Here is a 144,179-nt window from a genome sequence, read left to right on the forward strand (position 1 = left end):
AAAAGCCAGATCCCTCACCCTTGGGTGAATGCCTGAGCTGCTCATTTACTGAGGAGGGCATGGTAGTTGAATCTTTTGCTCTGAATTTTCATCCAAAGGTCACTAGTGCCTCATGCTAAGGAGAAGTTCACAGCTGCAAGAGGAATGAAATATGGTGCATCTCACAGGCCCACATAAAAGAGTGAAAGTTCTGCTCGTTTTCTGGTAGGTTCCTCTAGTGTTGGTCAGCTGTTTCCTGGCTCACTACTCCAAGGTACTCTTAATACTCCCCTCATCTTGGTATGGAGAGCTTGAGCTGGAGGCCCAGCACACCAGCATCAAAGTCTGCTCTGGGTCACAGATGTGCCCCAGTCTACTGGTAGGAGAGACTGGCAGCTGCAGGGCACCTGGTGTGAGGGAGAAGTAAATCTGGTGGTATAAGAGGAACTTGCTTCAGCTGCCAAATATGATCTGGAATAAATTATGTGGGAAGTCAATTTGAAACATCTAAGAGAAAGAGGAGAAAGGACACTCAGTGAGAACCAATGAACAGCAAAAACAGGTAAAGATTTCCCTGTCTGGGTCATCATATCCCATAAGAGGAAGAGATCTGATGTACTACCTGCCTGGAGGTCCAGCAAGCACCATGACTTTATTCCCTTACTTTCTTGACCTACCACAACCAACAGCTCCAAAGAGCTAGTATCTGAGCTCCCAAAATCCATCAGGTACAGTTTAAGCCTGACAGACTTGTGGTTACAAATACAAGGCAAGATAGTCCTTGGAATCACAGCAGAGGAGAGAAAAATAAACAAAATTAGAGCAAATAGGATCATGGCTCACAAACATTAAATCAAAGTTTTAATAGCTGTTTTTTAATAGCTGTTTTTTATACAAATGTGTATCTTTATTATGGTTATTCCTTAAAAATATATACGAACAGCTTTTTGTTCATAAACTGGGGAGTGGCTGATTAATAACTTTCACTCATTCAGTCCGGGAGCAGAAACAACATCATTATATCTTGGCAAACAATCATATGCCATGAAAGAAAAGTTGTGCAGGTGAGGTAAAATGTGTGTGAACAGACGGTTGGCTGAAGTATGTTTTGACAATCTATTTAAAACTTGGGAGTTACAAATACCTCTGCAGAAATCAGGACTGTGAAATAATCCACAAATGAACAAAGGCTAGGACTACATTTGTGACCAATTAAGCTAAGTGATTGGTTCTAATATATATAATAATTTTCTTAGGTGGCTTTAAAAGTATAAGAATATGATAAAAATTACCATGTCACAATAATATACTTCCTTAGCATGACAGACAACATTTATTATTTATTTTACCAAATACTTCATTAATACAGTGAATGTTTCCAAGTTCCAAAAATAACATTTCCAAGGGTTTAACTGTTTTAGAGAAAGGAAATGTAAATAAAAGTGAGAGCAGATAGTAGGAGACAAAAGTTGCAGAAAGTAGAAGAGAGGGGTGATAAATACAAACCATAATGCAGGACCTCTTCTACAACAGGTTCTGCTGGCTCTATAAGCCATTGCAGTCATCCTAGTGTTTTACTAGCCAGGCAGACCCTGAAGTTATTTCTGAGTGCCAAGGTACAGATATGCCTTGCTGTGGTTCCTTTTTTTTTTTTTTAAGTATTAGAATGTATTTTTTGCCTTAAATAGAAGACTACTTCTAGAAATCCCTGTCAACATCTGTTATCTCTTTTGATTTCTGTATTCTTTTCTATATTTCTATATTACTTTTTTGAAAATAGCAAACTATTCATACATTGCCTGTACAAGTACATTTAAAAAATGAATATTTTTTTCTGAATTATAAAGCATCCCCTGGAGTAACAGAAAATGCAAAATTGTCTGTAAATACAAATTATAGTCCATATTTCAGTGAAACTTAAGATCCAATGTCCTATAGACTTTCAAAACCTCTTAGAAGAGTATTACTAATTTCAACCAAACATATTTTCTGTAACACTTTCTAAATTTTAACACACTTCACAACCCATTTGTACTGTGAAGAGCATAAGTCTAGGCAGAATTTGATCTCATAAACAATTCTGTTCACGGAGAGGATGATACAGACAAATAAAATCCTGTATTCAAAGCATGAGCAATTCAAAAATCTGTCTTCCAGACTGACCCACAGAAAGGAAGTTCTACTCTGAGACCCTTATGGGGAAAATGGCCACTTGTCATATTATAATTGTGAGTATTTCTTATTTTCCAGCAGCTACTGAGATGTTTAAGATACTCATGAGCTGTTTTGGCAGATACTTATTGATGCATTTTAAGCCTTTTGTTAGCTATAGTCTTTAGTCATTTTAGTACATTGAGAACTAATCTCCAAGTCTGTCAGTCCCATTTTGCATTACAAATCATTTGTAGTTTTATAACTGTCATTTCCAAGGACATCTGGAAAAGATGGATTTATGAAAGGTTATCGTGCATTCTAAGGAGGCCGGGAATTAGCATGACTTTGTAAAGGTTCTTGTAAATTGAGCAGCAGCCATCACTGGCAATAAGCTGTTTTCTGCTCTAGTCAAGTATCTTTATTTAAATATTAAGGAAGAGATGTGACCTTTGGCCTCAGAGATCACTATGATACAGCAATAGCACAATCTATTAGCTGTCAATGAAGTATTATGGCCCTGGCTCTCTCAAGACACCTATTTGTGGACAGTGTTATAATAACCCTTCCATTAGGCATCCCCAAGGCAAATAACCTTGGCTTTAACAGAGTCAGTTTAAAATTCCTTGGAGTAACATTAAGAGAATATCTGGTTTGTGTCAGTTTAGGATCAACTAGCAGCATTAGTCTTGTTCTGTAAATTGTAAGTAGCTGTGGATTTATTAGAATTATTTTATACATGCCCACAGGTAAATATTAAACACAACGGATGTGAAAACTCATATTGCTTTCTACTTCCTACATGGAATATTTATAGATTAATGGACACCTGACAGGTCTGAACATTTTAAAACAGGATTCATTTTCTACTGTATACATTTCATTTCTTTTGTTGATGAAAATTACACAGTGTTACTAGAATTAAATTGCACCAAAAAAGAAAGTAATAAAATAAAATCCTTCTGCAATATACAGTAAACGAGATAAAAAGCAGTCTAGATAACACTGCTATGAGCTGGCATGTTATCCTATATAAATAGTTAGGTACAGCTACAATAAGATTAGGGGACAATCTAAAAAGCTGAGAAATTTTCAAATGCTGTGTCTCGTTTGTCTCTATTACATTTCCTGCTCTTCAGATATCAGTATGTTTAATGTTAAAAGTTAAGTCCAAGACCAGGCATTTTCAAACTTGTGGGATATTCAGAACAAGGGTTTTGTTTCAGGCCTGCCTCTGTTTAGACAGAATAAATCTGATTTTGCTTCTTCCCCTAAGATCAGCAAAACTGCTTTGAAACACAAACTACAAGAGTTTCCCTACATATATAAAACCAGCTAAGGTTGTTTTTTGCATCTTTTGCAAGAAAACAGCTCTAAAATCATCCTCCCTCAGTGGTAACAATGAAGGTTTAAATGTTATTTAATCAAGATTAAAATGCTATTAAGATGCTTTGAAAATTCACAGATATCCTTAAGTCTGAAAAATAAACTACTAAAGATCCTATTAACATTTCAAATATTTTGGCCAGAATACTGGTTTTAGTGCTTCTTCTGCATCCCACTTTAATGTCTAATACAAATGGCTTTTATTGCTGAAACATCACAAACAACTGAAACGTACTTGCCGCTGTGAAGTCAGGAGAATTACGTGTGGTCACTGACAAGTTCTGCCAGCTCTGCAAGCTTCTATATAACTGTTTGCTGTTGATTTTTAGCAGTGGAAGGTTGGATCATTTCTTATGCAAGAATAAAAGAATTCATGTGATAGGAAACTACATGAGCTTTCCCTCACTGAGGCTCAGCGCCCCCACACCACCTCCACGTCCCCAAAGGGCTTTGAGCCGGTGGATCCCCTCCAGCCACTGCCCCTAGGACTCTGTGCAAGCAAGGTTTACACATTGCAGAGGAAGAAAGCACCTGAATTAAAATAACTCAGTGTTGAATTGGTCAGGTCTCTCTGCTTAGCTTTGAAGAGTTCCTTTTCCACCCTCTCAGCACCTACAGATTTTAACTTCCTTGGAGAGTTTTATAGACAAAAGATGAATAGAGGGGGGAAAAAAGCTGTAGAGGCAATAGTCTATCATGCTGCGATCCAACAGCTAATGAGTGCATTGGGATTTCTCCCCTTAGCCAACAAAGGCAGAATAGACAATTTTCACCTGAGTCAGGACTGGAAATATTCAAAAAGCTGGCGCAGTTTCAGACTATAGCCAAGAGCATGTGGTTCCTGTGCAAACGCCACCACCACCCTGGGCAAAGCATATTTCAGGAGCAATGTTTTCTGCCAGGGGTGCTCTGCTCTCTCTCTCTGCAAATCCTGGTGTGGCTGCAAGCCCCTGACAAGAGGAAGAAGGTGCCAACATTTAGCAGCTGCTATTTTGGCCCCAAAGCAGCTCAGAGTCAGAAGCTGTGGGTCCAAAAGATGGCCTCAGCTTTCTCATGACCCTTACGAGCTTATTTTAAACTGGTGCTAGGAAACGCCACACAGTTTCAAAGCAAACAATTAAGTTGAGGATTACAGCAGTTGTTTTCAAGTGTTCTCGTATATTGCACACTAAGAAGGCAATATTCACTGTCAATAAAGGGCACCTGACTTTTAGTTCATTCTCCCTTTAGCTCTCCTCTTACAGTGATATTGGATACAAAGCCATTTTCTTTCATAGGGCAATACATGGCAGAATCTAGGATGTAATTTAAGGGGCTCTATTGATATCATAAATTACAAGAAGTCTGCTGAAGCAGTTTATGAATGGCAGTAAAAACCTGAAACTGAATTACATCATTAGAATCATGTACCACATACATGTATTATTATTTATAATACAGACCTAAGTATCCCTATATTTTATCGATGACAAAGATACTGTAGGACCTTGTGCTAAATAAGAATAGGACTTCCACAGCCTCTTACTAGCAGATGTGCTTCAAAAATGGAATAGAAAAGCAATGTTAATGAAGTTGCTGTCATAAAAAAGGAAAGAAATACAAGTCTTTAAGCTTCAGAAAGTACAATATCACTGAAATGCTTTTCCGTAGGCTCTGCTGCTTGCTCCTTTCCATACTCTGAGTAACATCTTTGCTACACATACCACCGCACTGAATTTGAAGAGTATGCTGAGGATCTTAATTATTTTAGTGAACAGACTCTAGGTCTCTATTTCAGAGTACATAAAGTATAAATCTGATTTGGGCAACAGCTGTCAATCAGATCACTGTTTCTGTTTGACTGTGCTTTTAAATTCTCTGGCTGACACCATAGCACAGACACTTTAAAAATACAGTTAAGCAAAGACAGAAAGAATAATAAGAATGCTCTAGTCTCACAGAAACAGCTTCTGCAGGATCCCAAATCACTTTTCTGTCAGCTTAAGAATTTAGTTCCCCAAAACAAAATAATGCATGCCCTGTGTTCCAAATTCTGCTCCAGCTCCAACTCCAAACATCTGCTTCAAAAAATGGGACAAAGCAAATGGGTACATCTTTTAAAGTATTTTGCTGCAAAATATACTTGCTCCTTTGTACACAACGCTGGCAAAATAGGACATGAAGCAGTTAGCTGCACTAATAAGCATCTTTTAATGGCCCATGGAAAAGATAACTTTGTGCTTTACATACAAAAGTTCAAACATGAAAAACACTTATTTAGAAGAAAATACTCAGTAAAGCTGTTGATGGTAACAGTCTGCTCACACCGGCAAGGCTATCAAGACCAAACCATCTACACCTATTCAGTAACACTGCAAGTGCATGGAGCCAATAAAAATCTAGTCTGGGATTTCAGGGGCCTAAGAGAATGAAATATCTATTTACCACTGTATTTCAACACACTGAGTGTCAAAACTAAGTTAGCTCTTCTGAAAGGGCAAGGCTTAAAGTGCAAGTAAGTTCATTTTGCTCACACACTTTGTAATACTGAGGGTCAAGATAAGTAGAAACCCATTTTTGGCCTTTTAAATAACTATATAATTACTTGTTACTAGTAGTAGATTGACATTGTTTCATAGTTACTAGCCTATTGAAACCACTGACTGATCTACCAGGTTCAGCTGCGGCTGCAGCTAGGTGGAGATGATGCTCCTCACATCTGTATGTACCATCCTCTGGAGGAGGAAGAACAGTAACGGAGAGAAGAATCCTTTTATTTATCATCCAGAATTTAGCACTGTTTGAAAAGGGCAAGGAAAGAGAGAGAATGATGTGCCAGGTAGGTTAGGAGAGGGAGGCATGCATGACCTACCTCTCTGGAAGCTGAAAATACCCTGAGAAGAGCCAGAAATTAACTCCTTTCTTTTCCTGCAGGAGGAGAGATGGACACATTTCAGGGTAACCTGGAAGGCTGCTGCCTCAGCCCAGCCCTGGCTACTCTCCTGCCTGCTTTTCAAGTTGACATTTGCCCTTGTGTAGAGATCTTCCCTAAGGTGCTCCATTTAGGACATTTAGAGATCAAAAATGTTACCTTCTTTTATTTTTCACATTCCTTAATTTCATTTGTCTCAAGCTTTATTTTCACTTGCCCAACAGAAGCTTTTATCTACTGCAAAAGAACAAGTCAAATTTAGTGTAATTTCGAGTGTAAATTCCCAAGTGGAGACAATGTTCCTTGAGTGTTTATTGTGAAAGTCAGTTCTCTGCTCCTTGCCTGTGGTTGACCATGTTTACTTTCCGTCACAGTAAGACTGAAATGCTTTGTATTGGTTTGCTTTTATAGCAAGCTGCTTGTGTATACTAGCTATCCTGTAGTAGAAACTATTTTTCAGCAGAAATGATGGAATGGTATTTCTTCAAGGACTTCAGGTATTTGCTTTACTTTCCTATGGGTTCTGTAGCAATGCAGGATTTTTTCTCAGTGAGGATCCACCCCCTAACAATGAGAGGAGGTGCTGATGCATCAGATCAACTGAAAGTAAAAATACATCTTACTAAGAACTTTTAATGTTACTGTTTTATGTTTTAAAAAGGCACTTCTCCTTTATCTTAACCTATTCCTGGGAGAGTATGTGAAATATTTAGCTAACAGTTTTTTTCTAAATTTCATGTATTATATAATACATGGACTTGTATAATTTGGAATCATATAGTCACTGCAGGCAAGTGCATTACAAGTAAATGGAATATGCAAACATCTACTTACGTAAAATCCTTAAAAAAAAAACTTCTCGTGTTAACCACCATTCACAAATTTAACAATTTCACAAGATTTTTTGTAGGGAGAGTTCTTGGCCTGCACTGGATTCTCACTACCGTCTTATTCAAACGAGGCCTCAGGCTCAGTGGCAGCAGATCAAGTAACCCTGGGAAGTCTGCAAGGGAGCTCAGTCACATTGCCTATCACAGGCAATCATATTGTATAACCCCTATTTTACACTTACTGTTTTCGGACTAGTTATGCTTTAGTAGAACCGGGAGGTCGCCTGTCGGCATTGCACAGACACGTGCTACTAGGCTATGCTCAGGGCATCACGGAGCAGGGGGATAACTTAGGGCACAGAAATATTATGTGTCTGTACTCCAGAGGCTTAAAAAAGAAAGTGAATTTCTAACCCAAGATGATTTTTAAAAAACAAAAGCATTTTTAGGAAGCCATGACATTTTGAACTGTTCCTCTTATTCAAAAACAGAGGTCTTCCAGCAAAGTTTGTGTTTTGATTCCGGAAAATTAACAGATATCACTACTCAAGGCACTTCATGGAAAGCAGTTAGTCTACTGCCTCCTTTCACACAGAAGGCAATTTCCAACATTAATGCCTTTGCCGATTGCAGCAATCTGTGATATGGCTTTTCAGATAACCTAGTACCAAATAATGTTGGGGATTTTTTAATAAATCAAAATTAACACCTAAAATTCCACTTAAAAATTAGTGAGGAAAAGATCTTAAGAGAAGGTGTTGATGCAAGGAGTGCTAGGCTTTTCAAGGAGTTAAGATAATTAGGATAAGTGACCTTCCAAATCTTTTGAGATTTACCCAGCTATTCCTTGACATACTGCTACAATATGTATTTACAGGTAGGAGAGTAAAGGTAAGAATCATGTAATTTTCTGAGAAAACTACATGGAGGTAGGCAAAATGAGTGCCCACATACTGAAGTGCAGGAATGACCTAAATAGATTATCTGTGATCTTAGATCATATGATATCTATGATCTTTTTTAAATGCAGTTTGGAAAGGAACTGAGAAGATATATTTCAATGACACTTGAAAAAAATTGCTGATTACTTCTTATGATTTGAGGCATTTCCCCTTCTTATAAAAAGAGTTGTCTATCAGACTCATAAGCATATGAATCTCTTCAGACTACAGTATTGTTTTCTTCAATCTGCTTGTTCATAACTCACCCTCTTATTCCATTATAATGCTTGAATGATTCACATGCAATGTTTCCAATCCACTTTCCCTATCTTGCAAAACTTTTTAACGAAATGTTAGCATTTGCAGGCACCAGATGTTTTGACATAAGGAGAAGCAATATGTAAATTTTAATCCATGCTAGGAACAATAGCCTGGAGGCACCTTTTTCTTATTACATGAATCATATACTTAACCACAATGTGGTGGATTATATCAAAATCATCACCACCCTGAACATGGAACACTTGTCTTGTGGTTCCCAATTAATGAAACTGATATATATTTAACTTGATGGGTGCCAGTGATTTAACCAATAAGCTGTAGCATACTTCACTGTTGTAGTCACCTTAAAAATCAGACTTTTGGTCTGACAACTGATTATTATCAAAACTTCATAGGTTTTCCTATAATCTCCCATTGGTTGTCAGTACAAATGATGCTAACCTCTGATCTGTTTGTCCTTCTATTCCTAATATCACTATTTTTAATCAAGCAGTGTATCATATAGTACTTTTCTAATCTTTGAAATAACTTCTGATTTTTATTTTCTGATCCTGTTTATCTAATCATTAAGAGTCTGATTCCGCAACAGGCTAAGCATTGCCTTTCTTCAAAGTGAACTGAGGGCTCTCAGTCCTACACAAAGGAGCTGAGTACCTTTTATGATCAAATCCTAAGTGCATAATAAATATGTAAAAAAGCAAAGCTTCCTTTCTTGGCTAATCACTGAACTTGAAGTAATATTTATAATATTATTCTGTTTTAACATTATTAGGTGTGTCTTAGTGATTTAGTGAAATAAAAAGAGTCTGAAGAGCATCTTTATTAGAAATAAAATGTTTATCTGATGCACACAAAGAGCACTATTTAACAAGAACAAATGCATTATTACAAAACTATGTTACTACTTAAAATTTTTGCATCTTTTCATGCACGGAAAGTACCAAATATCTTCTAAAGAAAGCAGGACTTCTGATATTAGGAATTCAAAATGCAAACCAAATCCTTACCTAATTCATTAAGTAAGAGTATCTTTTAGTGCCAAAATGCTACCTAATTATCAGCTTTAAAAAAATGTTTTACATCTAAAATACAATATTCTGTTTATCATAGATTGTCTGGGGAACATCTAGTACATTAAAAGGTTTTGTAGTGCTTCTTAGTGACTTAACAGATATCATCATGCCTGCTAGCAATTTTGCAACATTCTGAAAACACTTTCCATAAATCAAAGCCTTAGCAGCAGGAATAAGCAGATGGCAGGAGACCATATTAAAGAATGTATCAATTATTTTTATTAATGGGAGGCTACTGGATCATGATGTATCATAATGGACTAAATGTTTAGCAGTTGTGAAGTGTTTTGTCTGTTAGGCATCTCAGATGTTCTTAGCGGATGTTATTATATTGTCTTGTGATGGCATTCTTTGTGGGGCTGGATAGTGAAGTTTCGCAAGGGACATATAAAGGGATGTTTTAATTTCTGTCCTTTAATTGTATTCATGTAATAAACATAAAATATCAGTATGTATAAAATGTAATTTTAAAAAGATTGCATGTACAGTGTGTAATAAAGTACATTGCATACATTGCCTTAGAAAACAAGATACTGTATGGTTAACAATGAAAAATAGCAATTATTATAAAAATATTCTACAGTCTCATAATAGTAATGTAAATGCCTTTACTTATCTAAGAGACTTAGCATAATTTTAAATTACAATAATTTTACATCCTCCATTCATATATACAGCCCTATTAAAGTCAAAATGTATTACAATAACAATGTTCTTATTAAGATTAAATGACTGAATTATATTTAGTTATTTTACTATATAAAGCAACTGCTTTCCTGTTTGTTAAAATTGTTTGAACTTACTGTAGCTTTTCAACTATCCACATTATATGCAGTGAAATAATTTAGTTTTCTGTTCTTAGTATAGTATATATATCCATTTCATGAATTAAACAAGATCTTAATATTTCAACTCCCTTTCCTTTTGTATAATTATCAGTCCACTGGTTTGTGTTTTCTGTAAGAATGTGTCCATTAGCTTTGAACAGCTGCTACTGAAAACAAGCAAAAATTTCTAATGTAATACATTTTGAAAAAAAATGTCAGTCTCCCTCACCCTCTCCCCTGCTTGAGGTCAAACTGTACAAGTCCAAATTCTTCTCTAGACCCAGAGCCATAGATATATTATGCAGCTCTTCCATGAGATTGCATTAAACAGATCTGTATAGGAAATAAGTAAAATGTGTTTTGCATGCACCAGACTTTAGTCCTCTAAAACTCCCAGGGACACTAAAGTAATTCTGCCTGAGTAAGGACGTCAGAATTTGTCCCTGTAGTCAGGAAATCCCTTTCCTCTGCACATCTCTGCAAGCCTAAAGGCACTGAGCTCCGCCCTGCTCTAAGCACTCCTCCAAGTTTTATAGCAGTCTCACTAAATCTGAGTAGGGAGAGGGAGTGCTTATTCCAGAAAGTTTGGAGCAGGGTTACCAGCCCTCCTATACATCTTCCATACCACCTATTTATCTCCAGAATGTCCTAGATTATCAAGGACATATCAGCATTGCATTTTTTGTGTCCTGTATCACCATTTAATTTCAAGGGTAATACTATAATCCACACACAATAGTTGCTAGTGAAAATACTAAATATGACAACTTCCTACTGGAAAAAAAAACCATGATGGTAGTGAGACAACATTACCATAATAAACACCTACAGGTACGGATACATTTAGTGTTCTAGTGGGTAGGGGTGGGCATGTGTGAATGAAGACAGCCTAAATATGTTTAATGATAGATGCAATATGATATCTTGCAAAAGGAGCATTTCCTCTCTCCTGTTAAGTTTTTCATGCAGGAAAAGAAAAAATTCCAGTGCTTCAGAGTGAAGCAATTGTCAGAAGAATGAAAATCAACTTTAAAAAATTTAATGGATGCACTATAATGTTTTTTTTAGAACAGTGCTTATAAAAGTGATGAAATTCAGGATGTTATTTAAAGTCAATATAGCTCAGAAGTATGGTCTAACTCCCATGTAAAAGTTCAATGGGAAAATCATGTAATACATTCATATTTAATTTCTTTTTCTCCGTTATGAGCAACCCACATTGGTGTATTTAAAACTAATGTAGTAGAAACTGCAGTACAAGGACAAATGGCATTTGATATCAACTAAGTATTCTCTCCTTTCATCAGCTGAAATGGACAATACACCTCCTACAGTAGGCATAATGTGGGTATAAATGTTACTTTTAAGTCATCATATTTTGTATTCAACTTTCAATATTAGCTAGTCTTCAGCAAATCTGTGACAAAATGATTTCTTTTCCTAATGAACCTAATTTATAGAAGCACTCCAATTAAAATGCTGTTCTGTCCTATGTTCGATTGCCTTTGGTTAATATCCATTTGTGTTTCCTTTCCTTTCCTCTATGCCAAAAAAGGATAAGAATGACCAGAACACTGTTGGCTGCTATTATTATTTTTAACCATACAGTGGAAGCACACCCAGGCCTTTGTCAAGGAAGAGGTTTGTACTATGCGGGAACACATATCTGACAAGAAGACAGGGTCTGTTCTGTTCAGCTTACATCTAAGTGGTTTTCATAGGCTAACACAACATGCTTGAGTTTCCTAAAAACACAAAAATTCTCCATTTGAAGAACCAACAATATAAGAGGCAAAATGAGGAAACTCCTAGACGAATGCTCTATTCTTGAATAATATGTTTAAATGTATTTAAAACATTCACTCAGTTTACAATCCATCTTAGCCTCTTCTTGCTATTCCCAATTATGCAACACTTCCAGGGAGTGAGGCAGGCTCTGTGACAGCAAAGCTTAATACACACTTTTAAAATATATCTTGAATTGTTAGAGAACTCCTAAATGTGCTCTTTTGGCTTTGGTTGAGGAAGAGCTATGAAGAACTTGTGCCAGCTTATTTTCCCATGTGTTAATATCACATTTAGAATGATTGCACTTAATGTACGTACATTACATACATCACTGCAAAATTTCACTATGTACAGAAATGGTATGTCTTCTACCTGCCCTCTAACTGCCAAACCTTTACTGCATCATCAGTGCATATTTTGTGAATGACCACTCCTAGCATGCTGGTTCTGGAAAGCAGTGCATCATATCAACACTTAAGAATATCACCTTTGATTTGAAAAGTCAACCTCTTCAGCTTTTCTGTAGTGAATCCAAAGCCAAATTTGAAGTTAAATTCTCCCCATCTCTATGTTTGTAATGGGAATCTTGTAACTTCCCTCCATTTCCAAAAGGATCAAAGGCAAGGGTATGGATTAGGAAGAGTCCCTTTAGAAAAACCTTATTATGCTGCCAAAGGAAACTGAAATCATCAAGGAGCATAGTAGCTTGTCTCTGAATTCTGATCACTTCCATATAATAAAGACACAGCTTGAACACTCATGGAATAAGCAGCTGACATAGCACTATTACCAGTAGTGTTACCAGTTGTTTTAAATTGTGTTAACAGTAACACAGAATATTTTTGTTGAGTCTTGCACATCCATAAAGTCTTTCTGAACACTCTTGGCTGCAACGTCATATCCTTTTCTGTCTGATGAGTTCTTTTGAGTCTCCGTCATTATGTTAGCTTCCATCCTTGTGTATCACTAAAATATATATTAAAAGTCTGATCTTTTTCTACAAACAAAATTAAAAAAACAGGATTCCATGAAACGCTTAATGGTTTTTTAGTTTCCTTTTAAAGAGAAGTCTATACAGTGCTAAACTCATGCTCGCTTCATTCGTACAAAAGCATTACTGTCTGTTTTTTCCAGACTTCAATACCTGTATCACATATACTTCACAGTTTAAATATTTCCCTGTTGTTTTGCATGTTTTTAGAAGTTTTAATACAAACTTCTTATTTTATTTATAAAAGAAGAAATTAATAGATGACTAAAACTCATGATATAGCAGACATAAGTGAATGCAGACTGAAAAGAGTTTGAATACACCTCTGTAATGTAGGTATTCTTCATGTGGTAACCATTTTCAATTTTCATATTGCTGTAAAAAATCAGAGAAAGATAGTAAAAATGTTCCCAGTGAAGAAAGATTTGTGCAAATGTCAGCTGTGAGTAGATGTTGTGAATTCCGAGCAAAGTGATACAACTTCATGTCCATCTCATTTTCCTGTGAAGTAAGGGCTCATTTAAACCCTTGCCATGCAGTAACTTGTCCTTACAGTGGCTCTCCATATTCATATTTGAAATAAGCACAAACATCATGCTTTTATTCAACTCTGTCTTTTCGCAGGTGGTTAAAGAATCATGGGGCCACTTCTGCTTTTATAAATCATCTCCATCATCTGTACTATAGCTGCTTCTCCTGCTGCTCTCTTTTGATGCAGCTGGTGATGTGGAAGACAACAGTGGATCTGTTCCAAATGGTGATACTGTGTGATCCAGTAAAATTTCCTCTAGCCGTTGTTCTTCTTTTAAAGCTGCGCTGAAGGACAAATCTGTGAAGTGTGAAAGTGGATCAGAAAAGGCTGTTGATCCATCACAAACATCAGAATTTGGTCCATGTGCCAGAGACATTTGTTGAGAGTAGTCTGCAGAGTTCTCCTCTGGGTAAGACTGTTGCTTGATGACCTGGGCAGCTAAATCTACAGCACTGAGCGAAGACATGACAGGAAGACCATGTGCACGAGCCTGTATCTCTAGTTCCTAATGTTTCAAACAAAAACAATTCAATAATTATTTTGGAAAAGAAAACAGTGTCTTCAGAACTATTGCAATAAGAAGCATACCAATAGTACACACAAAAATAATAATAATGACTGAACCTCTTGTTCAGTTGTGAAAATATGTTTTAAAATATGATAATGTTTAATCTCTGATAATTTGCAGTGAGCCACATCATAGGTTGGTTTCTTTCTAATTCCACTCCTGTCATTATGTTCCTAGAAGAACATAAGAGGTAGAACAGCCTTTCTAAAACCATTGCCTATACTACTGAGCCATGTGTATGTGACAGAAAAATGTTACAACTTTCTAATTCATTATTCACAGAAGATCAGGCTTGCTATCTAGAGAAACAGAAGGTACAACACTTGATGATGCTTATGATATACAGATATATGTATATATCACCATGATGATGACTGATTACATATGTGTATGTGTGTGTGTGCGCGCGCATATATATGTACTCTAATCTTGCATTTCAAGCCAGGCAGGGCCATATTCTGATGTTTCGTGTCACACAAGCAGGTGATGTGTGATATAGTATAACATAGCACAGTATACCCAAGGCATTGTAATGTGTGAAATGGCTACTAAGAGAAAATGAAAATATGGAAGAGAATTTAGTGTCCAGTATTGATTCTTGGCAGGAGAAATACACTTCCTGTGTTGTCTTTCTCAGCATATTATTTGGAAACTGTTTCTACAAATATTTCATTAACTTTCCGTGTGTTCCTCTATGTAAGGTCTAATTATCAAAGGAATTTCCTAGAAATATAAGGAATACACCCCCAATATTTATAGCAATAAATAGGGAAAACAATTCATTTTTAATAAATGGCATTTGGGGAAATATGATGATATAGATTAATAAAATTTGAGGAGGGATAAGTAGCGAAACCCTTTGTAGTTCATGGCAACACTCTTATACAAACCTGAATTCGAAGTAGAAGTCTTCTGTTAGCATGCTCTAATTTCTTCTGTCTGTGTTCTAATTCTCTGGCTCTCTGTTGCTCTTTTTGTAGCCACTTGATGTACTCCACTGATGCTTTTAAAATAGTTCCTTTGTTCCAGCGCATATCACTGCAGAATGTAGAGATAACCTTTTCACAATTGTGCATGTCAGCAGAATTCATAAGAACTTACAAAATCTTTTACATTAATATGAAATAATGATTTACATGACTATTATTCACTCTTAGATATTATTGCTTCTGAATGGAAATTTTAATAGAATAGTTAAGAAGCCCTTATATAGTAAAATTAATCCCAGAATGAAAATAAGTGTCAAAAGAAAGTAATAAAGTGACTTTTTGTGGGAGAGCTAAATGCAATATCATGATTCTACCATTACAGTTTTTATATTTTTAGTGAAAATTGCTTTTATTATTAACTCTAAGATTAAAATCTATGTGCAATATTTCTGCATTAATGAACTAGGAAATATACATTACTGAGGACTTAAGCCTAAATTTTTAAAGATTATTTCGAATATACTGCTCCTTTTACCTGACTTACTAATGAGGTTGCTCTTATGCTTGTTGAGAAAAAAATGGTCTGTGCTGAATGCCACTCCTCATTGATGACAGAGCAGACAAATCACCACAGTGGCTGTAGTATGACAGAAATTCTTGATCAAGCCCGTTCACAAAGTTTGAAACAATGTACAGCAGGTTAAAGAGCATAGCTACATACAGAGTCCAACTCAAAATAAGCATCTCTCAAAAAATGAGATTAAAACTGTCCCTGATTGAGAAGACCACATTTTAACTTCCAGTTTACAAGTAGTCATATTAACAACAATGCATGTGCTCAAACCTAGCATGTGTTCAAGGACTGTCATGCATGGGAGGCCCTGGAACAAGAATGAATTTTATTGAAAATGTTGAACTTCTGATAAAGTTCCATGTTTTATAACACAGGAATGGGCACCATTGCATTAAATATAAAGATAGAAGGGTTTATCCAAATTATCCACTTCACTGCAAGAAGGCTTAGATCAAAAAGACTGACAGAGGTTCTGGTCCTACAAAACAAGCCTGAGAGGGACAAAACTGCTCTATTTAAACTGGTCTGAGAAATCTGAGAAATAACCAACTTAGGCCATTCAACTGTTCCAGGTATGTATGCTTGAGAGGAAAAACTACCACAGAACGGTTGCTATTATCACTTTAAGAGATTTTGAACCCTTTCCATGAAACTGTTGTGCTGGATGAAGTGTGGTATACAATAAGTCTACAGGTCAGTATCTGATGCAAGTACAGAATTCCTCGTGATTCTTATTTATATATTTGCTACTGTGGGCACGCGTCTGTGTGTGCATGCTTTTGTGTGTTTATCCAACATTATTTTTGACATTTCTATTCATATATACATAAACTGGTTGGTGTCTTATTAAATGACCAATATTGAAGCTAAATCTTCCCATATCTGAAAGGAAGATCTCAAAGGAAACATTTAGTATCAGATGGCAACCTTAGAAATTAATGCATCTCTCACTCCATATCTTTTCATTTATACCAGGAGCAAATATTGAAGGACGCCTGTGCTGATTCTGCATCACAGACATTCTCCAAACGCTTTAACCCAGAGCACCATACAGCAGCCACAGGACAGCACCTTGGAGGAGCAGAGAGACGCCCTACACAGGAGTTGCACAGGGCTGGAAGAGCAGAGATATCACCCTTCGGGATGAAGGCAAATAGGGAGGAATAGCGTGGAGAAGGTGCTCGCATAACAATTGTCTCTAATGTGTCTAGCTCTGCTTAGCAGGCAGGCAAGCAGGTTCATCTATGACGGGAAGAAAAAACCTCAGCATTTGAAAAATGGATTAAATACAAGAAAAAAATGGATTAAATCCAAGAAAAGCAATTGCATAAGGAGAATTTAGAAATTCTCAGATCAGTTACTGGTTTTCAGTTATTTCTGTGAAAATGCTAAATTTTAAATTGGATGCAAAGTTATATGAAAAATAATAAAAGTGCCATTAAGAAATTGTTTATTACTTTTTAGAGATTTCTATATCATTCTTGCCCAGTACAAAATAGAGACAAAATTTGAACTGATGAGACCCACAAAGTCATTTGAGAATCTTTTTAAAAAAGTGAGCAACCACTGTTAGTTTTAGTCATTTTATCTGAAATTGCTTTATAAAACTGGATAAAACAGTGGCATTCATAACTGTTTTGAAGCTATCTAGCTGGATATAGAATAACTAATCTTTGGAGGTGGAAGGAGTTCTTTTTATATTTTACTCTTTTATTCTCTATTCATTCCTTATTGGGTTTTTTTAAACCTACATTATTATTGTGTGTGCATTAGGCTTCAGCCCTGTAAATACTGCTACACGTGAGCAACTCTATACCTGCAGGCCTAGGTCCTGCAGGCCTGGGCGCCAGCCCAAGGAGGACTGTGTCTTTGTGTGTGTGTTAGTATAGCTACCAGCACAGTGTCAACTTATTACTTATCAGCACATTTAGATGCAACTAGTACAATAATATGACAAGCAAGTTACAGATGTATTATCTAGCTTAATTAATGGAGGTCCACCACACAACATATTTTGTATGGAAAACTAGCAAAAAAGTGAAAACTATATAGTGTTTTATTAGTCTCCAATTCTTAGTTCCTCCTGACTTTAACAGCTTAATCTCTCTACAAAACTAAAAGGCCCAGAAACTTAGTGAAACTGTCATCTGCTTAGGAGAAAAGAAACATAGCCATGAAAGAGATCTTCAGCTCTTTTCCATTAGGGTAACTCTTTTGAAGTCAAAAGAGCTTCCCCAGTTTACACAAGCTGAAGAACTGCAGGAAGGACAAGAGCACCTGATCATCTAAAATTAAAACTAATTAGCAAAAACACAGATTGCGAGCAGGTGATAGTCACAGAGTTCGTCAGTCACAGAGTTGTTACCAATAACAGATACATTAGTGAAGTTCAAACTATGTTTGCAGACCATTTCTTCCCCTTCTTCTCAGAAATTATCTTTAAACTGTGCTTGTTCAAAGAAATACCTTAAAGGACTTTGTACCTGTTTTGATGACCTGTACAATTACTAAGTGTATTCTCCTGAAAGGGCAGCAAGTTTCCATTTTCTAATAGCACCTGCTTACACAAGCTTTTCCTTTACATCAAGTTTGGAAGTCCTAGCCATGAGAGGGTGTGTCCATGGACAACACAACTTCAGACACAGATACTTTAAGCATAGAGAGAGTGAAAGCAACCCACTAATTCTTTCCAAATCATCAGGGATTCTCTCAGCATCTTGGTTCTATAAAATGACTAGAATTCTTACATGAAAGATTTTTTTTCTTGCTATTTCTGACAATTCTAGTTTGACTACCATAAAACAGTTCTTGAGTTAGCTTTTCCAGACTCTGTCACAATGTGAAGTCCTGTTAACCACCTGAAACTGGTTTCTGAAAGGTTTAACACAAAAGAACCAAGAATGGAAAAGTAGGTATATTTAAAGGAGCAGGTTGTGATTTTTTCAGAAAAATTTCACTGGGGATTTTGGATCATTTTTCATTCTATTTTAAAATTATTCTATCTAACAATTTTGCATTTATGGAGCATCTATCACTTGGATGTCTAAGTGCTGAAAATCAAACAAAAGAGACAGAGTTCTTTGCAACTTAAGAGAGCCATTAGGTTTATCTCCATTTTCTAATGCTGATGAACTTAAAATACCCATTCATTTAAGCAAGGCAATCCACACTTCTCACTATTAAATAAAAAGAGTGAAGAGAATGGAGGTTTTAAGCCAGTCAGAAGAGGGTTCCTGTGGAAGCTCTGCAGGAGCCAAGTAAGTGCACCATATAACTAACAAAACAGAAGTGAAATTAAAAAAAAAAAAAAAAACACTTATAAGAAATATAAATCATTAAAGGTTTCTAAATAGCATCAAAAATGTCCTTTCTGTTCCTGAGTTTGAATGTAATCTTCTTGAAGCAAGCCATCCAGGACAGGCATGCTAACCACAATGACTCAGTTATAGTAGTATTTGCTCAATTCAATGCAAAGGCTGGTTTGCTTCACTGTCATTAGTCCAAACATCAGTAAAGTGTCTCCTTTTACAGCCAAGTCCCCACTATAAGAGGGATCTTTTCAAATCAATATATGAGGTGAAAATGCTATGTGTGATAAAATGTTACAGAGAAAATATTATAAGAAATGGTATATCTCTTTCTTCAAAGAAGAAGAGGGCAGATTGGGGGCACAGTAAGGTGTTATGAAGGAAAAAGCAAAGAATTGAAAGAGAGGGTAAGGACACTGAGTTATGATTTGGCAACACAGGACCATTCCAGAGAGAAATAATGATTTTGATGTGCTGGGCCATCAAAACAACATGGTCAAATTGATGAATTTACACTTAGGAAAAAAAAAGAAAACCTATATTTACACTTGTTCTTGTGATTAATTGAAGCTGGCACCAAGCTATAGTCAAGTTATGCTTTAACCTAAATTTTCCAAGAGTGACAGGCACATTTTGATGTCTCTTTTTTCTTAGTGCCATTTTGAAACTTTTAAACAAAGCTATTTTCAAAAACAGTACTGATTACCAGCCTTTTGAAAACAGCAGTCCTCAGAACCTGGGACGCCTAAGTTCACCTACTGCTTTTATAAACATAAACCCCTATGGCTGTCATATTGTCAAAATCATTCATGGATTTGGAGACTAAAACAAGAAAAGGTGATGCCTTCAGGATCTTTTCCTGAACCCTTTTTATAAGGCAACACCACCAAAATCAGTGAGTAAAATCCATCATCCATTTATTGGAGCAAAACTGCAGGTCCAGATCATTCATTTTAAGAAGAGTTTAAGTGTTTGGTCTAGGTATTTACATTTGGAATAAGTTCATAAACTAAATCTGAATCCAACCCAAAATAGCAACTGAAACACTTCTGCAGGCTATCAAAAATCTTAATTGGAATTTGTACCTCACCCCCATTTCTAATTGCAGCATAACTTGCTTCCATTATTGCTTTATAGCTGCAAACCAACAGTGCCATCCACTGTTTTTCTGAGTAATCTTTCAATTATTTGCCAAATAGTCTTGAATACTGAGAGGAACATGAGCAAAATTAAAACTCATCTACTAATGTGTATTTGTAGGAGATCACATGTGAGCAAAACTGTATTTAGGTGCCCAGGGTGCTTCTTATTTTAACTCAGCTGTTACACCTAAACTCTTATTAATAACAGCAACATGCCCATTTATCTAACCTTGGGTTGATGCTGTAGAACAAGCAGTCTGTGAATTCTCTCAAAAGGGTTGTGGCATGCTAACTTTCTTACTGGTGATTTCACTCAGAGTGGCTTGTCATGCCAAGCTTGTACTTATGTAAATCTCACACAGCTTTAGATTTTTATAAAAATCCTCCATATAATCAAAAGTTTTAGTCCTAAGGCGGGGAAAAAAAAGCCTGAAGTGTCAATAGCTGTTTTCATTTGAAGCAACACGCAGGTCTGCACTGACATGCAAATGATAAAGACAAAATCTGTATAACCAGTTTTATGCAAATCACAATCATACCAGTGCACAGTCTTAAAGCACTCTGACTGACATGAGAAATCTAAGGCTAAGGTCCAGCATTAAATATCACACTGAACTGTTATTGCTAATCCTGCAACAGGTTTTCCTACTGAGGGGGCTTTTTTCATGCTGATGACAAATATAAGCTTTCAGGGAATGCAAGTACAGTTTAAGCAATGTGCATTTTGTGCTACTGTAAGTATATGCATTAGTATAAAATGCTATTATTATAGCAATTATAGCAATTATTATTTTTATCAGAAAAGTACCTTGCATTTCAGGACTGTTGTTTTTCCCCCCACTGAGGGGGGACTTCTGAAAAATGCTCAGTCTACGGACTCTTAAAATAATTGTTTTTGCTTAAGCCAAGAGCAGACAGCTGCAACACACATTTTGTTTTATCCCACTAGAGGGCCCTAGGGATGGAAGCATCACTCCTTCCTTTTCCAGAGATACCATACAATTGCTCCCAGGAACAGAGGGCTGGACTTTCTGGTGTTGGACTGATTTTTCCTCCCCTGGCATGGAGGTCTCTCTTTAACATCCTGGAATTACTAGATCTGCTTTCCTTTTATTATCCTTTCACATAAGATTTCCTAACAGCCACCGAAAATCTGTCAAAGATTTGATACTTCAACAGCTCGACTTGAGCCAGTGACCTGGCATAGTAGATTCTGTATCCCATTAGTCACCTTTATAGCAAGTATATGCAACCTTTTATTATTATTATTATTATCATTATTATTTAAACTATAAACATTATTACAGGAAAGACTGTTGAACTCACGGATCATTAGATTTGGGGATGAGTGTGCCAAGCTCCTTGATTCGGTAGTTAATATTGTACCTCCTTCTTCTCTCAACTGTTAAAAAGAAACAGTTACTATTTTTATGGTGAAATATTCTTGGACAAAGTCAACATCAAACATTTTAATTAGTTAAAAACAAGTCAGTCAATAGACAGAATATTCTTCCTCAAATAGAAATTCAAACATGACATTTTACATGCCTCTGACATACTCTCAAGACAAACTCCATGATCAGTATCATCTTACCCTACTTGGTAGGTTTCCCATCCCTTTACAGCTAGACTCCTAATGAATGAACTGGTCACTTTTTCCTTAGATGTGGGATAACACTTCTTTTTTGTGTAGCTTATGTACCATTTCTCCAGCCTGCTCCCAAACAGTGATCTTCCAGCTCAGAGGAGTTTTGCTGATGACTTCAATGAAAACAAAAGACAACTCATCCAGCAGTTCACATTATGTCAAAACTCCTGCTACAGCTTATGGTTAACAGCTTGGTTATCTCTTGCCTACTGTTAAAGTCTTCAGCTTCTTGCTTTGCCTTTTTCTGCTACAGCATATCAGCAGTGTAAACCACAAAGAACATAACTACAACCATATCCCTTCACTGAAGCTGAGGAAAGATTGTGTTCCAAAAAACATTTCATCCTCAGCACTTCTATTTCCTTCAGTGATGGACTGCATGAGCATATTTACAATAACTTTCAAAAGTAATAGAAAATAAAGAAAAAATGTAATTTAAATAACCAAAACTATGTTTGCTGTATTTAAATTGATCATTCTCCTAAGATGAACTATATATGGTAAATCAGTTTATTTGTAGCTTAGTTACAAAGGAAAAAAGAAAAAATATGCACCTTAAAATTTTCTCCTTCTCTGTGCTCTCAGATGATTTTGTCAGTATAGTACTGGCTGTCCAGACTGGAGTGTGTGCCTCTCCTTTACACAAGGGCTTGTCACCTTTCTGCCTCCCATTTCACTAATTTAGAGAGAATTCACTTCTTCTTCCTCACCAGGTTTTCTCCAGCTACTTTTATATGCAGAAATATCACTTTTTCTAACAGACAGACTCAAAGAACATCTCCCATTTCTCTTTTGGGAATCAGCTTTGGTCCATGACTGGCATTGCACTGAGCCATTTCTGTTATCCCTTGCTTCTCAGAAGACCTTCTTACCTTGGGTTCACCATGCTAATTCAACTACACTCCACCAGACCAAAACTAACTCCTATAGGCCAGCTTAGAACATAAGCAGACTAGGTACATGTTCTCCTTTATCCATGTATGTAAATATGCACTTAAGGTTTGATGGCCTAATTTTGAATGGAAGTCAAAAAGCCAGTCTTTACAACTCAATAGACCTATATTAAAAAAAGTGTGCAGAGAAGGGAGGCCCAGTGGGTCTTCCTAGGCTAACTTCAACCTTCTCATTGTCGTACTTGCTAACATACTACTTTCAGTTTCAGTCCCATCGCATAGATTACTTTTAGTTCTTTACCTCCTTCTATAAATAGAGATATTTTTTCTTGCTGTCTAAGTGAGGTTCTTTGGTTTGTGTGGCAGCTAGTGAATTGACTCTGCAGTTATTAGTTGATTTCAATTCAGGGAACTCCCTGGGTGTTATTTATTACACTGGTAAAGTGCTCTGCCTCAATGGGATGTATTAGCTTGTCTTACTCTCTTTAGAAAGAGGAATTTCACTCAACAGATTAAAGTGTCTTAGTTTTTCCAGTCGTGACTCACATATTCAGTAGACAGGATTATAGTCCATGTGAGTGTATTATTAAGTGATCCCTCATACCCCATGGGCACCAATATACTCTAATTCTTAGGAGAACACAACGTACAAAAGCACATTGCAACCAAACAGTAAAAAATATATATATATAATTTATGCTGGCAAAAAAACTATGGGGCAAAAAGAGTTAAATATATAGTCATATATCTTAATAACTATTGTTTAATTAATATTTACAGAGTAGAAAAGCTCTTCAAGAGAGACTGATAAAAAGAAAAAAAAAGCCAACTAAACACTTGCTATGAAACAAGGCAAAGAAAAAATTGTCTTTCTAACCTCCCTTTCAGGGTTTGGTTGAGGAGCTAACCACTTAAAGGGAATAATTTTCTAGCTCCTCCTTGGAGATAGAAGAATATTTCTGCTTCAAACTGTAAAATGGGGACCTTAAATCAACCCAAAACATGAATGCTGGTGTAACTCTAATCATGCTCTGAAATTTGATTTTTCAGACCATAAAAACATAGTAGCAGGAGGTGATATAAGAGGAAATTCATTAAAATAGGCAAAATATTTTGAAAAGAAAAAAGTAAAAGAAAGCAATTTAGCTCAAGGAAGAAAGCTGTGTGTTTGCAGACTGAGTTCAACTTAATTACCCAATCAAGATGTTGATCAAGAACAAGAGCAGAGACATAGTAGCTAATGTATATTATTTTAATATTCTCCATATATTCTCCATACCATATATGAGCATATACTCACTGAGATTGTGGTTATCCTTTTTTTGTCTCTCCTTTGCCATTGCTCGTGTATCTGCTTCTGACAGAAAGTAATATTTATTAAAACAGTCCTTAAGTTGCAATTCCAGCCCTCCTTTCACCTTTTCAAAATGGTCTTCTGTAACTAAGAGCAGGCTTTTAGTCTATACCTTTATTATTCTTTTTGTTATTACACCAGATCATAAGCAAATCTATATTCTACCAGTACTAAATTTTTAAGCAGGTCTGGCAGGTTGCTTAAGTTTTTATTATTGCATGTTTTTTATTTAAACATGCAGAAATGCTATGTATTTTTCTCCAATTTGCTGTACTTCACATCAGGATAAAACTTACAATACACCAAAATGAATCTGGATTTGTATATCCCACAATGCAAGAGTTAATCAGATTTCTAGATATTCGTATTGAACAAACTCACTGTTTCCTCTGAGTGACACTAATAAACTGTACATGGTTGTTAGCATTCTTTGGATTAATTGAATGTAACTTTTAAAGTTGTTGATCCACCAGTGTAGATTTACCTTGAATAGCCTTATTGTAAGCTTTTAAAAGAGTCATTTGTTCTACCCTGGAACAAATTTAATGGATGATAATTTATTTATACCGTTGATCAGGAGCCAACATGTGGAAGACTCCACTACATTTCCTAAAATAATTAGTCCTATTAGAAGCATGATATTCATTTAAAAAAAAAAAAATCACAGGGCAAGCGTTGTTTTTCAATTGTTAAAGTAGAGAATAGAAAGAAAACATTTCTCCTTGATCTTTGTTCCTCTCCTTCACTGAAACAGTACAAACATTGCACAATTCTCAGGCAATGATTATGGAGAAGATCTATTTCATGGGTAAGATTTATTCAGCTTATATGATAAATACCATCACTTTTGGAATTATAAAATACTAAAATATCAGGGTTATTTTACCTGTGAGTTCCCTTTTTACAGGTAGAGTAGCTGGGCAAGAAGCATTTGTGAGACCCATATTAGCTGGTGCCATTCCCTGGTCACTGCTATATACATCCAAAATGCTGCTAGATAGCTTAAGAGGAAGGGGGAGGAAAGAAGAAGAACAAAAAAAATCAGACTAAGTTAAAGGTTTAAAAGATTAAAACATTGTAAATACAAAGAGCAAACTTCTTTGAATATGAGTCTGATGTTCTTCAGTATGAGCTACATGCATGTGTCTAAAGGGAAAATTTGCCCTTATCTAGAATTAAGTAAAATTAGAAGTGAAGGGTCAAAGTCTGCTATTATTTCATAAGCAGATTTCTAACTGACATTCATACGGGTTTTGTATGCAGAGTGATGACAAGATGTGGCCCCTAGTGTCTGTTTTTGAATTAATTCTATAGCAGATTTTCCAATAGCAGGTTTACCACAACTACACTTCAAACATGAATTAAGTTGAAAGGAAAAATAACCTTGCTGGTCTTAAGCTACTCCCCAATGATTTTTTAACCACATCACCGAACTCTGAACTGGTACTTCATACCGTTTATGTTTTAACAATATAAAAATTCAGTGACCTAGTTAGATGTGATAGTTAAAATTGGGGTGGACAGAACATCAAAGAATAAGCTTTAATTAAAAAAACTGTGCTGTAGTCAGGATAGACCGCATAACCTAATGGTTTTAATAGGCATATCATATATAATCATGTATAACATTATCTTTATTTCCTTTCCAAAATGTAATATATTATTTATATATTATAAACATTATTTAAACAAACCCACAGAATGTCCTAAAAGAGAAGTAAGGCTAAAGTATATTTCTATGGTTTCCAGACAATAGCCCAAGCCTCTTACTTGAATAATTTTACACATCAAATATAATGTTTAAAATATGTAGAAGTTTAGTAATGAACAGTTTAGGCTCTGCTCAGTTTTTATGATTGTATAGCTAACCTTTCCTCACTGATCACTGATGATATCTTATGTATTGCTGTATGTTCATGTGAAAACAACTCTATAAAAAGAGTACAAGTTCAGATTCACAAACAAGAACATAAAAGAGAATATGAATGTAAAGCAACATATTTTTGCATTTTATGATGCATACAATCTTTGTGTAGAACAATTTCTTTCACTCTAGGACAACAAACAAGGACTCAGATACTGAGTTTGGGTCAGTCTGGTCCAGTAAAAAGTAGAGTAGGGAAAAAAATATACCTATAACAAAAGTAATATCTCACAGCTGAGAGAACGAGGAGCAAAAGCAAAAAGCTTGTTCTAACTTTGACTAACTGATAAGAAGAAAAGAAGAACTGGTTAAGAAATTTAACATGCATTACTGAAACCTGGGGGGATCTTTAGCATACAACTCATCTAGTTATTACTTATTTAAATAATGTTTGCTGTGGTTAGAAAAGCAGGCAATAGGTTAAAAAATGTAATTATTTTTGTTAACAATGATCTTGAACTTTAACACATTCATTATGGATGTATGCACTCTCTGACAATGCCAGTTTATGATGTATAAAATGATTTCAGCAATGTTTTGAAGTTGTATTTTCTGAAGTATTGCTCATACTGATGTTTGGTATGAACAAACTAAGTTCATCCTAACCAGTCATGTATATATTTGGCTTCTTAAAGGTAGTCATTTTCCAAGGGTGAGAAAAAATTGTGGATGAAACTACTGACTTCAGATATAAAAGTACCTGTTGAAATTAGGAGTTACTTAAGAAAGCTTTATTAAGTGACAAGACCAACTTTTCTACTGAAGATAGAAGATGACTCCAGATAGACCGTATTACTGCTTCAGGGGTGAATGAAAGGTATGCATCAGAAATTAAAAAAAAAAAAAAAAAAAGGGAAAAAGGAAATACCTAACAATCCATGCTTACAATAAAAGAATGATTTGCATAGTGTGAAATTGTCCGATGGCAGTTTTTCCTATATTTTTATATTAAATCTGCAATTGTAAATAAGCTTTGTTTTCAAAGAGGAAAAAAAAATCATCTTTAGTACTAAATTATCTGAGCATCTAGTTTGCATTAAATTCTTATAATAACTCAGAATGGAATGAAACTGTCAAGACTCTTTTTGGATACACATGAATAATATGCCCACTTTTTAATTAATTTATGGAGACGCCTATTACTTAAGACAACTGAGAATTCTTAAATACTATTAGAAATCACCATGCCAAGTCAGTTTTGAAAATCTGCTTAAATATTTGATCTCTCAATGAAAATACTTTTTTAAAGAATGTTCGGAATTCAGTTGAGTATTACTCAAGAACAGGCTATGTTTAATGTGTAGGATTTGAAAGCTAAGCACATTCCCACATAAAGTACCTTTGTTTCATTCCTGGGTAGTGAACTGACAAGTATTACAGTATTCACTACAGCTTTAACTTTGCATTTTCTTTGTTCCAGTGATAGCATAACTATATTTTAAGAGTTAACTCATATTAGCTCTAGACACATATTCAAGGACTTCCTACATTAATGTAAGTGAATTTGGCTTACTGAAATGATATGAAAACATAGATTTCATATTCAGCACTGATTCAAAGACTTGAGAGTCAATGTGACTCCTATACTGATCGCTGTGAATTTTGGATCAAGCCATCATTTGGATAGTCTACTGTTTTCATGAAACCCTAGGAAACAGTAACCACAGAAAATAATATAATAATCTCATAAATAATCTAACAAATGAGAAACGGATATGTATCTTTTATATCATGTTATGTATGTTTCACACAGTTGTGTAGGTGAGTTCAGTAACTTGCACCAAACTGGTAATAAATGTTTTAATTTGTAAGGTTATCAGTACTGTTGTTGAAAAAAATCTCTAAATGACAGATTGAGATGAATGACACAAACACATGAGATACATTGACAATCTCTTCAACTTTTCAAGCAGTATATCATCTTTGTCATCTAAATATAGTTAAATCTCTGTAGTCTCTTCACAAAGGCATGAATTAAAATGACAGGGCCCAACTCCAAAAGAAAAATGTTATGAAAGTCCAATTGGAAGTCAATGAAAAAATAACACCAACAAGATACCTGAAAGTTCAAAAGCAGCTAAAGATTCCAAAACACCTTTCTGATGACAGTCAGGGTGGGTAAACTCAACTTAAAGTTGTGAGCAGACATTTCAGCTGAATTAGATTGCACAGTTGATGAAGGTGATTTATCTAATTCAACTAACTTTGCCTGGAGTGATAAGAAGAATTCATATGACTCCTTCCTGTCAGCACAACTGCTGGAGCAGGACCATCCAGCACACCTAAATCTCTAAGTGCATATCTGTCCGTAGTTTATGTCTGGCTAAATTAATTCTTCCATTAAGCAGCAAAAGGTGTGAAATATTTTCCCAAAGCTCCCACATCAACTTTGTTTCACACAGATGGTCTCCAGCATTTTTCCCCTCATCATTCAGCAATTTTTATTACTCATAGGAAAGCAGGATCATAATTCCATGTGGATGATGAAAATGAAACCCAAGCCCAGGTCGTCCATCCACTGATGGTAACAATCTTATAAGCTCACTAATTAAAATTATTCACAAGTGTTAATCACCAAGCATGTCAAAACCAGCCTTCTGCCACTCCACTTGAGAGAAACCATGGTCTTATGTTAATTGTCCTAAATTATTCTCCAGAACTTGAACATCAGAGGACAAACCTATTCAAGAGTACTGTCACAAAAGTCCAACAAACTTTGCCCTCATTCATCTATCCAAAAGCATTAATTTCTGGGCTACAGAATTGTGTGCCTTCTTGCTCCATCTTTCTGTTTGAAGCTTTCTTTTGGCACAGATATGAAAAATACGACCACTTTTAAAAATCCATAGGTAAGCTAGTCTTCGGGAATGGAGAACTGTAGGTTTGAACTTCCTCAGGTCTTTCATTGTCTCAATCAGTGCACTGAACAAATTGGATGACAGAATAAATAGCTTTTTCATCTGGCCATAGAAGAGACACATGAAAGAAGGTTCTTCTCTTCTTGCCTACTTACTGTCCTGGCTTAGGTTTTCTATCTCCCTTCAGCGTTAGTCTAGGTGATTCTACTCAGTACAAAGGGAGTTGTTCCAGTTTCATTGTAAAGTGCTTCTTTCTTCCTGAACATTTAGTAGAAAACCCAAATGTAAGGCATTACTGTAACGGCCTCTATGATGGATAAGAGGCTTCTTTGTGGACAGAGAGATCAGTGATCTCACTTTGAGACACTGTCTTCATTCTCAGTTAACTGGCACAGCATTTACATGCTTACAGAAGGGCAAAGTGCTTATACAGCACCAGCAAATTAGACTACCTAGTTGCAGTCACTTTGTTCCTACAGAAATAGTTACACACAGAAAAACCTGCTATGAACTTGTGTGGATGGAATAAGTCACAATATCATGATTCAGAATCAACAGAAGTAATAGGTGGTGGTTCATCTGACCTGTCTTGGACACTTGCAATGAGCTGAATCACCCCTATTTCTTCTTATTGACTCTAAAGGAAGCCTCAGGTGACTGTTCCAGGCTTTGCACACACACCTTCCATTTCTAAACCTCACTATGCTTTTAATAAGAAAATTTCTGAATAAAGCCTTATTTTAAAAATCATATGAGAACAACAAAGCAAAACAGACTAGATCTTTCTTGAAAAGTATTCGCCTTTCTGCTTATAAGGGAGTTGAATATGCAGAGCCAAAAATTTAACAATGTATTTTGTTGAAACTCTCTACCTGAATTTGCCCTGAGTTGATATCAAGCATGGAAAATTCCAAGGCATTTGCTTGCTAATGTTATACAGCTTTGAGAAAGAGGTTCAAATAAAAATTGGTTAATTTTGCTAAGGTAGAGAAATGAGGTAAGAAATTTTTTTGTCTGTCAAAGCAGGGAGCTATTTTAGAAATGTAGACATCTGGGAAATAATTTTTAAATTACAAAATTAAAAAATCTATCACAATATATTATAGAAATTATGTGTCAAAATATATTTAGCCATTTTGATGTGCATTAAGACTCCATATACCATAATGCAATTTATTTCTTACACAGCCATGTATGCAGCAGGTAAAGTTTTTGCAGTATTGTGGCTTCAAAGAGCTTTCAGTTCTACATTACAGGATAAATATATACATTGACATGATCTTACAAGGAATCCAATACAATCTTACTAAAAGTAAAAATCATTTGCAATGGCATAATTATATGTTATGTGTATGATAATGATCTTATTCCGTTATATAGCACTGTCAAACTTGATGAATCTCAAAGCACTTTAAAAATGTAACTAAGTATGCTGCATCAGAAGCATGCGCTTGCTTTCAGTTTAGATATGTATACCTGGTGGCTGATGTGGAAACATAGACATTTGGGTATGAAAATGTAGAAATCCCAGGAAAGAATCTATTTATCTTCCAGTCATCATAAGATGCATTGGTACACATTTGTGTTGTTTCTGAGAAGCCCTTTTAAGTCACATCATTTTCTACCTTTCCATTCACTATATATACATATATTTATATATGCATGACTGAGAATTTAGATGCAAGTAGCTTGTAAGGGGCGAGCACACACATATTAAAAATAGCAGTCTATAATTAGTCATTTTTCTTGCTTCTAATATGCAGCCAGCTTTGGACAAAAGATTAACAACCTTTAACATAGCAAATAGTCAAGTGGGAACAGCCAGTGACAATGTGGTGCTGGAAGAGAATAATACTATATCTAATTAAAACTTCAAGAAGAATTAAGGAAAGCAGACTGTAATTAACCAAGTTAGCATTTGGCAAGGACACTGGGGTTGACACTCTTCCTTTTGTATAATGTGTCACAGGCTCTTTAATGCCTGTGTCAGAAGACTGGAACATGAGAATTTACATTCACGGGGCTCAATCCTGGAAGATGCTCAGCTTCGAAGCGTAGATCAATTAAAGGCATACTTCAGCTCAAGTATCTGAACAAGTGCCTGGCTTAAGCTGAGCAGCACCTTGCAGGATGTAGCATTCTCAGAAACACAGCCTGGCACCTTTGGGTGCTGTTGCTGGCGCTGTCCAGCACAAGTACTGGAAAGGCCTCATCCTGAAGCACTTGTTATATTTAATAATTGGGTCTGAACTGCTGTGTAGGCAAGCCTCTAAGGTAAAATATTAAGGGTTCATTTCTCACACAGATAATTGGCAATGGACAACAATGATCACAAAAAATTAGCAGTCTGTAATACCAAGTCATGTCCTTTCTAAAGGAAAACATTACTAGGCCATGAAAACTCTCTCCTAATTTAGGGAAAGAATGTGATATCCCAGATCCTACAGCATAGTAGCTATTAGTAAACATCATTTAATTTCAAGTGAGACACAAACCAAATAACATTTCCATCTCTTCCAGGAACATATAAGAAAGATTATTAATAAGATAATAAAATATAGAAATGAGGATTGGCTGTGCCTATTCACCTGTAGTCCATAGGCAGCTATATGTAATGATAAAGTCTTCACTTACATGATCAAATACTATTTTAACTCTTTTTCCATACTGCCTAATCTTTGTGCAATTTGTTTGTATTGCAGTCTGTATTGCAGTTTGTATTCAAGTCTGTCAGGATCGCGGCTCAATCACAGTCAGTATTGCACAGATAGAAAATAACAGTTCAACCATGTTCCAAAGTCAGCTAGCTTTTTCTTAATTTAAAAATTATGCTGACTATGATAATGCTCAGTCTAGACACAGAGGCCCAGGACTAGAAAGTATTTCCTGGGTATTGAGCTCAATTATCACAGCATCACATAATCCATTTCATAAACCAATCATGCTTCATCTTAAAACCAAATAGGTTTTGCATCTCCAATATTTTTATTTGGAGCATGTTCCAGAATTTGTATGATCTTAAATGCCTGTTAAAAAGCCTTCTTTTCACTTCCATTCCTAAACAGATTTTATTTTGTTTTTGTGCTCCTTTAGCTTATATAGTTCATTTTCAGCCTCTCAGTGCAATTACTGTGAGTGGCCATAGTTCCCCTAAGCCTTTGTTTCGCAAAAGTGAACAGGCCATACTCTTTCAGCCAGACATTTCATGCTATGAATTATCTGCAAAGTCCTCTCTCTACCTTTCCTGCTCTGAGTTAGTGTTTTGGAAGGTGGATGCCTTTAATTGTTTACAGCATTCTAAAAGTTTTCTTCCCAGTGAATTCTGCAGTGGATATTTCCCTGTGCCTCCTGGAAATATCTCTCTTGATGGATTCTAAGATCATATTTATCTCTTTTTTGCATTCCCATCATTTTGATGGCTTATAGTCATCCTCTGAGAAACTAATATACCCAGATCTTTCTCTGTCATCTCCAATTAATGAGCTCTCAGCTTACTGCAGACATTCTTGTTATTAGTATTTAAATGAATGACCTTGCACTCAGTACTATTACATTCCTTCCATTTATACTGTTCTGTCATCACAGTCATATAATTCTTCCTCTATGATATCCTGATCCTCCTTTGTATTGACAATGTTTTCTACTTTTGTTAACTCAATAAATTTCATCAGAATGCACATATCTTTTGTACCAAGGTCAGTAATCAAAATATTAAATAAACTGAGGCTGAAGATTGATTCTTGACTCCAGCCATGTACTTTTCTTTCAACAAAATCATTGCCTTCTCTTTTGCCAGCCCTTTACCCTGAAAAGAATCCTGCTCAGTTACCTTCTTCAAAATCTCCACTGCATTTTACTCATCTATTCTCATAAAAGAAGGCTCAAATCAACAAACTCTGGATGTGCAAGACTAGCTAGAAAGAATAATTCAAGTAGCAAACAGATTTCCATATCTCCAAAAGGATATCACTAATCACTGAAGTGATGGAGGATATGTACATTTGTAAATAACAGACACCTTTCAAGTAAACAGTTACCTAGAATAGCTAAACCTAGGATAGCAAGAGTTTTTGAACCTAAAGTCTCTGGACTGCCCTGACATGTTCACCAGATAGCCCTCTTTCTCTTGAGAGACCTGGGATCAGGAACCTGTTGGTGGAAGCTCATTTCCAGCTACCATTTCTCCCAAGGTCTCCTCAGTTCTCCATTGTCACATAACAGACACAAGACCAGGCATGTGACAAGAACGGCAAGATGCCCTGGGAAAGGCAGACATCAGGAGCAGGCTGCCTCTACCAGAAGTCTTCGTTCTGCCCAGGTCTGAGGAGGCTATGGAAAAGAAAGCAAGTAGGAAAGAAGCTTCATGAATTGTTCTGCTAGCAGAAACTTCCTCTGCAATCCTCTTTCCAGGGTTGTTCCAAGGCAAGGAGTGGGCTGTGAGTACGAAAGTTTGCATACCTAGTTCAGTCATGCATAAGAAGGTCAGGAAGCATCATAACAATTGCAGGCATGCAGCGTACTAAATGTCTACACCCATTATTTTTTCTTATTTTTTTGTTATTACAGTATTACCAATCCAAATTTATCTTAGTGGCTTGTTTCTAATGAACTATAATGAATTTTTGCATTTTTAAAGCATATTACTTTTCTTCAGTACATCTTAAGTCTTTGAATTTTAAAAGGGCATCATTTTCTTGGCATCCCCTAAATATTTGTGCTTTGAATTTAGTATAAATCCATTGTTATTTCACTGCAATGTTACTACTATTGCAGAAATTCAGATTTACCTGCCAAAGAAGCAGCACGTAAGGTGATTTTAGAGCGATCCATGTTCTTTTGCTGTGTACCACTCACACGTCAAGCATAATGGAAGCTCATACTTTTGCTAATACTTGGTGAATTGCTAAGTGAAACTGGTTCTGTAGATTGCAGTCTGAATAGATTCATTAATTTGTCTGTATTAGGTTTTAAATTAGCCTCAGATCTTACTGGTAGTGAGGGAGGCAGAGGATGGTACCCCAGTCTACCCAAAATGGAGTCTTGGCTGGTGGAGGTGTATACTCAGATCCAAGAGTGGAGTATCCAAGTTTCCAAAGATTAGGTGTTGTGGGGGAGAAAAGCTAATTGTGATTGCAGTGATGTGGACTACAGGTTTTACAAATGAAAGAAAAGGTAAATGGTCCTGTTGTAATTAAAATACAAAATAATTATGACATATTTGGAAATAAATGGTCTTTAATACTAACTAATAACCAAATATTTCAGTTCATTTTTTTATTATCTAAAGAGAACAGCAGAAAAGCAAATGCTTCCCTTTTCAGTCTTGTTTTGCTTAGAACAAATTGTATCTCCTTTTATATTTATCCTTAACATGGTTCATAATTACACACTCCTCAACCAGGGACTTAATGTTCAGATAGATTATATTACATTTTATATATTATGTATGAAAACTGGTTCATTTTTTATCTTCAAATAATGATCATCAAGTTAGTTCATTATTCACCAGAGAAAAATGAACTCTGTTCAGATTCCCAGTTACAGTACATTCCTGCCCCAATCATATATAGAGAGTCCATTGTCTAGATAAATGTCTGGTCAAATATGACCAAGCAAAGGAATTTGCTGGAGAATCCACTTTTGCTGGAGAGTTCTGTTCTTCTAGTTATGATCTTTTAATAATATGATTTTAGCTGTTCTTGGCTTTTCTGGTTACAAGCATAACTTAACAGATGTGGACCAAAAGTGAAGTGATGTTGTGATACTGCAAGAAGCCAGGTGGCAGCTAGAAATAAAACATCACAGGAGTACTGTTCCAATTGTCTCCAAGGTCTGAAACCTAAAAATGGCAATTTAAATAACACTGTTATCTGTTTTACAACTATTATTTCAGCAGTAAAACCAGCTAATGCACTAATTCCTGGTCCCAAACAACTTCTTGCCTACCATCTGTAACTGTATGTACCAGATCATTCAAATTCTATTCCTGAACAAATGTCAGCACAAAAACTTCAAACAAGTGAAAAATTGATGCTGAGGTACAAGTATAAAGCAGAGTTATTGCAGAATATGAAGATTGGGCTTTTTCTCTTAAATACAGATGCTAACTCTAATATTAGTATTTATATCATATCATAGACTTTATATATTCTCTTACGTTTCATGTATCACCTCAGTATCTGAAAACTTTTCACTAAGGTATTTAATGATTTCTGTGATCTGGTGTGTTCAGATGGATTATCATGTGACATACAGAGTTTTGCTTTGATTTGAATTCCCTTCTGTAATAATTGACTTTAGATATAAACAAAAGTGTTTATTTATAGTGTAAATATAAATGCATTGTGAAATACTTTATAAAATACTCTATAAGCATACAGTAAACGAAAGCTGTGGAGAGGGAGGTGCTAAGAAATGCTAGGATATTTTGCAGTTTATTTCTCAAAATGGCCTTTAAGAAATATTTGTGTTTTCCACAAATTAGCTTTGTGTTACACTAAAAACCTTGACTGTGCCTGGAGAACAAAGTTAGTGGCTACTATTGTTGTCTCTGAGTCTACAAATCTTCTACGTAATCCAGATTATTTCCAGAAGCAACTATCTCCTATACATTACAGACCCAAATTTTCACCTAATCAACCCAGTCTTCTTGAAGACAAGCTTAATGTAGCCTTCTCTATCTGGCATCTCTACTGCAGCTCTCACTTTACTATATACAGAAAAGAAGACATGAGACATGTAGCAGCAGCTGTGTCATTAGGCTTCAGGATAAGATGGAATATACTTGGTGATCACAAACAGCAGGAATTTACTTGCAGATCCTGCAAACTTAGAATTAGTGAGGACTACCAAGACATTGAATGCATTTATTATCTGCCAACAAAGGCAAACTGCAACATGACAATACACATTAAAAATCCTTTCCTTTGTCCATCAGCTCAGGATCTACTCCAAAATGCTAATCCTTATATTTTTAGACACTGTGATTTGTTGGATGTTGGGGTTACCTATGGTGAAGAAGTGATAAAGCTCTGTTTTTATAGCCTTCATTCGTATCTTTTGTTTGCCTGTCCCTAAGGGCTGTGATACATTCAACTAAATACAGACATCCACAGCGTGGACTTCAGTATTAAGTGACTGGTTTAGATTCCCCTTATACTTAAGGGAGGAAACAGAAAATTCTTCAGTGTAACTCACTTCATACTGAACTTGACATCTAAAATCAGTCAGATAAATCTCAGGCTAAAATTGCCTCTTTATAGTAAATGAAGACAAAAAGAACTTAGAGTGAAGAGTTCAGATGCAGATGAAGAAACTAGATGAAGGTAGTCTAAGATCAAATGAGGGGAATTCAACTCCATGTGTTAAGCTAAATGTTGATAATGTGTCGAGGTTGATTAAATGTATAGAAAGGATTGCTATTTGGCTACCTCACTAGCCATTCAGGCACGTTACATGGATTTAGAGACCTGGAGCTATGTAAAAGTGGACCCATATTTCTTCTCCTGGACCAAATGCATTGTATGCTGTATGCTATGAAGACCTTTACTACAGCATGAAGTAAATTGCAAACGCTTATTCCCAACCTATCTGGAGTAAATCAAGCATGCAAGAGGGCCATACACTGCCCATTTCATTCAGAGATTGCTGCTTCAAACTGCTATAATGTGTAAAAGGCTGATAACAAACATTATTTGGCATCCGTATTACATTCAAAACAACAGTGGAAGTGATATCAGAAGACATCTCCACCTGGTACAGAAAACAGTTCTCAGGAGTTCTAAACTTGTGCATTTCGTTGTTAGTTTTCTGCAGCTGAAAGGTACAATTTCCTATCTTATTTTACTGATCCTGAGATTAGTAGCTCGTGATCCACATATAGTGCACATCCTTACCTTTATACTATTGAAGAAAGACAAAGAAAATATTTGCTCACCAGTTTTATTTTTGAGGAGTCTATTATTTCCACAATAGCTACAGATTGTTCTTTCTCCTTCATTTTTCTTTTTCATTAAACTTGTAAACAATACCAGGGAGTGCTAGGCAGAAGCTTATATACTCAGGTGAACTTTGATTCTTCCTTGGACTTTAAGACTAATCTAGTGTAGAATGTGATTGACAAAGCATTTTCATTGATGTTGTGCAGTTTTTTCAAGTTACCCAACCTAAGCAAATGAGATGATTGTTAATATTTACACTGCCCTTCTCTGGAATGGTTTTGAACTTTAGCAGTTTTTATAAACTTTAAAAAATTGCCATATGACATCACTATTCACTGAATAAAACATACTCACATGATTATGCAGCAGAGGGCTGCCTAGTTCAGCAATACTATATGCATCCCTAAAGGAACCTGCTTTTACTTCATGACTGAATAATCATAGCAATTATTAAATAAAATACTTAGGAGGATATCTACTTCAATTTCTCTTTTTCTGTATGATTTCTGGGAGTGGGACAAACAGCAATTTTTGTAATCCATCCAAATACCAAATGGTAGCCATCAGTACTTGACAAATAATTAATACAAATACAAATTATTAATGACATGATGAGAAACTGTGACCTCAGAGACCTTGTAATAGCAGTGAGATTTTTCCAGACAGACAGCATTTTGCTTTTATCAATAAATACTGTCTGCATAAAACCAAATGCAGTGTTAACAGATTTGATGAGAACTTTATACCAGCTGTATTTAACAGAATCTTAAAAATTAGAGATGGAAAAGATCTATCCTGTTCTCTAGTCCACGCCTGTGCAACACAAGATTGTTTCAAATGTCAAAATTGCTGACAAATAAAAGCAAGCCACCAGCCAACTAAGAATTTTCTCAGTTAGCTGCTTTCTTGCAAGAATGACAGAGGTGAAGTAATCCTGACAGACTTGACTCTGAATCGGAGTGGAAGCAGATTGTAGCTACCTATCTTAGTGAAATAATGCACTGTGAATGTATGCAATAAAATATGCAAGTAATGTAAAAGTGAAGCAGTGAAACTTTGCAGGACCCCTAAAGAGGTGCCCTACTGCAGCACAATGCCTCAGCACCACACTGTGCTACCTGCTGGGCTGCTTTTCCCCATGTCACGCTGGCCTTCAGGCCTCATCTTTTCTGTTTAGTGGCTAATGAAACCTCTGTCTTTCAGCATGCCCAGATGCTTTTGCTTTCTCTGTCTGTTAGTGATTCCTCCAGCTCACAGTCCTCTCACTCGGTTACGAATGAGCAAATATGAAAGCAGAAAGTGAGTTAGTGAGGCAGCAACTAGGGGCCACTATCATTACGAGCACAGGCCTGGCAATTGAGGGAGAACCTGCCTGCACTTTGTCGATAACGTAAGGTTGAACCTGACACTATCACTGCTTTGCACTGAACATTACTATTCAATATAATAATCTAATATTGTGTAAATATTGCCTAATTAATAATAAAACCGAGTTTTGACTGAGGTTCATTACCATTTCTTTAAACTGGTGCAAATAAAAAGAACATGTTTTTATCTGTTGTTCTAATTCTTCTTTTCCCAGCATAAAAATGCCAAATACATCATCAGACTCAAAGGAGAACTGAAGAAATTTGCTGAAGCTCGCAACTCGACAAAGTTTCCAGTAACAGATTCATTGCTTGTGACAGCTCTGAATCTCTGGAATGATATGAACTTCGAAGTGCCAATGACACCATGATGATTTCAGTAGTTGGAGCTGGAGCTGCTGGAGCAAGAAATGCTTTTTCAGAGCTAACTATTTCTTTCCTTTGAAGAACAATTTTGGAAAATATTTTGCAGATTTTTTTAAAGAACTTGTTTCAACAGCTATTTGCCTACCTTTGTCTGGACTTCCAAGGCTATTCTAGTCCCTAAGTAAGAATACATCTTCAAATCATATTTATGGTGCCTGTATTCGTATGTAATAATAAAAGCTGCGCTTCCTGCTGGCTAGAAGGTATAGCTTGCAGGAAACAAGGCTGCTGACAAGCTCATTAAGTGGGATATTTACAGAAATAAAATTCATTATGTATTATGAAAAAATCAAAACAGCAATTGGGGGGGGGGGGGCTCTGTTTAGTATTGGAGTGGTAAAAATCAGTTAAATGTTTTTCCATGGAGAGGCCTTCCTTTTTCTCTTAAACAGTTTGAAGGGAACTGTTCCATTTTCTTTGGTCATTCCATATCTATTGGGCCAAGAACAGTGAGCCCACCTGATTCAACAGATCACCAGTCAGGCATTTGTTAGGGATCTGGGAAGCCCAGTTTTATGGTAGTGCTCTGTCTCAAGCACTGCTCTGCACTGCTCTTACAGCCAGGATGGGAGGCCTTACCACCGGGTTTCTAATGGTTGCTGAGCCTCTTTCCTCCGGCTTCTACAGAAATACTTCTGAAAGGTCTGCACCAGAACAAAAGACAACTCTGAATCTTTGGAAATGTTCAAAACATTAAATTCTTGTTTTCTGGCCTGTCACACCCAGCAATGTGCGGGAGAAGGCTGCACCCTTGCAGAATGTTAATATCCTCTTATTTTATTCTCATTCTGAACCAATCAATCTTCTAATGCTTTTGACATAAGTTTTAGTGGCCCCCTTGTCAAATGGAGGACATTATCCCAGTAGCTGCACAGTGATTTTCTGAGCTACAGCAGTTATTTCTGAATGAAGGTACCAGTAAAATGCCAACCTTCTTCGCAAGAGATCACTGCTAAATTTTAGAGTTTTCTGGTGTCTTACAGTCTTAGGACTGTATACATGTATTAACACAACAAAACAACCTTTAGTAATAATTAAAGGTTTCACTAGGTTACACACTCTCAACTCCAAACTTGAAAAACATAGAAATCTTATTTTTTAACTCTGCTCTTTTCTGGTTCCTTTCACTCTCCATATCTCCCTTGATACTTTTTTTCGCACCTCCCTTCTTCAGATATTAAAAGGAACATAGACTTCAGCTTTATAGAACTTGTACTAAACTATCAATGATGATGTCATATATGCTTTATATTAGCAGAACATTATTCTGAACATTTGGAAGTTAATACATTTTAAATTCATTACAGAATGTTGACTATACTGTGAGGATTTTGAATAAGAGTCAAAGTATACCTTCTAAATGTCTGTCACCATATCTGGCATACTATAATATTATTTAACTTCTAAAACTTATTCATATACTCTTTGTTTCATTACAAATGGAAGCTTTTCAATGATTCCTATGAGGTCAGGAAGAGCACCAGTTCATTTGTTGCTCTTAATATAATACTCAGAACACAAATGGATTTCTTATAATATGGTTAAATATGATGATGTCTATTAGTAAATGGTTTCATAAGACTAAATTATTACAATTAAAAAAATGACTTTAAATTGGTCATGTTCTGTTTTATCTTCAAGTTTGCTTTATTAAGTCCTAAATTTTATCAACAGAGAATTCAGAATTTTAGGTGTGGGGTCCACACTTAAAATTGCACTGAAAGTTGAGATTGTGATAATTATATAGTTTTCTTATGTTTTACTGCCTTGTCCATGGTGAAAAAAACATCTCTCATCAAGTGCTAGATCATAAGAATAGTTATGGTTTGTTTTCAACTATATTTCCTGGACAGAGATGTAGCTAGGGTCTACAAATACTTTCAGAAGAATCAAGACACCTTGCATATAACAAGGACCTAGTCCTATGTTTGAATCTAGCGTCTAAAAAGCAATTAAAGGTAGGTTTCCAGTATTAGGGTAACATTAAGAGCAAGAGAAACACAGTCAGGATATTCCCTGTTTTGAGTGATTCTTCTGTTCCTGCCCACCAGCAGGTTTTATGAAATTATGAATTTTAGGCCAAATACAGTAAAAGCAGGAAAAAGAGCTCTTTAGTAGCTGTGCTAATTTTAATGGGAAATGGAGGGATGTTCTTGTTTTCACTCCTCTGATTCTACTAATACATGACTGTAATTCATTAATTCAGGGTCAAACAATGAACGTCTGAGCAATTATTCACATGAGTAGTCTCATAGAATTCAATGTCCTCATTTAATGTGCCCATTAAAATGGTACATGGGTGCATCTAACTAAAGTAAACATTAGTTCATAACAACACACAATGGTTAGCCCTGCAAAATCCCTAATCTTACCCATCATCTACTGAAAAAAAATGAGAAAAATGAAGCAAATTGCTTCATGAATTTGACTTGGTCAAGCAAGCAGTTTAATGGAAAGATGAGCCTGACACATATTCAGAAAACCAGGAAACTCCAATTTTTTCAGAATTTTAGAGACTGTTTTGCACAGTTCAGAGAAATTCGAGAGAATGCCAGGGAAGGAAAAATCTAAGACATGACCCAAAAAATACTTTAGCATTGCACTGGATAAGCATAAGGAAGGAGGAAATACTGAGTCAGACAGGCTTACAGGCACCTTGGTCTCGTTTGTGGTCTCACTTACTTTATATAGATAGCAGACATCATAGCAGGGCCTTTGCAAAAAGATGGAAGAGCTGATATGAATCTTTGTATAAGACTGTTTAAGTACAGTTCCTCTTCTCAGGGTCATGAATAGCATTAGATGTTCTCTCATTCCTGATAACATGTCTCTAGTCCAATATTGTTGTAATATATCTGCATTTTTAACTCAGGTAAATAAAATGTCCTCACATTTTATGTGATGCTGAAAAACCGGATCTGAAAAATGTCTTTTCTGCCTGCCTCTCTTTCTTTCTCTATTCAATATGCTTGTGCAGCTTATGACTGAAATTTTGAAGACAAGTTTAGGATGTTGCCATAAAGATGCCACAAAATCATGAGTCACAAGCTATATGCCTGAAGTCAAATGCCTGAATTCACCTCCATATGGCCATTTTTTTCATATGTTTTTTGGAGTACAAGTTGCCAAAAGAGAAGACAGAACAGGCAGAAACATTGCTGAACTTCTTGACACACTGGCACAGTTCACAGGCCCTGTTGAAAGCAGGCTTCATTTTGCCACAGTATTGCAGTAGGCAATTTGGAAAAACACTCTATTTTCATGGTTTAACTAGGAGCCTGGGGACTTCTTCAGCATAAACAAAAATTTAGGTAGCATTATCCAGCCCAGAGGCATTGCAAGATTTTAAAATCTTTCAAATCGGATAAAATTTGGGCCTAAAAGTCACTGCCTATTACCTTGCTCTTCAAGAATAGGGCATTCAATACATTTCACATACGTCCTTCATGGCTGAAGATAAAGGCTATTGAGTCCAGAATCAGCAAAGATTAATATCATCCAGTTTTAAAAGGTGTTGAGGGAGTGTGAGTCCAATCCAAAACAGAGAATCCATGTTTCCCATCACCATCGCACTGTACCACACCAGAAAGGATCCTCCCCTGCCTCAGGTTAATTTGAGCCAAATTATTAATTCACTTCCCTAAGAGCATTTCTTTGGTATGTTCTGTACTTCAGTATGTATAAATCATACTGACTATATTATTACTGACTGTATTAATTCCATAACTGGCATGCAGATGGCCAAACATTCATGGTAAGTATTAACTGCCACTCTGTACTGTGTGGTGGGTAACACAGGGACATAAAAGTATCATCTCCTAAAGTATTTCTTGTAGCCAGTGATATTCTGTAGTCAGAAAAAGATGTTCCTCTAGTAGCTGATTAAGAAAAGCACCTAGCTTTGTATTTCGAAATTAGCTTTGTAGATTGCCAGAGAAAGACTGTGAAAAACCTTCTGCCTTCCCCAGGACGAAGTCTGCCTTTATGAATAGCCAAATTAGGGCCCTGAGAACAAAATCTGTGGAAAAATGTTCCCAACACAAATCAGGGCTGGGAGGACAGAGGACATCTCCTCTATAAAGTATGTTGCACTGGGGGTATTTGGCAGATGTTATTTTCCCAAATAATAATGCTTTGTAAATTGCTGTGTCTGTAAAAGGTCTATCCTACCTTTTCAAATGCATAGCACACATGAAAATTTAAGCAGACTTTGTCATTCCTTTGTTATTCCTTTACAAAAAGAGATTACAGAATTATAATGCTCCGTTACTATTATTCCAATGAGGCATTTCAACTGAAAAGTGATATTTCTCATCTTTGTCCTTAGAATTATTCAACATAAGTGCAGCTTGCCTTTATGAAAGTCAACAAATGGAGCCCATCGTTACTTCAATGTAACACCCCAAAGAAAATAGCTACTGCTACATGAGGCAGCATTTTTGAGATGAGACAGAGGGATCTTAAAGAAAGACTTTAAAAGACCTTCATGGGTCTAGAGAATCTTTATATCCATAGTCCTGCAAGTGAATTATTACCTCCAGTGGCCTACACACTGGAGCTGGGGCTAGGCTAAAACACTGGATGCAATTCAAGCCAGTTAAAATGGCTGTATCCCACTACATTAGAACCCTTTCTTTTAATATTTCTTGACATAAAGACAAGTAACTCAAGAGAAAGGAGAATAAATCCACTGATATTACTGCTTTAGCCTCTGAAGTGTAACGTATAATTGAATCACTTAATGAAATTCTCTATTATAAACAGCAAGACCAAGTTCCACAAAATACTTACAGTTCTTTGCATTAGTAGAGGAGCTTCAGAGCAACCTATCCCTTCATCATTAAAACTTGATTCCATATTGATTATGTCATCAATAACCTCTTCCATCTAATAAAATAATATTTTAAACTAATCATTATTAACAATAATGCAGATAATGTCATTCTGAAAATATAGAGGAAATAATCCTGAGCATATACTGCATCAATAAAACTGAATTTCAAAGGTTTGTATCTTAAACTTCAAATAATTCAGGCACTTTTACAGGATATTCATATTTTATACTTCTGGTGAAAACAATTTTTGTGGTTTAGCAAGTTAGCTTTTTCCTCTTGAACACCAACAACCCATTTGCCTTTTTTTAACCCCTTATTGCAACACCTAGCTCAGATGACAGGAGTGTATTGCTAAGTTGTAACTATGATCCATCACCTTCAGCAGATGTGTCGTATCCACAGGGTATTGTTTTACTGGAGCAGGAAGGCTGGAAGGAACCTGTGCTTCTTCAAGAGCATTAGTCATTCAAGATTTGGTGTTATACTCTGCTCTCAGGATTCAGAAGGCAGAGGTTTGTGTTGTGTTTGGAAGCATAAAAATTAGGGATTTCTCTTCTGATGTATACGGGATACTTTTCTAACCAGCTTTCTGGTCTTATTTTTTTGTCCTAGTCTGAATCAGAACTGCTGAAGCAGATGGAATAACTATTTAATTATATGGGATGAAACAGGATATACTTTCCAGAGAGATATATATTAATTTGGAAAAGGTTCAGTATGAGTTTTCAATGATAATTTTGGTCTGATTCCCTTCACAAAATAACCTTAAAAAAGATCAGATAATGAACCTGCCGCTGTTAACTCTACTGTCTGCAGGAACAGCTCACTTGCGCTCTGAGCATATCCAAGCAGATCTCAGTCCAAAGAGCTCTAGGTGAAGGAAATGTAGAAGGCCCTACGAAACGATTTCATACCATAGGCCAGGGACTATTCACAGGCCAAGGACCATTCAATACAGACTCTTAGGCCCAGTGACACACCACAGCTCATACTGATACTCCTCTTCCCCTTCTAGAAACAGGGCATGTGCTGTCCCATGAACCGTGCCCAGACTTATGTAGGAGATTGCTTTCTGAGCCAAAGGATGCCAGAGAATGTCTCAGCAATTAGGCAGTAAGAATAGCCACAGTCCAGTGCTCAAGCTTGTGCCTTGGTTGTGTTTTACTTACAGATATAAACATAGCCCATGCTGACCCACAGGGTACATTTGTACTAGTAAATTGTACAGTACCAGTGAGCTTCCTGAGGCTCTGGAACAGGATCGTTTAAATTACTAGAACGGTCACTACATGGATTTTGGCCTGTGCCAGCGGTCACACTTCCAAATATCGCCAGGCACCATTCAGAAGGGAGCCATAGGCGGTTACAAGTAGCCTTCTTGCTCTAGAGGACAAAGTACAATAGCATGGGCACAGGTTGTTCCTGGTCAGACACCCATAGTGCCTAAGAATGATCCTCAAAATGCTGCATTTGCCAGCACATAGGTAGCTGCAGAGGCCTCCACAAAGGCCATCTAAAAGAGTCTTTGCAGAGCAGTGGCTCCAATAATCCATACATCTGACATAAAATGTCAGTTCTCTGTTGGAGAAATGGAGGGGCCCCAAATGAGCTCTCCAACAAGTGTTGGTTTTATTTTTTCAGTTCTCTCTCAGTTAGCAGCATAGCATCCAAATGCTCAAGGTGGGTCACAGTGTATTTGTAAGACTCTTCTGTTCTGTTAAAGCCCAAGGTATAATATGGCATCTCCATTTCTTATTTCTGTAGAAATTCCCCTTTTACCTAATAAGCACTCTCTCTTGAAATCTATTGAAGTATTAAAGGCCATAATGATCTACATCTCACACTGACTGAGAATCTGACATTGCATAATAGCTGTACCTCTGTTAAAATCAATGGCAGCACTAAAGTTAGCAGATCTATGCCAATTTACCCAAGATAACCCATATATAAACATATCAGCTAACTGAAAAATGAATGAATGATTCTTTCAGTTACATCTTTAAAGTAATCAGTATTTAACTTTGGTATGCAGATAGGATAATACTTTTAGACAGAAATAACTCTCACCTGAAAAAAAAGGTTTGCATTGCAAAGTGTGTGTTCAGAAAGTGTACAGCAATATATGACTCCTAGATAAAAAGATGCATCAGTATATTTAAACTGGCAGTAATTTAGAAGCCTGATCATGCAATAAGCTGCTCACATGACATTCAAGGCAATCACCCATGCAATCCAGAAGGATTCAGGGAGCTAGAGCTGTATCTGAAGGCCCCACAAAAGCAAAGAAAGCCATTTCTTGCCCACAATTGATGCAAGATGGGTCATACAACACTTTCCTAAAGTAGGCAGTGCCCATTTCCCCATTCTTTTTACCAGCCCTGCCCTACCGCATTTTCGTGTTCTTCTCCAAGGGCCAACAGCTTGGTAACTGGGCTTTCCGGTGTGCCAATATCACTGACGGGAGGCATATGTCCGTTTCTTAATAAGGTTGCAACTCCTGCAGGCTGGATTGTGTGGGAGTGGGACAGGGAGAGCGTTTGGCTGGACAGCTTGGTATCAAGGGTCAGGTACTGTTTCACCTGGTGCCTCTGGCTTTGCTGTATATGGTATCTAGACTGATTTTCCAAGTGTGTTTGCACCTGTGGAAAATGGAAATAATTGCTGGAGTTTCAAACACAGCATTTACATGCATGCTCACTTAAAGAACTTTAAAACAACAGATTCAACTTTTATACCTGTTGGATAGAATTACTATGAATCTCAAATCTTTTTTAACTCTTGAACCCTTATGCATTTCTTCTTTGTGTACTATTTTCCTATAACACAGCTGAATAAACCTTTGGAAAAATTATCAAAGAAAAATAACATAGAAAACATAAACACAATCTTGAGAAAAGATCAGAAGTGTGCTACATGTTTTTCTTTTCTCAGTCTAGACTGGTCTCTGCTGAAATCACTGACCACTCCAATCAAATCTACAAGCATATATGTACTCAAAAATAAATATCGTAAGGTTATTACTCTTTTGTACTTACAAGCGTGAATAAATGTATAAAAAACATAACCCAACCATCTTCAAGTAGTGTAAACAGCAACAGACTTTCAGCATACCTAAAACCTCATTTGGTTCACCTTGTAATAAGAACACTCTGTTAAATGAGGCATTGTCATATTTTTGCAAAAAATATATATAAAAACAACAGAGTCCAAGCTTATAGTCCTAGATAATTGCTCACTGTCCTCAAGTCATGCAGTCTTCTTGAATCACAGAATCACAGAATCGCTGAGGTTGGAAGGGACCTCTGGAGATCATCTAGTCCAACCCCCCTGCTCAAGCAGGGTCACCTAGAACACGTTGCACAGGATTGCATCCAGGCGCGTTTGGAATATCTCCAGAGAAGGAGACTCCACCACCTCTCGGGGCAACCTGTTCCAGTGCTCTGTCACCCTCACAGTGAAAAAGTTTTTCCTCATGTTCAGACGGAAGTGTCTGTGTTTCAGTTTGTGCCCGTTGCCTCGCGTCCTGTCGCTCGGCACCACTGAAAAGAGTCTGGTCCCATCCTCTCGACACCCTCCCTTCAGATACTTGTACACGTTGATAAGATCTCCTCTCAGCCTTCTCTTCTCCAAGCTAAACAGGCCCAGCTCTCTCAGCCTTTCCTCATAAGAGAGATGCTCCAGTCCCCTCATCATCTTTGTAGCCCTTCCCTGGACTTGCTCCAGTAGTGCCACATCCCTCTTGTACTGGGGAGCCCAGAACTGGACGCAGTACTCCAGAGGTGGCCTCACCAGGGCTGAGTAGAGGGGGAGAATCACCTCCCTCGACCTGCTGGCAACACTCTTCCTGATGCACCCCAGGATACCATTGGCCTTCTTGGCCACAGGGGCACATTGCTGACTCATGATCAACTTGGTGTCCACCAGCACTCCCAGGTCCTTCTCCTCAGAGCTGCTTTCCAGCAGGTCAACCCCCAACCTGTACTGGTGCATGGGGTTATTCCTGCCTAGGTGCAGGACCCTGCACTTGCCTTTGTTGAACTTCATGAGGTTCCTCTCTGCCCACCTCTCCAGCCTGTCCAAGTCTCTTTGAATGGCAGCACAGCCCTCTGGTGTATCAGCCACTCCTCCCAGTTTTGTATCGTCAGCAAACTTGCTGAGGGTGCACTCTGTGCCTTCATCCAGGTCATTGATGAAGAAGTTGAACAAGACTGGACCCAGTACTGACCCCTGGGGGACACCGCTAGCTACAGGCCTCCAACTAGACTCTGTGCCACTGATCACAACTCTCTGAGCTCTGCCATTCAGCCAGTTCTCAATCCACCTCACTGTCCACTCATCTAGCCCACACTTCCTGAGCTTGTCTATGAGGATGCTATGGGAGACAGTGTCGAAAGCCTTGCTGAAGTCGAGGTAGACAACATCCACTGCTCTCCCCTCATCTACCCGACCAGTCATTCCATCACAGAAGGCTATCAGATTGGTTAGGCATGATTTCCCCTTGGTGAAGCCATGCTGACTACTCCTGATCACCTTCTTTTCCTCCACATGCTTGGAGATGGCCTCCACGATGAGCTGCTCCATCACCTTTCCAGGGATGGAGGTGAGGCTGACTGGCCTGTAGTTCCCTGGGTCCTGCTTCTTGCCCTTTTTGAAGACTGGGGTGACATTGGCTTTCTTCCAGTCCTTGGGCACCTCTCCTGTTCTCCATGACCTTTCAAAGATGATGGAGAGTGGCTTAGCAATGACATCCGCCAGCTCCCTCAGCACTCGTGGGTGCATCCCATCAGGGCCCATGGATTTGTGGGTGTCAAGTTTGCTTAAATGATCTCTAACCCACTCCTCCTCGACCAAGGGAAAGTCTTCCTTTCTCCAGACTTTCTCTCTTGCCTCCAGGATCTGGGGTTCCTGAGGGCTGGCCTGAGCAGTAAAGACTGAAGCAAAGAAGGCATTCAGTAACTCTGCCTTCTCTGCATCCTTCGTCACCAGGGCACCCACCCCATTCAGCAAAGGGCCCACATTTTCCCTAGTCTTCCTCTTACTGCTGATGTATTTGAAGAAGCCCTTCTTGCTGTCCTTGACATCTCTAGCCAGATTTAATTCCAAACGGGCCTTAGCCTTCCTCGTTGCATCCCTGCATACTCTGACAACATTCCTATATTCCTCCCAAGTGGCCCGTCCCCCTTTCCACTTTCTGTATGCTTCCTTCTTCTGGTTGAGTTTTGCCAGGAGCTCCTTGCTCATCCATGCAGGTCTCCTGCCTCCTTTGCTTGACTTCCTACTCATAGGAATGCACCGCTCTTGAGCCTGGAGGAAGTGATGTTTGAATATTAACCAGCTCTCTTGAACACTCCTTCCTTCTAGGGCCCTCACCCATGGGATTCCTCCAAGTAGGTCCCTGAAGAGGCCAAAGTTTGCTCTCCTGCTCTTCTTGAAGTGCCTCTTGAGGACAGATCACTTTTGCATTGGAAGGACTTTATAAACTGAGTGGTCATGCCAAAATGGCTAATTGAGTAAGACATTGGGCCATCCTTTGATTGTAGAGATTAACAGTTGCTACTTCAAACAGCTCCCATTTCAGATCAATGTCACATCCTGCTATTTGACTACCAGAGAAACACTGTGTACACAGACCTTACTGTCATTTCAGCCCTGTGGCTTTCTCCTTTTGCTATGGCATGCCTAGTCACAGGTTTCTTGCAATAAATTTTTATCAAGTGACCTCTAAGTAAGTATGATCAATATATAATTAAATAATAGCAGGGCTCACTTTGTAGCCCTTATTTTCTCTGAAAAAAATTCAGTCCATTTAAACAAACTTCTTTTTAATTCCCCTAACATACATAAGCAGAGATAAATAGCCCATAAAAGGGGTTTGCATTTAAATTAGCTATATTTTTGTACAATACTGCAGTACTTACTCTATTTTTAATTGTGTTATGGTGGCATGTCTAGAATTATTTTAATTAAGTCTCTTTAAACTAATTTTCTAGTCATGGAAAAGAGATTAAGCCATGCAATAATGAATATAACATTAATTATTTTGATGTAAGCCTTAGAGTTATTAAATAACTTTCTATTAAAATATTGATATAAAATCTTAAATGTGCTGTTTAGACCTTCCCATGTTTTGTATTAGGAAGGTATGCATCACATGTATGGTTTTAAAAACTATATGTATATCTTGTATTTACTTAAATTGCGGTATTATTTGTCTTAACTGACAAATGTGTCAGTTTTAGAAAGTATTTGTGTTAGTTTTAGAACGTAATTAATGCTGCGTTAATTTAGGCTCTGATTTATCATATGCAAGGACACAAGTAAATCCATCCCAAATCATTCAGATGCTTATGCATATACTTATTCCCTTAGCTTCAATAAGTGTTTTCTTAAATTAGAATTTAACCATAAAATCTACTGCATGCCAAATTAGGAAGAGTATTGGTCTGTCTGTGGGTGAAATGCAATGTGGTGAGGGGGAGAGAATAAGTCCCGTTGCAGGCCAGAGTAGGGATTTGCTGTGCACCCTTATTTTCTGTTGCTATTTCAGAAGCGCACACATGCTTGTGCTGAATTCTGGTGTCACTTAATCCACAAAAAGTGGCTGCTATCCAGACCCTTATGCTGCCTAAATTGACGAAAACGTCTTTTTTGAAATGCAGAACACCCAAATCAACAGCTTTGAAAGTACAGCTTCTTTCAGTGGCATAAATGGGAGTGAGGACAATGCATAGGCTATAAGTACAACTGCTACATTTCACCCCAGCTAATTTTTTCTCTTAAAAGAATCTGATGGTCTCTCTGTAATGGGTAACGAATTATTGTGAACCACCAGTATCCCACCAGAGGGGTCTGTGAAAGAAAATCAACTAACCGCTGACTAAGTCAAAAATCAATCTTATCATGAGTACTTCTCTTGAATGACCTTCAATCCTGTCAGTACTGTCCTGTCACAAACATGAAAAGAGTTTAAAGCTTCTCTGATGGGATCTGTTGCTTTGGTTTTGCAAACTTCTCCATTCCCTTTACTGTGCAAATCACAGTCATTGTAAAGCAGAACTGTTGGGGTTAAAACAGGTTCTCTGACATGATTTTCAAAAGAAACTGCATAAAGTTACAGTCCTTGATTCATCTTTGTATAGCTAAATAAGTCATAGAAGTCAATGTCAACAATAGGCTGTACAGCACTTATGAAAGTCAAACTATTATATAAAGACAAAACAGAGCTGGACTCCTATTTTTATAATCATACTGTGAGTATATAATAAATGGCAGAAAGAAAGCCTTGCTATGCTAAAGGAATACTAAGATTGCAAAGTCAAGCTCTCAAAAATAAGAAATGACAGTTAAAACTGCCCATGCAACATGTGTGAAATAGGAGAGGAAGCTCAAAATTTAATAATTTTATGAAACCTGATAGTGAACTGTCAATTACCACAGTTTGATTCATTTATTCTCCAGTGGGAAGCCAGATGATTTGTATTACCTTATATCAGCAATGTTAAGCTCCATTTAGGTTTTCTGAAAGTTTAAAATGAAATAAACTCTTTTAAATATTACCATAATTACAAACATCAGTTTCTGATTCTGACCTTTATTTTAATCATGTAATAAGAGTGGTTAAGCAGTGGAGTGAATTGCTCAGAGAGGCTGTGGAATCTCCATCCTTGGAGAGTTTCAAAACTTGCCTGGACAAGGCCCTGAGCAATCTGATCTAAATTCGAAGCTAACTTTTCTTCAAGCGGACATTTGGACTAGATGACTTCCAGAGGCCATTTGCAACTTAAATGTTTGTATTATTCTATTTTATCCAGTACTGCAGAGAAAACAAAACAAAACAAAAATCTGGAGATAGCAAGAGAAATTGCAACTGATAGTCTAAATGTTGAAACTCTGGATAATCATTCATAAGTATGGAGAAAAAGTGGTATTTAAATATTCACTTCAGGGATTCAGTGAAATAAATGCAAAAAAATAAAGGAACTGAAAGGTTATTCTGAAATATGAGTAACCACTGTAGTTTATTGAGATTACCATATTTAGTGAGATTATCTATGTACATAAACCTATTTACATGAAATGTGCAAATATAGGCCTGTTTAGTGTGTTTACCTTTATTTTCCTTTATTGATATAAAAGATCTGTGAAAGTAACTGTAAAATTTGAGTTATGGAGGAGAAGATAAAAAAACAACACAAAAATAACACGATTTAGAAGTTGAATTAGAGGTTAGATTTAGAGGTTAAGTATATAAAGGTCTTTCAGTACCTTAATCTATTATTCAGCCATGACTTACATTCTCAAGTTACTACTCAGCTGTTGCCTTATACTCAGGTTTCCTCACCTGTAAACTCCCAACACGACTACATGTTTATGTTGCTGACCAAACATGAACCAAACAGCCCAGATCTACACACACTAAGCTGCGTGAAGCCCTTGTTCATGTGCATATATATGAGCCAGCAAAAAAGGTCCCTTCCACACACAACCAAAAAAAAATTTTTCAGGGCATTCTATTTCACCCAATAATCCAGGTAGGGTATCATCCTGTAGTGTTGGGAGACTACTTTTCTAATCCCTCATCATCTGACGATTTCCCATGGTCTGTGAGAACATCTTGTCAAAGGTTATATGAAATTCTAAGGTGAAGGTCTCCAAATCTCTCCAGTTTGAGACCTTCCATATAAGAAATCATTAAAACTTCTTTGAATCAGGCATCTGACGTTGATCCTAATCTCCCTAATTACCAGAGAGAAAGAAGCCTTCGGACACAGCCCAGGTGTTAACTTCATCCTCTGGTGTGTCTATTGCAGAAGCACTTTAACTCCCAGTAAAGTCAGTGGCCTGAATCACAGTGTCAAGTGTTGTTGAAATCATGTAGGCTTTTCTGACTCTTTTGAAATCTGTGTGGAAGAAGTGCTGGTTCTCCTCCTAGGCATTCTCTTGCAGCTCCTGTAGCCATATACTTTAATGCTACTTATTTGAGAAGTGAAGGATAGCATAAAATTCAATGATAAAGACATTATCTGCTCCCTTCCAGACACTTCTTTTGTCTGGGATCCTGCTTGCCTAATCATGGTGAAATTAGAGCCAAATCAGAACCAGAAGCATCAAGCATGCAGGGAACCGAAAGCATCCAGCCCAAGCTCAAACTCAAGCAGAACAAAACCAGAACAGAAATCAACACTTTGAGATGGATTTTGTAATCCAGAACAAAACCTAATGCACATGTAACTGACTGCATCTATTTCTATTTTATATCCCACTGACAAGCCAGTTTTGAGAACAAGAACTTAACTGTCTTTCAGAATTACAGATATATATTCAACTTCTTCAATTATTCTTTCTAATCTAAGCACGCATCCTGACGTTGTAAAACTGTGGTAGAATTGTGTAACAGCTTTTCCCACACTCACACTAATTTTACTTTCTTTTCTAATGTATTTCACAATGGCATAACTAGATCTTCAGTAGTTTATTTACACAAACGTTAAATATTTTACTTCCACATTTGTGGATGAGATTTTTCCATCAAGAAAAAGATATCTAGGTTTATCCCCAGCATGCTAAAGGTAAAAATGAGGATACATTCAGGGGACCTAAATGAATCATGAACAATGTCAACAATATTCCAGTAAATAATAGTGCTAAATATTGTACTGGTGTTTCATAAATGGCAAGTAAGTGACCCCTGTACCCCTTCGGTGGTTAGCCCAGCATTGGTCCTGGGCAAAATAATCGAAAAGCTGAAAAGAGATCCAATTAATAAATTATTAAAAGATAGGAATATAATTAATGCTAGTCAACATAGTTCTGTGGAAAATAAGCCTTGTCAAACAAATCTACTTCCGCTCTTTGATGAGATTTCAAGTTAGGTTGCCAAAGATAATGATGTAGGTAAAATATACTTCAACTTTTGTGTGTCTTTTGACTATCATTCAGTATTCTAATTAAAAATATAGCACTATACAATATCAATAAAGCATATTTTAACTGGATTAAGAACTGGCTAACGAACTTGCATAAGAAAGCAATCAGTAAAGGCTCAGCATCATAAGAGGGTCTCTTCAGTCTTATATTATTCAAAATTTTCATCAGTGATTTGCGACTAGTGTAAAATAAAACAACCTAAAAAGAACAAATATTGTTTAGAGTAGTAACACCATTTAAACAAAATGCGTTCTAAGTTAGCCAACTATACAACTACATTTGCTGGAAGAAGAAATACAGAATGAAATAATGCAGAAAACTGAATAGAGAAAACAGTGGAAGTAACAAATCTGAAGAAGTTTCGGTGTCATAACAGACAAGCAGCTCAACAGAAGAGTCCAGTTGATGCTGTAGCAAGAAAGGGCAAATGTCATGAAGATGGAAGTAGTAAATGGAAGCCTGGTTTGATTCTGCTTTCCTTTGTGGCTCAGAAGAGACCAATAATAGAATCCTGAAAAAGTTTCTATTTTTAAAAGACCGTTGAAAATTTGAAAGGGTACAGAAAGGAACTACAAAAGTAACTGAGGACTGAAGAAAGGCTGTTTCAGTGAAAGATTAATGAAACTCCATTATGTTCTTGCTGTCAAACTGAAATTTGTGAGGTGGTTTGATTACAGGGAATGCTGAGAGTGAAAGAGGTTTTTAAGCTAACACGGAAAGCATGGTGAGAATCACTGGCCACAAGCTGATGTTAGCAAGCTGACATCAGAAATTATGGGAATAGACAATGAAATACACAACAAAAGGAAATATTCTAACTGCTGTTTTCTTCAAACTAAGGATGTAAGACTTTCTGGGAGAGATATGTTAGCCAAATCCAAGATATACTTTTATCAAACACATTCTTGGACTCAAAGCTGAGTACGAGAATAATAACTGAATGGAATATAGTACTCCAAGATTTTAAAGAAATCAGAATAGGTGGTGTAATAGTCCCTTCTGTCTTTAAAATTGATGCATTTTTGGGGTTGAGAATTGGCTATTATAATAGTAACTTTTTCTTGGATGAAAATTCACACTGAATTTAATAAATATTAAAGTCTGTTACAAAATAATATTTTTAAATATGGTCATGGTATACTGAACAGAACTCAGCAGACTTCATTACAGTTTGCCACTTACGCCAGAGGTTAATTTGTTCCAGTGTTTTTAATGGCTTTTGAAATAGAATTCCTCACACTGTTGGAATCACGTCATTTATCTTTAGTCCTGAATACAACACCTCACTAAAACTGTTTGAGTTAGGGGCTTTATGTTTTTTTCAGTCACACTACCAGAAAATAAGCATCTAATCATGAATTTCTTAATTATTAAAATGTTCTATAAGTACCTAAAGAGTTTAATTCTATTTTAGGGTAAGAAACACAGTCACAACACAGACTATTTTTGTTCTTTCTCTGAGGACTTTCAACTGGATTTTAAGGGTGAAAAGAAAACATGTTTAGTGATGAAATAGTGTTTTTGAACTTCTGTTAGAAATTAACATCAGTTGTTTATTTGTCCTGCTCACTCTATTAAACTTTTTGAGAAATGCCTATATATGAAATTATTTCATAATAAAAAGAAATTTCAATTTAACTTAGCAATTATACATTTCTGTTCTATCTTAAAAATTATCACCAAATAATGTAGCTGTTCACTCTAATGTTCTGTTTCTAAAAGCATGTGTGATTATGTCAATTAATTACTTAAGCTAAACACAGTAATTAATCTTTTAATGTGAATATTTTTCTTATTCGAACTTTGATCTGACTAGATGAGCTCTTCTCTGTTAATATTCATGAAGAGAGAATACAAAGCAAAAGACATCCAGTCTGGCAATTCATAGCTGTGTTTAGCTGATGCCTTACAGTAGCTTTCAAGCTAAAAAAAATTCTCATGTGACTCTAATGCACTATTTTTCATCTGGTTTAACCTTTGACATCATATTCATCAAGAACTTGTGAATGTTCTTTCAAGGGTAAAGGGACTAAAGAAGAAACATTTTAAAGTTCTTTGACACAGGCCATGTCTTCAACAATGATTGCTGCTCCTGTATTTTGGTATCTCAATGTCCAAAAATAGCTGATAATTATAAATGTGGAGTAGGATGGAAGTAATCTAAAATTCTCCATCATGCTGCCAACCACTATTAAAACCATGATATTGTCTATTGTATATGTAATAAGGATTATTAGAAGTATATTAATTTCACAGTTGTTTTCTTCTGAGACAGATTTACATATTATTTCTGTTATTATTCTTAGAAAGAAAAAACACTTTCAATTATTACAACATTTCAGAAAAATACTTAAAATATGTATTTCCTTTTGCTTTAAAAATGGATATTTCTATAATATGAAATTACCCGAAATTAAAGGGAGTCAGCTGCACAGAGCAGGACAGTACATAGGGAATCCAGTTATAAGATGTGAGTTATGAAATTCATGACACTATTTTTACCACAGAAGAATGCCTCTGTAATTTAAATGTGAATTTAGGAAAGCAATTAATTATGTGATTAACTCTCTCTGAAGTCACTGAAACTTAATATGTACTCACAGTGAAATACAAATCTTAGTGTTTCCCTAAATAAGGTCACATATAAGGATACAACAAAATGTTTGCCTATATTAGAGGCTCACATTTCAGTGTCCAAGCCCAAATGGATTTCACTGTTATTCATATTTTGACCCAAACTTCTTTCCATTGGAATCAATATTGGTTTTGTCACTGACATCAGAGAAAGAAAGAAACCCTTTAACTTGGTTATTTTCAGGGAATGCATGTCCAGATTCTAATTAAAAATGAAGAAATGAGATCTTATATCTTGACTAACAAACTTTTGCAAGAAAGTGTCTTTCTCAATAATACTATTGTCCCAAATTTTACTCCAGTTGGAAAAATAGAAGTGGGTTTGGGTTTTTCACACTTTGACTACACAGAATTTGGAAACGGAAGGCATAAATCAGACTTCAGTCTTGCGATCTACTATATGAATGACCTCTCTTTCCAAGTACAGCTCCACTTAAGAAAATTTTATGAAACAGGTTTCCACTGAGATCCACTGACATGAAGCATCTTGCAAGATCAGAACTTGAAAGTAGGACATGTACTCTAGAAAGTGTTTACAGTAGAAATATTGACTTTCAAGATGAGAAGTGAGTAAGTTCAGAGGAGAGCAACATCAATGATCAGACATCATTTCAGATCGGGTTATTTAGTTTTAGAAGAGAAGACTGAGAGGGAACATAAGAGACTTCAGGTCTTTAAAAGGCTGTGGCCAAACAACAGATTTCTCTATAAGGAGAATAAGTAATACAGCATTAAACTGCAAGAAGAGTGAATATGGCCAAACGTTAGAAACAGATTTCTCATGATAAGAATAGCGAAGCATTGGCAGAGGTTACCTGAGGAGATGGCAGTCTCTCAAAATTGAAAGTCTTTTAAGCGAGGCAAGCATTCCAGGAAGGACAGGGGCAGAGTTGAGGCTAGCCTAGGGAAAAGAAATGGACCTTCCCAAATTCTCTTCAGACTTACACTTTCAAGGAAACCCACCTATCTGTTGCAGCAAACATATTAGGGAACAAGCCCAAACATACCAAAAGAGATAGAAAACTAAGTGGTTCAGCAAATTAACAATCATAAGAAATAGGCAAGAGGGATGCGGGAGTAAAAGTACTGCAAAAGAGACTTTGCAGATACCAGTGATGGATAAGAAAAACTTTTTCTGTACAATATAAACAGCAGAACAGCATTTCTCTCACAGGGAGAAAGGCAGTAGAACTCCCATGAATATGGCTATTAGAGGCTGTATCTTATAACTAGCCATTTCCTGTCAAATTCCTGTGCAGGTGTCGTGATTTGGACAGCATTTCCCCATTGTAATATTCTCTAGCACTCACTGAGCATTGATGGAGCTCAGTCCTTTCAGGTATTTCTCTGTGCTAACCTCCTTGTGCAATCAGAAATGAGTTGGGGGAAGCCAACTACCTGCACTGAACAGCTACAGAGACATTATCAAAGCAAGCAGTTCTATTTGCACTGGTATACCCGAGACACTCTTGGCTTCTTAATTGAACTCCTGCAGTTAAGATACATACAGTTCTTATGGCTCCTTATCCATCACCAGCTTGACTTCTGAAGAAAGGATCCCTAAGGTCTTAAGGCCAGCTTGTCATGTTTTAAAATAACAATGAGTCTCGATGACTTTGTGGTCTTTACTGGCAGAAAAGGCTCAAGTTTTTAGCATTGCAGTATAAAAACAGCCTATAAAGTTAAGCAAAGCAAACTACAGGAAGTATTTTTACAAAACTATCCCTTTGATTTAAGTTAGAATTTAAGCTGAAAATCTAAACTGTGAATAAAACCAACCACTACAGTTAATAGGCCACACAAGCATAACAATGGACCACAATCAAATTTTGAAACCCTGTCTAATATCCTGACTTTGACTCTGCACAGTGACCCTGTCCATGGTCTCATTGATTCATGAGATCTGTGAATATAATAAATCTTTGCTGTTCCAGTTCCTCTTTATTGTTGATATTATTAAAGGATGGCAAATGTGACTACTGCATTTGAAGAATGGAAAGAAACTTTTTGTACAGCTAGCTATGTTTAAAGAGGTCCTGATACCTTTACTTAAATATCTCTCCTATTCCCAGAGTCACTCTAATTAGATCATGTAATAAGATGCTATTAAACTGAGAAGAAGATATTAGACATGTATTCTAGGAAAATCAGTTTTAAATATGAAAACCACAGTCATCTGTTTTTTAGTTTAAAAACCTCTACTAATGATCTTCCACTGATACTGTTTATTGGTCCCTATAACAGAAACAAAACAGCAGCTTTAAAAGTTCTTCTGTATTTGTCAACTGCAACAATTCATATGGAGCCCTAAAGATTATGGTCATGGTAGTATGGGAAACCTGTAACCAGAATGATGTAGCTTATTCAAAGAACCAAAAATTTCTGACAAATATATGTCAAAAAAAAATCTATTTCAAAAGATAGGATTCACGGAGCTCTGTGGCTAAAATAGGGGTCAGCAATGATGAAAATGCCTGCAGTCACAAAGGTTTATATTTTAATGTCAACATTGCTAGCTATTTAACTTCAGATGAAAGTATTCAGAAAAGTCAAAAGATGACTGTATTATGAAGATCCACATAGTCTATTTTGACATTGCTAGGCAAAGACTGGAAAATAGGTGTAACATTAGAAAGAACCAGTAAATATGTATGTTATCCTTATGTATAGATGAGAAAGCCATTTGGCCAGAACCTTAACAAGGATGAACCAAAAGAAGAAAGATCATCGGTGTATCAGCTACTCTAGTAAATTCCTGAATAGTTTTAAGAGACTGATTTATTCTTTGATTTCTGACTGTTTTCATGTGACACCAACTATCATTTTTTTCATCTGTATCTCACATTTAGGGTTAAGAAAATTCAGAAATAATTCAACCTTACAAAGTATGAGGGAGGAATGGATGAAGGAATAAATTGCTCAGTGTTTGCTATACATTTTTCATGGTTCCCTTAGACAGCAGATATTTCATCATTTGAGATGCAATGATAGCAGTAATATCTGTCTTGCTCAGTTATAGAGAGCAGAACAATTCTAGAAGCTAGATCTGAAAAACATGTTTTCCTGTTATGTAGGGATATGGACATCAAATATAATATGGAAAAAAGTATTGATGATAAAACTGTAAGAGGAGGAATTGGTACTTCAGCATTTGAATATGCTGATATTTCTGAGGTGGAGGGTATATCTTTTTGCTTTTCCTTCTTATTGTCATTAAACAAGTAGTGCTTTTCTGCAAATAATCAACTCTTACAATGGTCTTCGCATGAACTTTTTTCATGCTTTGGCAGCACAAGTTAACAAAGAAAAAGAACAATTTAACACAGTGATCCTAGTTCTGGCCTGTTATACTTCATGAAAAATAGAACAAGTTCAAAAGATTTAGTGATTTCAGATAAAAACATGATTTTTTTCTGTTTCTAATATGTAAGATCCATGATTCTGTGCCAAAGGGACTACACAGACTTCCCCCAAAATGCCTGAAACCCATTGCCTGAAAAGCATTATCAGTTTGTTAAAAAGTGGGTAACAATTTCACCACCAGATGACAGCACTGCTTATTACTAACTACTTTCTTGAGTTTCAGTCTCCCTCATTGCGAACAGAAATACTTAAATATACTCTCACCAGACTGCATACTCTTAACTCATGCATTACAAGAATGGCATAGAATGAAGGAAAAAAGCAGGTGTCTTAAGGTGGTATGGTGAGATAGTCACAAAATAAAGACTAATTTGTTGGGTGAGTTATCTTTGAATGTCATGTTAAAGACTATGAATGGTTCTAGCTTCTGTAAACAAACAAACAAGACCAGCTTGAGCCTAAAAAGAGTTTTTTGAGAAGTCAGGAAGATATGATAAGAATGGGAAGAGGGCTACTTTCTATTCCTTCCCTCAGTCTCAGAATGAATGAAGCGGGTGAGAGGGGAAGCTTTCGAAGTAAGAATCTTAGGATCAGCTTCACAGCACAGTTTTTGTGAAATCAAGGCAGCAACATCATTTTGAGCTAGCTTAGGGTCTGGCCACAGAGTGTAGGGGAGCAGATTGGTAGCTGACAGGAGGATGTGACATTTCCGCAAGAAACAGGAATGGGACATCAAGACTAACTATATGAGAAAAAGTAACAAAAATACTGCGCATCAATTATCAATAGCATTTTTTAAAATCCATCTGGTCTATTTTATCTTCAAATATGTTTTATGGCTGTAAATGGCAATGAGTTTGACCATGTTCAGGCTTCAGAGTGCTGTTGCCTTGCTATTCATGGGATTGGAAAACTTTACTGTCTCTTGCTTGCCCTTTTCTCCATGTTCCCCAAGGTCCTAACTGTGTTTAGTCCATTTCACTGCCTGGACATGAAATCGGATGCTTAGCTCTTGCTTTCTCTGCTTTCAGTACTCGCACAGCAGCTACAAATTGATGTATTCTTCAGGCAATAATACTTCTACTTATATTCCAAGATTAGAAACAGTGGATTTACAGTGTAGTAATTATGTTGTCCTTGAGATATTTTAGTAATTTCATGGGGCTCATGTTTATTGTTATTTTTAACAAATAAGAGTCAAATAAAGAGCCAAGTTGTTAGTCAAAAAGCCTTAGTGTGACCAGAATTTATAAAAAATACAGTTTAACCTTTTATTTAAAATTGGTGTAATTCATTTTAAGGGTGGGTTTTCTAAACTGTAGTTTTACATGTTTGAATCTGAAAAGATACTTTCAGCCTAACACTAATGAATATCTGATGTAGAGGAGAAGGGAAGCTGACAATTCATTCAGCGAGCATTTATGTGTGCAAGGCCCCAACACTTATTTTTTGCTGTACTCCACAGTTAACAGGAAATCTCACAAAAATAGCATAATTGGTACTTTCAGTACTGAACTGAGCAAGCAGCCTTGCCTTTTGACATGTATTTAAACTAATCTTGGTTCACCACATGTTCCATTCAGCAGTCACTCAATTAGCCAAAAAAAGATATTCATACCATTTCTAATGTACAACAGAGCAAAATTCTGTTCCTTCTCCTATTACTTGAATTCTGAAATCAGCTTTTAAAACCCTTTGAAAAAAGAACTCCTGCAAATACCCATAAACAGAATCAAAAGGCAGTCTGACAGAAACGTGTGCATGTCCTTCAGTGTTAAAATTGTACTTTACAACATTTACATTTTAATTCAGGTACAACAAACATTTGCACACTTAGCAGATACTACAGAGTAGGAGCTGGGGAAGTGATATCTGGGTAAGCTGAAACTACTCAACAATTTTCAGCCAACATCCATTAAATAAAAACGTTAATTAACAAAAAAATTGATCTTACTGTGATTAACCAAGTGGAACTCCCACTTAGTTTAAATAGGATTTTTGTGTGAATATGGAATTAAAGATTACTACTGGTAAGTCATTATTAAGAGCATTAATTATAAGCTGTATCGTACAGAACAAAACAAACTAAGTCTTTCAAATGCAATAGTCCTAATGTGGAAAGGAATGTACAAGTTAAAAATAAGTTAAGTTAGAATTGCGTAGAAATTATTTTATTTTTAATGGGTAAAATCTTTCTGCTCCCCTAGTTAATTTTTTAATTGAAAGTAGGAATCCAGAATCTTTTAATGAACAAGAAATGTGGTGAATAAATTAACATCATTAAATGAGCTATATAATGCTAAATTAACAATTTAAAAATATTAAGTATATCTTTAGATACTTATGCCTTTGCAAGTTCGTATTTTCCTTGCACTATTTAATAATGAGTACATTATTTTAAAGAGTCTCCTGCAAGTTACAAGAGATACAGAACTTTCAGCAGGAAAATTGTCACAGTATTTGTACTGCAACAAAATGATGTGCTGTCAATGTTAAACAGAGTAAAATTAAATAAGTGAGTTTATTATTATTATTATTATTATTATTATTATTATCAAGTTTATTTAATTGTCAGGTGAGTTCATTAGTATTTGTCAGTATAATCAATAAGTCACATTATGGAAAGAAGGCAAACTGTAGTCTCTGTGGTCTGCTTTAAGAAGGCAGAAAAACTATGATTCAGTCGCACATGCAACATAAATTAAGAATTGACTAGGTTGATTTTCATCACATAGTTAAAGTGCAGAAACACTGGTTTGCCAGCATAATTACCTACCAGCAGTGGCTGGATTTTTATCAGTTTTATCCCCTTCTACAAAACAGCATCGACTCCAAGCCCAGGTACCAGAACACAGCAGGCCAAACAACAAAAGAATAGTACAAATCTGACCATGAATAATGTATGTGCATATCTAGTTGGTTTAAGGGAGAGAAAGGAGAAGTAGTTCATAAGGGTATTTCCTTAACTCTGGCTGGAATTTCAGTTAAAGAAAAAGAAATGATACAGCACTTTTAAGGACAGAAACTTCCTATCTGTGTCTTAAATGCACTATTAACTGAAGAACAGATGCTGAAAGAAATCAATAGCATAATAGTATGGCCATGTTAGTGGCTTTCTTCCATCATTTTATCACTGTCATCACCGTTTCTGTCCAAAAGGCCATAAAATCTAAACACTGGGGCAGAACTCTTCCCAATACAATTTCTTATTGTTATTATCTAGAATGAGTTAACTTTCTCTTCTTTAACATCAAGCACTAGGGTTATTCTCAACCCATTTCACAATCCCAGTATATACAACACTTTTTCAAAGTAAGTTAACTGCAAAATTTGCTCAGATTTACTTGAACTTATTACCTTTTCATTAGCTGTATGTAGAGTACATGTGCAATGCTGTTACCTTTCAGTAACATCCTCATTTTTCTCAGTGAAGTCCAGATGGTATGGGCCTCAGGACCATCCCACTGAATTAAAGGATGCATAGCTGCTTGCCAGAGTGAAGAAGGCTTTCATACAGCCTGAAAACCGTGGCAGAAAGACCAGAATATGTACAAGTGGCCTCAAATTTTAATCCTGCTGGTCTCTGAGCTTTGCCTTTGTCCCTACCTCTTTGACCACCACTCTCACAGCTGCACTGTGCATAGCTCACTGTTACAGCCAGGATAGTCTATGTAATGGATGAGGTTATCCTATCCCAAAGATTATGAAATCCCACTATTTGAAGTGCAGAATTCCTGCTGTCACTCCCCAAGTCTGGATCTCCAGTGGAAGACTTTAGCTTATCACATTAATAAGTTAGTCTACAACCCAGCTAAATTTAACCCACATTTTCAATTCCTGAAGCAAGATTTTCATGTTGACTACTAAATTTTCATTTTCACTTCCAAAGCTACATTTTACATTTTTGTAGATTTTCTGTCTTCAAAAATAATTTTAGTATAGTTGAGTTGAAATTTTCATTTGACAAGGCAAGTGAAAAGGTCCTGTTGAACTGTCTCACCAAACCCTTTTCCTCCTGTGTGAAGAAAGTCTCCATAACCTTGAATGAAAAGAAAAGCATGGCAATATCGATGGAGAATATTTAAGTCACCTTAGATTTGCAGATGACATTATCCTATTTGCTGGAAAGCTTTGAGTTAATGTTCAAAAATTTTAGTGGGAAGAGTAGGAAATGTTGACTCATGATGAATAGGTGTAAAACCAAAACTGGATTTAATACAATTGTGAAAGATGAAAACAGCATGACTAAGAATAATTAGAAAAGTTAGACCAGCTGGCTAGAATAGGCTGAAAATGTGAGTAGGAGAAAATAGGGCTTGATAAAGACCTGTCAGAAGACTGAACAATGGGAGGAACACTAAGTTCAGTCTCTATTTAGAAGATATTTTTGGTAGCTCTGTATTACTAGCCTGAATATTTGAAAGCAGAACTAAAGCCCTTCACCAAGAAAACAGGGAGAATAAAACTGGAAAAGGAAAGAAAGATAAGTCTGTTGTCATAATGAAAACCAAATAACCTTATAAGAAGAAAAAGAAAACCAAGATAAGGCAATCACACAACCTGGGAAGTAGCCAAAATGATAATGACCCGAGAATGTCAGAACATAAGAAGAAGAAATTTAGACTGTATCTTGGTTGTCTAGTGAATAGTGTACTTAGATGCCAAGTCTAAACTGGCCCTGTCAGTAAGCAACATGAAGGAGTCACACTTACAGGAACAGAGACCCCATTTTGGCACAAGAAAAGGTCCTGAGCAGTTATGTATAAGAAATGTTTTATTATTAAACAAAACCAAGAAAAAGAATGTGTTCAACATAGAAACCAACTTGGATGTAGAAAATCATGGTTAGCTTACTTCCTGTGTTTGCGTTGAACAAAGGGTTCTGATGTTATAACTTAAGCTTAATAAACCACAGTAGCAAGAAATATGTATATATCAGCCAGAAAGTCCTTTACCAGGAAGGACTAGAAAGCATACAAAAGACTGCCAGCAAAACAAGAAACAGCAATAATCCCAGCTGAGCTTATAGGTCATTTTATAGATCTGAAGTAGGACTTGTTGTTTTGTTACTAGTGTTTTCTTGAAGCTGGTAAGTTTTGGACCAGACAGTGAATAAGCAGGTGAATAATTTAAGGCTCTAAGTGCTTCATTAAAGCAAATCCCCATCTATCCTCCCTCATAGGTAAGAAGGCCATACCAGTAGTGCAGTTTCACTGTTTAGAGGATGTAGATAAAGACTTATTTGTTGTGGGTTTTAAGATGTCAAAGTGTGCAAGGTATGTGTCCACTGTGCAAAAAATGCCATGGATGACAGGGAAAAGGTGTTTCATGGAAGAGAAGCCCAATTAATTTTCTAACCAAACTTCAAATAGTGAGAAGTGACCTCAGGAAAACGTACTGCTGAGGATTCAGTAAAACCCACAGAAAACTCTGTAGTAAACATTTCTTCTATCAATACCAGCATACAGATCTCAATATCAGCGTACAGGGCGTCCAGTAGTCCTAGGATTCAGACATCAGTAATAAGAAACGAATGTTACAAGAGAGATGAACATAGCTGTTAGTTCTCTAAACTTATCTTTAAAGCTCACTCTCTGGGAGATCTGATATAATGCACTGTGGGCTTCTTTTGAAGTAACAGACAGAAAATGGCTTTGCATAGAGGCAAGACAGTTTAAAATGATTCAAATGATAAAATATCAACTGCTGTACAGTAAAATTCTAATTCTTTTTTTCTGTAGACTTCAGATCTGGGCACCCATGCTGCTGAAAATGTGTAGAGAGTAAACAAGAGAGAGGTTGGTAAGAAGTAGCTGAAAACAGGATTATAGAAAGAAGTAGCCAGCACAATAGTAGGAAATATAAGCCTTCATATAAGCTTTCATTATACAGGGATCATTCATGCTCTGATCAGTGGCATAAATTCAGATTCTATTTTACATCTGTACAATAAAATCAATTAATGTTAAAATGTGGTATATAGGAAAAAAGAAAAGAAGTCACCTTTCATAGTTGTGACCTTCTCTACCAGTACGTAATGGAATTTGAAAGCCATCTCTCCAGGCTTCCTAGTCCAAACACAATAGCTTCAGCAACATGAGGAAGAGGGAAGGTGGGCGCAAAAGCAGTAGTTGACATGAGATAGGATGAAGAAACAAATGTGTTTAACAAATAATATTTCTCAAGAATCATTGGGTTCCTTTCCTTTTTCTGTTCTTTTAGAACATTTTGTGGTTCAAATGGGATCTCATTTGCACAGTTTTGGATTCCACTGTCAAGCAGTTTTTATTTAACCTGCTTATTTCCAGTTCCCAAATTTCTCCTTAGCTAATTAGGAGCTTACTTAAAAATGTGTCCCTACCCACTTTATGGGGGGGGGGGGAGGGAGGGGGCAAGGAAGCAGGATTGTTTGTTTTTTGTTTAATCACTACTTATTACTGCAAGAATGTCTTTATCCTTGCTAATACCATTCTAGGTCCTGATCCTGCAATTACCTGCACCTTTCACATTATATCCCAACAAGAGCTTTTGCTAATTTCAAGGACATACTCACATGGACAATTGCTTGGAGGACTGGAGCTCTGAGCAGCAATTGACAAAGGCATCCTGCAGTAGTGAGCTAAGAAACAGGTCCTTAAGAAGTGTACCACCACTCTGGCTGTGAGACAAATATTTTATGCCCTTTTTTGCAATTACTGAGAAGTGATTATATAAATCTTTTAAATGGATTTGAAATTTTCATTTTGTAGCTATAATGTACTATGGGATCTCATCATCTGCTCTTGAAAGCAGTAAAAATTTTGACTAGCCAAAGAACATGTATGTCTTGGAAGAAGCAAGATTAGAAGCTGGCATTTCTTGGCTTAAGTTAACCAGACCATGTTGTGACTCCACTACATTAAGTTCTTCCTGAATGCAGCAAAACAGTCTCGCCATTCATAAGAAAGTCACACTTTCCACAACATTTGCCAATAACTTAAAATACAGTGGACTGGCACTCAGGAGTTGTGTGTATTCAGTCCCCGCCTTTGGTACATTTTCCCTATATGGCCTTGAGCAAAATATTTAACCTATGCCTTGGTTTTTCATGTTAAATGTGAATAATAATATTTATTTTTCACTATTTTTATATATTTTTATTTTGGAAAATCTTTGCAGCAAGAACTTTTTCATTCACAATGGGACCTCCTCTTCATTGGGACCTTTAGTTGAAACACTTGTACCAATAATAATAATAATAATATTCCCTTTCTGCTCCTAGTAAGAACCTTTTTTTTTTTAAGGGAAGACATACTGTTTTGAAGCTAAATACAAAAATTTGGTCTTTTCTCTGCTGTGATAACCAAATAATCCCCGTTAGTAGCCTGATAGTTTATGGACAAGAGTAGATATGCAAGTAATCTCTTACTGGTATTAATTCTCTCAGAGTTGCTGTAACAGCCTATTAAGAAGTAAATGGTTGCATCACAAGAAAACTCACTGCAACCCTGTTGCTTTATTTAGAACTAGTAAAATATGTTTGCCATAAGTGCAATGCAAATACCCTTGCAAGGCATTTTTTCATCTACAAGGGCTTCGCTATAGCATATAAAAGTCTGTTCTTTTCGTCCTTTTATTGATAAAACTCGATGTTTCTATCCTTAACCAGAAATGTCTAGCCTGCTCATGTTAATGCAAAACAGAATTTTTGGAAGAGGAGAAAAAAAGAGGTTCTCTAACATCAGAAGGAACATCAAAGGACTAGTGGCAGCATCCTAAGGCTTTTATCAAAGTAGTGAGAGAATGCATTAAAGCAACAATACATGTAGCTTACAAATGATAGGACTATCAAACTCAGCAGTACATCTGATGAACATAGAGGACATGATTTACATACATTCTTTGTTTTAAAAGGGAGACTTGAACAGTGGCTTTGCTTTCAAAACTCTGAGAGAAACAAAAAAAAATTTTAGACTTAGGTCCTTAGGTTGTGTCAATCAATGCAGCTGCTGCGGAGACAAAGGCAACCAAATCCGTTTACACCCGATGAGCCCTTTATATTTTTTAAAGTCAGCATCTTCCACATAATAAATATATCCATTTGGGCTTTTTATTCCTCCCTATTTTTGTACCAGTGTGAGAATTTAGGAACAGAGTACCAGGATCTGGTCTAATAAACAAAAATTGTAGATAGTTTTGTAGCTCAGAACAAGTCTGTTATGAAATGGTGGCGTAGGTCCACAAAATAGCTTTTTGTCAACTCTGCTTAACAGATGTATTTCAATAATCTCTAAATTGACTTCACTTATTTACTCTGGGAAAAATATTAATCTTTGTTCTTATCTCTCCCTAAAACTTGCATTTAAAAAGCTTTGTTTATGCAAGCAACAGAATCACGATAGTGATAAGCTCCAGAACTGAATGAATTTTACACAATCTCACCTCTGTTCCAAAATTAACTGACTAATTTCATATAAAAAGTGAATGCGCAGGAGCATTTTCGTCTTCAGTTCTCTGCTTATAAAGTGGAAGACAGCTGCCTATACTGTTCAAACTTAAGGCTTTAACAGCCTGCTGCAGAAAAAAATACAGCATGTTCTGTGGATCTCCAGACTGTAAGTTCACAGGCAGCTGGTAGCCTATGTGGAAGTGAAAAGGAATGGATAAAAATTAGCTTAGAGTCTTGGAAAAATAGAATCACAAATCTGAACTACTGGAGTTTTGTTGCAAAGCTTTGAATTTAGAAGCAAATCTGAATATTTGCCTTTACTGTGTCATTTTTTATTTGATTTTGAATATGGGCACTTTCCTTTTCAGAATAGGATGTGACAGTTAGGTTGTGTTTGAAATTGATAGCACTGCCTGTGTGCCCAGAGAGTAGAAGACTCTCTTGAGGCAGAAGCCCAAAATTCAGAAAGTTGCTATTATTCTTGAATGCATAACCCTGAAGCTCAGGGAAATCCAGGATGTTTGCTTATATGCAGCAGGTCCCTAGATCCATTAATGCTCACTACAGCAAAGATTTACAGCTATTTCTTTCTAATAGCTCTTCAATGAGTCCAACACAAGATGATTTTAGCACATCCTAACTCTCCTGTCACAAGCTCTCCACCCATTTATACTACTTCGAAAGCTGAGTAGGGCAACGCCTGCTTTTAACCTGTGTTATTACTTATTTTTTGCACTGTAGTAGAACAGAGAAGTGTTGGTCAAGCACAAGCAAAGAAGGAAATGGGGGTCCAGGCCCTCTTTGCCACTTATGTCTACCTCTGCCACCTTAGTAGCCCAGCACCTGCACCCCTTTTGATCCATGCAGCTGCACTGCACGCACACTCAGTAGCCACACAGCACCCAGGAGTCTGTGATATACTAGAAACCCCTCATTCTTTGCATTTTGCAGATTCAGAACAAAATAGCAGGCACTGCCCCGTGTTGCTGGTTGCTCAGAAGGCACGATCAACCAATAGTTATAATGATCAGCATTGTAACATGGCCGATTTCCTGCTTTTTGATCATGACTGGAATTTTTTTTAGCTCCTGGAGTGCACCTCTGATTTAAAATAAACTCAGAAAGTCTTGTTTCCGTAACAAAAGTAAAAATCCAATATATAAAAATCTCTTTGTTAAAACTGAGGAGGTCAAAAGGGCTGAGAAATTTGACAAACACCCATTTCTGTCTAGCTATTGGAAAGCTTGATTGGGATCTCACAGATTTATGAAAGAAGCAATAATAAATACAGCTCTGAACTAACAGGAGAAAGAGCAGGAATGAGAGCCTGGGAATACACATTCAGTGCCTATTAATTGTCTTGCTATATGGTCCTCCGTGCTTGTGGGAAGTCATGTTTTAGAAACACTCATGCAGACATCCAGCAGAGAGCATGATACTCTTTGCAGTAGGCTTACACATATACCTGCAACCGCTAATGAAATGATGTCAACTTTTTATGAATATTCAGAGTGCTTTTGTTAGTAAAAAAGAAGGCATTATAATAGCCATTATGTAGGCTGGCACCAACTGTTCACCTTTTCTCACAGAAAAAAAATAATTGTATGTGAATTGTGTTGTTCATGAAAGTGAGACAGATACAGGAAGAATGTAGGCAGACACTGCAAACATTTGCATCTCAGCTCAGGCTTCACCTGGAACACTACAGTTATTCAATTACTGGGGCTTACCTCTACCATCCACACAACCTTATGCAGCATTTGCACAATAGAGATAAATGTCTAAGGACTAGATAATAGCCTCAGACAAATTTTATTTTCAGACCTATAGAAGGTTTCTAGACCTGCATCTTTCAATGTAGGATTTCTGAAACAATAACACTCAATAAGATTTAGACCAAAACAATTCTTTTTTTTTCCATTTATAGGTTAGTTTGGATCCAAAATGTCATTAAATTATGTGTTCCTACAATAGAAGTATTGAAAAGAAAAAGGCTTCTAAAAAGTATAGTAAACATACAGGCACAATGGTATTTCAATGTAGCTCCTATTCTTCTGGAGAAAGCAGAGTAGTTCAGCTGCTGTCTACTAAAAGGGCTGTCTATGAGCATCTCACCTGAAAGTGAGTACCTGCAAATGGTACTGTTTTACATCAGGGAATTCTAAATTCAGATCCATAAAGGCTGAGTAGGCAGTGCCTAAATAGAAGATATCTGCTACACTGTTCCCCCTCCACCCTTTCAAGTGAAAGACTTGATGTTTATCTCAAAACTCTCCAAGTACTTAAGCCAAGCACTTTATAGAACATTTTAAATTCATTGTTCCTATCCAAGGAAAACAAGGCATAAAAACCTCAAGAGCTACTGTGACAACCTTAAAGAAAGAACTGTGATGGGAAGGAGATTTTCTTCTCAGTTTTGTAGCTACATAGGGTGCAAGTGTCATGTTAGTCTTCAGCATTTGCTATACAAGGAGCAAGACACTGGCTGACAAATGGAAATAGCAATCCTGACTTCTCTTTTTTCTTTAGGACTTTCAGTATAAATGAACTGCTTCTTAAAAATACTGAGAGCTACCTAGGCTTACAGTCTACAAAATAACAGACAGTGACCTAAGAGCACTGCTATTTGGAAAGTGAAGTCTGAACATATGAAAATCTTAGGCTTTAAAGACCATGGCAGGCATGGCACGTGCAGCTAGCATTAAATACACACTTCTGCTATCTTAGACCTCTGTTAATGTGACCAGGGAATAAGAGTGCTTTGAATTTGTTAGTCAACATTAAGTTAATTAACATACTAACTCTCATTGATTCAAGTGACATGTAACATGAGTTGCATAGTAGTATTCATTAGATTTTGTTTTGATTTAATCCTGTTAAACCTGAAAAAGTGCACATTTAAAAAAAATACATAACATCAAGTCAGAGAACAAAGGAAAACAAAGTTAACATCGGTCTCTGAATCTCTTGTGTCCTGGTTTCAGGTAGCCTTCTATATAGACATGTGTAGTCTAAGGAAATGTCCTAAGGAAGAGCCACGTGTTGATCTTTACTATATAGAAAAGAAAGGTGACGGTGTTGAGTCTGATGCAGACTGACTAGCATTCCTTTGTATTCCATTGGATTCTACACAGTGGCCATTAGGTTTTGTCCCAGCATTGTGTATTCTGAATACCACTGTAATTTTTATGAGGATTGTAATAGTCTGACAGGTTATTAGTAATTCTTATTACATTATATTATCCTGGTCTTTGTGGTAGTAGATGAAATATCACTTTCACCAATTGTAACGATAATTTCTAGAGGCATTAGTGTAATCTGAAAAGCAGTGTGTTTGTCATTTCCCATCATTAGAACAAGAGAGTTCTATTCCATGTGCAGGCTGGATCACTCCTTTTTAGACACCCAAGTTTCATAGAAGCTGGTATAAATAGATTCCTAAATACTATCTAAGCATCTTTGTGGATCTGTGTCTTAATCCTGTTTTATGAATTAAATATACATACATGTCTAATCAGAGTTTAGTTTGATCACTTGACCTTACATTTCCAAAGTTTTTAGACAAATTAGGCTCAATTTAGGCACCTTAAGCTAACAGATTATATATAGCAAGTAGAAAAAGTAGTCCAAAAGTTGTCTCAAACGGTGTCCATATTCAGGTATTTAGAAACAAAGAAGGGAAGTTATATCATTCTGTGAGCAACTATGCAGACAATCCAAGTAATGATGGGATTTGCTGAGCTGAAAGTTAGTGATCAGCAACTGTTGAGAAATAGGAGCTTCTTAATAGGAGCTCTCTGAAAATGCTTTGCTTTAGTGTTCCATAATATTTATGAATATTCCTCATTCATATAAAGTCTGTGCATCCGTAAGGATGAGTTCCACAGGCTTATAAAGTTATGCTCAAAAATCTTAAACACTAACAAAGTTTTTTATGATATGTTTGTTTCCTTGCAGTTCTCCTTGTACCTGTTTGATGAAAAGGAGAAAAAAAATAGAATTTTAGTAGCTGCTGAATATACCTATCTTTGGAGCTATTTCATTTAATTTCATTTAGTAAAGTTGTTGACATTTTCCAAATACAAAATAGTGATTGCCCTCATTGGCATGTACTCTTGGCAGAGCTCCCCAACATACAAACTTAAAATAATTTCTCCTCAGATAAAACTTAAAATAAAATGTAATTGCAATGGTATGAATTTAGAAATAGCAATGTAGAGAAAAATAATGAAGTCAATGGAATTAACATGAAAGAAGAGCTTTAAAATTAAAGTCCTATAAAAAAAAAGATAGAAAAATGCTTTTACACATAAATAGTCAACTTTAAACAATATTCAAACAATCAGAAAATGAATTGTTTCACTTATTTTCTGACATAAACAATTCTGGTAATTTCAAAAATTGAATTTGCAAGTATTAAGTTTTATCATTATGTATGAGGTTACATTATTAAATGTAACAGGAACTCCATAGTTTGGAGCTAACCCTGTAGAAAGGCTTTTTATCATTTAAATATGATTTGGAGGAGGGCGAGAATCTGCTGAATGCTATTTCATCTTTAATTTAACCCTCTGCACATTTTGCAGAATCAATCACAGAATATGAGTTGTGAGCATCAAAGAAAAAGATATATTTGATTAATTTGGTTTGGTTAGAAAGTAGGAATATTTCAACTTACTATCATGTTAATAATGATAAAGATAAACTAAAATTCCTGTTGGTGTTTATAACTGGTTGGACATCTTTTTTCAAGAATTTCACTGTAAAGACCACGAAACGGCAGACTCAAGCAAATATCTGTAAACATGCAGGTAACATGTATTACCTGTGGGAGCTACAAGGGCTTCCAGAATGACTTACTCCTCAAGGAGGACAGGCAGGATTTAATTTCTGGCTCTTCTTAGGGATTCTTTTAAGAAAGAGTGACTTTAATCTTTATTCTTGCAAGGTGCTGAACAGCTGGTAGGTGCTCTGGCCAATCTCAACATTACCCACTCTGAGTGGGAGCTGAAAATATCCCTGAGGCACTTGGTACACATTTGGCAGAATCAATCCCAGCTGCCCATGGTTCCAGGACTAGGCTGGGAAAAAGCTCCTCTTTGGGTAGGTACTAGCCTCTCACCCCAGCACTACCCACCCTTTGGAGACCCTCTCACTGAGAAACTGGGGAACACCTGGATTCCAACAGTGGGAAGCAAGTTACCCTTAAAGTCCTGCAACATTTACAGAAACAAAACTTGAAATTTTCCAGCACTGCAGTGGAAAGACTTTGTTTTGACATCATTAAATATATTAATGCCAATGAGCTAAAGGTACAACCAGTTATGTGGTCCTGAAGGTACCTTACATGAGGAAGGTAAATGACAATCCGTATCTTTGTATGCTGGTCATATTGGCTGAGGTCATGACTTGCTAAAACTCATTGTTGTGATCATGACTTGCTATAACTCACTGTTGTTTCATTAAATCCTGAGTTACAGTAGCTGAGTATCTGGACCCCTTTAATGGAAGTTTATATGGCATCATAATTTATACAACAAAATATTTCAGCTGTCTTTACCACAGTTCTGTAAGAAAGATAACTTACAGTTAGTAAATAAAACTGAACAGAGGCCACCCTTTGTTTGAGTTGATAGTGGACTCTAAGAAGAAATAGTTTGACTCATGCCATTATTCCCTAAAGTCATTAAATTTCACTGTCCTATTTTTAGGCATATTTTTAAAATAGATTTCCAGCCCAGAGATTAAAGATTGATGAGAATTAGGAAGGCAAAATCCATTGAAGCTTTTCTTTAGAAGACTCGTTTTAGAACACTGAGGCAAAACTTACTTGGTTTACATATTAAATTTTGTTTAAAAAAGCATTTGGAATGCTAGTGTTTATTAAACTTTATCAACATATTTCTTTTTAGTTCATCCTATAAATCATTCCTAATGTCCATCTTTGGAGTCTGCCATCTCACCCCTGTTTCTATTGGGTGGTGAATTATCTGGTATGGGGACTATTTTTGTTTTGTTTCTGATCCCCCACCTCCTTTTTTTCTTAGAGTGGAACATATCTAATGTTGAAGACTGTCAATATAGTCTACTGACCTCTTGTATTTACATTCACATACCATCCACGAGGCAGCCTAAGCAACTGAATATCTACAAAAAAAATAACTAGAAAAATATTTCATGTGTATCAGCCATACTGATTTAATTTAGCCTATGTAAATTAAGATAAAAACTACAGAGTGATCTGAAAGGTCTTTCCACATCTCCAACCCATAACCCATGTGCCATAGATTGAGAATTTCCTCTTACAGCATTTTCATCACTGGTTAAATAAAAAGAGGAAAAAAATAAAGTTACCCTGGTTTATTTGGCCCAATTCAAATTAGTACTAGTGGGAGCAGCTGCAGTAAAGGCAGTTGCTGAACTTGCTTGCAATACAGCTGCATTGGGCTCACTGCATCTGTGAAACGGCTGTGAAAGTGAACTTTTTTTGAGGGCCTGATTATCTTGCAAAACTTTCAGCACTTCCTTGTTCAGATTAGGCTGTAAAGTGTGAGAGGTCTCCTCTCCTCCTTCCTTCTCCCCTTCCCCACCCCAAGGCTTTCACATATTGCTTAAAGCCCTGGCTGAACCAGGAAGTTAGAAGCATGCCAAAACAAAAAACATACATCAGATTAAAATGGTTCCAACATCTAGGACAAAGAACTTTGTCTGAGGACAGCAAAGGCGTATTACCATGCAATCATTGCAATTCCTGATCACATTGAGTAATTCCAGCCACATCTCTGTGCCTTCCTTCTTTCATATCCCTTTTGTCTGCCTTTCCTGATTAGACGATAAATTCTTCAGAACAGGGACTGTTTCTTGCCATGCTTTTTTACATGATGATATTCATGTCGCCTAAGTTTAGAGTCTTCAAAGCCAGACATCTAAACCTGAGGTGAGCCTCTTACTTGAGAGAAATCTCCAAAAGGGGAGTCATTTGACCTACCATAGACAGCTATCTTAGGGTGACACAAAGGTCTCCTAATTTCTCTCTTATAAGCCTTTTATTATAAAGGGCCCCTGGTGTTAGTAATTTGGGTTAAGACATCTAACTTCCAGACATTGAATGAGAGCAGACAAGTTCTCTCTAATACATTCAGTATGGCCATTTAGACACTTAATAGAATCATAAGAAAGTTTTTATCTGAATTTGGTTAGATTTTCTTTAGCTGAACAGATTTATTCTTCATTTCAAAATCATAAGTCATTAAATACCCAAAAAGGAAAAAATGGTTTTGTGCTGTGATATCTGGCTTTGTCCCATAAAGCCTTTGCAGCACAGCCAGTCACTTATGGAGGTGAAGAGGTGTCTCTACTCAGGCAAAGAGGAGCAGCTGGATTGAAAACACTCTAAAGAAAGGAGGCTTTGAAACGTAATGCAAAATTGAAGCAAACGACAAGTATTTCCTACAAGTATTTCCTACAACACGTATAGCCTGAGACTTGAGTGGCAGCTTACTTTTAGCCTAAATTTAATTTTTTTCTAAAGGAACATCACACCACCAGGTTTTGAACACACCTATGTAATCTCTACCAAGACGAGAACTTAATAGTTCCTGATGGGTATGGCTGCTTGATCAGCAGGGTTATTTTGCACTTGGCTGTGCACATATTGCTGGTGCTCCTTTTACTGCACCATAATATAATTATCACTTGTGGGACAGAGTTTGTTTGGTTCCCAGCCCTGTGCTGACAACAGATTGCAGACATGTGCTGCTTGCTGTGCGTTCAAGACTAAGTAGAATCTGCCCCTCTGGAAAAAGGCCAACTACAGACAGGTATACCAAAACATTGCCCAGCCCACGCTATTTATCATACAAATACACAATCTACTTGTGAAGTCCCAAGAAGCTGCCAAAAGTAACCAAATGACCATGAAACAAAGCCTGGGCTGCTACCAACTTGATGAGCACTTACTGCTTTAAGGTAGCTTTGCAATACTCCATTGACACAACCATGTTATGACTTTGTGCGAAAGGATCATCACAGAGACATTCCCTTTCTCTGTCAGTGCAGGGAAAACAAATGGTAGGAAAGAATTGCAGTCTTGCTCACTGTCAGCACAACTCTGTAAAAGCAAAGCAATTTAGAGTAGTGGGTTAAACACTACATACCAGGGCAAAGGCAGCTTAAGGACAACCTTCCTTTCTGCAGACCTGCAGACCTTTCTGCAGGCTTAGAAACTTCCACGTTGAACCTTCATTTTTTCAAATGCTTTCTACTGTTGTGTACCCCCTCACACCTGCTTCCCCCAACACGGGGAGTTATTCTAGAGCAGATTACATAAGTGTTATTCCAGTATACAAGTTTTATTCCCCAGGACTGATTGTCACATTCATCTTCTCCCACTCAGCAGAGGTGTTGAGCATTTTGGAGATTCAGAAGCATGTGGTATGTAAATATAAACAGAAAAAATGTCTTAGAATCTACACTTATTACCCTTTTTTTTCTATTTTTCTTCCATGCAAATGCATGTAGGTTCCAGAACACTAGTTTTGGCTTCAATTAGGGGATTGTGTCCTGATTATGTCTAAAACAGGTGGGTTGATTGCTCTTTGTTAATACTTGCTTCTCTGCACTGACAACTAGCTTAGCCCAGATGTCAAACTTTTAGAATGGCTCAAATAAGATGAGGTACATAGGAGCAGCTTTTAAAACATGACTTGGGATAATTCAGTCTTTTTTAAAATTTTACCTCAATTTATAATTAGGCATCTAAATTAGTACTCAGTCCTGTCAGTTTCCACTGAAGTACCAGAATACTTCTGTGTATAGCTCTCTGAAAGAACATCATATTGACTTATATGCCAGTATATACATTTGTGAAAACTGCAAAAATTACTTAAGAATGGCAGTCACCACTGATCTTGTTGTAGATCCTGCTCTTAAATCACTTCCAGGCTTTGAAAATTAATCTAGATTTTGGACATCCAAATTTGAGATATTTGTCCATGGCCATGGAGGCAAAAAGACTGATGTGATTAAACTCTTTAGATGAGTGTTTCCTATATTCTTTTCCTTGGCAATGAATTGTCTATATTTAGTAACAAGTATTTATGGTGGAGACTTCAATTAGGAATAAGTATAGCATCCAAACATATGGGCCTCCATTTGTACCTATAAGATCATTAAAGTACTTTAAGCTCTAAAATTATTTTATAATTAAATATAAAATGGGTGAGGCAAAGGAGTGACCCGCACAATGGAAGAGTGTTGTGTGTTGTAAATATTATCTGAATACAGTCTTGCTCTGAATCTGTCAGCAAAACTTCCACTAAACTCAACAGAAGCTTTGTGTGAATAAGCAGTAAAGAGCATGTACTGTTTTATATAGTACGACAAATTTAATTTTAGAAAACTGGGAAATGCAATCTTTACGTCTCCTCAGAAAGCAGTATATTGGGTTAATGGTCTAACTTAAACCCAGTTAGTTATGGTGTAATGCAATGGCTACAGAAGTATAATAGTTTAATTGTAATGGGATCTAAATCCAGATGGCATTGAAAATATTGTGTTAAACAATCAGTTCCAGTCACAGAAAACACTGCAAGTTCAGCATCAGTTAAAATATGAGCATTAAAATCGATTATTAATGACTAAACATTTAAGGGCTGTTTTGCAGTTGCAGCTTTCATACACACCCATCTGGACACAGGGTTCAGTCTTCAAGTCTGGGCTGTGTGCTCCGGCACTCCCCAAGGCCCTGCAACCCTTACCGCAGTTTCCAAACCCAGGCTAGACACTTCTAGCTAGTTATCCCCACTTTTGAGAAGGAAAATGATCATTGGAGCCAGGTACCTGAACATCTCCTTACTCACCCTAGCTCCCCACACCGCGGTTTGCAGACGTGACCGGCCATCTGAAGGTCCACACTGCTGAGGGGAGCAAATAAACAGGGTTTCACAAATCCTGCTTCCCTTCCCATGAAGGGTGGGGACAAGGTTCAGTTCTTAAGGAACTACCAGAAATTTCGTTCTATATTTGACTTTCTATAACTGTTGAAGACAATTACTCAAAGGAAAGTTGCATAACGCCACCTTTCTTTCACAACCAAAATACATTTTTTGGCATTGAGGCAGAAATTCTAGCTGTTACTTTAACAGGTTTAAAATTCTCAGAAATATGTGAGAAAACCTACCCCAAAAGCAGTAGCATAATAATATTCCATGTACCAAGACAAAATTAATACGAGATGAGATGACTGTTTCATCACAGCAGGCAGGCTCAAGAAAAAAAAAGACCTGAATATGGATCAAGGTTTTGGGTATTTAAAAGGGCAACTCAGGTGTATGTAGCGTTGAAGACATGTTTATCCTGGATTGAGATTAAAAAAATTGTAATCAGGAGAGGCTCTTGTAATGCAATGATTTCCTCTGATTTATGATTAACTGTTGAAGTCACGCTAAGTCTTCTAAGCTTTTTTTAGTAGTGTCTATATGCTAAAGCCTCGAGGGAGGCAATTTTGTCTCTTTTTAAGCCTAGTTGTTATGACTGCTGTAAATCCTATTGGCATAGTTCAATCTGAAGATTCAAATACTTCCAAAGGTGGGAAATGCATCCCAGAGCTGCATTCAGGAAACACCCGTTTTCTCTCATACTATTATTCTCCATGTAACATAAGAGTAAAGGATCCATCTGATCCTTCATGAGCGGCAAGAATTGGCATACATAAGAAATGGCAAACAGATATCCTCTGAGGCAGTTAGCACTGTATTTTCATAAGTTTTAATTAATTGTTACTGGGAAGATACTAAAATATTCTGTAAGATCTCACATTTACAATCAGGTTACCACAGTGCATTGCACAAAACCCAAAAGTAAAAAGGATGGGGTTCAAGCAGCAGCTCACAATTTTTAGTAACAATACTAAAAGAAGTTAATAGCTCCTCTGATCTCACCAAGCAAGCAAGAGATCTAGTATGGCAAAAAGTTACACAAAGACAAAACCATCAAATAGCAATCCAACACTCAGACACTGTCCTCCTTGGACACTGACACAGACCTGCTTTCTTTTAAGAAGCCATAGCTGCTGAAGACAGCCTTTGCTGTTCTCAGAACACTTCGAGACCTAACAGTTTCATGGGACCTATGCTTGCCTTCACTCAAACTCCACTCTGGACACTGACAGTCTAGCCCCACACTGGGCACTTGAAAAGCTGAGACAAATTCAAAGTTCCTCAATAAAAACAACCTTCACAGAACTTTTTCTTTCATAAGAAAATTCTTTTGGATCTTTAGCCGGAGCAGATTCTGGCAAACAATATAAAAGCTGTGTAGGAGGAGATCAGGGTGGTCAAGGAGACAAAGGGAGAAGACCTGGCTTTATAGGAAAGAGGAGAGTTGGATGAGTCAATCCCTTCGTGATTGACCAATGACACATTGTAAGCAGATACAATATCTAACACGGTCTTCTTTCTCTCCAAAGCTCCTCTGTTGTTTCTGGCTTCCACCTCATTAATTTCCATGAGAAATCGCTTATCAGGAGTTATCATTTAACATGCCTGTGCCATCCAGCATCTTGCTACTCTCTTCCCTGAGATCCAGTGGTCATTCGTCATCCTTTTATTTAAGGAATGTATTTTTCAAGAAAGTACAAATCTAATAATAAGAGAAGTCAGACCCTTTCCCTCTCCAAACTATGAACTTTTCCTCTTTTCACTTTATAGAAAAAATCAAATTAAAATGTCAATATTGTAATATTTTCCTTCTACATACACCTGTCATCTAAGAATCTCAAAAGTCCTAGTCCTGGCAAATAGTGTTATTTTTGAGAGACTGGGCAGTAAAGTTAGTATGTGACATAGTTTAAGAACAAAACCCAGAAACACAGATTGCACTCCCTTAGTCTAATTACTGCCCCACTGTGCTTTTCTCTCTCTGATTCATTCCACAATCCTAACTTACACTAAAAATCTGAAATAATGATGATTTTCTATCCTAGCTCCATTTAGATGATATTTTACTAATAGTTCTGGTAAGACGCTGTGCAGTGGATAATGGACCAAGTGAAACTGCATCAGCTGAAGATAATAGTATCACATCTAAGAAGAGTCTGGATTTTTCTAATTTTACAGTTTTGAGATATTCAAGCACATAAATACCAGCCAAATGAATACCCTGCTTTAGAAAGCATCCTTTTTTCAGTCAGAGAGACTTAAGGTTCTGCTGAAATGCCTTTCTCAGGAGAAAGTGACTTGAACTGAACCTTAGTACTTCTCTGACTCAAGGCACAGCATGCAGCCCAACCAATTCACTTCATATGGGAATACTAGGTACAGATCTCTTTTCAGTGGAGGCTTTAAAACAGGAGCAGTCCTTAAGCAATCAAGATTCCTCTGTCCTTTCTAACCTTAGTTCACTTTCTATTAAAAAGGAGCACAATGGGGTATATTCTAATATTCCTCTGCTAAACCTCCTTAAAAGCTTAGAGTTGTTCCTCTTCTCACTGAAAGACAGGAACTGAGTGCAGTTGAGAGACCAGACTGTCTCTTGGCTCCTCTTCCTCTGCCTTTCCCATACATGGTTAGTTCTGCTATCAGATCAAATCCATTTTTAGCATGTGTGAGCAATTTTGATGATCAGTGGTAGAAGGCATAAACCCCCTACATGTTGCTTGAAAACTGTCTGTGGGGTAGCAAGGGACCAAGCAATCATCCAGGCATATTCAGCTTGCTGCCTTTTCTCTGGGGAGGAGAAGAAACATCCATCAGGGCCTGGGTGCACCTGCTTGCAGCAGAGGGTGAAGGGGGACCAGGGAGGAGGTTTCTGCCACTGTTACTTCCAGGAGAGAGGAGGAAAACAGGGGAGATACCTGGTGGAAAGGATCATCTGAAGGGCATCCAAACCTCAGATCCCACCCTGGGTTCCAAACTTGCATCCAAGTGCTAACATCAGATCTCCTACCCTAAATAAAGGTAGACTTTCTTTCCTTCTCATGCAAAGGGAAGCTGTTTAGATTAGCCCCACAAATAACTGCATTGTGATTCCCAAAGCAAGAATAACACTTTTGACAAAAGCACATCTCCATATTGCAAGAAGAGCTGCTCTTTCGTAGAGGTTGATACCTGACAAAATGGAAGTTTTACGTTTCATTTAAAATTGAGCCACATAGCTTTCTAAATCAATATCAGTGTCCTCAAATCTCAAACCAAAAGTACCTGCCAAAGGAAGAGAATGACTGTTCTCATCGTTCTAGCCATCAAAGTTATTTTGATCAAGTCTGTGTGTATTTTTAATAACAATTTTCCTTCTCTCCCTAAGTCTTGTTATTCATTTGAAGGTAAAATTATACAAAAAGAGGAGCAACTCTCTGAAAAAGTGTGAGGACCTCTGGGACAAAATCAACAGCTTTTTGCCAACTCAGTATCTTGAATTACATGTGTGACAGAAGTCACTGTGAATAGTGTTCTTCATAATATTAGTATGCTTTTAAATATTTATTTTAACAACATATAACAGTGTCGAGACTAAAATAAAAACCACTTACAAAATTTTTGTTTGTCATCTCTAACATTAATTTTTGTGACAATGATATGTTTACTACACCCATGTTCCCATGAGAATGGATGGAAAAGATTTCCTCAGTACCATAAAAGCTTCCATAAGAGCTAGAATTTGAGCAATCCTGAAATTGTCTAAGGATGTTTCGTATATTGTCTAAATCATGTTGAGATTTACACAAGAAACCTCTACCAAAACCACCTGGAATCGGTGAGGGGGAAAAGCAAATGTTCTAACAGCTTTACCATTTGTAAACATTGTTCTCAACGATGAGCAATAATTTTAATAAAAATATTTAAAATATTCAAAAAATTATGGAAAGTGTTGTTTAGAATTTACCAGAAACAACAATTTAGTTAGATGCTGTGTTAATGAGGTTCTAGCTTTACAAAATACTTTTGTTCATGGCATGCACAAAGTTATGGATAAGGTGTATATTCTAATGAATGAAAGCATTACAGCAGGTAACAGCATAAAACATAAAAATCTGTGACAACATTATTGTAACCAGCATGTGGTCATTTAAAGCGGGACCTGTTGGTCATGCATCATATTTATAGCTATATGTATACACTCATAAACAATACATATGTCTGAGTATTTCACAAATAGTTGTCATTTTCAGAAACATGACTAAGATCAAAATGAAATACCACAAGCTGAATCAAGAACTTTTTATCTAACTTTATTATTGTTCATGATTCCACTTTATGATTTTGCAACTAGAAAATATAGACCTCTCAAAATGAACTTCTGGATAAATTTTATTGAAGCATGTTGAAAAGACAGTGAAAGATCAGAATCTGACCTGTATCGTATAGACAGCTAATAGCTGCACCAGCAGCTTGCTAGCTGCTAACTCCTAGCAGGCTTGCTAGATGTAATGGGAAGTTTTTAGATTGTTTTCTATGGAGCACAGTTTGGTGATCTAAACATTTATGGCATTTTGCACATTTTCTAAGAACAAATTCACAATAGCTTCTTTTGACTTCAGAGAAAAATAATTTTTTACATTCACTTGCTTTCATAAGCATGCTTCTAACATTTAAACAACCTCTAATGTTTCTCAGATACTAAACCAAAAGGGAAATTTATAACCAAAGCACTTAGTATAAATGCAATTGTCTTTAATGTGATAGTAACAAAATAACAAACAATATGTGCTGCAGCCTGCACATAGGGAGGAACAATGATGGGAAAATGAAACAGCAGAGCAAAAATATATATCATTCACTCATTGAAGATGACTGCTAAAGAAGCTCTTCGAACACTCTACTGTTTCTTCTATTTTTTATAAAAAGTTATTCTAAATAATTAAAGATATCCTCATTAGCTAAGTCAACACCTTACTACAGCATTTACATTAGAAACAAAAAAGAACAGTAGAGATTCCGATTCTGATTTTGGCCAAAAACCCTCAAACCCCACAGTAAAATTTTGCAGACCAGGAATATATTTTTAGGGATTAAAAATCATTAACTTTCAGTTTACTGCAATGCCTCCAAAACAATGAAAAAAAGTTTCTAAATTGTCTCTGTTAGTATGCAAATAATGTCATGTACATGTGACACATGATGTCAAGAATTCTATTTCATTTCTTACAGCTGAAGGAACATAATATAGATGCTGCTTCTATAATATGGTTTGAAGTGGAGTTATACATACCTGCCCATACCAACTGTATTCCAGCATTGCAACCTCAGTGAAAACCAAGCCTTAGAAAACTCAGAGCGAATTCGTGAATACCAACTGTTTCATGTAAGACAAAGCCTATGACTATGCTGTAACTTTCCCTTTCAAGGGAGTGTGCTACAGTCTACAACTTTTTACTTAACCACCAGCACTGCTACAATTATAGCTTTGTTGCAGTGTTGTGCTCTTGCAGCTAAAACCTGTTGATAATGAACCTGAACCCATTATTTTGAGTCAATGAATTGAAAGAAATAGGGCAAAGAATGAAAGCCACAGGGCCAATTACCAGCATTCTTTGATGTATTACTTGCTAGCACCCACCAAATCACTTTGTGTCTTTGTCTTGATCCCCTCTGTTATTCATTAAATATTCTGGAAGGGTTAGAGTTCAGATAGCTAATTGCACAGACAGTCTTACTTGGTGGGGATTCTCCCTACACTGACACTTTCCCCAACTGTGCCCAGCCACCTTGTATTATGCCAATTAATCCAATTCTTGGCATTTTTGTACAATCTTCCAGGTTCTTTTAAAGCTTTGCCTAAAATGTTTTCACTCAGGCTTCTACAACAGAGGCTGAAGAAGATTTAAGAACTGGATAGATAATGTTTTACAATCGTCTTCTTCCTTCTTTGTGGAAATCACCGACCTTAGCAACCCTGTTTTCCTCCCCACATGCTTGTCTCTTTATTTACAAGCATGGTGTCTATTAATTTATTGCAGATGTAGAGATGAGATTGATGATTCAGAAAGCCAAATTTTAGAATATTGCATTCTTCTTCTCACTCCTCCCTACTGGAAGCTATTCGCAACACACATATAGATTATCTCCTCCTCTTTGTTTTTGTCAGAAAGGATCTTCATTGAATTGAGATTTAGATATCTTTCTATGTCTTAAAAGAGAATTTCTAGAAATAGTCTGGTAGTTAGAAAAAATAAGTTATTGTTCTTCTTCTCTGATATTAGTGCTTGGAATGTTTCCAGTTCCAAAATTTCATAATAAAAAGGGAATAAGTTATAATCATGAGAATACAAAAAGGGAAATAAAAACTTTCTGTTCTGTAAGATCAAAAAGTGCTCATCAAACTCAATAACTGTGCCTGGGCTTCCAGATTCAGGAAATGCACAATTAACACTGTCCTAAATTTCATCCAAAAATGGGAAGTAAGACCTCTGTTTCCCAAGTTGGACACTAATTCCACATATGTAATTCTGCTGCCACAGATACCCACATTCCAAACATGTGGCCCTGGAAAATTAGGAATTTGGAATAATAATTTGGGGGCACAAAACAGAAGTTGCACAGTTAGGACAAAGCCAACTCACAATTAGGTATATACTTTTTTTTTTTTTTAAGGTAGTTTCACTGCAGGCAATGTCAGTAACTTTAGTTCCTCATAGTCACTTCCAGGTGGCTGTGAACTGTGAAATCAGTGTCAGAACTTGGAAAGCAGGAAGCTAGCAAAAAGACGTAAAACGGGGTCCTCAGAGTATATGCTGAGATTCAATATGCACATACAAGTGGTCCTTTAAGAATGTGGCCACTGAAATAAAAGGAAAACAGCAGTCACAGAGAACATGCTTTGATTATTTTTAATCATAATTTTAGGTACCTAAGTAATTATCCAGCTATATAATTATAATTTTTTAGAAATACCAGTGAGTTTTTAACGTTATACTGCAGTCGTGAGTGTATTTAATAAAGTTATAACTAAGGAATGTTATCCTTGAATTACACTAAACAGATATTGTAATGAGTGAAATGATGAAGTCCAAGCTAGAAAAAAAATATGGAGATTTTTCAATAAATCTAAAAATTAACAGTGTTTTAGCATTTCAGATGATCTGACTGTTAATCTCCATCCGCATATAACAGAAATCCAATATCCTTCAAGCAACCAGGTCAAAAGAACAGTTCAATAATTACAGGAGTCTTATATAAGAATCTGTAAAACACCCAGGAGTACAGGGTAGTTGAAGAAGATTAAAGAAAGAAAGTTTGTTTATAGATTTCATTCTTCTGCCACAAGAATCTAAATAAGCCCACGATGGTGATTTATTCCCTATGCAGATACACAGTCCAAAATAGAAAGTTATTAATAACAGTTTTGTGAAACTAATTGTATTTTACTTACATATTCAGAACCACTCAAGCTCCATCTTCAGGTGAATGCTGTGTAAAATATTTCTAGTCTAAACAAGATACCATCAATGACCTCACTTTTTAGACTGACCTGTTGACTAATGCTAAACTCATCATCCATGAATTCATACTGGTTAAGCGTTCACTTTCAAACTTCATTTCATAATCTACTTTAGCATCAAAACTAAGATGACAATAGAGAGTTCTCTGAACTAACTTATTTTTACATAATCATGTCCATGCATAAAATATATATCTTTCACGCTCTATGACTTGACTTTTTCTCATGAAATAGACCAAACATCTGTCTCATTAATATGTGATTTAAGCAATCAAGATATCGAGTTATTTCTCGTCAAAGAACAGTATTTTTTTTAATATCTGAAAATGAAGACAATTCTTAGAAATAAGAAAATGTTATCTAACTGTATCTAACTGTAAAGGAAAAATGTACCTTGAGTCAGTGGGGCAGATTTGGGCTTGTTGATAATAGTATATAAATATATATATATTCCAAAGGTGATCAAATTGTAAATTGCAAAAGTTAAAAGACTCCCAAAGAATTATTCTTTAAAGGGGTAAAGATTTATTCTAATTCTATCAGTTTTGGAAAAACTAGCCTGTGATTTCTGAATTCCTTGATTTTGCTGCATATATCATACACAACGGGAAGCCCTCTATGCTGTATTATCAGAAGGCATGTTGAAGAATGACTTCATTAGTTAGAGAAGGTTAAGAGGAGCTTTGGACTTCTGGGATCTAACTTCAGAGAGCTGCTCATGGAAGAATATTCACAGCTCAGCATGTGAATGCTTTCTCCCCCAATTTCTCCTCTGCCTCACCTGAAGAAAGCAGCTGGCACAACTATTTATAATGCAGCTAGGTCAACAGACTGATGCTTCACTTCCTTGAACCAAGTCTTGCTATTTAAAGAAGGTATGAAATTCTGCTGTTCTGACTTTGTCCCCAGAGGTCAAAGGACTACTTCTGGTTCAAGAGAGTGGAGAGCTTCCAGTCTCCATGTAACAAAATTAACAAGATTTAATTTCTAAATATTCATTTTCTGCACCGAAGGAACCAATCAGAAATATTTTGAACAGGGTCCTAATCTTTTAAGAAGACTTCACCATTATGGACACATTTCAGAACACCCCAGAACCATCAGTCTGCCTGGAAGCAGGCACCCATCACTCCAGTTCTGCTGAAGACCTGCTCAGCAAAGCCCTAAATGGAAGGGAGGAGTCCTACGTGTAACAGTAAGGTAAGATGGGTTTGCATATTACTGCTATTGGAGTTTTATATAACCCCAGTCAACTGCCTTCCAAAATCAGACAGTGCTCCTTGAAGAGCTGAGAACAATTCTTTATTCCAGGTATAGCTCCCATTACCTTTTTAGTGTAGGAAACCAAGACATTGCCAACACTTGAACAAACATACTACTTAAATATCTGCATTGAATGTTTACTGCCATCCTCTCTGCTTATTCCTGTATTGCTGGATTTGACATTGAGACTTTAAAAGTCTAAGGTGTACTTTCTGTCAGTAAAGTCTTTTATAGCTGTGAGGTCCTTAAGGAAATGGTTCACTATATGTCTGTATAATGCTTTGCACACTGGGGCCCAGATCTTGTTGAAGAAACCACAATTAACCAATAACATCTGACAACAAGCTCTTTCAGTCCTGGCTGAGGCTTCCAGCAGTTCTCTGTTGTTGCTGAAGTCAACACCAATCCCTTATGACTTCAGCAGGAGTGGACCAATGCAGAATCCTTTCAGAAGTCCCATCTCATGTCAGGTCGATAAGTTTGGAAGTCTTCTAGACACCTTTCTCTATAAATCAAGTAGTATGTAACATAAATGACTTTCCCACTGAGTAATCAGGAAGAACAGAAATTCATGTGTGAATAGGCTTATTACAGCTTACCGATTAATATTTAACTCCTAATTCAGAACGCTTTAATAAAAGGACCTCCGAGAGTGATAGCATAAGATGTACTTGTACTAGACATGCAGTACATCAAAGAACAGAAATAAGGGTTGATATCCAAAAAGAGCAATTGCTTTGAATTTGAAGAAAAGGGCAAGCAGTGACAAAATCTCTTAAAGAAAAGGTCTAATTTATGCTCAACTAGATTCTTAACTGCATGTAAATACAGGTTATGTTGCCCTGGTGGACCTAAGCCTGACTATCTGACCCCTGTACAAACAGTGCATCATCACGTTAAAACTGCCTGTTTTTCCAAAGCGGTAACAAGTTAAATACCTTCTCAGTAATAAATAAATGAGATACAGTAAGGATTATATGAACCTTTCTTCTTAAATTCTTCATTTAAAATGCTGCAGTCCAAAGTTATGTATGCTAAATACAGCAAGAATATTATATGATTCTGAAACTAGTCACACTAATGCATCTTTCTTCTTTCAGTAATGTGGTTCAGAAACTCAACTTTTTCCCTGGCAATTGCATCTTATTTTTAGATCCTCTCTCTTAGCTAATAAGCAGTATATTTTATTATAACAGTGGCAAAAGTCTACCATCCTGCTCTTTAAAATATTGTAAGTGATTAGGAATTTTACCTGAATCATAATTACAAGAGTTGGTGGTATTATTATTATTTACTTTTCCACATTAGAAGAGCTTGTGACTTTTTCCATGAACTTCCTGCGCTGCACAGTACTCTGATGAACTAAATGAGGCACCTCAAGTTTTCAGAGAAAAAGGACATCTATTTTCATGTCTGGAACATTGTAAGCATAGCAACTAACTACAAAACCCAGCTCAAAATTCTACACACAAGTCAAAAGCATTGATTTGTTACACTGCCTTAACAACCTGCAGTACAAAAATAGATACAGATGATCAGCCTCAAAATGACTGTGAGCTGAAGAGATATGATAAATAAAATAAAACAGTTGACCCTCATCTCATCACAATGTTACATATATACAGTATAATTTGAATGCTGCATATAACCAAGCTGGTCCATGAAGAGTGAAACTAATACAGTACTGTTTCCTATGGAATTGTGTTATATGTCCCTTAAAACTTCCTTTCACAGGACTGTCAATTCCCTCATTTTGGACTCTTCATCATAGCCACTGCACCTTCCAGTGTGCTTTCATATGCTGTTTGGACAGGAAGCTGGTGGCACAGCGTGTTGTTAGAGTGCCTACAAACCAGTAGGCCAGCACACACGTGCTGCCATTGCTCGCATGTGTGCATGTGGGGCTGCGTGATGAAGGGCCTTCCTGCTCTGCACTGCAGTTTATGCTTCTTCCCCTACCCACCTGTGGATCTTTATAACACATAAAGGAACTTCTGTTGAAAATGGCCTGCAGGTTCAGGAATTATTGAGATGGTAGGATGGAAAGGTTGATGATGGGCAAACAGAAGGCAACTGCAATCACAGAATGCAGCATTTCTTTAGGAAGCTATATTAAAAATGATCAAATATTGCTGCCTAGGAAAAATGAAGGTGTCACTTTGAAACTGAACTTCTTGAAACACTGCTTTACTATGAGACATTCAATAGTTTCTCATTTATTTAACATAATGTAATCTGAGGAGTCACCACAGACATTTTTCCTGTGGGAAATAAGAGTAGAAAAACTGGAGTTACACAGTACATTTCCTTACAAAAATGAAAATTAAACACACGTCTTAAATGTGATTTTATAGAAATTCAGGATATGTTCCAAAATTACGAAACTCTCGATTGTTTTCAGGGTAGTTACGGAATCACCTTGATGTCTTTTGAACCGCAGAAAAGCTACAAGACGACGTATCTAAAACAATATGAAGGAGAGACAATACAGAAATAATAATATTTTTTTAGGCAAATCTTATCAATTTGAAAAACTAATGCATTTCTTCATAAGGGGCAGAATTCTTGTGGATGCAACTCTGTAATGTTAACGTTAGCTTCAGCTAATGAACACGTAAGAGTAGATGTAATTGAGAATATAAATTCAGTGCTTTTAATATGTAACAAATAGTAGCCAGGAAAGGTAGAAAAGGTTTTAGGCAAACAGTATGTATAGGGGAGTATATCTGATTTAGAAATGCAAATCTGATACAGAAAAACAGTAATAGTAAAAATAGTGGAGAAGAATCACAAAAACTTGAAAATCAAATATGAATCAATCAACACTAAACTGGATTTTAAACCCAGTGAGTGAAAGCTCAGATCTTTTTAACTGTTGAAAGTTTCTGAAGTATTAGGATTTGTTCAAAGATATAATCAGTGCCTTGCGTGATCTAATTTCTGACTAATATCTAATAATGGAAATTACAGTGACTTGCTTAATGAAACATATTGCATTAAACATGTATATTATACTTCTTTAAAATCTTGAAGAACACCATTTAATACATCACCTGGGAAAATTCCCTTTTTACTGAGAGGCTGTTCCTGAAAGAACTAACATGCATGATGAACTTAAGAGCTGTAAATAAAGCCAGTGAACCAAATGGCTGCATAAGGTCAACAGTGGTAGCAGGAAAACTGCATGAAAGTCTAAGAGTATGCTTATTTTCAGAGGAACTTAATCAAACTATCAAGAAAATCCACTTTTATCTTCCATCTATGAAAGAAATAACTGTAGAAGGAAATAATTGGTAGCGTAGTTGAGGTTAACCACATGAATGTTAACACATCAGAGATTTAGGTGTTAGTGTTGAATGAAGAAAATTATAGATTCACCTGTTTGCCGCATAATTTGGCACTCATTAATTAACTGAAGTCTTGGAGACTGTATTTCTAAGTCATGTAGACGCTTTTGAGAATCTCAGCTTTATGTGCCTCAGGAACCGATTTCTGAGTTTAATTTTGGATGTCTATCTTCTATAACAATAAACAGCAAGTCAGTTCGGGCCACTTGCTTTCTTTTTTTTCTTTTTTCTTTTTTTTAATTAAAGAATGAATGTAGTAAAAACTGTATTGCCACCACCTCAGCATATGTCATATGTGATATGACATATGTCACTTGTTTGTTTGACTACCAGGTGCTATGTGCAAGGGAATCTTTATTGCTGTGATGAAACTGATGATGATCTGTTCGGAACAGCCAGAGAATTAGATCCTTAGCTAACAAATGTTTGGGGCCTCTAATTGGCTGATCATATACACATTTACAATGTCTTATACATTGGGTCTCTTTCACTGAAACAGCTTTGATTTTTATATATACTTGAACACATTCACACATACACACAGAATGTATAGATGTATATGTGTGTAAATATATATACTTACATATTCAGTAATACTGAATAATGAGGAATAAAAAATGACTGGCAAGAGCCTACCTCTTTTAATAGAGATTCTCTTTTTATTCTTTTTTTATTTTTTGAGAATAAAGTCTGGTTAGACCTCATTTCTTCCAAATATGAGTTCTGTGGAGAAGTGTTTTAGTATTGTTTTTTGAATCAATGGGCATAATGCAGAGCAAGACATTTCTATCTGCAGAGAATCGTCACATTTTTAGAAGCAATACTGCTGTTATCAAGAGCGGCCCATTAACTGTGGCGATAACTAGCACAGCAGTGAGGGAATCGCTTCTGAAATGTCATCAACATTTCTTTTGCTAGAAAATGTGCTTAAAATAGCTCTGTACGCATGGAGACCTGACTTGGTATAAAGATTTCAGATAAGGGTACAGGAAAGTTGGGGGGGGGTGTGTGTTTTTTTTTGGGGGGGGGGGGCGGAGGGTTCCTTTTATGTATGTTCAATTTTATTCTCACAGACACAAGACTTTAAAGGCCTGGGTTACCCTTAGGTTTTATTACCTAAGATCCAAAAGAGTACAAGCATGTTTTTTAAATAATAATTTAAATACAAATCAGCAGAGTTCAGAGATCAGAAAGTCTGTTTGTTGAAATATCACTGGCTGGAATGCTTTCAAAAATGTTTTCAGAGTTATTTTTCTCTTTAAACACAAAGATTCTAACCTTAAAAATGCTGCTTTTCTAGACCCAAATCAAAGTTCAGTAAAGTCAACTTGTTTTCAATGGGCTTTGGAATAGGTTCCAGGTCTTTCAGTTTGCAGATGGTAGTTCTTAGCCAGCCTGCAGGGAAGCTGTTTGTTTTATTGTAGAGCTAACGTGTGTGTGTGGGGGGGGGGGGGCGGGGAATTATATTGTGAGTACTCCAGATAATCAGCACACAGCTTCTAGTGCTAAGTACTTTGTATCAGATATTGAAAGGCATTGCATTTGCAAGTTGTCCTTGCTTGGTCTCCTACTTCTACCAGTGGTCAGCAGCGGAGGTTGCAGCAGACAGCTCTAAGATGAACTTACTGTCAGGTAGGTCACAGATACCCATATCACTATCCTAAAGTGTGAGCTTTAGTATCCCACAGTCATTTGTGGAGCAGTATTGTTGTAACAGGTGCTGATCCTGCTGTGAAGGAATGAAGTAGATACTACTGACTTAAAGGGGAAAAGAGGCTCGTGATCATTTGGATGTAAGAGAAGTGGACTGAGTCTCTGGAAGAAGATCATCTGGATTGCAAGAGGAGTGGCTCAGTGGTTACATCCTACACAAAGACTTCAAAGAGTCAGGTTCAATTCCTGCCTGAACAGGGATTCCCTGGATAATTTTGAGCAGTTCATCACAAGTGGCATTCATCTCTAAAAGAAAAGTATCTAGTCTAAGTAAAGCAAATGTCTGTCTTTTAGACAATGGTAAGAAAAAGGACCTCCAGAAAGTGATTCTCTTTCTCCTAAGACAGATTATAAAGGCAGGAAAACTCTTTTTTCTTGGGAGGCACCTATCTCTTTCCACTGATCACAGAAGGGGACTTGGGCAACTTTACTTAGATGTCTAATATTTACATGGCTAAAAAGCTAGGTCTGCTTAGGAAGTTGTGGAAGCTAAGCTTTATAGTTTGAGGAGCTGAATCTGTGTCTCAGGTTTTCACCTGTAAAATGTGACACCTTACTTACAGTGAGACAGTGTGAGGGATAAAACTACAAAGTTTATATGATGCTTGTGCAATATGTCAGTGGGACCAGACAGTTACTTAAGATAAATGGATAGAAAAGTATTCTGGAGGCAGTGAACCCTATTCAAAAGATATGAACTGAATGTTTTTACTCTGATTTGGGTGTTTTTGTTACCTAAAGCAAAAATCCAGAGAAGGGACTAAGTTTGGAGTTTGTATGGACTAGATCATACTTCAAAGACTCAGTATGAAATTATTAAAATCTTAAAATTATTAATCATATCACTGAAGCCACAAAATCAACAATTTCAGTGGCACAAACTGGATTACAATGTTTACTTGCATTCAGTTCCTCTGGTCTTTCCACAATAAAATTTCACTGAGACAATTGGAGGTTGTTGTGGCAACATTCAGAAATTTTCTTCCTCTATGTTTAGATACTGTAGACTATCTCAAGACCCAGTGCAGCTTATTTTTAACTGTTCCCATCCTTTGACTGGTAACTGTGATCTGTTTCTTTCAGTATTAATGAGGGAGGACATAGTTCAATATTTGTTGTTCAAATACGAACAAAATGTGGAGTCTGCTCTTCTTTAGAAATATGCCCATGATTTGTAATACCACTAATGAAAGTTACAGGCTTAGAGTACCATTTAGTTCCAATCCAGTTTTAGTTCCATAATCTGTCAAAAAAAGCTGCCATTGGCTTTAGAAAGCCATTGAGATCTGTTCTGCGTAAGGAATTATATATCACAGACATATTAATGCTCCTCACAAAGTTATTGGATCTGCATGGCCAATGGAGTTCTGCTCCAACCTAGCATGGCATTACAACATGACAAACTGCAGTAAATTAAAAGAAAATATTCTTGGGAAAGATAAAATATAAATAAACAAAACTTTGATTATCCATATATTGGTCTGAAATCACAGTGCACAGAGCAAGTGTTTAGAATCAAGTATCTCACTCTGGAACCAGCTTTGCTATCATTGCTACTTATAAATTTTGGTCAAATAACTTGCTCAGATTATGTGCAGTGTTCATGTGATGGCCAAAAATATCAGTAGATAGAAATAAGCAGTAATAATTATCACAGTTTTATCCCATGTAGTGTAAAGCAGATGACAGATATGTAGTATTACCAGGTGTGTCTTTTTTGCTCTGCTTTTTTCAGTGTTTTTCTCTCTGCCTAATTTTTCATCTCTTCTTTGCTCCCTTTCTCTGTTTTGATTTCCTTAGATGTTTACTCTGACTTCCAGCATTACTTTTCATCATTTTTCTTCCTCGCAGGCACTGTTTTTTCTAGTATTAGTGATATTACAGGAAAGTATAGTTCAGAGAATTATAGTTGTTACTAATGTGCTCCTGGAACAGCTCCTCTGTTGTGGTCTGTATCCAGCTTGATTTCAAATGATTGATTATAGGGATCCCAAAGGTATAATATTGAATATGCACTGTCAGCATGATAAAGGCTATAGGGTCTACCCTGAAAAATCAAAAGAAAAACTGGAGTAATGGAGAGAATAAAACTTTCATATAGAAATTCTTAATTAACTGTTTTTTCCAAATATTCTTTTAATCAAGGGTAAAAATTATTTCCAAAGCCACTAAGTAAATGGGCATTTTTCTTTTAATTTCTATGATTTTTGAACAAGGTTCTGTGTAGATGTTGGGTAAATTAACCATTTGTGTCCTTGAACAACTTGCTTTAGGCAAACGAATGTACTTGTTTAGATATCTGAAATCAAAGGGGTGGTCTTTGTCCTGGGTGGTCTTTATCCTTGTTTTCAGTCATAGGCAATTAATCCAGCATTGTGTGCATATCTTGTCAGGAACTCTTCTTTAAATCATAGCCTTTTTAAAAGTTCTCAAATCTAAAACATCATCTAAAACTGCCACAATTTCTAGTTATCTACAAAAGGCCAAATGGAATATATGAAAGAAAATAGCTCCTAGGTTTGAATTTTGTATGCCATAATGGCCTTGAGCTAAATTTTACAGTGCAGTCACTTAACCTACAGGCAAAATTTCATATTGAGAATACTGAGAGACCTGCACCTATAATGAGTGCTACTGGGCACCAGTATAATATTTCATTTACATTTCTCACAAAGCAATTTTTGTTAATCTTGCTGCATGAATGGAAAATTTCATCCCATAGTCTCCAATTCACTACCCTTATGAACTCATAAAAAGGTCTTTTAACCACTGCTGTGATTTTCAAGTGGAAATAATAAAATGGCAAGAGTTAAATATTAATATTCAGTTCTTGCATTGTGCCGTTCTTTGACACCAATTACAACTTGAACTTCACCGAACTCAGAAAGACTTCAGACTTCATTCAATTAGCAGTAATAGGATTAAAACATAACTGAACTGAAGGATTAAATAGGAAAAACCCTTGGCAAATGTACACTACATGTAGCAAATTAATCTCAAAATAAATATGCAGTCCTGGGTGAAATAAGTGGAATGTGGAAGGCCAGAGGTGTGGGGGTTACTCTGTCTGTGTGTGTCTGTGTGTGTCTGTGTGTGTCTGTGTGTGTCTGTGTGTGTCTGTGTGTGTCTGTGTGTTTTCTGGGTTTTTTGCTTTCTTGACAACCTCCGCAGTTTGCATGGCTTTGAAAATTATGATGGCTGTGAAATAACAGTAATTTTTCTTCCTTTAGGCTTATGGACACAAGAAAAAGTTGTTGCTGTTCACAACAGATATTCTCCTTTAAAGAGCACCAAAGCACTTTGTCTGTTACATTTTTATCTGTTACTAAATTTGTCTATGGTTCTATCCCATGGACAGGAATTATCGCATTCAAATAGCTGTTTCCTGAGAAAGGATAAATATGCCCATGTACAGAGGGAAAGAGCCACGGGAACTAAAGCTGTGTGTCTGCACTACAGATATGAACACCTGGCGACTGATTCTCCTTGTGGAAGAGAATTCTTGTGTTACTTTATCCTTATTGACTTGTTTTTCTTTTGCTTTGTATCCACATTTGATGGGCAAGACATTACTTCATTTTCAGTGCCTTTTGGGTCTGCCTCTACAGCTTGTGATACAGCTCTCCAAAATGGAGACGCTTTAAGTCTCAGGGAGCACATCTGAATTCTGAGAGAAATGGAAACATCCTAAAACTCCCTCTGAGAGGTCAAAAACTGCCTGATCTCAGACACAAACACCAGTTTGTATCCTTCTCCCAGAGACAAATACAAAAGGTTTACATCATGTTTTGCTCATCAAAAACTCATATAACAGGACTTTCAAAGAATAGCAACAAATTTGCAGATCCAGGTGTGAGTCAGGTAAAAGTTACTCCAGTAGCTTTTTTTTTTTCTTCTTTTTCCCCCATTATTATTTTCTCCCAACTAGTGGAGAAAGCAAACCCAGTAGAGGCTGTAGGATTCTATTGTCAATAACCATGTGCTTCATTCCTGGAAAAATGCACTTCAGACAATACCTGAGAATGACTGAATGACCTTTTGCAGAACAGTACAAACATTGGTAGAGGAAGATACTACAGCGATTTGGAAATGAGCATCATTGGCTGCCTAATTCCAAAATCTGACCCTAATTCTGACAGATAAGAAGTCCACAACAGAAAAGAAGGAAGAGTAGTTTCACAGATGAAGCTGATTACCCAGGGTGATTATTGAAGGTTGCCTTGCATTCAAGAAGCTTGTTAACGAAACATTTTCATGGGAATGGATATGATAACAAGCAATATGAGGAAAGGCCATGTTATCAAGATCACAATGTACCAGAAATCAGCAAGACTTTAGAGGAAATAGGGCTGATGATAAAAGGAACAGGAACACCATGATTGAGATGCAGAGAGATATGGTGGCTTATATGGGGATATATCTTCTGATCTGCCACCAATGGCAGCGTTACAAAGAACCAAGGAAATGGTCCATTCATCTCCAAACCTTCAAAATTAGCTACAAAGTATACAGCCTCTTGAATCAGATTACTTCAGCCTGTGCTGTTTTGCTGGACTGAAGGTAACCACAGATAAATCATGACATCTTGACACTATTTTTGTCGTATTTCAATCTGATTTCAACTACCTGTAGAGGCTACCTAGAGTTTCCACTCTTTTGAATCTCTTGCCTCTCACTTCAAGAAGAAAAGTTAACCTGAACTGATCTAGAAAATTGCAAGGATTTGGTCCAGTTTCTGTAGCAGATATTTTTAATGTCCAGCCTCTGATACAGTGTTATTTTCCAAAGTTTTTGAGTGCTAGCCTTCAAAGGTCCTAGATCTTTGCACAGAAAAATAATATACAAAAGCTCTAAATGAACCTAACCCTATTTCACACAGCTCAGAAAGTAGACGGGCCATTTAATTAGACATGAACATCTGCCTTATGGTCAAAAGGCACTGAAATTCCGGGGATCATTGGAAATAGTTTTGAATGCAAGTGCAGAACTACATTACCACTGTCTCAGAGGTAGGAAATAGTAGCTGATGCGACAAAGTTCTCATTTGACACCACTGGATCACAGCATAGCCCAGAGACCTTGTCACATCCAGAGCAGGACCTAGCTACTCCACGTCATGACACCAGGGCTTTCTGTTAAATTTTAATTTAAAATGCCCCCTTTAAAAAGAAGAGAGTCACCATAATCACCAGTTCAGATCTGTCCAGATGCAGAACTGACAAACACATGAAAATGTCAGGCTATAGGATTTGATCTGGATTGACTTTGAACACACAAATCCCACTTTGGTGGGGAGGGGCGAAGAAGAAGTGGAGGAGCACACAACTCAGACTCCAGCCATTTAGAAATGGTTGTCATTCTTTATAAAAATTAAGAGACTTTTAGCTCTTGAAAACTGCATTCCTATGTTAATCCAAAGGCCAGCCATTGTACAAGCCATCAGAGTATAGGCTTCCAGACACTGCACTTGTGATCAGAGCCTTGACCTAAAGGAACTCTCATTTCCACACTGGATTTTTTCTGGCTCCCACTATGTCTGTGCTGCATGGCAGATAAGCAATGTTTGATTTCAAAAGTCTTTAGAAAGAATTTGAGAATGAAAGGAGCGATAAAGAGAGAGGCTGAAGAGCTGTCTCAAATTAAAGTTTGATCTCCTGCAATGGCAAGTTTATTTGTGTATCAGAAGAGGATAACACTATGAGTATTTTTCAAAATAAGAAAGCTCTCAGAGATTAGAGTCAAACTGTTAGACAACTTGCAGATCTGATTTGCTTAAGGCCATCTCCACAAACTGCAGAGCAAATGAGCTAAGGCTTACAGAAAAATGCATAAGGACACAAGGTTTCTTATTTTTAATATATTAATACAGCTGAAAATAAATAATCCTGCTTTTTCTAGGGAGGTAAGGGAACCATAAACACTGCAGGGACTTTGCCCCTAGCACCCCGTGATTTACCTGTTTTTTATAAAAGTCAGCACCGGTTCAAAGTCATAAGAAGACGACCAACCACTGTTAATATGATTACTTTTTTCTCTGTTATGCCTGGACCCAGACTACGCCATCAGATTCTCACTTTTATGCGCAATATAAAATTCAGACACAAATTTCAGTTAAAAAAGAAACCATTTCTGTTGGATCTTTATAACAACTAACAGGGGTTTTTTTTGTTTTTTTTGTTTTTTTTAACTCAGTGACAATTCTGATATCCAGAGTGGAAACTAATTGCCCTGACAATTAAATGGTATTGCCACAGCACAGCCTTTATGCATTTGTCCTAATAAATGTCAGATGAAGCTCAACTGCTCACTTCAGCTGATGCTAATTTAGGCTGAATACTGCCAGCTATTCAGAGAGAATTTTTGCTTTAAATAAGATTAATCTCAGAAGTGAAGTGTGGGTTTCCTTTTCCATATAACAAAGGCCATTGGTTATTCATTAAATCTGAATTATAGGTTTAACAAACACTTGCATAAGAATCATTAATATCATCTGTTATATAATTACTAATGCAGTGCATAATACTTAACATCTCAACAGTCAGTTCTCTTCAAAATTCAAATACTATAGCCCTTGTCATAGAGAATCACACCACTGTTTCAAAGCCCATTTTTCCCCCAGTAACCCTTCAGCTATTTATTACTGCATTTGAACTCTAACTCCCATCTTGGTTCTTACCTTCCCACTGAAGTCAATAGGAAGCTGCAAGCCCTGCAATGCTGTTAATTCTGGGCCAGCATTTCAAAAAGTGCTGATCTGCTTTGCAAGTCTGTGGAGCTGATTCATTTTCTCTGTTGTATGAGACAAGAAACTGCACCTCCTTCCATTAACAGTGGATAAACTTGCATACCCCCAAGGTAGGGCCAATAGTGTTTGTACTGTCATTCTCTACTTTACAATTGCAAAACAGTTTTTAACTGCAGATGGGACCTGATAGTATTCCCCATTAAAAAAAATGGCTGATCTCTTCCTTGCAAATGGGGTCTGTACCCATTTGCACCATCCATTTTAAAATATATACTAAACAGCACTTGGTTGTCAGAAGAGAAATTTTACAGAACCCTCGCAATCTATACTTTTACTCATAAAATTGTTGTGCCTGGGAAGGTCTCTGGGCACTGAAGCCAGGCAGTCACGGAAGAGCCCACATTTACATCAGTAAATTATTTTAGCCTCTACAGTAGCACAACTACTTGCAAAACGCCAGTTAGAAACTGTCCCCAGACCTCATAAATTCCAAACCTTTCTGAAGGAGAGCACTAGCTGTCATGGGCCAAAATTGTGCTAAGAACTCTTCTAAGAGATCCTAAGAGGATAATATCAGTGCCTGGAAAAGTTCTGGGCATATTTAAATTTTTTAGTTTAGACAGACATCTCACTCTTGCCCAAGACTCTGAGCTGAGAACACATGGAAGAAATCAAGAGATCCTGTGATATAAGCATGACTATTTTCCTTTGCAGACCTGTCTTCCCACTTTTTGGCCTCCTTCATACAAAGAATCACAATATGCTTTAGACCAAATCATCCTAACAGGACACAGCTTCAAGTCCTTAGAGAATTGTTACCTCTGAGTAAGTGATTCTAATTTTGAGTCAAAGTGATCCAGCATTTTTAACGCACTCCTCAACTGATGCAGGTGATGAACATACTGAATTTGCCCTCAATATCACAGACATCAGTGTAGAGAAAGTGCTAGATTTGGTGATTTCCATGTTATAGGAATTATTGCACAGAAGTAGGTCAACAGCTGTGCTCAGATGTGAAGAGGTGTGTGAAAGAATAGACACAGCAAAAATAAAAAGGTCTAAAAAATGGCAAAAAAAGATGAAGTATGTGGGAGGAAGAATGGAGACTGTGGACTTTACACACTGTAAGGTTAAAAAGATGAAGTCTGTGAAGTTTGAAAAGGAGAAGAAAAGAAGAGATATTATAGACGTCTACAAAACAATGAGTGAGCCTGAGGATCCCACACAGATCTCTACTTATTTCCCACTCACCCACATCTTTTGCTCTCCATTCTGCTCCTCCTCTTTCCAGATCTTCCAAAACATATTTTGTTCTTCCTCCCACTTCCCTCTTTCCTCTTGTTTCTGATCCCTTCACCTCATTTCCCTCTTTCCTTTTCTCTGTATGCTTTCTCATGATGTAGATATCAATACCAAATATAAGAATTTTATTAATATCAATAATAAATGTACAGGTTGTCCATAAAACTAAAAAGTAATGAATTTCAGACGACTGCCATGAAAAAAATCTATGTGAATTCAGCAAACATACAGGCATCTGTGTAGCTAGAAACTGTTCAGCAAACAGTTTGGGAAGACTTAAAAAGCATAATAACCTCAATTACTTTATTTCTTGTAATTAAATTTTAACCCTTCTGCATCATCTCATAAACTAATTTGAAAGTGGAATCAAGAAGGTTTTGACTTCCATACTTTCTCGGAAGCAAAAGGCAGAGATAGAATTCATTTGACTCGTGTGTATGAGAAAATGAAGATGCCTACATCCAAGCTAATTATCTAGACTCTCTTTTCAGTAAACAGGGATAAAAAGGGCAGTCTGAGGGTACAAACCATCTTACTTGTTAGTAAATGCCTAACATAAGCCATATAAAATGGACCTTAAAAGTGCCTACTTGCCGCACTGACTACAAAAAGTGGCTGAGATATCTAGTTCAGATTTAGACACATATCGAGATAGAAGATATCCCAAGGGAGGCATTCTGAAGTACAATATTCAACTGTATGGATCACTGCTCTATTGTAGTGTAAGCATCCTTGTGTTACTGTGTACTGCTAACGTATCATTTACATGGGAGCTGTTGCAAAGCCCTGATAAGATATTACAGACACTACAGAGGTAGATGAGATGTATACGTGTGTTTGACAAGGATATTCTTGGATATGAGGTGCACCTTACTTGCATTCAAATTAGCTATTTGTATGTGGGTAGCAAGATGCTGCCATTCTGTTTTCTCTTTTCCTAATCAAGACAGCCCTAACAATTCTGGAAAGAACAGACACATGACAGTAGGATAGACTTTGGCAGTTGCAGGCAAAAGAGATTATGCACGTATCCACCAAAAGGTAAATCCTGTTTAGAATGTTTATGTACCCTTATATCAAATGTAGGGTGTCACTGCTACCAATAGAGGACTTCAGAAAGAAGAGGAAGTGGAAAATACTCATTGTTGCTGGTATTGGGTAAATGAGACTCCCCTACATGGGAGATATAAGACAGGCAACACAGGACTTCTACATATAGCAGATATTTGTGGCATTTAGAATACTGTAAGAAAGCCATGACTTTCCTTCTTGCAGTATCTGGATTAGACCTGTTCTGTATTTAAACATAAAAAGTTGCCTACCAAAAAGTTCTAAAAGAATAAGTATTAAAATAAAACCCCAGAAGCTTTAAAATACCTAATTTAAAAGAGATGTAGCCATTTATAGAAATGCTTTTGTGAAGCATAACTCCCAGCTTCACCAGGGTCCCAGGTCACAGTGTTGGGTGTTATTCTCACTAATCACTCTTACAGAATTTGAGAAGATCATAGTAGGGTATGTAGTTGGGTATGTATGGGTATGTAGGGGGTATGGGATATATAATAGGGTATGTAGATCACAGTAGTATTTTTAAATGGTTAACAGGCAGACCTTATGTGGAGCTTTCTCCAGTAGATGAGACAAGTATCACTCCAGCCTCACTAGGAGTTATGTGAAAGTGTTTAGCAAACAGCTACCTTGTAGGTGCTGGGAGTCAGGTGAAATGATTCTTGCCCAAAGAATCCAGCTTCCAGCCACTACTTTGTGTGCCTTTGCTGTGTATACTGGGGAGCCTGTTTTCAGTCTTTCAGTATCTTTATAGGTGCTGCTGGATTTTCAGCAGGTTACCCTTAAACCTCATTTAACACCAGTTTTTAGTTGATCAAGCCTTCTGACTCCTAAGTCCTCCTCAAATTTACAGGTTCCCAGGTCAAAGTCCCCCACCTTGCCACAGACTGGGCTGATACAGCTTTTCATTTTCTGGAGGTGAAGCTTTGCTTACTTCACATTAAAATACACATGATTTACTTGTGCACACATTGTGAAAAGACCCATGCTATTCTACGCCAGCAACATTTTTCTATACTCTCCTCTTTTCCACTGCTCCAGTAATGAAGCCACTTACACAGGTTAAGCTGTTTTCACTAGTTGAAAATATATTTTTATGTAGCACTGGCCCAAGAACTCATTCCTGTGCTAGTCCAAGGACAACATCCAATCCAGCAATGATCCCCCGTTTCCAAGTCCATTTTCAGATCTGTCAGTTATTTAGTTGATTAATCCAATTATTCCATGACAAGTTTACTAATCAAACACCTTGAGGAAGTCTGACTATATTATTAACATTTTTACCACTATCAGCCAAATTTGAATTCTGATTGAAACAGATACAAAGTAGGCTTGACATTCATTCAAGAGCAGAAGTCACACATTCTGAGTCACAAATACCACATCCTACATTCCTCTGGATTTTCTTTCAGTTCTCCAATCCAGATATTTGCTAAAACCAAAGTCACTTAGCTCATAAGACCTACAAATAATGCAAGAGAAAACCCAGTAGCTCTTTTACTGCCTTTCTATAGATTGATCTGCCTTCTGGGAGAGTAAAGATGATTCTCTTTGTTCAACACAAAAGCTAATCTGGACCCAAGTTTTGTGTCACAAAAAAGAGGCCTCAACATGAGTCATATTCTGAACTCTGTTTCTTAGACCTTTGCCAAGGTTCTTCTAAAATAGCAAATTCTAACCCTTTCTTGCTACCTTCCCAAATCCTTGATCTCAAATATAGTGTTCTCAATGCTGTTTTATGGTACTTCTTCACTCAGGATGGATTCCTCATTAGTGCTGACTCTGATTGGGAAAAATATCATTAAGATTTTTTATCATTTTACTATTGTGCAAATGTGATACACTTATCAACACCAGAACCTCTGTGAATGCAGAGAAAATGCAGGACTTCCAGAAAATGATCTGTTCTTACATTCTATAAACCCTGAGTTCTCACCTTGGCCTTTATATCCCCACAGAGATTTGTAATTCTTCTCTTCTTCACAACAAATCCCTTTTCACCTACCAGACACACAGTCTGCAGTGAACAGATTGGCTTTGCTGTAAAGCCTCTGGTACAAAACTTACTCAATCATAAGTTTTGCTAGTGAGGAATGAGAGTCAGTCCTTGATGGCTTGATGGCTGCCCACAAGTGGGTGAGAAGAAATGTCTAGAAGTCAGCCTCTCTGTAGAAATCCAGCTTAAAGCATTGCTACTTAATAATGGATTGGGCACGATTTCTTGTCTAAAACTGAAACCTGAAACCTGTCTTTGAAAAATTCCTCTGATGACCTGATCTTCCTTGAGATCTTTTGGAGATGTTGCTTCCTGCCTACTTTGACTTCTGCACAAGAATATTTTTGTTTTTCTATTTTTTTCTACTTTTGATATTTCTCTCCAGTAATATATGGCTTTCTATGTCTTTTTCATCATTATTTCTTTACTTTTTTTCCCTCTCCTCTTATTTGTTTTTTTTCCATTTTTCCTCAGTCCATTTCTCCTCGATGCCACTTCCTTCACCATTTCCCACTTTATATTTTCTCTTTCTCATCCCCCCTTGCTTTCCTCTCCTTCACTCCCTTATTCCTTTTTCTTCACCTTTTCCCACACCTCCTTCCCTTGTGATTTCCAGCCTGCGAGGAAGTGCTATCCCCACAGGTCCTTCAGCTCCCTTTGATCACCTGCTAGCCTCTGTGGGAGCACCTCTTCCAGCAGCACTGCCTGCCCCAGTCAACTCAGAGTCAGTAAAGAGGCTAAGAGGGAATTGCCTTCCAACAGGAGCCTGGGGAGGGTTAGTGCCACCCTGCAAAATGAAGCAGCCAGTCAGTTTGCCAAAGCAAGGAAATCGGCAAGAAGACATGGCGCCAGCCACGTGCCACCTCATTTATTTTCCTCCAATTAAAGGCAGCCTGTAGGGAAAGTAGCATGCCAGTATAGTGCACTGGTGTACTGACCTCTCTGAGTGCTTGTTAGCGCTCACCATACTCAGCATTTCCTCTTGCTGATTGATAGAATGATATATGTGTGTATGGCAGAGAGCAGATTTATTACAGCACATTAGCCAGACAGGCAGACAAATGCCCACAGGGGCAGAAAAGCTGTAAGGAATAAATAAAAACTTTATTACTTTTCTTAAACTTCTTTTCCCCAGGCTACAGTGCAGAATACTGGAGGAGCAGGAGAGCGGAGAGAGCCCAGAAGAGAGAGGGAGTGGCAAGAACTGGAGGGAAAGTTTATTAGCAGTCAAAGATTTAAAATATTCATTGTTGGATTCAGAGTTTGGATAGTAACTGAATCTCTGCTTATCTTTTTCTTTTCCTTCCCACTGCTAAATGAGAAAGAAACGGTCAAGATATCAGATATCAAACTAACAGATGTAACATTTCTGAAATGGCTACTTGGCTACTCCACTCACTGCAGTTTAGCTTTCCTCAGTTTAATAAATTAAAAACAAACTAGTATCACCCTTTATCAACAACTGCCACCATGTGGTATCTGAAATACCACAGTTATTTCCCATTTGAGTAAAGAGAAATATGGTGGCATTATCTGTTATGTTCAGTAATTGTTTTTCAAACAGTGAGTTTTGTAATGCACAGCCAGCACCAGATAACCTGGGCGATGGGCTGCTGCCCTGCACCCCCATGCAGACCCTGCTGAGACAAAGGAGCTGTGCGATATTGCCTCCAAACCCTGCGTACAGAACGGTGACCACCCTGCCGACCTGCTTCTCCTCTGCCAGTCCTTGGGGCAGGGAGTTCAGAGAAGAGCCGAAGGCTGCCCAAAGCTGTCAAAAGCCATGGAGAAAAACTGTAGTCCCAGAGGACTGTGCTAACAGCTGCTGGGCACAGGTTTGCCGGGAGGCGGTCGTTCCCTCTCTCCCCACATCATGAGAACCTGCACCCGCTGCCCCAGGGTGAGGGGCACCCCTACAGCTGCAAGGTCCCTTCCCCTGCCCACTGCAGCTGGACCTCAGCCTGTCTGCTCCCAGGAAACGTCGCACAATGTGGAAAGCAAACTCCAGAGCCATTCCACTGTCCAAAGGGTAAATGGACTGTATGTCGTCACACTTAGCTCATTAGACAGTTGTGCCAAGATTATTGATTCAACTAGCATGTTTTGATGCAGAATGAGCACAAGAAGTTGTTAGTTAATATCCCAACACTTGCTTGAGCCCTATATATGTTTTTTTAGAAAATGTTAAGCTTAACAGCTTCACCCCTCACCTCCCTCCTGGATTTGATTTAGATGAACTTCAAAATGAGGTAATTATGTTACAATTAAGAACAGCTTTCTGCAGATAACACAGCATTCTGAAATCTGCTTTGTAAATGTTGGTAATATAGGTACCTCTGAGATTGCTGGAGCTTTGTCTGATGAAAAGCGTGTTCCCAGTGGAAAAAATCCATTGAAGCCAGAATACTGTGAAACTGGTATATGACACTGTGAATAATGTGCATGGGCTTCTTCTTGAGGGTGCTTGTCTGTCCACTCTTGATCCTGTAGCTTTCCTCTGAGCTGAAACTGTAGTCCAGTCAGTGCCTGCAGCATTGCTTTATTTCTTCCCTTTCCACTATTAGCAGAGCTGAAAAAATCACTATAAAACACACACACATACAAAATAGAAGCAGCAATTTAATTTCTTGCACAATGTAATTCTACTATTGCAAGAGAAAAAAAATCCTTAAATATAAAGCCAAATTAATGTTATGGTTATACGGCACCCATAAGGACACAATCCCTAACACACTACTAAAAAAAAAAAAAAAAAAGATGAGAAGAAACAGTTGGCATTCAGTTAACAATCATGTTTGGAGGTTTTTGACTGACTTTGTTATTCCAAGGGAAGCCAGGTACCAGTCTCTTGGGATTAGGTACAAAGGCGAGAAAAAAGTGGACATGTATGAATCTCAAAGGTGACTGCTGGGTTAATAAAACAGTCTGTTTTCTGTTCACCCACTCTTCCTCTCAGTGTGCAAGTACATTAAAATATGTCAAAAGGAAAGCCATTTGCTGGGGAGAAATAATTCAGCTAAAAGTCAAAATTTCCAGCTGGTATATTGCCTTGGTGTGTGCAAGTGCACTAACAAAGTGACCCACGCATCTCGCTGGATGAAAGTTGGTATCCTCATTAAAGTAGAAACAAACACTTGAAAATAGGAACAACTGCCAGCTTAAAAAAAAAAAAACAACAACAAAAAAACCCACAATTGATATGAGAAAGAAGCCTTTATTTTTCCCCCTTCTGTTTCCTACTTGTTCTATAGTGGATACAATATATATGTAAGTAACCTCTTGAAAAGTAATAAAGGTAAAACTGATTCTGTATGCATTAGCTATTTCAGTTTTCTGGAGGAACTGCATTGCTAACAGCCATCTACATTAACATTCTGTGTTTAGAAGAAGAAATATTTTCACAGTCCAGTTTCTAAGCAGTCATATGAAACATGAAGACTTGATCCTGAAAAAGTAACCATTTCAAAAGTGAATAGTTCTGAGGAAGAAAACTTCATATCAGAATTACTCATGTGAGAAAGGGCTTGTAGTATAAACTGATCCAGCCCTTTAAAATAACAGCACACTGGCTTATACTGTCTTTGCCCCCAGGAAACATGGAATGAAGACTTGAACATCATCCCTAATTCACCCCTATAGTAAGTATGTTTTGTAATATGTTAGACATGAGAAATCAGATCTCCAGTGGCTTGACTTGAACCCTGTCAAAAAGTACTGATAAACAGAAAGCAAAATGAGGGAAGTGGTACAATGTGCTGTGAGCTGGCCTTCTGTTTATTAATTCAAACTTAAACGATATTAATTGCTACATGATTTCCCTGGGGGGAGGTGGGGGGGGGAGGGGGAAGTAAAGTAAATGGGTTTCCCAAAATCTCTACTGACCACAAGAGATCATATAATCCTGAATTGTCTGAACCACAGAATCACAGAATGGTTGAGGTTAGAAGGGACCTCTGGAGATCATCCACTCCAACCCCCCTGCTCAAAGCAGGGTCAACTGAAGCAAGTTGCTCAGCGCCATGTCCAGTGAAGGTCTGAATATATCCAAGCATGGAGTGTCCACAGCTACTCTGGGCAACCCGTTCCAGTGTTTGACCACCATCACAATAAAAAAGTTTTTTCCTCCGTTTAAATGGAATTTCTTGTATTTCAGTTTGTGCCCATTGCCTCTTGTCCTCTCACTGGACATCACTGAGAAGAATCCGGCTCCATCTTCCTTACTCCCCACGTCAGATATTTATGCACACTAATAAGATCCCCCTGGAGCCATCTCTTCTCCAGGCTGAACAGGCCCAGCTCTCGCAGCCTCTCTGCCCAGGGCAGGTGCTCCAAACCCCTACTCATTTTCATGGCCTTTTGCTGCACACTTTCCGGGAGGTCCGTGTCTCTCCTGCCCTGTGGAACCGAACCCTCGGCCCAGCACTCCAGCTGTGGCCTCCCCAGTGCTGAGGAGAGGTGAAGGATCCCCTCCCGCGCCCCACTGGCAACGCTGTTCCTGGTGCGGCCCAGGAGGTTGTTGGCTGCCTTTGCTGCAAGGGCACGTTGCTGGCTCATGTCCAACTTCTGTCCACCAGGACCCCCAGGTCCTTCTCTGCAAAGCCGCTTTCCAGCCAGTTGGCTCCCAGCCTGTACTGGTGCATGGGGCTGTTTGTCCCCAGGTGCAGGACTTGGCCTTTCCCTTTGTTGAACTTCACAAGATTCCTGTTTGCCCATTTCTCCAGCCTGTTAAGGTCCCTTTGAATAGCAGCACAGCCACCCGGGGTATCAGCCACTCCTCCCAGTTTTGTATCATCTGCAAACTTGCTGAGGATGCCCTCTGTCTCGTTTTCCAAGTCATTAATGAAGAGTTAAACAGTATTGGCCCCAGTATTGATCACTGGAGGAAATCACGAGTGACTGGCCTAATTCGTTCAGCCAAACTTTGTGCTGCTGATCACAGCCTTTTGAGACCAGCGTCTCAGCCGTTTTTCAATGCATCTCACTGTCCATTTGTCTAGTACCTACTTTACCAGTTTGTCTGTGGGGATGTTAGGGGAGACAACATCAAAAACGTTGCATCAGAAGTCAAGAGAAACAACATCCACTGCTCTACCTTCATCTACCAAGGCAGTTATCTCACCATAGCAAGCTATCAGGTTCTTCAGGAATGATTTTCCCTTTGTAAATCTGTGGTAACTTTCATGCTGGAAATCTATTTGCTTTCTTGTCCTTAATATGTTTGGGAATGGTTTCCAGGATTAGCTGATCCATCACCTTTCCAGGAATCAAGGTGAGGCTGACCAGCCTGTTGTTCCCTAGATCCTCCTTCTTCCCCTTCTTGAAGGTAGGACTGACATTTGCTCTCTCCCCATCCTCAGGAACCTTCCTTGACCATCATGACCTTTTGAAGATTATCAAGAGTAGCCTTGCTGACATTGGCCAGCTCCATTAGCACTCGTGGGTGCATCAGGTCCCATGGACTTGTGTATGTCCAGTTTTTTTAAATATTCAGTAACCTGATCCCCCTCTATCAAGGGGAAGTCTTCCTTGTGCCATACTTGCCCACTGGTCTCAGGGACCTTGTATTCCTGAAAGCTGGTCTTACCGGTAAAGACCAAGGAGAAGGCACTGAGTATTCTGGCCATTTCCATGTCTTGTCGCCAAGTCCCTGGCCCCATTCAGCAGCAGGCCCACATTCTCCCTTAGGCTTCACTTTGTTGTTGATCTGCCTGTAGAAGCCCTTCATGTTTCCCTTCACATCCCTCACCAGATTCAACTCCAGACGGTATTTATGAACTTAGTCAATGTTTTAATGTCTATCAAAATGATTTTTGAAACCGTGCATTATTTTTCTGATGCTTAGAATTCCTTCTCCTATTATGTAAATGCCTACTTAGGGCATTTTGAAAAATGTACTTTATGAACATATTAAGCTATAATAGCCATTAAGTAGCTGTTATGAGCTAGCATGTCAATACGTATCCAACAATAACAACAAAAAAATTAAGCTTTACACAGAACATTTTTAGTAGTAGCAGCAGCACTAGAGAAGTAGAAAGCCTGATAGGTTTTTTTTCCTTCTCTTCAAGGCTTTGTCCTTTTCAATGCATTTCTTGCTGGCTAGTATGCACTAAGGAGGAGATAACTGTATTTGAATAAAAATGTAAGTTTTAACATCCTAACGTCTCCTTTTCATTTTATTACAAAATAAACCTAGCTTCTAAAATTTCTTTCAGTAAGGCTGACCCCTGCAATTCCTCACTGAGCACTGCTTGGGTGCCCAGAAAAAATGACAAGGATCTTCCTTTGTTCTTTCAGAACCTCTTCAGCTGAGCATCATGCAAATACTTCACAAAAATTACTTCACCGCCTCTCACAGCAATGTCTTCTAATACAAGCAAGAGGGAAAACTGAGGACCAGACAGTTTGGCTAACTCATCAGGGCTGACTCTAAAATAAAGTTAAAATAGAAACTTGCTCTGTCTCCTAACTGCTAATACTGTTCCTTAGCCATGAGCAGTAAATGGTTAGTCCTTTTGTACACAGCTCAGTCATCCAAGAAGAGAATGCATTCTGGTGCAGTTATTCCCATTGCTTTTCCTGGATTACTAGATTACTATTACTGGATTGCTTTTTAACCTGAGCATTTAGAATCTGTGCTGTTCTTCTACCCTCAAAGAAAGCTGAATGAAGGAGTGTCACTTGCAAAGTGCAAGGTTTGCACCTGCTGTAGTGCAAGGTTTGTACCTGTTGTAGTCCCTCTGGCTTCAGTGGGAGTGGGGTCAGGACTCTGTACCATGAAAGGCTGTTCCAGTATAAGCTCCCTATGCAACGCTAAAGAGAGAAGGACAAATGGACCACACCAATTTTCTTCTCTATTTCTTTTAAGAAGTCTAGCGCAGGATTCAGATGAAAGCCCAGTAAAGAAACTGGTCCATTTTTCAGTTCCTGTTCATCATCTTGAGGACTGTTGTGCCTAGCCTGACAGTGTCCGCACAGCGTAAAGCAGAGTAATCCGTGGGTGACTCAGAGCCTTTGATCCACTATGCCTTGATCGGCTATCTACTTTGCAAGAAGGTGCATCACTGGCTCCACACAAAAGCTCAGCAAAAGCCCAAATCTTCCCATGTTCCCAGAAGGCCACCTTGTTCTTGTGTCAGAGCACCAGACTACCTCAGCCACTGGTCTAGCTAGTGTTGCCTCCCAGCTGTTCTGCAATAAAGGGTTTCTCTTCCTTCCCTCACTGGCTCTTCCTCTACTGTTTTGGCCAGACTATTCGTATGTGGACACTCAAGAAGCTCTGAAGCATGAAAACTGAGAAAGTGACTGTAACTGTTCCTTCCTGGTCACTGCAGTATTATCACACCTATTTGGATGTCACACTTGCATACTAATCTTGCAGTCCTTTTGCAAGCAAAACTCCCCATTGACTAGTATGTCTTTGTATTAAAACATTTACTGGATATGCAGAGCAGGAGTTCTTCTCAACACAGGAATTTAGTCATTTTTCTTTTAGTTTTCCCTTTCAAAAATGCCCTAAGGCAGTCATCTATTTCAGTCAATGGAAGCCTGAAAATGTTTAATCAAAAAAAAAATCTATTTTTGAGCAATAGAAACATAAAAGACATCTAAAACCACAAATATAATTTTGTACACATCGAGAGACAGAGATTTCTTCATATTTCATTGACCTTTTAGTTAACCCTTCATTTGTCAACTTTTAGCCTGGAGCAAATTTTGACAGTGAGCTTTGTAAACTGAAGGAATCTGTGTTTATAAGAGAATGTATACTTATGCCCTCAGTTAGAGTAGTGAGGGAGGAGAAGAGTCACATACAAATGCTATGTGCAAAAGATACAAAAATTTCAAGTATATATCCATGTATAAAAGTTGCATTTATCTCAGCACTTTTGTGGTTAAAATAGTAAAAATTAAGTTCAGCAGAAATGAATATTTAAAATCTGAAATCCAACTTAACTTGTATAATTTGTGCAACTTACAAATAGCTTAATAAAGTTAATCCTACATAACTTCTTCAATAGTTTCAAATACAATTTGCCTCTTCCCATGCTGTTTCTTCAGAATTAATCAACAAGTAGGAGGACAAAAAAAATCGTGTAATGTCTTCTTCATATTTTTCTAATTTTTGTTGACAGTTTTCAGCTTTGAAAATTTCTGGTCAGACCAACAATTTAAAGAAATCCAATGGAAAGAAAAAAAAAAGGAAAGAAAGATGAGTTAAAATTGAAAGTATGTGTAGTGATTTAAGAGCGAAAAATTTTATAAGAATTTTGCTTGAAGATCGTACTGAAATGAAAGGTAAATATGTACTGTCTTGGAAACGTCCATTGAGTATATCCAAAGAACCTTATCTCTGATCTGTATCAATGCCAAGAAGCAAATGTATATTTATGATGAAGGCAGTTTAGTTTTTGTGGCTCCAAAAAAGATTAGTTGATTTTTAAAAATTCAATACAATTTATGTAACTCAAAGTCTGCCAGATGTTTTTTATTATTATTTCCAGATTGAGTAGAGTTTGATTACTAAATAATGTAGATAATGAACAAGTGAGCTTACTTGAGAACTGGAAGGGTGATTCACTAAAACAGAATTTCAGCAGTGTGTAAAAGGTATATTGGTGCAATAAAAGACAAGAATGAGAACTGGTCAGAGAAATGCATTAAGCTATAAAGGGGGACACCCATGAGATTTAGAATCACATATCCAGACACAACATATTATGACTCAGGTAATAGTCTTCTTGCTGAAGAACATTAACAAATGAATATTATGCCTAGAATAACCTAAAAAAACATTACACATAGCAGCCTATACTGGAAGGATGAATAAAATAGAAAGAAATTAGATGAAGGTAAACAGCAAACATGGATAAAGGACTGGGGAGCTTATAAAGAAAGCTGGAAAGAATTACATGACAAATACAGGACCTGTAACATAATTGTCCACATGTATGTGACAGCTACAAACACCAGGAGAGAAACACTGATTATAAGAAGAAAATAAGTTATCCTTGTAATTGTGGTGATATTAAGAATGTTAGGTAGCACATCATAACTATTCTTCACAGAGACTATGAAGCAACATGGATATTGTCCCAAAGAAAGTGGTATAATTCCCATCATTTGATTCATTTAAACTGAGATTTGGCAAAGCATTAGTGAAGTTACTGCACAGTAGGTCATGATCCTGTATTGGCAGGGGATGGACAAAATGACCTAGAAGGTCTTTTCCCTTTCAAACTTCTTTGATTCTAAAAAGCTGTAAGTCAGATGCTTCCATCATTTGTCTTCATGATCAGCAGAGCTCGGAGCCACCATAGGGAGACCTGTAAGGGTGAGGGTGAATGTAGACTTGGCTAATAAAATATCAGAAGCCCATAACAGTTAAGAAATACTTTCTCTTTTATCATTATAAATATATGTGTATCTTCTTTTCAGGGTTCAGTGTGAATGACTGCACAAAAACCTGAATTTTAAGACACTGAAAGGCAAAATAAGGATAGAGGTCACTAATGTAGAGGGATGAGGTTGGAGTAGAAGCAAAAGAAAATATAGAGTCCCCTGCCATCAACTTTGAAAATCCAGGTCTCAGAGGTAGGGCAGGAGCAGGATTTCATGTACAAAAAATTTTTTTCTTGATTACTGTTCACATAGAAAAAAGGTTTTGGAGAAAAAAATCCTAACTGAAGCCTCATTGCTATGCAGCTATGCTATTTCCAGTCCTTCTTAGAACAATGTAATGGGATAGAGTCAACAAGGCTTTTGCTCAAAGCAGCCTTGTTCTACAAATCTTTTAAACTTCTTTGAAGGAGTCACTGAGCATTTCAAATTGGAGTCAGCCAACACAGTCCACTGGGACTTCCAAAAGGCTTTTAGAAAGTTCCCTCACCAAAGATGCCTAAGGAGGACTATGTTGCAGAATGAGAGCTCCTCGCTATCAAGATGAAAACTAGGAAACAAGGAGTAAGGATAAATGGTCAGTTTTCTCAAAGAAGGAAGTCATTAGCAAAATTCCAGAGGCATTATCTGAGGCTCCAAATGTTCATAAATAGTATGTAAAATAGTGGAGAGGGAAATAAAAAAAAATGCATATTATTGAGAGTAGTGTAAATTAAAGATCTTATGCTATTGACTGAACAATTACAAAAAGCAGATGAAATTCAATGTCAGCAAAAATAACATGATGTACTTGGGGGAAAACATTTCTAACTTTATATCTCATCAGCAGAGGCTCTTGCCTTTTAGGAAAGGGATCTTGAAGCTAAAAGAGACAGTTCTATAAAATGGCCAGCTCAATGATCAGTAGCAGTCAAAATAAGCACATAGAATATTAGGACTAAAGAACAGCACAGAAAACAGGGTTTTGTCATGAATTACATTCACAGCATGTCCATATCTCAAACATTATGTGTAGTTCTTGTCTATCTGTGTAAAAAGAACATAGAAGAAATGGAAAAGGTGCTAAAAAGAATAGTAAAGATAGTTAAAGATATACCTTGACTTCTTCATGAGGATCAAATAAACAAACAAGATTCTCCACCCTGGAGAAAAGATGCCTCAGGCAAGACAATACAGTTACATGAAAAACATGCATGGGGTGGAGAAAGTGCAGAGAGAATGCTTCATACTTTTCATAAGTTAAGCAGTAGCAGCATCATGTCTATGATTAAATGACCACATGACAAGTTCAGAACAAACAAAAGGAAATTTTTTTCACTTATGTGTAGTTAAACTGTGGTGCTTTTTGTCAGAGGATTATATGGAATGGAAAAAGTTACGCAGGTTCAAAAAGTCAGTGGGCTAATTAATGGAAAAACATAAAGGGCTATTAGTTGCAAAGATACTATATCTCAGAAATGGCACAGGAATTAGCTGAGCTGCAGGTTCCTTGAACCTAGTGTTGTTTTCTGGAGAAAAATGATTATTTTCTTGAGATGTCCTTGGACTCTTTCTAGGCCTGTACTACTGCCAGCTGCTGGGGACTGGGTATTGAGCCAGATAGATGCCCGGTGTTATCCATGTTATGGATACAATTATTATGCTCTTATGAAGAAACAAAGAGCATCTCTGGGGAAATGGGATTGTTTCCTGGGAACACCCTGGTACATCATCAATATTTTTCACATCCAACCCACAGCAGCAGAGCAGTACTAGCCTTACAAAAAGTATTCACATATCCTAACAGCTACCGAAACCCCTTCAGGCACCCAGTTGCAATAAATTTAATCAAACTTTAATGTGACCACTAGAACAAGAAAATAATTTAGCTTCTTTTCCAGAATGAACTTTTGTTTCCAATCTGTAGATCCTTAGCAAGCCATGCAGCTCCCACATTCTCTGTGTCTTAGAAAGAGCACAAACCAGGAGAGAATTGGCCTTGACACAGTTTTCAAAGGCTAATAAAATCTTTGTACAAGAATCACTGAAGCAAAGAGAGAACGTTAAAAATAAAAATGTTTCTTGACTTGTGACATAAATGGTTAGCCTGTTTCAGCAACAAACATCAATACTACTCCTCATCCCAAAGTGTTGCCTAGAACTCCAAACAAGATTTTTAGAAAATGAAGATGCAAGTCAAATTTAGAGCATAGGCAGGATAAGGGGTAAAAACACATCATGCCTTGTAAAAATAGCTTTTCCTGGCAGCATAACAATTTAGGATGCATCAATATTCATTTTTCTATATTTTTTCTTTTGTATTGTTCTTGTTTAGATGTGAGATTTTTAGTGACATTTAGAAGACGCACACTCTCACTAGCACCACACTAACACTAGTGTATTTAATCCTCACTGTTCCTCCTTAGAGGGAGGAATAATGATGATGCTCACTTTACCTATTAATGAGCAGAATGAATAAGGCTTTTGTGTGCTTTTTGGAAGGAGAGAGCATCCAAAGTTCGAAGTGGAATCAATGGAAACACTGGGAGCTCTGCTTTAGTATGCAGAATCTCATAAAATCAAATTCTATGTGCCTTGGCTGAGGTTTCATAAGCAGTCTCTGACAAAACAAGAAATACAGCTCAGATTTCTTCATTGTAAGACTGGTGAATAACTAAGTCTCATCTTCCCCCTCAAAACTGATCTCGTTCTGGAAAGACAGCAACAACCAAGAAAACAAACAGAAAGAAAACACCTCAGAAGATGACAAGCATTACAGCTCAAGAGAAAGTTTCTTAAAATTTTTTTGGGGGGTTGGGGGGGGAATACAGCAGCAGTGACATTTTTGTTGAGGGTAGTGATCTCACCAGAACTTTATAATCTTACTGAAATCTTTCTTTGTCATTGTGTCTGAATAGTGATGGCACTAGTGACATAACACAATATAAATAGCCTATGCTGCTCTTTTTTTGTATGATATTGTTGTTTTCCCTCTGTTTTATTATATGAGGGTATGCATGCACACTCAGGCAAACGCGTGAACGACATTTTCCCCACAAGCTAAAAAGCATTAGAGCCACCACTGTTTTACAATATAGACTACATTTATTACCTAACATGGTCTTGTGGTAAAATTATAAAGAGGATGTTTCAAAAGAAGTCTTCAAAAGAGTGTTTCCATAGCAGAGGTCCAGCTGACTTTCAGGAGGGTACATGCTCCTCGGTCAGTAAGAGATATTGAAAATTCCATCTCAGCATCTCTTCCTACTTTCAGTACCAACACTAGATTCAGTATTATAGGGCAGCACATCCTAAGAACTTGTTGGAAGCAATATTTGAACAGGATAACAGATATTGGGGTTTATAGCTATAGCTAACTATAATTAATGGAGATCCTGAGAGCACCAGTTCTGAATGCCCTCAGCTCTCACTGCGCTCTCCAGGGCTGAAAAGCTCCAGGGCTGAAAAGTGCTTTCAGCCTGCTGGGAGAAGCTTTAGTTATTAGACTGTTTGTCCGCTCAACCATTGATATTAATCCATTTCTAGACTACTAAAAAAAACATTTTTCAGTCTTTTAAATCAAAGCCCTTTTAAAATCAAAGACCTTTTAAAACTTTTAGCTTAAAAACATGATAAACTTTGAACATTTGTTTCTTTTTTGATTTTCCCTACTTTATTCAATTGTTTGTTTGCATATTTTGGAAATGTATGTGCAAATTCTACTTTTGCGATAATTTCATGAATCACCTGCTGATGTCTTACAGACCACCAATGATCCACAGTTCGTAACTGAGAACCATTGCCTCACATTACTCAGGATGGAAACAAAGATGGCACACAGCCAATTAGGGCTTTACAATGCTGACTAATATTGTCAATTTTGTTAATGAAAACATTAGGGAAACTGAATATTATATATAGACATCTCTTAAAAATACTACAGCTGTTGTAAATGATTAATCTGGATCTCAATATTAAATAAATACCTCTGATTTGTATCTTTTCAATCTGGGAGGAATCCGTTTTTCTACAAAGACTTAAATTTCCCACCCATGGAGCCAAAACCAGGTCTCATAATTGACAGTATAATATCAACTATCCTCTCTGAAGACCACTAGGGGGCAAGATCATCACATTCAGCAGTTTTATTTCAGCCCTCTGGAAAGCATTCCTCAGTGCTGTTCTGAAGGAAGCAAATTACACCAGCAATCTAGCAGTCCAGAAATGAAAGATGTAGTTGTTTTAGTTTATTATTTTCTTCTATTTATATAATTCACTAATCAATACAGCCAGGTATGTCTGAAAATATAAAAGCATACATATTAACAATATAACCTAAAAGGATACATGTTTAGCGAACTGTATAACTGCATAAAAGAAATTAATGCCCTCCACCACCACAATAAAGAAACAAACACATTCCTTTGATCAATGCGCTTGACATACTGTTAGGACAAGTGTGTCCTGTCCAACCCAAGAAGACAGAAAAAGTAACCATTCTGTGATGCCAACATCACACAGTCCCTGATTCAGCAGAGAGGCAGGATTAGTTTACATTAAATGCCTAGGGCTGTATATGGCCTAGAGATAGTGAGGAAGACTCCAGACAGCCCTCTCCATCTTGGTTCCCAAAGCTTAGCTGACAAGATATCCCACCTTTGATGATAGTCTGCATACCTCCTCCTGACCAAAACTAGGCTGTGTTGCAAGAAATTCTGATTTTGGAACCCCCTTTGGGCCTGCTTAAATGCTAAAACAGACAGTGTGTGACCTGCCCAACTCTCCCAAGGACAGACAATGCGCGCATCTGCACTGAAATGCCCAGACTAGCACAGACTCATGTCATTAAGATCAAAAGATGCAATGTGAGGTACCCACTTCCATCCAGAAGCAATGTTGTCATTACCTCAGCATCACATGGACACAGAAGGACTGATTCCTGATCCAAGCTGGTCTTCATGCAGTCCTTCAGGCATCTCTTCAGTAAGGGTCCAAGACCTCCCATGCAATGCAATGCAATGCAATGCAATGCGATGCCTTAGTCTGCCTTAGAATAAGTCTCTTTCAGATAAATGGAGAACAAATTGAAGTTTCATGGAACCTCTAATGAAAATTCACTGTTTCCAGTGTCCAAACTACTAAGTTTGACAGTTTCTCCTTAACCAAAGCATACTTTAAAAAGTATCACCAGTCCATTGATTTCAAAAATTCTACATCAAATCTCAAATCATGCTATTTCATGAAGTAATAGAATAACAATTTGGGGAGGGGTGTATTTTCTTAACTCTTTATGTCCCTTTTTTTCAGTCTTTGCATTCTAGAGAATCAAAATTTTTTTTTTTTGTAAGAGAAAATGAGGTGAGATTCTATTGTGTTCACATGGCTTGAGGATATGAGGCATGAAGAAAAACAGATAAGAGAATAATACTCACAAAAAAAAAGCCTTAATTGTACATACAATCACAACACGTTAGGGCTGCATCTCTGAATACAAATGGTTGCACATGGTTGTTATTTAGACCAAAGTATTAAATCTCTTAATAACAAATACTGAGGGAGGAGAGGAAAAGGAAATAACATAACCAAAAAATAGGCAAATATGGTTAATAAAAGCTGCCACATTAAGAGTGACCTTTGTATAATAAAAATTAAGGGATCATCATGCTCCTGAATATGGAGTGACTGGTGGCAACCCAACACAGGCATTAAGAACACAGCAGAATCCTCTCATTCTTACATTTTGGGAACTTGGTGCTGAGAAATCTGTAATAAGGCATACAGCAGAGCTACTATCAGAAGCACCGTTGCTACATATTAAATAAGATGAAGAGCATAAAAATTCCTCCAGCAGACAGCCTAAACTACACAGTGTGAATACCTACTGGCCAATTTTAATTTCCTGTCATTTCCTAACTTTTCAATAGCTGGCTTTCCTATTCCTATGTTCTTCTCCATTTCCCTGTCTCTGTATCAAGGGGAGTCCTGGAAATGAAGCTGTAGCATCTCTTTGATCTTGTTTTTGTTGCCTCCAGCAGGCAAAAGCTCAGCTGTACAAAAATTGTTCCTTAGTCTCTGCAACTACACGCTGCAGCAAAGCTCAAAGGGATGCAAGAATTTTGTTGTTACAGTTTAACAAACCACAAGAGATTATGTGCAATCTACAAATACTGAAACTAATCATCTGGAAAATTTTGTTTTTTTAGAAAAACAACAACTTTCTGATCCTCAGTAGCCTACTGGGCAAATGTGAAGTCCTACCTCCACCTCATGGAGTAACAATAGTTTTTCAAGTAGGTAGGTATAAAAGGGTTTAATGTTGACAAAATGTATGTTTTCTAGAACTTTGCAGAAATCAAGAAGCAGTGGAGCTATTTCTACTGCAATTTTCACACACACACAGAAGTTAGCTTGGGGCAACGTCCAGAAATGAGAATGTTTGAACACAAACAGTTATTAGTTCAGAAATGATCACATGGCTAAAAATTTTAGACAATCTAAACAACAGATGTTGTTGTCAACTTCACCAGAGTACAGAGATATTTTTTAAATAACCCATTTAATCCCACTCAAGTTTATAATTGGGCAATTGCTATCAGAAATGCTGGGGTATTTCCTCCTGTATACTTTTATTTCCTTTGTATTATAATGTAACAGCTTCAGGCACTGAGCATAAAATCATTCTCTGAAGGCACCCTATCAAGACAAGTATTTTTATTTGTGATGTCTCTCTTGCTCACTTGCAATCTCTTCTCCCTCTTGGCCTGTGCTGGTATGATGAGGGAGGTGGGTGGATGGTGTTTCAGGCCTGCAGTATGTTACTGAGCAAATACTAATACATGCTTCCTGTTTTCTGAGCTCACTTCTGAGGCCACTTGAGTCTCCTAATTCTACTCTGTTGTATGATGTTGGAAAAATGATATATACAATTTTGCAGCTTCCTTACTAGAAAGTTGTAACAATTGCATAAATTGTTAAACTTTAACTGGGACTAGCTTATCAATATTTTTGCAAATACAGCAAAATGCTTTAGAAGAGCAAAAAAAATTGGTGATGGCCCTCCTATAGTCACATATACTTCGTTTTTGCCTTAAGGTAATACTTGTCAGCTCTGAAGAGTCATGACACACAAATAGAGAAGTGTCTCCCTAGGTAGCTGAAAAGACTTTGGGGTTGTGACTACTCTACACAGTTTCTTGTTACTTGTATGCAAAGTTCAGACAGTGAGCAAGGGTTTACATGCAGAGCACGTATCTGACCTGGATGAAGGGACAGAGTGCACCCTCAGCAAGTTTGCTGACGATACAAAACTGGGAGGAGTGGCTGATACACCAGAGGGCTGTGCTGCCATTCAGAGAGACTTGGACAGGCTGGAGAGGTGGGCGGAGAGGAACCTCCTGAAGTTCAACAAAGGCAAGTGCAGGGTCCCGCACCTAGGCAGGAATAACCCCATGCACCAGTACAGGTTGGGGGTTGACCTGCTGGAAAGCAGCTCTGCAGAGAAGGACCTGGGAGTGCTGGTGGACACCAAGTTAAGCATGAGGCAGCAATGTGCCCTTGTGGCCAAGAAGGCCAATGGTATCCTGGGGTGCATCAGGAAGAGTGTTGCCAGCAGGTCGAGGGAGGTGATCCTCCCCCTCTACTCAGCCCTGGTGAGGCCACCTCTGGAGTACTGCGTCCAGTTCTGGGCTCCCCCGTGCAAGAGGGATGTGGCACTACTGGAGCAAGTCCAGCGAAGGGCTACAAAGATGATTAGGGGACTGGAACATCTCTCTTATGAGGAAAGGCTGAGAGAGCTTGGCCTGTTTAGCCTGGAGAAGAGAAGGCTGAGAGGAGATCTTATCAACGTGTACAAGTATCTGAAGGGAGGGTGTCAAGAGGATGGGGCCAGACTCTTTTCAGTGGTGCCCAGTGACAGGACGCGAGGCAACGGGCACAAACTGAAACACAGACGCTTCCATCTGAACATGAGGAAAAACTTTTTCACTGTGAGGGTGACAGAGCACTGGAACAGGTTGCCCCGAGAGGTGGTGGAGTCTCCTTCTCTGGAGATATTCCAAACGCGCCTGGATGCAATCCTGTGCAACGTGTTCTAGGTGAGCCTGCCTGAGCAGGGGGGTTGGACTAGATGATCTCCAGAGGTCCCTTCCAACCTCAACCATTCTGTGATTCTGTGACTTTAAAACTAGGATATGTGACTACAAGAGTGAGAGAAAGAGATAATAGTAAAATATCTGAAACTCTTATTTAATACAGGTAGGTCAGTTGTCCTGCAGTAGATTTGTCCAAAAGGAATATAAACGAATGTCACCCGACTTCTGCTACTGAATGATGTTAATGCAGTATGTGCGTGGCACCAGGCAGCAGGTCTCTCTCAGCTGTCCAGCAATCAGCGAGTGAGACTGAAAATTCTGGAGAAGAGGATCAAAGCCTCTGTTATAACCATTTAAATGAGTCTGAAGAACAGGATTTTAAATCTTAGTGATGAGACTTTGATAAATGCCACCACCAATGCATAGCTGCTACATTTAAGCTACCAGTCTAAGTATGAAATTGGCAGCATCGGGCTAATAACATCAGTTATGAGGATCTTGTACATTCTTTATATGTCTCACTATTTGCCCTCCCTCTGGGTCTCTCTCTTCTCTCTTATCATTATTCTCCCCAAGTGATACTCTTTCAGTCCTGGCCTGACAGGAATAACAGGCCAATACTTTCTGCCCACAGAGTTTCCTTCTTGTTCTTCTTCTGGAATACAGTTTATTTTCCCAAGACTGCCACAAAATGGAAGTTTGTCCTCCTAAATTAATGGATATTATAATAGACTAGAAGGCCATTTACTTTCACATATTAGGGCCCCTTCAAGCACAGTGCTGGCCTTGCCTCACTGCACTTTGACTGTCTATTAGGCTGCTTCTATTAAATTTCTAAAAGATTTTCTCCTCTTCTCTCTCACCTTTCAGTCTTTGGACATGAACCTGCAGGTTTGCATTGAAGGAATACATAGAGAGTCCCAAGGAAAAGTAGAATTACCCTGGAGAGAAGACTACAAATTCCACCTGACGGCTCTCTGCTGAGGGAAGCAGAACTCAGCCCTGTTGCCTTGGCATGTCAGAAACCTGGGGCCTAAAGAGGTGATAGATTACACGTACATGGTTGTACTACAAATACACAGCAAAGTTGCAATAGAAGAAATTCCTGTCACTAAGGTCTTAAGATTTTTTTCCATACTAACTACAGTTACTACAGTACCTACAGTGACTAACTACAGTTACAGCATTTTTGCAAAATGCTATAATTTAGGATCTCCACTGTTCATCTCTCTCAAGGTATACACCTGTAATGGATTCTTTATGGAAATAAATTCTAGAAATTATCTCTATGACTTATGTGTAAAGCACTGCCCTCTAAGAGGATTGCACATATATATACAAAGCCAAGATATGGTTTACAGATAAACTATGTATCCATACAATTTATGGATATATGAGTCAGTATTACCAACAGTAGTACAACACTAATACAAAACAGCCTGGGGTACATATCGTTACAGCTTTTTACCAAGTAAAGCACCAGTGTGCAATAGGTTAGGAAATGAGAAACCACAGTGATGTATTCTGTTGCAATAATAGTATTTAATCAATTAAACCGGATTTTGGTTATTCCTGCTATTCCTGCTAAAACTACCATGTGATCTGTGGTGATTACAATGAAAACCAATCTTAGGTTTATGTTTCATCCAGAAAATAACTCAGTGCCATGCACTGTCTCATAGCTCCCTGTGGTAACATGGTGCTTTCTTAATGTAGAGATGTACTAAACCATTTGCTAAATCACTCCTACAGCATCCTACAGCATCTAGACTGCCCTTTTGTATGTCTTGCTTACACTCATGAAATGTTAGTCCTGACAAGATCAAAAACCATGTGTGGCATAATAATGCAATCTGTTATTTTATGCAGTGCAAAGTAGTTACAGTTAAGTCTGCTTATTAAGCACTGCTCAGTGATAGTTAATTAGCATGAATTGTTTTCATCAAGTTAAAATTTTAATGAACAGTCCAACAAGATGTGGGGTACACTGGATTTAATCCAACAATAGTAAAACACGTGAAGAGTTACTTTGGTACCAGTAGACATTTTCATTGGTACCAGCCGACATTTAGAGTGGACTCCTCATAGGAAATGTTGCGTTTAAATCATCCTGTTCTATCTGTCATCAAATGTTCTGTATAACTGATATTTGATAACAACATTTCATAAAAGTTATTTAAGAATATGAATTTTGAACAATATTTTCTAAAAATTTTAAACAAAATGCTTAGGTAAGCACACACCTTAAGTCATTTGCCAAATGAAAGAATAACAAATATTTTTGGAGAAAGTCTGAAAAGCAGACTACAGTTTGTATAATGTTTTAATGAAAAGACAAAATATATACATGAAGAATAAGACCATGTATTAATAGGTAGCAAACAATTAATAGTAACAAAAATAAATGCTCAGCTAGTAGTAATAAATAATGTTTGTTAGTTATATGCGCATACCATGACTTGAATGAAACTTTTTTTGAGATTTTACTGTATCACCCTATTTTAAAGACATCTTTTTCCCCTTCAACAAAGAACACCATCTTAGAGTGTTAAAGACAACCAAATACTGCTTTGGGAATTTTCTGTGTTTTTTTGTTTCTTTTCTCTATACAAAAAAGATTTTGACAGAAGATGACTGGTAGTGTAAACCCTGGCCACAGCAAACACAAATATACATTTTACCTAGAATACACCCATTTATTTTATGACTGCCTATATTTTTTTTCAGAACTTACATTTTATGTATCAAGGGCAGGTTTTGATTTTTCTTACATCAGTACAAATCTATTGTAGTCAGTAAAGCTATTCATTGGTTTTAATGGCATTTAATTCAGGAACATTGTGTAGTGTCTCGTTTTATGACAGTTATATAAAAGTTTCCAAGAGCTGCCCACATTTTGTTATCAAAGGACCCTACATCATTTATGCACTAAAGAGAGAATCATTGACACTCTAATTATAAAAGCATACTTACTAGTAAAACTGCTCCAGGATTTTTACATCACAGTTTTATCCACTGAATCAAAGATTCTTTTCTCCCATCATGTTGATTCTCAAAACTTACACTTGTCATTACTGCCTGTAGATGTAGTTTGGGATAATTGAAAGCAAAATTCAGAATTTCAGAATCTCTTTTTCCTTCCTCTCTCTTTTTTAACATTTACTTTTCAATGCTTTGCTTACAGTCCTGTAACAAATACTGCTGCCATGCTGGCTAAAAACGCTATGCATAACAGCTAATTGGCTATCTAAGACATCTTCTTTCAGTGAGCAATGGTTATTGAATAGAATACAGTGTTATTCTTGGGAAGGAAAAAAGAGAAGAATAATGGACACTAGAATGACAATACAAGAAGAGGAGAAATCTCAGATTAGCCCAAACTCCCAGGCCCTAATCACTGACAGAAGAATCTGGTAAATCAAGGAAAAAAGACATCAATCCATTCAAACAGGATTAAAGGTTTAAACTGAAAACCAATAAACTTGTTAGTCTTTGTGGGAAAAATTTACATTGGGATTTTTTTAGAGGTAAAACAGACAACTGCAACATTTCCAAATGGCTATTTAGTAACTCATGTGAAAGAGGAGAAAACTATACTACAAAGAATAAAACAAATGTAAATGCTTAAGTAAACCGATTCATGGGAGAGCGTTTCAGGCTGCAAACACTTGGTAATCATAAAAATTCACAGCTGTAAGATTAAAGGCATAAAAATAAATATTTATTGCTAAAGTGTGTTTGGCAATCAGAACATGTCTTTGTTAACAAATACATAGCTAGATGTATGTTTCTTTTGTAGACTTTCAATATTCAGGTTACAATTACACACTTCAGATGGCAGATATTTGACAACCAGCACCCTTTACACCCGAAAAAGCTCAATGAAACCTCTATGACAGAGATCTCTTCTCTGATTACAGAAGAGAGTTACCAAATTCATTTTTCCCTTCATTTGGTGGAAAAGGAAGAATCTGGTGACATATAGTATAGCTGATATTATCCTTTCTTCTCTTAACATAGCAGTCATAATTTAAAAGAACATGAAATGAGAGAATTACAATGTCATTTCTATGGCATGAACAATAGTCCATCTACACCAGCTTTGTATCATTGTTGCTGACGTTTTTCAAAATGAAATTTTATTACAACTATTCTAAAAAGAAAAAAAAAGTTTTGTTATACAGTCCTTTCTGTTTTAATGAACAAATGACCAAGTTACTTTTCAGCCAAATTATTAACTATATCACCTGATTCATGATGTTTATTTGACATGCATTTTTATTTTCTCTTACTGCTAGAAAGCTTTGAAAAAGATGTTTAGAAGTCATGATTTTGCTACCTATTTCTTTCACGAGAAATTGTTTTTTCAGGAGTAAAAAACACTGCCAATTGCTAGTGACTGGCATTTTTATAATTACAAGCAATCCTGAAGCCATTCCAGTTGTGAGATTTCTGCTAATGAGGCCCAAAATTAGAATAATTATTTGATTTGCCAGCACCTTCTCTTTGCTAATGGTCTCTCTAAATATCCTCAAGGAAACTTTCTTCAAATAACTACACTACAGTATACATCTTATTTATCAAATTTACAGTGGAATTCTTCAGTTCTAGTCAGCATATACAGTATACCGCAAATTTAAATAATGACATTCTATGTGGGACTTGTTATTGGGCTGGGGGTATTTGACCTAGAATGCCATTAGCTTAACTTATACGTTTTAAAATCACTTTTGAAATGCTGCAAAACTAAGATTGTAGTGAATTTAATTTCAAAGTTATTTTGGATGTCCTTTCAAACTGTATGTGGTAATCCTTGATTTTTGCACTGATGCTAAATGTTAATGAACAGAGCCACAGTGTACCATTTCACCTAGAGCAATGAAAACATTAAAATCTCTTTAGAAGACTGAATAAAACTTTATTTTATAAATATAATCCTTGTTGAAGCTCTACAATTTCACTGTACTTTTGAAATAAGGGCACACAGAAAATATGGAAGAATTCCTTTGAGATAGCTAACTAAAGCTACAAAATGAGCACGGTACAGTATTTCCAAGGAACATGGTTCAAAAGTTGTGCGATTACTGCTAAGGTTGTTTTATTCTTTACCACATTTGGAACAGGAAGTCTGTGTTGTTCTTGAAGAATTCTGAAAAGCAATGTCACAGTCTGATGACCTCTTCTCCTCATTAAAACGTTCCCAAAGACAGCTCTCTGCATGATGTTTTGTAGCTTCAGCAGCCATGAACTAATTTGTACCTCTTATTTTGATCATGCACTGGTGAAAGAACCAAACAATATTTTTCTTTAAACACAGAGAGGTCTTTCAACAGCTCAGCATGCACTTCTACCCTCTTTTTAATCTTGGAGCACCTATTTATTTGCTCTTTTCACCACTAAATCTTCTTTGCTCCTTTCTGCCCCCCTGCAAAGCTGCTAGTTAAAATCTTCAGTGTTTTTCTTCATAGGCTTAAACCATTAGAAGGGTATTACCATAAAAAGGGAGACAAGGACTTAGAGACATGGTGCATCAGAATTTGCATTTCTAATTTTTAATCCAATTAAACTAAAATAATATTTATTTAGCTACAACCTTTCTATAATGGGTATAAATTCACTAAAGCTAATGGAAAATTTTCTTCCTGGAGGAAATTAGTTATAGGTGTTCACTGCAATAACTGATTTGTTCTGCATACTGATGTCTCCAGATTTTGCTTATAGATAATTAGTATTCAGCTAGTTGATGTGTTTATTTTGCATACCTTCTGTTTTTTTGTGAGCAGTTCATTATGCAAGTCATATTTTTTGCTCTACATAGTGGATTCAGTGTATGTAAATTGTTAGAAGGTACTATAAGGGCATTAGCTTTTAATGCATAAGGCATATACCTGGAAAGGAAGGTTGTATGGGTTGACATTTTTGCATTATGTCTGAGTGTGCTTTTTTTTCAGACTACAATAGCTACTGAATAAAAAATGATAATTTTGTGTATTTCATTTTCAGTCAATAAATTTCAATCAGTTTTTTCAGTTTTTCTGGGTTTTTTTTTGTCATTTTGGTTTTTTTTACAATGTATACATCTTGTATATCCAAACCAGTCTAAACACACTGATAGCCTGGTTCTGTTCCCACCAATTTTGGTCCAAGTAATGAAGTCAGCACTTCTTTTACCCTCTCTCAAGCATTCTAAGTGAGGAGAGAGGGCATGCAGGGACCTCTCAGAGAGAAACTGCTATATCTTGCCTTTCAAGGGGAGAAAAGCTTAGTATTCTGATTCATGAGCCCAGGGAAAGCTGCAAGGTGGGAAATCTTGCATCCAGCAGAAGGCTCCTCTGAGCTCCTGTGCCTTCAGTGGCCACTTCTGCTGGGGCCACACCACACCTGAGCAGACCCCATTCTCTGTGGGCATAGGCTGTTACCACTAGTGCTGCTTCAGAACAGCACTAAGTATGGACATCTTAGAATGCTCTCAGTTATCCACTATTCTTGAGGGAAGTCTGCTATCAACCTGTTCTTGCTCTTCCGTCCTGGCTATCTCTGTTTCCAGAACTCTGGAGTCCAAACTCTTCTGTTTACACATGGACTCTGGGAACAAGGGAAATGCCACAGAACCAGCATTTCCTATATGCATAGCCCCCAAGGATGGCTATTAACTTGCAGAAGCAGGTGGGAGAATGAGGCTGAGAAAGTAATTCATTCACTTTTCAGTATTGTACTGGATATTTTAGAGAGGTATGAACACTACATTATCAGGAGGAAATGAAGCCATGGGCAGTTATTCACTCCTGGTTGCTGCTACATATTCTACAAAGCAAAAAGAAATTCCTGGATCTAGGATACAATTTTCCAATCTAGAAGATACTCTTTGAAATTTCATTCTGATTTCTTGGGCTTCAGTGAGTTCCTCAAAAGGACATAGTAGGTGAAAGCAAACAAAAAAAAAGGTTGTCACAGTCAATTTTTGCATTAAGAATCCTAAGTTTATAAGAAAACTTTCTACCACACATTATAAGATAAACAAACATGTAAATGCCAATTATATTTTCAGTACTCCAAATAAGTAGGCAGAATTACATTCACAACATCCCTACTTATTTTATAATATCTTGTATACATGTATAAATCAGTGAATGATCATCTGGAGTCCTCTCATGCTGATAATATCTTGTTCTGTTCTTCTACACAAAGAACAATGTTTTATCCAGTCCTGTTCTGAGTGAAATTGCTGTTCATCTACCATATCCCTTAAGACATAATTGCATATTATAATATGACTCCTCCTACCCTTACATGAATAAACAGTTTTGTTAGAGGATACATTTTCTGTATTTGACTTTGCCTGGATATATGATTTTTAATGAGGAAGAGCAAGATCATTGGGCTGGATTTTATAGTGTGTTTTTCTGTCTGATATTTAAAATCGAGACTGACATTAAGAATACTACCTACAATAAAGTGAAATCTAACCAAGAGAGACTCTCTTGTTCACACATCTCTAACTGAGATGAATATGGGCTATGTACCATTAGACTGGTCTCCCCATCACACTCTGGCAGCTCTTGTTAGGGTGTTTTTCTGGAGTGTGGAAGATTTACCCTTGGTAGAGGAGGATCAGGTTAGGGAACATTCAAAAAAACTGGACATAAACAAGCCCATGAGACCTGATGGGATGACATTGCAAGGCCACTCTTGATGATCTTTGAAAGATCATGATAATCAGGAGAAGTTCCTGAGGACTGGAAGATGGAAAATATCACTCCTATTTTCAAGAAGAGCAAGAAAGGAGGTCTAACCTCGATTCCTGGAAAGGTGATGGATCAGCTAATCCTGGAAACCATTCCCAAACATATTAAGGAGAAGCGATTGGAAGTAGCCAGCATGGATTTACAAAGGAAGAAATTGGCTACCAGTTGGCTACTGGACCAACCTGGCGGCAACCTATGGTGAAATGACAAGCTCAATGGAAGAGGGAAGAGCAGTAGATGTCTATCTCAGCTTTAGAAATACTTTCAAGACTGTCACCCCTAACATCCCCACAGACAAACTGGTAAAGTAGGTACTAGACAAATGGACAGTGAGATGCATTGAAAAACGGCTGAGACGCTGGTCTCAAAAGGCTGTGATCAGCAGCACAAAGTTTGGCTGAACGAATTAGGCCAGTCACTCGTGATTTCCTCCAGTGATCAATACTGGGGCCAATACTGTTTAACTCTTCATTAATGACTTGGAAAACGAGACAGAGGGCATCCTCAGCAAGTTTGCAGATGATACAAAACTGGGAGGAGTGGCTGATACCCCGGGTGGCTGTGCTGCTATTCAAAGGGACCTTAACAGGCTGGAGAAATGGGCAAACAGGAATCTTGTGAAGTTCAACAAAGGGAAAGGCCAAGTCCTGCACCTGGGGACAAACAGCCCCATGCACCAGTACAGGCTGGGAGCCAACTGGCTGGAAAGCGGCTTTGCAGAGAAGGACCTGGGGGTCCTGGTGGACAGAAGTTGGACATGAGCCAGCAACGTGCCCTTGCAGCAAAGGCAGCCAACAACCTCCTGGGCCGCACCAGGAACAGCGTTGCCAGTGGGGCGCGGGAGGGGATCCTTCACCTCTCCTCAGCACTGGGGAGGCCACAGCTGGAGTGCTGGGCCGAGGGTTCGGTTCCACAGGGCAGGAGAGACACGGACCTCCCGGAAAGTGTGCAGCAAAAGGCCATGAAAATGAGTAGGGGTTTGGAGCACCTGCCCTGGGCAGAGAGGCTGCGAGAGCTGGGCCTGTTCAGCCTGGAGAAGAGATGGCTCCAGGGGGATCTTATTAGTGTGCATAAATATCTGACGTGGGGAGTAAGGAAGATGGAGCCGGATTCTTCTCAGTGATGTCCAGTGAGAGGACAAGAGGCAATGGGCACAAACTGAAATACAAGAAATTCCATTTAAACGGAGGAAAAAACTTTTTTATTGTGATGGTGGTCAAACACTGGAACGGGTTGCCCAGAGTAGCTGTGGACACTCCATGCTTGGATATATTCAGACCTTCACTGGACATGGCGCTGAGCAACTTGCTTCAGTTGACCCTGCTTTGAGCAGGGGGGTTGGAGTGGATGATCTCCAGAGGTCCCTTCTAACCTCAACCATTCTGTGATTTTTCAATGCAAATGTGTCAAAGTTACTAAGAACAACTTTTGGGGCAATGATAAATATTTTCAATTAGCTTCCAGACCATGGAATTAACCCGGGGGACCCTGTAGATGGCATCTCTTTAGCTTGTTGTTTGGGTTAAAACTATTTACCAGAGGGAGAGACAGTATTTTCCATCGTAAAAACAAAGCTACTATCTCTTTCACTGTTGGAGGGGGGGGGGTGATTTCAGTGGACTTGCATAGCTTGTTCATAACCTGGGTAATCCAATTCACCACTTTATTAGAGAAGTAAATCAATTTTATGAAGCAGAATTTCTGTACCTTTGCTCACAGCTAAAGAGAGTCTACTGAAGTGATAAGAGGCTAGAATTTTGAAAGGAAAACAATAAATAATAACTGCTCTATAGGCAAATTACCCTGTCTCCCTCTCCCAGGATCTGGTGCTTACATCACAGCCTGTGTTTATTCCATGATCTCCTGGCTGATTAACACCAGTTAGCTCTAGATTTAAGGTAGGAATTCTCATCTGGACTCTATATGGTTCCAACCATTAAAGAAGGTATTTTGATAACTGCTCAAGAAATTTTCCAACTTTACTAAGCTTCAAACTTTTTTAAACTTTTTATTTGGAAAAAAAAATAGATAAGAATATGACATAGCAGAGGACGTTTCTAAAGTCCTCTGATTCCCTAATTATTGAATGTGAGACAGAAACTGCCTCAGTTTCACTAAACACCTGTCAATGACTGCTATGTAATGGTCATGTCTCCACACTATTTCTTCTAACCATTGGGATAAAGGAGTGTGCTTTGTTTGTGAAAGACAGGCCCAGGGAAAAAGGAGAAGATGCCACATTGCACATCAGAAACGTAGGTCCTTGCCCAGAAGTGCCAGAAGAGGTGAGAGGCAAATTTGTTGAGCATCGCAAGGAAAAAGTAAAAAGGAAAAAAACAAAAGCAATGTCATGATAGGGACCTACCAGAAATCACCTTATCAGAAGGACATACAGGAGACATTTATTTTGCAATTAATAGAAGCATCCAAAGGGCAGGACTTGTAGTAAGAGGAGACTTGAATTACACACAGATATGTGCTGGAAAATAATACATCAGCATGCAGGAAGTCCAGCAAATTTTCAGGACATGTTGGGGACAACTTTCTTTTAAGAAGATGGAAGAAGCTACTGAGAAGCTTACAGCTGTTTTAGAACTGGTTCTGACTAATAGGGAGGGTCTGGTTGAGAAGCTGAAGGTAGAAGGTAATTTCGGTGAAAGTGATTACAAAACTATAGAGTTCACAAATCTAAAGAAAAGGAAGAACGAGAGCAGCAGAATAAGGACAATAGAGTTCAAAAAAGCAGACTTCATCAAACTCAGGGAACTGGAAGGTAGGGTCTCTTGGGAAGATATTCTAAGGAAAAAAGGAGTGCAAGAGAGTTCGCAGTTACTGAAAGGGACTATATTAAAGATACAATGGCAGACTGTCATGATACAAGAGAAAGATAGGAAGCATAGTAAGACACCAATATGGCTCCATCAGAAGCTTTTTAAGGGCCAGGGAAAGAAAAAGGAAAGCATAAAAATAAAAATAAAAATAAAAATATAAATATAAATATAAATATGAAAGGAGGAGCAAGGACCCACAGGTATAGATGTAAAGGAATATATAAAGGAATAAGATGCATATCTATACCAAAGTGAAAATGAACTTTGACTAAGAAGAAACATAAAATGCAACAAGAAAAATATTTTAGAAATGAGGACAGGGGAAATAGTACTCTGTTGCTCAACAAGAAGAAGAGAGAACAGCAGATATATAGAAAAGCTGAAAAAGTCAGTATCATCTTTGTTTCAATGCTCACAAAGGGTGAGTTTTGATGAGATACTTAATGTACACTAGACTTCAGTAAGGCCACCAACACTGTTTATATGTCATTCTCACTAGCAAAATAAACAAATACAGAGTATATATAGGTAAACATCATGAAGTGGGTGTGTAACTTGTCATGGGGAAAAAGCACTCAGGAGACAGTTATCAAAAATTATCTGTCCAACTGTCACAACATTTCAAGCGACAGGCTGCAGAGGTCCATTCTAGGCTGTATTCAATACATTCCTCAATGCCTTGGGTGACTGACTAGAGAGTATACTTCTAACATTTGCAGAGAAGTTCAGACTGGAGCAGGTTGCAAATGCTCAGCAGAATAGGATTAGAATTTTAAGTAATGTTAATAAACTAAAGGCATGGCTTGAAACCAATGTGATAAAATTCAATAAAGGCTAAGTAAAGTGCTCAGGAAGGAAGATTCAAATGCATAAACACAGCAAGGGAATAGCTGACTAGTCAGGAGTACTGAACAAAAGGATCTGGTATGTCAATGAATCAGACACTTAATCTAACTCAAGAATATGACACTATGGCAAAAGGACAGACATTTCAGGATGTATTATCAGGAGCATCATCTGCAAGACACTAGAATTATTCAGCACAGGAGAGATGTCCACTTTGGGGCACTACTTTGTAATACAAAGATGGACCAACTGAAGACAACTCAGAGGATAACAAAACTGTAAGAGATTTAGAAAGTATGATTTGCAAGGAAATGTTAAAAGAATTACACTGTTTTAATCCAAAAAAGAGAAGATTTGGAAGAAATTTTGGAATGTTCTTTCAATATGTGAAAGGGTTTTACAGATAGCATGACACCCACTACTCTTTATTCCCATTGCAAATTTGACAAAGAGTAAAAGGATTAAGGTTTTCTACCAATAAGAACTTTATAAGTATGAAGATAGTTAAGTGTTTGCTGCTTGGAAATTAGTTAAGTATTGGCTGCTTCGAAAACTTTATTGGAGGTTTTTAGGAACAGATTTGATGAACAGAATCACAAGGCTGGAAAAACCACAAGACATTAGCTAGCCCATCTCCCTAGTATCCTCTTGCATTAATAAATACCTTGGCACTACTATGTTAAAACTTCCCTAGGCTTCTGCTTTGTTTCTTCTTCCACAAGTTTGCCAGCATCTGCAAAAACACTTTAGGACATCAGAAACAAAGGAATTTCCAGTAACAGTGGCCAGCTTTTTCAAATTGAGCAGCTAAAATACTAGAAGACAGAGTTTTATGGTACTTGAACAGGACAGAGTGTGGAAGATTAGTACCTAGCCAAAAGAAATTGCCAGGTTTCTCATCTCTTAAAGAAGTGGAAATTTCAGAGCAGTCTTTTCAACAGTTGCAAGTAACTTTCTTGGCAAGTAGGATTTTCTTTATTTTCCTCTGTCCCAAGTTCATAGTTGGATGTCTCCCTGCCTTAAGAGTACTTTGCATTAGCACAGTACTTCATCTGAGAAATCTGTGACTGAGAAGTTTCTGCATGCTTACCAGAACTGGATTTTTATGTTGTGCTACTCTAAGTGCCACACGAACAATTTTCACATTATTTAGTTCAGAAAATCTTGGCTTCTTTTTTATTACATAATCCATCCAAATTTGGACAGGGGACAGATCTTCTATAAGAGTCCAGTGTTTTAAATGAGACTAGGCATGTTCTTGGATTCTGCATCAGCCCTTGGCAGTTTCCTTCTTTGCTAGGTCTGGCTTTATGTGACTCTGTGTCACTTTGATATACCACTTCTAACATTCCTACTTTACATTTTCAGTTTTACAGTCAGTACCTTACCTCAAAAGTGATCAAATCCACCCTCACCCTCGGCCACACATTTCTCTTTTGCTCGAATATAAATAAAATGCTATTAACATATCACAGGGCAAATTCCTTCATTCCCCTCAATGAGTTGATTCACCCCATGCTGAAACTGAGTCTAGAGGCCAATAACATTTAAAGACATCCATTTCCATAGGGAAAAATGCACCATGTAGCTTGTCTAAAATCTCATCAATCCTAGACTGAGAACTTAAAGCTTTCCATGCTCACAAAGACCTGGCAGTCTTGGGTACCAGTAGCATCAGCTGGGAAGCTCTGTGGACTGGTCAGCTTTTTTGACCTCTACTTTCAGAATATCTTCAATTTCATGGGCAGTTTACCTATTAACTCATATAAGAGTTAGAAAATCTGACCTTGATCATCACTCAGGAACAAACACCTGCTTATGGGATGGATACACAGTTTCTTCTTCCTTTAAAGTGGTCAAGAAGGAAACGGCAGGAAAACAACCTCTGGTGCCACTAGATCTAACAGTGGATGATCTTTTTTTCTAATCCAATGTGCAGACACCACTGGGACCAAATTATTTCCTGTCCAAACACAGTTTCATGAGAATCACAATGTGAACTGTCTCTATGTGTAATGTCTGAAAAAAAAAACAACAAAAAAAACCCCCAAAAATATAGTTTACCTCATTAAGCTACTTTGAGACCTTAATGGACTTACTCTCACTGGAGTAAGTGTTGGACTTCAGCACGGTGTGACTTGGGTATATGCAGTATAATCTTCGTAAATCTTACATTTTTTCTTAAGTTATGTTCACATTCTCATAGTTAAAGCTCAAGAGCTCTGTAAGGTTTACCTTAAATAACTCTCAGTCTTCCACTACTGATTCTTCCTCAGAAGAGGCTTTTACCTTCTCCCTAGCCTTTATAAAAAGCAGAATGCATAAGGGAGGCATTCTGGGGACATTCCCTGTAAATGAACAGGAGATAAAGTAACAATTTATCACAGTCCCATAGATTCCAATACCTGAAAATTTTAATCATATATTGAATCTCTTCAATCACGGATGTTACAATAGAACTCAGTATTCCCACATTTCACATTCTCACGTGTCTTTGGAAAACAGTAGTCAGGAGCTGTGAGAACCTGGCTAGTGTAACCCATTGTGGGATAGAGGATTATCATGGTATTTTTCTGGAGAGAAGAGCCACAGTTTTAGGGAATTAAGGTAGCAAATTTTATGACTTCTGATGAAAGATTCTTCCCCAACCTAGATGCCTTGCTACATTGCCTGATTCCCACCTTTTATAATAACTCCTGATAGGGAAGGCTTAGGGTTTGTGTACTTTACTTCCCCCTTTAACAGTAACTGTAGCCTTTGCCATTCTTAAGAACCACCTCAAAAATTCTATGCTAAAATAAAGGCTGTGGCACTATTTGCTTTCTCTAAAGATCCCTTGAAACACTGAGAAGAACATATTGTAGGCTAAGTAGAATAGCTTGAAGTATGCCTCTGAGGAACTGCTGTCTGTTTCCTGGCTCTCTCAAATTTCAGATCCAAAGTAACCCAGTTCTTTCAAAAGGCAGCTGCTACACAAGCTACAGTTCTCAGCTTCTTTATGGAGGAACTACCTAAAGTCCCTGCTTGAAACTCTGCTGCTGGGCTCAAGAATGTAACTGTCTTTCACCAAGAGGAATGTGAGTCAACATGTATCGGTGGTGTCCCACTTCTCTCTGGGGCCTCAGCGTAGCTCCGTTTTACTGTAGTCTGTATGCTGCACTGTATGTTAACACCTGCTAGCCCATGCTTTCTAGTTTGCAATCTTGCTCAGGACTACATGGTGTTCTCTGGCTTTGGCTCCTGAAATCACTGTCAGCTGGGTCATCCAAATAATTTCCTATCAGGGTGACAGGCCCAGTGCCAGGGCCAAACTGCAGCTGCAAATCTGAACACAGCACCAAAGCAAGCCAGAACTCAGAGGAGTGGATCCAGCCCTGCAACCAGGCAGCCCTATAACGCCATATTGCCATGGCTAATAACAGGCCATCAGCTTTGTACTGACTTCACAAGGCTCAGGACTGAGGCTTGTCAAGCCAGCTCTGAAATTTTTTTGACCTGTCTGCAGCTTTGTTTTACTTGGTTTAGCTGTGATATCAGTTTCTCTAATTGACTGCTGTCTATGGCTAATTTGTTTTACTTTCATTTATCTTTGTGTGGTACAACCACAGTTTATATAGATAGCAGTAACAAGCAATTAGTCTATGTGGAATGAGATATTTATGATTTTAAAACAACGATGCATGTAGAGAAATACAGGCTTGATATGAGAACAGAGGCCTTGAGAAGTGAAGACCCAGGATGCAGTGCAGAGGAGTACAGGCAAGGGATGATAAGAGATGGGGCACAGGCTTGAACCTGGAGACCCCCCCAGCTATGAACAACTCACTAATGGTCAGTTAAAAAAAATGCAGACCTGGATCTGGACAAAACTGGTTTTAGGGGCAACAGAGAGAACAAAGAAACAGTACTTAACACCAGTAAAGGGCACCATATATAGTAAATTCAGATGTAATCTGGAGTTGCAGATCAGTGAAGAAAGAGAAAGGTGTAAATGCATGCCAGCAAACATGATCCAAGTGGATCCTGAGGGGGAAAAAGAAACCACAGATATGAACATCATTTTGCTCCCAGCGAAGGACTCCAGATACTGCCAGAAACAGAGAGAAACCACCAACTTTAGGACCCAGAGAAGCAGTGGAAGGATGAACATAATGCCAGAAAAAGGGGTAGAAACTAGGAAGTATGTATGTTACAATATTACTATTACTGTGACTTTTTCTGTATATAAGTACTCTAACTGCATTATTATTCTTTTTCTGTAATAATTAGATCTAGACTAATGATGATTTTTTTAATTAGACTGTTAAAATTTCCATTATACTAACAATAAATTCTTGGCTTTACTTACATATGCCTGGCTTTACTTACGTCTGGGCAAACGTGTGCATTCTTTGCCCATAAACAAGATTTTGAGCATAGCAGGCCTTAGTAATCCCCGCACTACCTACTCTGATGGAGGTTATTTTGTTTGTGTTATTCGTCACCCTGTCTCTCACCTTACAGTATGGCAGGTCTTCAGGCAGTTTTGTTGTTGTAACAGCTTCCAAGCTGTTTCTAAAACCCTGCAGGCCCTTTTTCACTGTGGCTCCTTGACCAACCTCAACATACACTAGTTTCATTAGAGCTCCTGTAAGTTAATGCAGCACTTCCTGGAGGTTTGAAATTATTGATGACAAGGATCCGGGATTCAGGCCAATGATATATGCTGTGGTGAGTCAGAGTAACTAATTAAAAGTCTGACTGCCATTTTGCCCTCTAGTATGACAACACAGCTCCAAAATCAAACTGCATTGTAAGGTCATATATAAAACTTTGTTCCCATATAGCAAGAAAAGATTATTCAAGCTACCTGAACCTACTGCTTTTAACATCTTCCACCCAAAGGCCTCAAAACCCATTGTAATAGTTGGCAAGTATTATTCGGTAAGTATTATCCTTCTTTTTGGTAAGTATTATCCTTCTTTATTACAGGTAGGGATTCAGAAATAAATATATGCTAATTTACGTGCCAAAGAAATACGTCTGTGAAAAAGTGTGAAATAAACTCTCACATCCAAAATTAAATGAAACTATTTATATTACTTAAAGGCAAGTATAAAGGCATAGTTGGCTTTTCCTAGAAATAAAAAAAAGATAGTTTTCTTTTGTCTGGAAACATGTAGTTTAGTGTTTAAACCGAGTGAACTCTTATTCAAGCAATGTGAGTCCTGATTCTGATTTTCCTGTAACAGAGCAGGAAACAGTCCTGTTGTGGTACTTTTACTATTTTACTTTTTGTCCACTAGATGTCCTCAGCATGTCACATTAAGCTTTGCCTTCACAGATAGTATCTTTTTAATCAGAAAGGGCATATACTTCTTCTGAAGTGTGTGTTATTAAGATATCATGATTAATGACTTTCACTTCAGAGTTCATTTTATCTGGAAGATTAGCAAGACACAGATCCTCAAGAAGAGCACAATAATTTAATTCTCTGCTTAAGATATAGCAGCTTCCCAATTTAGGAAGCAATTAAGGATCATGTATGCTTTCTTCTCTGAAAATATTTAAGCAATCAAAGCCTTAAAACAAACTAAAATCCATGCAGTAAAAATCCTTATATATCAAAAGGGAAGCCTTAGCAGTTGTTTTTTGTTTTTGTTTTTTTTTCCTATTACTATATTACTTTCAAAGGATGTGTAACAGTTGCACAGACCCATTCACAGTTGACTGGGTTAACAACGGGAGTCTTGCTTAATTTGAGCTTTAAAGGATCTTTAAAGTAAGACGAGAGCAAAATTTGGAATGATCACAAATATCATTTTAAGCCTTTTTTGCCTTCCCAAAAGGGCCTCTGCAAAATGCATGACAGGCTGGAAACAAAGCTGTCATATTAGACACTTAAAGCAGGTAAGCTGAGCTAGAACTAATCCTGCAATACCTTGACTATTCTGAAAATGCAGAAAGCTCTATGAAACTTTCCATTTTTTGCACTTACTCAGCCCTAAGCGCTGCCAGGGTAGAGCAGCTCAGTGGAGGGTTGCATGTCTGTCGCTTTCAGGGATGCAATAAGGATTCCTAAAAGACACCAGTGGGTCTCCAACTGGAAACACTCTAGCAGCATGTTTCTGACTCTCAGGGCATCAGGTAAAAAGTTAGTGCTGTGTAAAGAGCAATTCCTGTCCCAGAGAGAAAAAAACAAAGCAAGTACTCCAACCGACCTCTTACTCTGCTGCTAACACACCTCTCTGGAACAATGGTAAACACTGACTGGGGGTCCACAACCTCCAGTAGTTTCACAGCACATCACCAGAGCCACCAGGGCTTACTGTGACAATGAAGAGCATAACTCAGCCGGTAATGACTAAGACTAGATGTAAGAGACAGGCGCTCTTGTTGCCACATATTTTCTACAGATATTTAGATATTTCTGTTTCCAGAAATCAAGTGGGATGCTATTTACTACCAGAAGAAAGCTGTATTTTTTTTCTTTTGTATAAAAGGCTCTCAAGAATTTTACAGTGGAAAAACAGCAGTCTTAAAAGTGAGCTAAGAAGGCTGCTGAGAGGTTTCTACAGTTTTTTTTAATGACAAAGGAATCTTGAAGGTTTTGTTTGGGATTTGTTTTTTGAAAGAAAATGAAGTGTTTCATTTTCAGTTTGTTCCTCTCAGAGTAATTTTCTCTGTAGCCCAGAACTTGAGTGCTGTCTGAAAAAACAGTGAGACAACCAACACCATAGGATTCAGGAAAGCAGAAACTGAACAAAGTAGGAAAGAATTTAGTCAAATATTCTCAAAACTTTCTGTTGTTTGCTTCCTACTCGTTAACATTTTAGCCATGAAGGGATTTCCCCGTGCCAGGGAAAATCTTCATCTACCCCATGCAGCCGCTTTCCGGTACCTTTATGCATCAGCAAGGCCCGAGAGTCTGGCCCGCTGGAAGTTCTTGGTTGTCTTAATTTGCAAAATCTGTTAGCCGGGGGTTCGTACTAATCCACTAAGGCCTGAATTTATACGGTCTGAAAACACGTCCTGGCAGTTTCGCGGTGGCTGCCCCGCTCGCCCGTTCGGCACGGCGCGGCTGGCAGCGGCCCCCCCGGGGCGCGCGCCGCCGCCGCCGCCGCCCTGCCCGGGGCGCGCGCCGCCGAGGGGGCCGAGCCGGGCCGGGCCGGGCCGGGAGCGGCCGCCGCGGAGCCTCCCGGCAGCGGCAGGGAGACACCTAGCGGGCGGGCGCGGGGCGGCCCGCCGGCGCCCGGACCCCACGCCGGGGCACGGCGCCACTCGGAAAAAATCGCTGGGGTCGGGAGAGCGGGCTCGGTGAAGCTCCGAAAGCACACAAGGGAAAACGAGAGCTGAGCGGTTTGCTCATCCTTCCCACACCATCTCCCCGCGCAGAAGAACATTCGTTCACCACAATATACAGCCTCGGCTCTCTCTCGTCCGGTCGAAGAGGTCAAACAGATGAACATCGGTAACATGAATATCTTGAAAATAGGTAGTTGTCCTAGCTAAGCATAGATCAAATAGGATCTCTCTCTTTTTCTTTTTCTTTTTTTTTTCTTTTAACTCAGTTAGCTGGAACAATATGTATTCTATCCTACACAGAGCTAGTGGGATGTGACAGCTTCTAACAGGTGATGTGGGTTCAAAAATGCCTAAAGTAAGACTATTTCTGTACTTCGTTAGCTAGGCCTCAAGCAAATTAAGCAAAATAAACTGCAATATATAGGTAGGGCATTAGGTCAAATGTTACAAGCGCTTACAGCACAATTTTACTACTAACTTCCTGTGACACATCCAAACCCCTAAACTGTTGTCTGCCTGAGAATCCCCATTTGTAAAACAGAGATAATATTCAACGGTCTTAATTCTGAGGAAGTCTGTAAGAGCAAATGAGCTTTTGGGATCTATTTTGTACAGGTTCTGTATGTTTATTACATCTTATAATGTCTAAAAAGCTATCATGGAGTAAGGTAAGTTACCACATAGTTAAGATTTCCCTGAATAACTTGTAGAGATTTACTTTTACCTCATCTCCACTCTAAAATTTACAAAAGCACCCTAATGAGGTCAAAATGAGAGATTAGAAGGTGTGTTATTAGGTGGATTTTTTTCCAAAACTGAGACAGAGTATCTGAATTGATACAATGTAAAAGTTCTCTGACTTTTTTGTGGCAGAAATAAAGTTCAGAGTGTTCAAAATGTAACTTGCTCACAAGGGATATTTGACAATGTAAAAGGCGAACATTTCCTCCCTGAAGTTCACGTGGTGGGCTGACTAGAGCTCTCTGGGGGTTCCCCTTCTGCAGACTTCAAGTCTACATCTACATCAGATCATCTGTTTTCTTCTACTCTTTCATCTGTTTTCTTCTACTCTTTCCTGTCTGCAGACTGTCTGAGGTCCTCTGAGGTTCCTCTGGAGTGGAACTCCCCTTCGATACCCCATAGAGTTCATCTGGTGGACAAAGTAAAAACCTCAGCTTTTCTTTTTGCCATATGCTGCACTCATAAATATTTCCCTCTCCATCTCTGACTTCCCCACTTTGTCCTGTACCTATTAGGAAAACATACACTTTCTTCGTGCCTCGAGTGTCCTGATACTATAAAGCAGGGAAAGTTCATTCACTACATAAGCTCACTCATTAGCCAGGATTGAGTTCTGCCTGATTTATCCTTCTCATCTTTTTCCAGAGTATATTCATCTTGCTGAAAGTTCATGTGTGGTCTAAGCTCGCCATCTAGGCTCCTTAATGGAAACACAGAAAATGATTCATTTCATCTCTGTTTTACAACTTCAGAGGATAAAATGACTCACCTTGGGAAGTGTTTTTCTACCTTTTTACTTCTCCCTCTCTCTAGAGGAAGCCTAGACAACAAGTTTAGACTGAATGCTTAACACTGATGAAAATGAGATGGGATGGATTTCAGTCCCTCTTACCAAAAGCTTCCCCCCAAGTAGCTGCTCTCCTCCTCAAGGCTCTAGCATTTTCTGAAATTGCAGGGACCCCACAAGGAGCCTCAAAGAGAAGGAGTTCTGTCATGATTTATAAGGCTTGCTAAGCAGTTGATCCACTGAGCCAAAAAAGGACTGGAAACATACAGTTTTCTATCCTGAAAAAGGTTAGCGTTGCCTGGTGCGCCTGTGCTTCTGCAAATTATAGGACATTTGGAAGAAAGGGATATGTTACACTCAAGAACCTTTACCATCTTGCTGCCCAAAAACTAAGAATTAGAAATCAAGAAAACACTAAGTTACACTCTCAGATAGAATATCCAACTTAGTATAATTCAGGAGTCCACACACAAGCCAAATATCTTTCTAACACTGTAATGAGTTTAAAGTTATGCACACACATTTAGGCATACATATCTTCAGGATTCTCTAGGAGGAACTATCAGCATGAATACTTTTTTTGTTTGCATATACGACACTCAGTTGCACAAAGCCCTAAAATGTACTAACCTTCTCCTGTAGGAGACTCTTAAAATAACTTACTGGATCCAGTCCTCAAGAAAGAGGAGCAGATAGTCCTTCTTTATGATTTGTCTAACTAAGTTACTTTTATTTTCTATAGAGATAATTGGAAAATTTTCTGTTTTTAGCAATTCTTAAGTTCCTATCCTTAATTAGTATAAACAACTGAAATAAAAATATGAATATGAAAATGCAAAAAAGATTGTAATTGGTTTACTTATATAACTTTCTTTTTGCAATAAAAGGTCATGTTTTGTTTTGTCTAAAGACTCATATAGATGGTATTTTGAAAATTCCCAACTATACTCAAGCATTATGTATTATAATAAAGCCTTCTAACTACGCTAAAATTAAAGAAGTCTAGTTTGTAAAGTCATTACAGCTCTTCTGGTTGGAAGTCTTCTGATATTAAGAGGAATTAAAGGGTACTAGAACACAGAGTTTAGATGGGACTGGATGATTTTCTCTCTGAACTCCACAGTTTTATCATGTATTTATATATATATACATATATATATATATATATATATATATATATTACTCTTATGTCCTTGAAAGATAAAATTAAAATAAAGTGATGTGACTAGGATTTTGGTAAAGTGTTTGGAGAAAATTATTAGGACAGCCTGATAGATAGGTCCAAACCAATGCTCTTTCCCCTATCAAATGTAGCACTTCTTCCAGAATAGACTGTGTTCCTAGCATAGAAATACAAGCCCAGATTCAGGGACTTTCTTAATCAGTTGTCCAGAATAAAACTGCTAAAGTTATTGTATTACGCACACTCTTACTCTTAAGTATATGTTTAAGTGTTGGGGAACCTGAAACTTTCTGGATTTTAATTTCTGGATAACGTATACCACTATAAATTGTTTTAGATTTTAAAAATGAAAATTTACCTTAAAAGTTCAATATTTAAGAGCTCTATTAGTTATCTTGTTAAGAGTTCCTTCTGAATGTATATGTCTTCCAAGAGAAAACCTGCCAAACTGTTCAGATGGTTATCTACCTATTATATTGCAGGTAGGCCTCAGACCGTATATTAAATCATCACAGCCTAATAGTGCACCTTTAAAAGATGCTCATTTCACACATTTCTTTTCTTTTATTGATGGGGATTAAAAAAAAATACCCACAAATTAATAGCAGGGAAGAGGAATCACCAGTAATCCTGTTAGAGTCCCTAAAAGCAGTCCTTAAAGACAAAATAAGTGCTTTTTTGAAAGCCAAAGCAGTGGGCAGAGAAAATCAAATCCTTTGGGATCATAATCACACATTTTAAGAAATTCAACACAAAAAAAATCAAATAGGAATAGTGTTAAAATCTTTCATGTGTAATAGAGTTGAACTGAGTAATATTAACTGAAAGCTAACCTGACAGATGTACAAAATCAAACTTGGAAAGAACGGTGCTGACATTTTTTCTGAGGGAGCAACAGTCCTCCTGTGCAAGCCCACACATTTTCTATTAGCTGTTGGCAAAATCAGCAAAGGAGAGAGAACTCCATTTTTCTTAACTATCAAAGAACATGAACACAGAAAAACAGCAATCCCATGTCTCATTACCAAAATACAGACTTGCCCGATTATTATTACATAACATCAGCATCTCTCAGAGAATCACTGGGAGAGAAGAATAGCAAAATACTTATTAAATCTTTTAGCACTCACAAAATTCTTCTCACTGCTAGAAAATCTCTACTGAACTCTGAAGTGTATAAAATGGTCACTGTTACAATAGTAACATAAAAGGTAAAAAAAAATAATCCACTTTTACAGCAGAACATGTATATGAAAATATACTGCCTCACTGCTACACCAGTACTTCAAGTACCGAATGTTTGAAAAATATATATGTCAAGGGGAGTCTTTCTGGCTGAGGCTCAGCTCACGATTCAGAAACCTCAGTTTGGGTGTTATGGGTAGGTACATACAGTGTGTTAGATGCCTAAGCTTCCATTATAGTCAGCGGAGATTTAGGCAGTATTCAAAGAGCAACTGAGTCCACCTTGGAGTAGCTGGCCAGTTGGATCACTCTCCAGGCATCGCTGACTTTACTGACCAGATCTCCACTGGGTATGAGGGAGTTTAGACCTGTAGCTCACATGTAGACATCTGGCTGTAGGTGTCTTACCCTCAAATAAAATCCCAGCTCTTTAAAGAGCTTTAAAGCAGGGTATTACAGCACTCTGAGTAAGGTAGAGTTTCATTCTGTTTGGATCTGTTTCCACTTAGGTTCAATCTGATCCCTGCCTTGGAAGGGCTATTTATATTCTGTATGCCAAGTAAGGAATGTACCTTCAGTTCTTCTAGTTCTTGCAAAAGTGTCAGGATATATTCTTTGACTGTGAGATCATAACCTTTTTTTTTCCCCCTCAAGACTCCGCTTTATTTAGTGAACAAGTCTGATGGAACTTGTGATAAAAACAGAATTTCAGGTAAGGAACAGGAGGATGCTGCACACCTGTTTGAGATCTCCTTCCATGATTCTCAAATCATTTACAGAATATTAATCTGGAGTATTTATCATGGTCATTTCTGTTGTATTTCTCAATGATTAAAGTCATCCCTCTGCTCCCCCACCCCTCTCTCATTATTTGTTGTAGACAAGTGAAAAAAAAACTATTTTTTATTGTTTGATCCTAATTCAGGCCCTCAGACACATCTTACCCTGAAGACCTGAATATCTCAGTTCACCCAAAACATTATCAAAAACAGATAGGAAGGGACTGATCTGTGAGACACCCTTAGAATACATCTAATGTGCATAGAAATCACTGAGTTCAATGGAACAATCACAGTAATCACATAGAGAGAAACGTGAAGAAGGACCTAGCAGTGATTTTTTATATTGAGAAAGGGTTACAGTCCCCCAATAACAGTGAAACCAAGGTTCTGGGACCTTCTCAGCATGGTGAGGTTGAAACCCACAACCCACAGCTTCCCAGGAGATTGCCCTTACCACTAGTTTTTCATCCCATGTCTTAAAACTAGGCCATGGTTCAACCATGAGTTTTGGGATAGAGAATAAGTGATGGGCAGTTTGATCTCAGAGCTCCTAATGAACACTGTGAGAGGGATCATGGTGTCAAGGGATCTGCACCCTACTATAAGGCCTGCTTATGCATCACTGATTAAAACATCAGTGGAGAAAAG

At 37.5% G+C, this 144,179-nt stretch overlaps 2 protein-coding genes across 2 annotated transcripts; one reads left to right on the top strand and one right to left on the bottom strand.

Annotated features, from left to right (window-relative positions):
* Positions 1–13,807: 13,807 nt before the first annotated feature.
* TFEC (transcription factor EC) lies at positions 13,808–105,214 on the bottom strand. The gene is made up of 8 exons (XM_013947347.2): positions 105,014–105,214; positions 45,845–46,096; positions 43,414–43,509; positions 24,994–25,108; positions 24,054–24,110; positions 21,539–21,614; positions 15,150–15,297; positions 13,808–14,196 (listed from the first exon to the last, which is right to left on the bottom strand). The coding sequence occupies exons 1-8, from the start codon at positions 105,212–105,214 to the stop codon at positions 13,816–13,818; spliced, it is 1,326 nt and encodes a 441-aa protein (XP_013802801.1). The 3' UTR covers positions 13,808–13,815.
* Positions 105,215–119,592: 14,378 nt separating this feature from the next.
* LOC136992269 (uncharacterized) lies at positions 119,593–124,132 on the top strand. The gene is given in 4 exon segments (XM_067298175.1): positions 119,593–119,650; positions 119,653–119,746; positions 119,748–120,126; positions 123,947–124,132. Coding segments are annotated over 4 exon segments (717 nt in total).
* Positions 124,133–144,179: the final 20,047 nt, after the last annotated feature.

The sequence above is a fragment of the Apteryx mantelli genome, chromosome 1 (assembly GCF_036417845.1).
Source record: "Apteryx mantelli isolate bAptMan1 chromosome 1, bAptMan1.hap1, whole genome shotgun sequence".
Lineage (NCBI taxonomy): Eukaryota > Metazoa > Chordata > Aves > Apterygiformes > Apterygidae > Apteryx > Apteryx mantelli.

Bases quoted from the DNA above. Each gene is read 5' to 3' on its own strand.
- TFEC (XM_013947347.2), bottom strand. From the start codon at position 105,214: ATGCTGCAGGCACTGACTGGACTACAGTTTCAGCTCAGAGGAAAGCTA. The intron at 43,510-45,844 runs GTAGGGCAGGGC...TTATTTTATTAG, and splicing joins GAGAAGAACACGAAAATGCG to ATGGAAGAGGTTATTGATGA. The intron at 21,615-24,053 runs GTGAGTATATGC...TCTTTTTAACAG, and splicing joins AAAGGATAACCACAATCTCA to TTGAGAGAAGAAGGAGGTAC.